Below are 121,896 nucleotides of genomic sequence, written 5' to 3' on the forward strand. Positions count from 1 at the left end.
TGTAATTACAAGAGATTTACTGACTCTGAAAGCCTTTACTTGAGTGGTAATTCCAAAAAATAAAGAATAATCATCATGAGGTCTTAGATCACACTGTATTGGCCAACTTCACATGCATGAATGCTCCAACTGGCAGTGAGAGGTGATTGGAGAACGTAGAACAAGGCAATGCCAGAAATCAGAAAACTGCAGAGAAGCGCATACGTCTTCCAGCTGAACCTTGTATCAAAAGGATGACAAAAGCCAAACATGTACTTTTGATGATTCTGGCTTTTTATGAAGTGTTTTAACTGCTGTGTGGATTTCTTTCTTGGTCATGAACTCGGTAACTGTCAAAGGACAATTTTACGTTAACAAAATCAGAAATTGTAGCCGTCACAATAGCTGGACTGAATAGCTGAGTATGACTCTGGCTAAGTATGATTTTCATTCACTTCAGGAATATGAGTTTCCCCTTCTTTTTGGATTAGCTCTGGACTCTCACATTAAATGAACAACAACAATGCTATACTTTCAGTGTAACGTAAAAGACACCTGACATATCTAATTATCAATAATCATTTTAAAAACTGTGTTAAACTATGTGTTGTTATTCTTTTGTCTGTACCCTTAGTGTTGTTTTGAAGATAACACTGTGTATATATAGGTTTTTACACCTTTACTCTCTGTATAAACAACTACAGTATTGCTTATGAAATGTATGAATTGCTACAGAGAAAATTACATTTTATTTATGTAATGAACTTTAATGTAATGAACTACTAACAGTCCCAATCGCTGTGATTTGATTTCTATTCTTCAGCTTCATTTCTAACACCAATGTTTTCATCCTGACAAACAGTCGCCCTTGTTTAAAATGTGACATTTATCATGATGTTGATAACTGTTCATATTACTGTACTGCTCCCAGTTCAACAGCTCCCAGTTTTTAGCGATTAAAGAAACAAAATACCACTGAGGTTTAATCGAGTATGTTTCATCAAAACTACCGAAAAGAAAGTTATCATGCGTTTTAACTCTCTGATGTTAAAAATGTTTCCTTACAGGGTTTTGTTGACTGAACTCTGTGCAGCAGTTTGCAAACCAAAGTCTTACTTTAGATTGATTGTCCACAGTGAACACATCAACCTGAAGCCACAGAGCTGGAAGAAGACAGAGAAAAGGAAGAACTGAAGAAATTCAACAATAGAACCCAGATCCTCTGAAGATGCCTACAGGCAGAAAGGTAAATGGACTTTACAGTGAGTAAAAAAAAAAAAAAAAAACACACAAAGGGGAAAGTTCAGTCAGTTTCTTCAGGGTGAACAGGTTGGTTAGCAGCATTTGCTCATCTGTCCTGATTTACACGGACAACATTTTAATGTGCTCATTCAAAAACATGCTCATTTCTGTGTGCGTGCCAACGTTTGACTTCATGTTTTCCAGTTCTCTACATGAAGATCAAACCCAGCAGGAACAGTTAGATGTTCTACATCAGGAGTTCAGCTTCAGTAAAACTTGGAATTAAATGTGACTTCATGTTGTACTGTATCTTTTTGTCCCACTATTTTAATTTTAAAACTCTACGTTTTACTTAACATTGTTTAATTTAAATTGTTGAAAAGGATCAGAAAGACCAGGGAGAGGCTTCAGCTGAGAACCAACAACCTGCTGAGTCTCGTCAAATCAAACCTTCAGAAGATGAAGACCACATCAGGGAAATATATGAACCTTCAGGACCTGCAGAAGAAGAGAAACTTCTTCTGCAGGTCTGCATTAATGGATGGTGCATCAATGCACATCCTGCAAGTTGACCTGACATCTTCTGAACAGAAAACACCAACAAGAAGAAGGAAAACTAACAAGAAACCGTCTCTGTGGATAAGGTGCTTCAGCAGACGGAGAAGAACAATGATCCATCCTGTTCCACTGGAAGATTCAGTGGTGACACCGATCTGTGTTCAGCAAGAGCTTCAGTCTCAGTTAAGGAGACCATCAGTTCTTCATCTCAGCCCAAACACACAGACAACAGAGAAACAATCAAGGAGGCTGAGATTAAAAAGAAAAGCGGCTTCAGCACGATCTTTAAAAACGTGAGGATGTGTTTATAAAGAAATCACATCATCAGTTTTACAGTTGAACGTGGCAGATGTGCAGTAACATGGAACAGACCTGTGTTAATAACGTGAAGGTTTTAGGATGTAGGAAGTTTTATGTTGGAGTCCTGATGACCTGCAGTTTGTTATTGTTACTTTTGTGCTGCTCACTTTGACAAAAGGACAAAAAGGAGAAAACAGAGGAGGAGAAGACAAAGACTCACAGCAGACGGCCTCATCTGTGGAGGAGCCTGTGTTTCTGTGGCCCATAAGCTGACATGGACCTGCTCCACTCCTCCTTCCTCCTCCTCAGCTCACTATTTTAGATTAGATGTTATCTGATGTTGTTTCAATAACAAATGACCACACAGTAGTTGTCAGAGGCTCTGCTGCGCTCTTGAACATGTTGGTAATACAGCATCGCCTGGATCAGCACAGTGGTATCAATGAGAGGGGGGAGATTCTTCATTTAATACTACTGTGTGTCTGAACGTGGCCGTAGGTGAATCTGTGTCAGGTTTCCCGCAGTAGTTCTTCACGTCCTGCGACTCACTGTGATTTGATTGGTGGAGCAGACAAACGGAGAGAAACAACAAAAGATAAGAACGAATAAAGTGAAGAACAAATGTCAGGGTTAGTGAATAAGCATGCTCTCATGTCTAACACAGATAGTAAGGTTATTTTAAAGTTGCAAACTGCTTTTTTTTTGCATTTTATTCATTTGCTTTCAATAAAAACATTTGAGTTTGACTTTGAAAAGAAAATAAAGCATCACTCGTCATCGTGGTTTAGGATTACAGTACCAAAATCAAAACATAGGCAAAATCAGTGAAAATGCAGTGGATGATTGAACTATCTTCTAACGCAGAATAAATAACTGACATCACGCCTCAGCAGCCCACAATCACACACAAAAATAAAAGCAGTTATCTCATTATTGGCACTGTTTGTAGCTGTAATTACTGCTTTTTTCTGTTACGGGTTGCCATGCTGCATGTAAATACTGAGCTTACCTGTAGTTTGACACATGTTTTCAAGCAACATGCAACAAAAAGACCAACGATGTCTGGTTTCCACGGCAGCACGGTGGTGGGGTCACTCTTACAGTCGTGTCAGAGGTCTGCTCAAGTTGTCCAAAGATGTCTCTACATTTAGACACCAGTCCTCTACATCCAGTGTGCCCTCCCGTTTTCTTATGCATCTGCAGCCCCACATTACATTGCACCATCTGGCTTCTCTGTCACGTGCTCTCTGACTCTGATACTCTGTCTTTAAGGTTCTCTCGCCCTGCAGTACCATTTTGATCTCTCTCCTGTGCTCTCTCTCTCTCTCCCTCTCGCTCAGTGTCTGGCCCCCATATGCAGCGTTTATATGCCTTCAGCTGTTTGCCATCAGGTTCAGAGACCAGGACTCATTCTTACATCAGTCTTCTGTTGTCAGCTTTTACTAGCTTTATTCTAATGACACTGTTCGAATTGTTATTGAGCAAATATCTTCACTATCTTCATATAAATACTTAATAATGTAACTTGTATTTGTTTACTCCTGCAATTTATCCATGATGCCAACATGTGAGCACAGCACCCAGTTATATTTTGTAGATTATTTTGATACATTGAGCCCTCAATAATGGCTGCATTGTTTTTATAGCAGTCAGAATGAAAGCGATGTGGCAATCCGGCTGTTGCAGAGGAATGCTCACAGGCTGTGCCGAAGCTGGCAAGAAAACCGCGGCCTCTGCAAAACCTCCAAGAAATACAGCTCAAGATGTTGAACAAACATATTATCCTTTCAATGGGAAAATAAAACGAAAATGTTGTTCTAGGCTTTACCCCAAATAATTTCCTTTCTTAAATTGGTGAACTTTTTGAGTGGCTCAGAGATTAATAGAGCTCCATGTTAGGGTTGGGTTTATTTTTCTAAGTAAGATGGATAATGGATGATCACCTCATCAGTCATGCTTGGTCAGAATTCACAAACACTGAGGCTTGACATGAATGATGAAAATTCATATTTGAAAATGGTGTCCAACTATCCATGTCTAGTGTGTCTACCATACATTACTGAGGAAAGCGAGACAGCTGTTCCATTTTCAAATCCATGTTAAAACATGTCCGTGTTGTTCCTGAGTTAAATATTATTTTAGCCCAGACCACAGTCTTTCTCTAAACCTAACCAAGTTTTTTTTTGTACCTGTAAAATAAATTTAGAAAAACAAACGAACAAACAAAAATAAAATGCGCATCTCTAAAACGTATTAATTAGATAGATGATTAAAAGATTTCTTAAAACATGTATAATCTAATGGGACACAATAAAAACAAGAACAAAATGTAGAGAAAATATAGAAAATGAAGTTCAGCATCTGAAAGTAGCTGGACAGCGTCGTCTGTGGCAGCAGAACAAAGCGATTATGTGGAGTTTACAAGATTTATGCAGGGAGGGCTGCTTAAAATCATATCCAACAGAATAAACAAATTTCAATGCAGAGCCTAAAATCTGAAAGGTTTGTAACAATTGTAATAACTGTACTTTTACACTAGATGGCAGTTTTCACCTATTTTAATTTTAAACTACTGTGAACAGCCTCAAATTGATGGTCAACTCATATAAAATGTAACTAAGTATCTTATACTGTCTTATTCTTAATAATAATAACAAGGAGAACCTGGGGATATCAACAATCATGACTATTTATCATGTACTGTAAATCATTTGCCATCTGATGTAGACCCTTAAAAAATTCAGCTGAATCCAGGAAAACAATGAAGAGTTTTGTCAAACTATTGTGTAAATTACAAATTCACATGTGACTTTTTCTCTGCATACAAACAGTCTGAACAGTTGGCACTTGGTACAGTCTGGTACTGCAGACATCCCAGCTACAACACACACCATCTGTCGTGCAGTTGTATTGTGTGCTGCAGTCTTCAGGCCAAACCCAGTTTATGATCTGTTCAGCCACCCTCCTGTTTTTAAAGTAATACTCACTTCTTATCGTTTCGGAGTACTGAGAGCCACTCTGGGACAGCGTAGCCGACTGCCGCAGCAAGACGTCACCGAGTCAGTCTGTCTATTCAATTGTACATCTGTTCCTCATACACACAGAGCACAAGAGCATGACCATGACTGTAATTAGGTGCTTGGAGAAGTTTGAAGTCCTCACAGTCTGCAGTCGAAATGAAGAAAAATTATAAAACAAAGTGTAAGTTGATGGTACAATATAAATAAAAAGAAAAAAATGTCAATAAACTATAAATTGTAAATGGTGGAAACACGTATTACTGTATCTCCCATGTGTTCCCTTGTGATTTGAAATGTAATTTACTGTGTGAGTGTAATATACAAAGTAAATCAAATAATAATAATAAAAAATAGTAGATAAATTATCAATGTCAAAATTAAAATTTAATTAAAAACCTAAATGAAACAAAGTGGATGTTTGTATTTTCATGTTGATATTAACAAACAATATAGTGTTTGTGAAGAAGTAAACAGAAAATTGACCTGTGAATGTGAATTTAAATATAATTATTAAATAACTACAGACAGGATTTTATTTATTCAAGTAAAGGTGATGCTTAAAAATGTTTGCTTTTGGCAACCCCCAGCATTTAAAGTAACAAATATATGTACTCACTCATTTGAATTTGAGTTTTCTAATTGTGTATGAAGCACATACATTACAAAAACCAATATTTTAACTGGATGATTTGAAGTTAGAGCTTTTCATTGTATTCATTTTAGTATTCAGTCTTGAATGCCTGCAGACAGAGCCACAGTTTGCTTCACATTCTGGACCCATCCCGCCCAAATCCTCGTCTTATCTCTAAGGAACGGCCGATGAGCTCTCTGCAGCGGCGTTAAACGTACCCCTTATCACTCACAGTTACTTCTCTGAATCTTATTTAAGTGTGTGTGCCATTGAAAGTATGTGTGAATTGCATTATAATACACCACTATACTGTATGTGTGTCTGCAAATCCTCAGCCACGTCCACAATAGTTACTTATGCAAATCCAATCCAATCCTTTCTTCACGTCGTGCTCTTCCTTCCTCTTTAGCCTTTTGTGCTCAGCTGTCTGCTCTCATTTACCTTGACATTGACATTGACCATCTCCAGTCATACTTCTTACTTATAAATAGAGAAAATGTGGTGACGCAGAGCACTGACAGTTACACACACACATATACAAATATTTTCAGTACTACCCTACTTCAGTTTACAACTGTCTCACTTTCATCCTTTTTATCCGCTCATCCGCTTCCTCTGCTAGTTAAACTGTAGTAACGGCTCAATAGTCTGTGCAAGCAAGGCTCTGTATCAGGCTGCTAAGTCTCTTGCAGTTCAAGGCCATTACCGCAGTTTTAACTGTGGGTCCTGCTGGGAGCTGGGAAGTAGGTCTACATGTCATCCTACCAAAAAGGAAACCACTATTTTAATCATTCTTTTTAATACTTTGATGCCTGTAAAACTAAATATTACCGAGAAGAAGAGGGGAAAATACAGTAATGAGCTACAGTCAGGCTGGTGAGTAAACACTAAAATAGTTTTATATATGCTGTATCATCGTTCACACAGTTGTGTCCTTATAGCCCTTATAGTTGTCAGGACACTCACAGACCTGTACCCTAAACATAATTATCACTAGCATCAGAACCCTTGCCTAAACCTAAATAATATACCAGTAATATTAAACCTCAGACAACACTTGCAGGGGACTTGGGAAGGGCTGATGTGTTTGTTGCCTCAGTTTATTTGACACTGAAGTCAATTTCCTAATGGGCCCAGATTCCACTGGATTTACCACTGGTGACTTTCTATACGAGCTTGTTCACAGGCTGATGAAGGTTATATGAGCCCTTCAGCTTTTATTGTATTCTTCACTCTGGCTGCTCCATCTAATCCACTTGACCTGAGTTATCCTTTCATTTCCTTTTCCAGTTTCCTCCTGTGTTTTTATCATACTCACTGTGTTGCTCTATATCAGTTACTGCATGAATACCACTTATTCTGATACACACATTCATCTCTATGATGTATCATAAGGTTAAAAGTTGCCTCAGTCCTCAGTTTTCGTTCATGTTTATTGTTACTTAATAGATGTTAACATTATTAACAAGTTAATTATGACGGTGAAATAAGATCAACGTTATACCTGTCTAACACCACCATGTTGTTTTTTTTTTAGCTTGTCAGCACGCCACAGTCACATTTAGCTCAAGTACATTGGTTCTACCCTTTCCTCCACTGTGTGTGAGTCCAAACTGAACATCTGTATTTCTGTGCGACAGGTGTAGTCTGACCTTGGGCTTTCAAAAGAGAAGTCTTATCTTATCTTGTCAATCAGACCGTTTTCTTTTTCAGCCGCCCACCAGAAAGCATCTCACTCACACATTATCCTGTGCACACACAGGTACTTTAGAAGCAATAAGCCCAAACACCAAATCATTTTAAGCCAACTGAATTTGGAAATTCACTTGGCACGTATGCTTCATGCCACAGTGGGTGCTATGTACTGTTTTAGACAAGCTGAGCTCAGAACAGGAGCAGTGAACAGGACGGTGTGTACAGGGGAGAAGCAACGCAGGTTAGTTGTAGCTGATTGATGATGTTGTCTGCAGCACTGTCATTGAGAAATTGACCTGAAGTCATCTGAGTTGTTAGTATTGAATCAAGCATCTGTAATAAAATCATAGGCCCAAGCAGTGTTAAACGCAGGGATCCGGCTCTAATGCTGCATGAGTGATGATGTTGTTGCTGCACTCATATGTCATGTCCCTGTGTGTGGTTATCCCAGTTGGACTTCAGTGGGAGAGGTAGTAGTAGTAGTAGTTCTCTAATAAATCATGTTACAGTCACAGATAATGTTCTTACTTACACTCTAAATTCATTTAATTTGATATTATCTATTTTATTGAGGTCACTGAAAAATGAGAGTTTAACTCTGTGATCGTACTTACAGTAGAAGAGGCAGACAAAAACTATGTTTGCAGCTTATAGTATGTGATAACAGAGGGGTTGTAATCATCACAAAGAGTGTGAAAGTAGGCATCTTACAAGGCAGAGTGCACATACTGTGAACAATAGACCAAATCACAGCACCACCAAAGATTTTCAAGGTGCATGACTAATAATGTAAATTATGTACTTGGATGACTACACCAATCAGGATGCATTGTTTTCCTGGAAACAGATTTCTTTCTTTTTTTTGTTTTGTTTTTTTTGCAGCGTTTGGGATAATACCACCATCACATGCAACATAGTTTAAACCAAAACAACTTTTCTGTCTACAGGATTCCTGGGTGGGTGGCTCACTCCGTCTGTGGCCTGACCACTAACAGTGTCACGCACTAAAACGAGAAATTTAGCTCTTTATTGCACTTACTGAAAATTCCTGTCTTCACAAATCCATGTTGTGGGTAAATAGGTCAGAGCCGGATGGTCAACAGTGTGACTCATTTTTTCTCAGAAGCAGAAACAAGGAAATGAGCAATCCACTGATCATAATGATCAGGATCTCTGACCAGTGATCACAGCCTCTCAGCGCTGGCAGAGAACAGATCAGCGCTGACTCAACAGGAAAAACATCCACAGAAGTTTATCAGAGAAGAAAACAACATGTTCATATTTTTATGAACTTTCAAAATGAGCTTATATTAGAATATTTTAACTACAGCTCCCACGTTTTGCTCCCCTTCATTTAGCTGTGGGAGATACATCCTGCAAACAAGAGCTCTATACAGTATGTGTGTGTGTATTAATAGAGAGGAGGTTGCATAACAACTCTGCACCCTAAAATTCTTCTTATATTGCAGACAAACGGTATCACTGAAATGTCTGGTAAAAAAAAAAAAGTACAATTCAATTATTTCTCCACAGTATCTCATTAATCAGTACAACTGGAAAGGCATTTTAAGCGGGGGGGAATTTAAAGTGGGTGGAATTCTTGGGGATAATGATTTCAAAATATAATGCAATGTAAAATGAGTGTGAGATTGTCTAGGCTGTAGCAATCATGCAGATTACAGGCTATTAGAATACACCGGGTATGTGGATCTAAATTAACAGATGAAACCAATTATAACATTTTTCTGTTCCTGAACAAAACGGAAAAATTGACGACTGCTACACACAATGCAATTACTGTTATTTTTTACTTCATCTACCTTTTGTTGCATGACTTTAATTCCTTTTGGTTGGACTATCGTTAGAGGATTCCAGTTGTTGCTGTGAACGTATTTGTTTTTAGCTCAACTGACACACTGTGGCGAACTGTGACATTTCCTCCCTGACTATGTCTACATGGGTGTTAGCGGGCCCAGAGAGCTACTTTAGGTGTGGAAGTGAAAGGTGATACGTGAGCGCAGCTGTTTGGTCTCCGCAGCCTGCTGGGATCGCCTCCCAGCGACTCGTGTGTGTGTGTGTGTGTGTGTGTGTGTGTGTGTGTGTGTAGACACATGTGGATATGTGTTAGGCATTTCAGTTATCTCATAAATCACGTTGCATCACCTCGTTGTCAAACCTGAATCGCACTTTCCCATCGGACGCTTCCTATCTGGTCTCACTGAGGAAGGGTTGTGAACGAGGTTTAGGAAAACACTAAAATGAGTCACACATGTGTGTCCATCTGTCTCCTGTGAGTGTGTCTTTGCGTAAAACTCAGTAGATTTAATGACAGAGTGAATTTAATAACCATTTATGTGATTTAAGGACGGTGTCAGTGCCCAGCCTCCTGTTTGAAGTGGCAAACATCCATCACTAAATTACTGTAAAAAGGGTCTCTCAAGTGGTCGGGAGGAAGTACTTACGCAAGTTTCACTGTCTGTTTAGACACAGACTACAATAAAGTCCAAACCTCACACTGCTTACAGTAAATGCAGTTTTGCCACAACCTGACTTCCCATCGAGTGCCTGCTGGGACAGAGTCCAGACCCTTGTGACCATGAAATTAAGTAAGTGGGAAAGAATATGAATAAATACAGGAATTAAAGTTTGCCACATTTGTAATCCGACGTTGGTTTTCCTTTAGGCTGTGTGCTAAAACCTCAGCACGCTGGAGACAGTTCTGGTCCGAGGCACCTCAGAGTAAAAATAACCGAGGATGGAACTGTAGTTACTGTCAGCATCTTTGCAGCTAAACAGCAATAAATACCAACTATTTCAACTCGTGTCTGTATTTGGGATCAGATGTTTATTTATTTTGTTTTTAATTAAAATACCTCGATGCAGTGTGTGGGAACAAGGGTCTACAGCCAAGCAGCTCTGTGCGAGTACACATACAGGCAGGTTCAACAGCTTTTTCCTCAATAAACAAACTGTATTTACTCAGGCTCTCTTTGTGTAATAATAAAAATGTGACAAATATGCAATAAATAAATAAATAAAAATTCAATAAAAAAATCTGAAAGGGGATGAATACTTTTTTACAGCACTGCGCTGAGCTAAGTGTTAACATGTGCTTGCTCACACGCTCAAAATGATGCTGTTGACATGTTGATGTTTAGGAAGTATAATGATACCATGTGCATCACGTTACTTCACTGTGTTTTATTAAGTCAGACAAGTCACAAAAAGTACGACCTGAGTTTGGACCTGATAAGAAGTGACACTAGAGGTATACACACACAGAGGGCTGGAATATGGTCGGTACTTATATCACCATTACAGTTATCACATTTAAAAAAAATGCAGCCTCGCCCTTTCACCCTGAACTTTGCTAATAAGTCAGGTCAGTTTATCAGCATGTGAAGGGGACGCCACTAATTGCCCATCGCTTCCCTTCCTGCTGGACGCAGCAGAACATGATCAACGCTGCAGGGATCAAACATTTTATTACACCAGGCCATGCTTCATCCGTTGCGAAACGCTAATGCTCCCCCGCTGTGCTGAACTCTCTGTGTGAGTCCTCCCTATACGTGATGAGTTTTGGTCGACGCACATTAGTCTTAATTAAACTTAAGTGTTTTCTCTTTTCAGACGGCATCCTCCCTCCCTCATTCTCTCCTTCACTCCCCTTTCTGTCCTTTCCTCACGTTCTTCCCGTCATTCTTCTTCCCAAACGTCATCACATTTAATAACTTGGTTGTTTGGCCTCATGGCAGATGCAACCAGTTTACGTTTATTTATTTACATATGTAGGCAATAAAAAAAACAAACTCTGACTCTTCAAACTCTTTCACAAACCAGTGAGATTGTTCCAAGATGTTTGTATTGACTTTGTACTGTAAATCATCAGCTCCCACAGCCTGGTACACATCCCCACAGCACACAAGGAGACGTTATGTTGTGGATGAAAAAGACATGTTAATGATTTTTAAGCTTGTTTTTTATGTTTTGATACATTTAACTTTTATTTTATTAGACCTTTCATTTGACTGTACACCAGTGGCTCACAAACCATTTCTAGTCATGCACCCTTTTAGAAAATGAATTTAAAGGAAAAGTCCACACACATTGAAATTATTTTAACACTCAAAAAATAAAAAAAATATGATTATTAGTATTTGTGAAGCTGTTTTTCAAAGCCTGAGAAGAATGAATGGGCTCATGTCAGAAAGTATTGAGAGGAACTAACACACTGCTGGCTTTGGTCTTTTCATTTGGTGGAGTTTTTATATTTTTCTTTAGGCTGTTATGTAGGAAGGAAAACAAATAAATGTCTTATCCTAAATGTGCACTGACAGTAGATACAAAGCAGCTTCTTTATGTTTTGGATTTTACTCATGTGTTCGGATCACATTTCTTGTATTGTTTGCCTTGTTTCTCACTAATCTTTGTACTTAAGGTGTCATTTTGCCTTTAGAATAAAGTGCGCTAACCTGAATCATGTCAACATCAGAGCCCTTGTGTTTATTGTTCCCAAGTGAATGGCTCTTTGGTTCCCCACTGTAACTATGTTATGTATTTATGATTCATGTGCTTGTGTGTTCATTGATGTTTTGATGTTTTCAAGAAGCATTAAGTGACATGACGGGAGACCCAGCTGTAGAACTAAGATTTAGTAAGAGCATCAAGTTTAACACTGTGTGGTTTAACATGTATTTGCAGTATTGTACAGAAAGAAATGTTTTAATGCTGGTGTGAAACAATAAAACATATAATCTGTAGCTGGTTTAAGTACAAAAAATGCCTCAGTTCTAGTTTGGCCATGTGTCCATGTGTCCTTCCTTCCTGTCCCTGACCTCAGAGTCAAGGCAGCATAATGAGAAAACTCTCCGGTTTCCCTCACCTCTGCGCCGTCCCGTCACTGTGCCTCTTGCAAAACATCAGTGTCTCGAAGTTGAGTTGTTCCGCTTGTGCGGACGTCATGCGCTCAGGTTTTTCTGCCTGTGTATATTCAGGGACAAATTACCAGCACATGCGACAGTGACATATGGCGAAGGGGAAACACGAGTGGCTGCAGAAATATCTCTGTTTATGATCAATGTAAACACATAACTCAGCATTTAGCAGAAGCTGTGCTGGAAAACAATCATATATCAATGTCTCCCAGGTTAATGTACAGTACGCTACGTAAGAATAACGTTTGGTGTCTTGTGGCTGATGCCATCTACTCCAAACACTATTCCACTATGCATTATAATCCCCACAAGATTTTTATGATCACAAAGATTGGAGCATTACAGAGTTTCTCAGCTGTGAGGGTGACCACAATACCTTTGGGTAGTGGAGTTTGGTGAACCTCATTAATGTTGCCCAGAGAGAAAAGCCCCGTTTAAGCCACTCAGTGGACTCTTAAAGAGACTAGGTCAATAAAGTCTTTATTTGTCTATACATGAGCCTGTCAGCAGGTTCTCTGTGTTGTTTTCGTGAGAGTCACTTTTGATTTAACATATAATCCATTTTAATACAGAGCAGGGGATGCAGAGCACTGGAGCCTAAGCTCTAACTTGAAAGAAAACCATTTGCCAAGGAAATGCATGCAGTGACTCCATTTAGAAAGTCAGTGCACACAATCTGCGGCTAAAGTTACATTTGGCAGTGCTCGTTCTTGCCTGCTACTGTTACCGCATTTAATACACAGCCAAACAAGAGCCATAAAAGATGTTTAAAGATATAATCCCATAGGATCTCACGAGATAATACCCAATTTTTATAGTTATGGCTTTAAATATTGTAGGCAGTACCAGAACAAGAGGAAACGGAGGCACAGTGAGCTACGTCACAGCAACTGATACAACCGAATACTCATCAAACTGACGGATGAGTATTTGTGGAAATGTTGAGCTGTCATACATTAATCCCATCACACAGTGCTCACGTTGAGAGAGATGAAACTTGTGGGAGGAGAGATGGACGTTTCCGTGGCGATGCATGTGCACGTCTGGAATGTCTCTATGGCTGCACCAAGTGCTCTCGGTCCCACTGTGCTGTGGATCCCTGTGGCAGACAAACCACTCAGTCTCTCAGCAGCCACGTGGACTTTCTTTAGCCTACAGTATAGCACATTTTTATTTTCTTCCAAACTCTTTATTGGCAGTATATAAAAGTGCTGGCCGTGGCTGCATAACTCATCACAGCCTGCCAACAGAGGCTGTGGCCTGGTGGAGTCGGGCAGTGGCCTGCTGCTGGATGTATAGTTGCAGTTTGCAATGTAACTTAGACATCAGATAAACCTCTATCTCCATTCAAGGCTGTGGGAGACGTGTGGGAGTGGAGCTGCAGAGGCCTTTGTGGGTCTCTGTGAATAGTGAGGCAGCTGAAGTCAATGAAGTGCAACTCACGCTGAGATGTGAAGAGGAATACTCTGCTGATGAAGAGCTAGGTATTATTCTAGCAGAGGTTTAGAACAATGGGGGCAGTGCTGATGAATAATTAACTTGTTTGTATTTTCTAATTCAGGGGGCGTGTTTCCTTTCTTTAGCTCCTCCTGATGGTAGAAGCGTTTAATCAAAAGCAGACCTCCAAACAGGAGCGGGCATTTTCCCCCTCATCTTAAAATGATCAAGTGCCACTTTCATTTTTTTGTCTGCACTTTGTATCTCATCTCTCACCTCAGCTGGATCAAACTGGGGGTCTGGCACCAGACATCCTGATAATAAGGAGAAAATGAGAAGAGCGGAAACAGTGAAAGGAAATATCCCTTCAAATGTGCCCCCTTCTTCTTTCCTTGGCCCCCGCTCCCTCCGCTCTGTCCCACTCCAACCTCTCAACCTCTATTCCCAGGCTGCACACCAAGCTGGGCCCTCCATGGAGAGCAGGAAGCTGGATTGGAAACCAGGAGCCTGCTGTCTCCAAGCCAAGGCAAGCGGGTATGAGATGTCTGCATAGGAGAAGGTGGCCACTTTCCCAACTATGAGCCTGAGTCAAACTGACAGCCATGTTCAAGAGACTCGGAGGAAATTACAGAGCCTGAAAGACCTGAGTGCACGGGGGCACAATGTGAAAACCAGCACCCAGTGGATGAGCATAATAACACACATTGTACTCGCAGGTCTCTTCATATGGGAAATAATTAAGTAAATCTCTATCTGGCACACAGGGAGCCTGGGAAAGATTTGTGGGGCTTATGTGTCTTTTGGGAGGTATGGTAAACCACAATCCAAGAGACCTTTAATAATCCAACTTTTGTCACCAAGCAGAAATCACCAAACTTCATCCCCAGACATACATTATCTTTTTTTTTTTTTGTTTCATTGATAATGATGAAATATATTAGTGTCAGTAGTGTAAGTATCATACAAGATGTCATACACTTCTAAAACATCCCATATGCTCCGTGGAGCTGTCTCGCTGACATTATTCTGTTTCGCCACCACAGCATCCAGCAATAATGTGGTGCAGATTTCACAATTGTCATTGTGGCATTTTTCTTTGTTCCTTCCCACAAAAATGTACGGTTTGCTTGAGGAAATGTACCTATTTTTGCCCGAAAATCCAGCAAACCTCAACCATTTTAATCAGAAAACTTGAAACCTAGGACTCTGGCTATCTGATTAGCAGCGGTCGAACAAAGACATGTTTTATTTTCTAAACCGTGATTCATTGAAAGAAAAAGGGGCATTATGTAGACTTCATGGGCAGGCAAAAATGAAATGAAGCAACCTATGATTGAGCTGGCTTCATATAATTGAAAACATACTGTTCGTTTGCGTTCTTGTGGCCGGGGAAGAGGCTTGTTTTCAAGAGGTTAACCTCTCTCTTTTTGTCCTGTGTGTGTCATATGTGAATTATAGTGGAGCAATAAGACTTAGCATCTTCCACTGCGAAGATTCTTCACCCTGAGAACTCCTTTAGGATTTTTCGACCACATCGCTATTGTGGAATGTCTCAGACATTAGTTGGATGTTAAGAAATTGGTTTTTAAGTGTTGTGGAGAGATGGTTTTTGTGTTCGGTCCAATGGGTTTCCATAAAACATGTTTTGGATTTGCGTTTTAACTGTAAATGTAAGCCCTGTGGGACTTCTGGGTTGATTTAGAAATAACCATCGGTCTGTGTAGCACATAACCGAGCTGTTAGCTTGGCCGTGGAGTCTTGTTTGAATCTAATGTAATGTAATTTTGTGATCCTGTCAGCGCGACAAATGAAATCCAATTCCCTTCTACTTTAGTACACTGCACAGTGACATATCTAGAGATGGGTATCCTAAAACCATCTGCATGACCGTACAGAGCAAAAAGTAAAACAATATGCTTTCACATGTGTCCTTTGACTGTATTCAAATAGCTTCAAATTTAGATGCAACACATGTACAGCAATTTTCGCATTGACATTCAGATTGTGCTTATTTATGTTCTTCACTGCAGCGTTATCACTCTCTGACTCAGATGCTATGTTTTGCTGTTTTTATTATAGCTCCTCCATCACATCAAATCGCCGTCTACACTGCAATTCAGCTTGGCATTTTTGCTATCTTTAGAAAGCCTGGGAACTTGTCTAGAACTGTAGATAAAGTTATGCGGGTTTATACGATGCCTGTTTGCACAGCAAGCGTATCAAACCAAATCAAAAGTTGAAAAGGTATCAATGATTCATTATTTATGACTTACTGCTGTAACCTCAGTGTTTAAAACTAAAGGGCGATGTCTTGTTGCTGCTTTTTACTCTCTTCCTCTTTCTCATTACAAAGATTGATTGTCCCAGTGCCCTGTGAGCTCTGTCAGCTGGTCCCTCATCACCTCTGTCGTCCTGCTAACCAATGAACCATAATCATTTTCGACTGGACAGTATCTATTGGTGTCCTGGTCATGTTATGACAAAGATATGAAAGGAATCTGTCTTCATAGTTTGCTTTTCAATCTAATTAAGGAAAATGGGCGCCCGCCGTTATTCTCCTCTTACGGGATATTGACAGATGAGAGCCTCGGCACACGCTCATAAAGCAGAGAGAGGAGAAAAAGTGGTTATTTGGCTGCTGTTTCCAGAACACATTTTAAGGCTCATATGTGCTGATTTAGACTTCGTATTCCTCTTCAATCTTTGCTGTTTCCTATTATCTAAATACTTAAAGTTACTGTAGGGTTGGGATTAAAAAAATGCACTCCATGCACCAGAAAGTAGTAAATTAACAAATATGTTCACTGTGTTCAATGCAAAAACTTCAGGACTTTTATAATTCATGAAAGGATGACTAAATCCATAACTTAGAGTGCTCCACACACAGCACAGCAGCACCGCAACACATCTACTTCTGTTGTACAGTATGTGCAGTAATTCATAATTCAGACTGCACTCATGACTCGAGTGTCTTTAAAAGACCAAGGTAGGAGTGTTATCCAATCTTAAGTAGTAAGTAGTAAAGAAATCTTCTTGTGAGTTTGTGAGGAACACAGGAAAAAGCGAAGAGAACTAGATTAGACCATTATGTATCATTACAGACTGATGGATTGGTGCAAGTGGAAACTAGGGTTTCGCCTTTCCACGTGGCCTGTCATCCTGGAGCCATCAGCTGCTGCGACTGTGGGACTATCTGACTGTTGCTAATATTTCAAAGCCTATTACTCAATGAGCAGGCCGTCCAGGGACGAGCAAAGCCATCATGGAGACTTCAGATGAGCTTACCACATTAAACATCCATTACCAGGGATTTTGCTTAATGTGAAGTGGGACTAAAACCTTAAAGTCAGATCGCTATTCCAGCACAAGCAAGGCTCAGTTTGATTATAAAACCTCAACATTAGCCAGTACTTTTAATCATTAAGAGCAAGAAGAGCTGAGGTCTGGAAAAGCAGCAGGATCCACGTCATTGCCTTGAATATTATCGCTGTCCTTTCACTTTACTGCCAAGCAGATGGTTTGTTTGCTTTGTTTCACGGTGCTTTACGGTCATATAACCTCCATGTGTATGTAAATATACGCTGACCTTACTCCTTGAGCTCAGACACAGAGCACTGTTTCAGCGGGAGGCAATAAAGTTTTGTCTGTGTTGCCGTTAATCACAGAGGGGAGGCCCCAAATGAACGCTCGGGATAAAACAAGGTGTTTCTTGCATTTATTTGACTTTTACAGGGTTGTGAAAGTAGGACAGAATATACAGTTTGTATGTACAGTATGTAATGTGGGACAAGAAAACCAATTTAAAAGAAAAAGAAAATCTGTACTGCATCATTACCTCTTCCCGGGGAATTCTCTCCGGTCATTTAATCACTGCTTTCCTATTTTCAACCTTGTACCTGTCATTGTGTCATCGCCTGTACTGTAAGGTTGGTTTGATAATTTAGCACTAACTAAAATGTGAATTGATGCGTGCACAAAAAGGTCAGTTTTGATGTTCATTTAATGCATTTTACTGTATTTTGAATTTAGTTTTACTGCATTGATTTTATCATGACACAGCAGTAAAAGGATTTTTGCAGTTGTTAAATTATTATCATATTGGTAAACTACTTGACATTCAGCCCTTTGAAAACTTCACTATATGAAGCACCCTCCTACTGCAACCTCTCTCAGAAATCACTATATCTGAGGGAATATATATATATGGGAAAACTGAAGGTGGAGCTGAAAGGTGCAGTTCAGTACAGACAGGACAGGCAGCTTGAACCATTTTGCAAAAGTGGAACACTGAGAAGAAGGAGAGAAAATGAGGACATGATTAAGGACATAAAAATCCAATAATACTCACGTCCAAAGAACATGACTGGTAACAACAGGTATTTAATTAGTTGAATAGTTCTGGTGACCTATATACTACTAGCTCTCTATTTTGGTTTAATAATAACATTCATGTCATCAGGATGTGTCCGTGCTACAAATCCTACTCTATATACAACACACACATACGCTACATACAAATCTCTCATTCTGCACAGTAATGGTAGCTAATGTATATTGGCCAGAATAATTGATGCATTTGTCCTTTAAGCCAGCAGAGGGACACATGTTGCCTGTTAACTTAAGCAAAACAAATGTAACTCAGAATTCTGTCTAAAATGTTCATTATAGTGTGGAGAAAGAGGGTTTTATGTTTGGTTTTTGCTTTGAATGTTCAAGATCAGTAGGAAATGACTTAATAGAGCCTGGAAGGTTGATTCTATGAGCGCTTTATGATCGGTGCAGCCAGATGAGATGAAGGTTGTGGTGGTGGCTGCAGTGCCTGGATTTCCCAGGGGCAATAAATGTAAAGAAAGACCTTCCCTGGAGCGGTTCCTTTCTTTTCCAGGTTCACGTGGTTTAAATAATTTATCATAAAGCAGGGATCTACTGTGCTCAAAAAACTGTTACTCACCAGAAAATCTTTTCTTTCAAACAAACATTCTCAATTTAGACTCAATAAAGGTAATTCAAAATTATAGAGAAGAAGAAGAAGTGCAGGTTGGTTAAACACGCAGACCAAACCATGGTCAGTACTTTAATAACTTTACCTCTCACTAGCATAAATATTATGATGATCCTGCCCCTCAATTCCTGGCCCATGCTCTTATTTTGACTTTTCTTTCCTCTCCTAGCCCTGTCCTCACTTCTCCTTTTTTATCCTTCATGGATTGCACCTGTTCTCTCCTGCCACCTATCACCTGACATCACCTCTCCTTTGCCCCTTGTGAATTACTGCCTTTTTCCTGTTTTGAGCTGTTACTTTGAGCTGAGCCACGTCTCCTGTGTTCTTTTGTTACTTTGGATTTTTGTGCCCAATCATCTGTTTTGCAGGGTTTCGTTGCTACTTTGTTTACTCTATTGTTTCTCCCGTTTTTCCATTGAACCTAGTTAAATTTTTTAATTGTGTCTGGCATTATAATCGGGTCGTTTAAAACCATAACCCTGACAAATGTGTCATTCTTAAAGAGATAGTATAACTCAATACTTGTGGTGCAGTACGTTAAGACACAAAGGCTATGTAAAGATAATGCAAGCTATGCTGACTAGCTGCAATAACATGCTTCAGAAATTCCAACAAATCCCCCCGGGGTGCCTTTCCTTCCCAGTCTCCTCAGTTTAGCCTTCTGTGGTTCTTTTTATGTAAATGTGGCAATAACAGGACCAAATACATGTGAACTTGCAGAGTGGGAGCTTCCAGCTGCAGGAAAGAGCTACCACTGAGGTGCAATTACTTTGCTGGAGCTCTTCAGAGTCCTGACTTGAGACAGCCTAGAGATGTTTGATGATGCATCAAACACGTTCCAGTAAAAACTTGTGTGTGTGTGAAGATGTGAAAATTCAGAGGCATAAAGTCTTTTCTTTTGTCATGCAACAGAAGACTATTATCAAAGGGGGGACATAACTACACGGGCGGTTTGCTTCATTAGTTTCTATGAAGTCATCCTGTTCTGCAATCATTACACTCGTCTTCTCTGAAATAATCTAACTTTCAACTTAACAATACTATGCTTCTAGTGCCACTCATCCAAGACTAGTGCCCTGTTCTTTGCTCAATGCCACAGCTGTTGCTGATTTCCTCAGTTTTCAGGACTCTGACAGCTTCACCACCACAGATCCTTGCTGCATCCTGGGTCCTTGATCCTGTTGGCACTGAATCACTGCGGACAAGCTGCCTGAATTTACTTTGAAAATATTTTTTGTGCACATTGGAGAAACTTTTGAGGATGTGAGGACACTCCATATTCTCGTGTATAAAGCTTCCCTGGCTAGACCCAGATGTCTTGAAGTTGGAATAATGGGAGTAATAAATGAATTTAAGGCAAATTCACAGATATTGAAAGAAGCCCACACAGCCAGCCTGGGGCTTGTATAAAAATACTCCGGCATTACACTCACGGCAGCCTCTCTGCTGTATTTGAGCATCTAATATTACACCGGCACGCTTTCTGTGATAGCACCTGGAGGCTCAGACATGTTGAGAAGCTCATTAATCACCGACCTGCAGTCACCGAGTTTCGTGTGATGGATTGCAGCACAAAGACCAGCGTACCAACGACAAGGAGGAGCCTCAGTCTCTGTGTCTGTGGGTTTGCGTGTCTGTGCGTGACGACACAACTGTCCAGCTGCATGTGCGTGTCTGTGTTGAAATTTAACCCTTTCCTTCATCATGAGTTATATGACAGCTGCCGATGGCACAGTGTGACTGTGCACCAACATGGCAGGACTCAGCAGCAGGGGCACGCGGCGGTGGCCACCTCAAGGCAGATGGCTGTGATTCTCTTAACATCTGCGTCAGGCTGCCCCTGCTGTAAAATAAATTTCCCCTCTAGGCCTGAGACACGACTTTGTCTTCAGAAGCGTTAACATGGCATGTAATCACACTGTGCCTGTGAATGTCATTAGCCTCCCTTTGAATTATGTAAGGGAATGGGAGGAAGGAGGCTTTTTAAAAACAGGTGTGTGCATGTTTGCTTTCTCCATATGGCTTTCAAACTACAGACCGCAGTATGCCACTCCACATTCACAATCCAAATGAAATCAATCACAAGAATAAGACCGAATGCAGAAACGGAGCACATTTTTCTCATCTGTGAATGCTGTGCTGTGCTTAGTCAAACAACATATTTACAGTAGCCACTCCGGCAGCCTTATACCTTACAGTATATGAAACAAATTGTGATTGTACATTAATGAGCCCTGAAATAGACTGTATTCCACAAAGGTTTGGCTTTAATTTGTCAAGTTAATGCTGCATTCAGCAGAAAAGGCCCCACAAGGACTGACCTGGCAACCTACAACACTTTCCTTTCTCTTCTTTTCCTTTTCCATCATTTTCTTTTCCTTTCCTTTCCTTCCCTGTTCCTTTCCTTTCCTCCTCGCACTGGCGTGAGATGCTCTGTCTGCTTGAAATTTACAATGCGAAGGTGCAGCAGGGGTGTTTACTCTGAGTACTAAAGAGAGAACTTTGGAAAGGGCATTTTTTGCGAGCTGTCCTCTGACACACCACCCACACAGTCCTAAGCGAGGTGTTATCCTGTGTCATAAATCACTTGGGTCATTAAATCACACCCCAGACACTCTCCTGGCCTTTCTCATCACAGTAGTTGCTCTTCATCTTATTCAATTAAGGAGATTAATGACCCAGGATACAGCGCCCAGGATGACATTCTCTTATGGAGGACATGACTAAAATGTCACACTGTGAGGGGGGACAGGAAGTGAACACATGGGCAGGGGCGCTCATTTACTCTGGACACATGGTGATAAGCCCCACCGAGGGAGCTCTTTATCCCTGTTTATGAAGCCACCTGTTACTGCTGGCTAGCTGTGGCTTCAGGATCACAATTTACAGGAAGAACCAAAAGAAAACTTTATGTGCATGTTAGCACTGCTTGGACTATCAGAACCCTGTTTCATGGTTAGGAATAGTTTTTTATTCTGTTAGATTAGAAGCAGGTAAAAAATGTGTCCCCATTGGTAACATGGATAATAAGCAACCCTCCTTTCACAGTGACTTACTCTGAATATGACTCTTGCACTGTGATGCTAGAACAGACCTGGAGACATGGAGCTCTCTCAGCTGCAGCTGCCAGAACCCGCAGTATTTCCCTACAATAGAAAAGGGAAATGAGCTGGGGTTTGACCGGTGTTTCATCTGTCAAACAGTGGACCACATCTGAAAAGAAGCTCCGGGCAAAGGCTTTGAAGGCTCCTTGTTAGTGTTTCCACTAGAACTGCCACTGAAATGTAGATTAGGTGGTCAAATAAAAGCCTGCTAGGATAGAAATATGAAAATGGGAGAAGGAAAAACACAAAGTGAAAAGGGCATTTTTCTAATGTATTGTTCTGTTGCTAAAGAGACCAGAGATTTCACCATTTTAAACATTGGTGGATCCTGATGTGATGGTGGGTTGTGAATGACAAGTTACTGGGTTTAAGGACTGCAGTGGCAAGATGAAGTCTTTTATCTCCTGTCAAGTGCAATTTTTATCCAGCCATGTTGTTGTGCGGTGTCCTGCATGTACATAAAACAACAAAGGGCACATTAAGAATGAGAAAATGGGATTGTTGTGGATGAATAAATAAGCGTTCTGCTGCTACTGTTTACTGTGTTTTTTTTGTGGTAATAGCTCAAGTGATGGTAATGTCTGCCAGTTAGTTGATCCACTTATTTTTTTATTTTGATATGTCAACATGTGATCAAATATGCACAATTCACATCATATTGTATAATAAAATATTAAAACCAAATGCATCAGCGTTATGGGAACTATGGAATTTGTAATGTTTTGGTTTTATTACTATCTTATGAACTTTTATTGCCCCAAGCAGCTAAGTTACATGTTTACCTGCTTTCCTTGTCTGAAAAGTATTTAGGATATATACTGTCCTGTTTAGCAGCATCCTGTATGTTTCTTATTTTATCATTGATCATTACAGTCACGAATAATCACTAACAGAAGCTTTAACATAAATTTAAACTATAACATTAATTGTCTGCACAAATATTTTGTGGGCGTGCTCTTTTGCCGTAGACCATATCACACATGAAATGTCAAATGGTGAACTCTGAATGTCAAGAACACCTTCTGAAATGTGCTCCATGCTGTTGTGGTCCACTTATCAAAACATCGTGGCTGTTATGATTTCAGCAAAGTTGTTTTTATTTCATTAAATACATGTTCACATGGAAAAAAACAGTGTAACGTGATAAATTGTAGAAACTAGAACACGCGCTCATTCGAAATACTTTCAAATATGCATCTAATGACTATCAAATGGTGAAAAGTGTTAAAGTTGGAACTCCCCTGCATCTGTGTGGTAATGCAAAAACATCTCATCCACAAAAAAACAACACGAATGTTAAAGTGTTCCCGCTTTTGTCTCGCTTTCACATAACCCACTTTATCTTCACACGGAGTTTGGAGGCAGCTCAGTTGCCATGATACTGGTCTCAAATCACAGTTTGGAGTTGATTCAAGCTGCTGTTGGCTGCTTTGTCTCTGGCAGGTGACTGACAAGAGCAAATACTCAGGCAGCCATGGTATTGTTCATGGGAGGGAAATCTCCTGGGAACCCATCAACAGACACACACACTTAGAAGCCCTCGCAAACACAGACAGGATTGTCCACCATTTGTTAGTATTCATTTCTTTCTGAATGATTGTCAGGCTCTGGGAAGTCATTGTTCAGAGTGTGTAGTGTGGTTTTAGTTGTTGTATAATGTGACAGTTATTGTTAGTGAGGCTGACTGGAGTCTGGCAATAAGCTTGTTAAAGGCAGTAGAAGAAATTAAATAACATTTTGTATCAATCTGTAATAAAATTATAAACTGCCACGAGAGTTTTAGTGCAAAATGCAAATGCTACAAGGTGTTATACAGTTGAAAAGCGAAACCTTTTAATTCAACACTTTATCTGCAGCTGACACACAGGACTCCTTTGTGCATCACTTTCGTAATTAACCTTTACTCATCCGTGCGAGCTGCAGCACAGAGGAGCAAAACAATCACACAAATGCCTTTCGTACCCACAAATCCAGTTTGTCTCTGATGAAATAAGAAGGAGGAGAAAGATCTTGGCATATGAAGTAATATAATTACGCAGGGACTTGCAGGTGTAGCTTTTCCAATTACCACTGTACTGCAGTTGAATCAAAACACAGGCTCCCCAGAGCATCACCATTTACATGTTTATAGGCTACGAGAGCTGGCTGAAGCGAGTGTTGTTACTCTGGGTGGTGCACTGTCAATAATTATTTCCTCTTGTCTTCAGTATTAAGCACACATATGTTTTACAGAGTCAGAAAATACAAACAAAGCATTGATTTTAAATGCCTTATGAATTTGTTGAATTCATTTGCCTGTTTGGAAGGTGCGAATAGCATTTCGGGACTGGTTGCATGCATCAAAGCTGTGAGTGTTGTGGCAATCAAACAGCTGACATGACACGGCACGCCTTACGGTAATGAGCTGAACGCTGTCAAAGAAAAGCAGAGAAGACAAATGTTCACATACACACATACTCAGCACATAGTAATGCAAAACAGTGGATTTTTAAAAATTCCTCTATGCTTTCCAATGCAGTTTAACCTAACACAGGTCAGCAGGTACAGCACGACATGCTAAAGTGAAATAACCTGCTGTTGCTGCTGGCAACAGTAGATTTGGTGCTATTTTGAAAGTTAATGAAACACTGAATGAAATTAAGCAATGGTTTTAAATGGAAACATAAATACACCAAACACACCAATCTTCGTGACATGACAGAAGAAGTGCCAGTGAAAATACGGGTTACTCCCTAGGGTTTTCCGACGTGACCACTGCTATGGCAACTTCCAGCACAATTACATCTCTCTTCTCATTAAATGGCCATTTGTCACTCTGAAGAAAAAAAAAGAAAAAGAAAATCCTTCATACCGGCATGCGGTATGTCTTTTCAGGACCTTTCTCCACTGTCTGAATGACCAGACAACATCCAAGTACATCCATATGGTCTGCTGAGAATCACATAGACCCTGTGAATGAGTGTCCATGAATGACGAGCAAATGGTCTCAGTCAGACCTTTCAGACTAGACAAACGCTTTTTTAAAGCTGAAGGACAGAAGGAAAATGCACCTTCATGCCAGACAAGCTCCTACTGCTGTTGGTGTTGGGTGCAGCGACATAAATGATGTCATACTGTCATAATTAGATTAATCCCTTTGTTGCCAAAAACTTGATTGGATCTTAGGAAAATTCTCTGAACCCGTCTGCCAGTCGTACATGTGAAAGGCTGCTCGTCCATTAACAAAGGTTCTGTTTTGCACTTTGCACTTCCTGTCGTTTCTCAGAAGACCCCGGAGCCGTGGGCAAATATGTGCTCAGAATCGGAGCAGTGATGCTTTCACTTTGCCATTTTTCAAGGATTGATACTTGGTAGGAGGGGAGGCAAACAAGCAGCCTGGCAACTCCATTAGCATAATTGCATCATTAATTGTGAATCCCTTTCACTCAGAGAAATAGTTGCTGGTACTGGATGCAGCTTCTAGTCAAGAGAAAGGCTCCACACACAGCAGTTTGTAACGACCCAGAGAATTGCCTGCTGCCTCATTAGTGCTAGATCCCTGCAGGCCTCCTTCTCTGAATACAGGGGGGTCTGACGCCTGTGAATGACAAACCCATGGTGTTTGGTAGAGTGGAGGCATTCAGGTGAAAGTTATTACACTTTTCTTCCCACACTCAGCTGCATAACTCAGCTTTAGTGTTTCCCCCAAGGGGACACTCCAAGGTCGATTGTATCTCTCCAAGTAAAGCAGCTACCAAACTTGTGTTTGAAGAACCATTCCTAAACTGTTGTCTCTCTTCTCTAACGAGGATTCTCTCCCAGCATCCCTGGCCGCCGGTGCCATGAAACAGTATTGAAGAAAGACTGTGTGGAGAGGATGAATGAGTGAGTAATTAGGAGTGTTGGGCTGATCTTGAATTAGCAAAGGAATGACAAGTGTGAAAGCCGGCTCTTTCTTTGAACACAGGGAGAAACCTAGTGAGTGGGCCGGACATGATTCAAAACAGGCAGTGTCAAATGCATTCGAGAGACAAAGAGCGATGCGTAAAATGCACGCTGTTGAAGCAATTTCACTTTAGTGTGATGCCTGTAAGTTTTCATGGTTGACAGCCAGTGAAAAAAGAATTTAAAATAAACCACCAATGATTATCTTTGCCCTAAACAGTCAACAGCACGGGACAACAATTGTGCAAATGTACAACTCACAGTAGACCCAGAAACCTGTACTTCAAGAATTTTGTCTGATGGCTTTATAGTACACTGAATTAAATCCTAACAGCACCTCTACAGTTAATTAATTACCATGTCTGATCTCTTTTATTAAATGTATACATAAACTGAAGTGTAAAAATGAACTGTTATGTGTGTGACTGAGCTAAAAGGCTGCTGGGGGTTAGATTTGATGTACCAACAATGGAGTGGTATCAATCTTCTCATCCGTTTGTAAAAAAGCCAGAAATTTCTTTAAGAAGATAGTTAGTTTTTAGTGAAAATGGTAAAACAATATTTCCAAAAGCCTGATTTGATATTTTTTGGGCTGTTCTGTCTCATTTCTTTCTCTTGGCTAAATGAACACAGCAGTGAAATGAAGAAGATGTAGCAGCTAATTACAGCAAAGCTACTTAACAATCCACAGCCTAAAATGTCTGGAGACTCCCAGATGAAAACAAGCCAACAGTATTAATGTAACTTGGTTGAAAACTGGCCTTTCATGGGGGCCGTAAATGTTCTCCCTCAAATGCAATTACTGGCTATATTTCCTGAGCCTGCATAGGAGAAAAACGACTCAGTTGCTGTGACGGGTTTTGTTAGAGAAATTAGTTATTCTCCTGTTACCCTAAAATAAACAGCAGGCTACACGTTTTTGTTTGTCTCACAGGGATGTTCAGGATTGTTGTGATGTTGAGTTCATTATTCATAAATGATAAATAATGCAACAAGTATCACACTGGGTCAGCTGCACCACATCTTCTAGTTTTAGAAGGACATGGGGGGATTTCTGTATTGGGCTTACTGTACAGTGTGCATTTTAATATGCTGTAGCTTCTATTCTTAGTCTGCAGTGGAAATCATCATTTGCTATGATGTGGAAGTTAAATTGCTGCAATATTCTGGAAAGAATCAAACACATGACAGATGGCAGACTTCTGGTTTCATTTCAAATGCACAAATGTACTGAACAATGCCCACATGGAAATGTGGCCTCAAATAAAAAAAAACAGCAAACACACTAAAAGGTTTGGCTGTGCTTGTGTTGGATGGTAAGTGCAGTGATGAATGACAAGAGAATTATGATTATTGCCATGTGACCACCTAACTGTGGGCAAGAAGAAAGATCCCTGGACATGTAACTTATTTTCGAACTTGCATTTGACCTATTTTCATAATTCTTTAATTAATTAATGTTTTCATAATGTTCGTCTATTGCTAAAACATTTTAAATGCCGACAACAGAAGACAGTACAAAAGAGAAATTACAAGACAGAAAGAGAGGACCTATGTGTATGTGTTACATCTGGAAAAGAAAACATTAAAAATTAAATAAATAAACACAATAATAATAAAAGTAATGATAACGGGGTGGAAAGAAAAGAAAAGGGGAGATTATAACAATAATAATGATAGTGATGGCAGATAATGAAGAAAGAAAATAGGGTCAGAAGAAAAGAATGTATAACAAAACAAAGGTGAAAATAACATTTGTATTAACAACAATAGTAATAGCAATAACAATAACAGTAATAATGGTGTTGGCTGGATGGTTGATGATACCAGGTGAAAAAAAAAGATTGGGAACAAAAATAATAAAACTTTTCGGGATTTTGTGGGAAAGTATGTGAAGTGCATGACTTCAGCCTCAGACGTCCCATTCAAACAACAGTAATTTAAGAAGGGGCTCCGTGTTGTATCAAAAGCAGATATATTGTTTTTACATGTAGCTGTTATTTTCTCTATGTTTATGTGTTCTATAAGAAGATTCGTCCAGTGGCTGATATGTAAAACGTTTTCGGATTTCCAATTCAAAAGAACTATTTTTTTGGTGATGGTTGAATAAATTAATAGTGACTTTCTATGTTTAACTAGGAGATGATCAGATTTGGTGACGTTTCCAAGCAAACACAAAGATGGGGATGTATGGATTCTGCAGCTTAGGATGGTGGATAGTTTCTCTGTCATAGCTGCCCAGAGGGAGTAAACTGGTAAACTGCAGGCCCGGGTGGCGTGGACAGAATCGTCAGTGCAAGTTTGAGCAGATATGCAACCTTTAGGAGGCCAAGCAGTTAGGATAATGGATGCATGGATTTACCAGCAAATTCATGCCAACCATTGTTGGAAGGCCAGTGGCCAGATTCAAGTTAAACATACCAGAAATGTTCAAAAATGCATTGTTCTTCTCAACCAGAGCTGCAGATTTTAGCATAAAGTAGACTGTCCTATCCCTGAAATACTCACCATCCAAAAGCTAAACCTTAGCAAATATCAGAGATGAAAAACAAATATAACCTCAACATATACTGTGCGTCTAGTATGGCCACTGGCTATGTTGTCATACCATGACATGATGGATGCGTGTTTCTCAGCAATAAAAATTGGTTCTACTTTTCAAGTTCATAACAAATGGTGCATCCTGCCCACTGGGATCCTTTTACGTGATAAGCTACATTTATTTCCCAAATGCAATTCTTCGTTGGTAAAAAGCCGTGGACATCTGTTAAGGCTGATTACCAAACCAGACCTGTTTCAAGCATGCCGTTTTTTTTTCTCCTCTCTTTGTCGACCTCTGGGATTGTTTATCGAAAAATTATGAGCAGTGAAAGGAGCTATCCAGGGAGAGGATGCTTACGATAAAACACAGATGGTGCCGTGTCAAATTCTTGACGATGTCAGTTAGCGTAGTGCAGACAAGTGTGTTTGGTAAGAGAGGAGTACACTGACGGAGAACTCATATATTTGATTAATGTAAATGGTCAATCTAGAATCATACTGGATGAGGTCTGCACACCAGCAACGAGTCACTGTTCAAGGTTAAAACAAATTCATGCCTCTTTATACAACCTAAACAAAACTCTTGTCTTTAAGTATTTCCAATACCTCGGTGCTCACCTGTTTGATAATCATGCAGTGGCCGGTCAATCTGTCCAATGATATCAGGACCATGTAAAGACTCAAAAGGTTAATAAACGATCCACCTTCCTTCTACTTCTCCTCTGCTACAGGACGTATTCCTCCTGAAAAAGCCATGTGACCACATGTGCCAAACATAGAGGACGCAGGCTCTGCTGAATGTTTGTGTTTACTTTACAGATTTACACTATAATCTTTTCAACAAAATTTGAACCATTTGAGTTGGCTTGCGAGCAGAAGATGGTTTGGATCTTGTTTTACTGATTGCAAATGTTTTGTTTCCATAAAAGCAAACAGTATGGACACATACCACTCACATGCACTGTTGGTGTTCATGAAATGAATCCTGCAAGCTGGCATACGTTCACTGTGGGTTTTTTGCTTTTATAACTCTTCCATCCTTGCCAAGCATGAACATCAGATTTCTGCCCAGAATACATCTACTGGCAATATGTTTTTAATTTTGACAACTGCCGTTGTGGTTAAGGTTAGGGAAAGATTGTGGTCATGGCTAAAATTATGATTAATTTCCAGGGGCTTTTTCTTGTTTGTTGATGATTTAGCAATACAAAATCGTTATAAAATATCAAATCAATGTATTGATTATACTTTTGGCCAGGTAATATCATCACATGAACTATTTTTCTAACGTGGCTGCTGCCCTGTGTGCTGTGAACTGCTGGTGGTGTTCATGAAGCAAGATGTGCCTCCACCTCAACATCCACCCGTGTGGTTATTTCTATGATTCATTCATGTCCCTCCTGTGTAGAACTTGGTGTATTCTTGTGGGGTGTGACAAAGTCACACCCTGGTTTTCAAATGTCACCTATGCACATATTGTGCATTCATAATAAATCTTTCCAGGTGAATTGGCTGGCTGTACTGTCATAGTGGCTGCAGCTGTGAGGTTACACAAGCTGTGGTGCGAACAAAAGGTCGTCGTGTTAACACCGTCAACCAACAAGGGAAAGGCCAGAGGAAATGCAGGCTTCTTTCAGCAACTATTAAAAGCACACACTGAATAAATCAGGGTGGCCTGCTCTCACTGTGACATAACATCAAATCTCCTGTATGTTTCTTTCATCTCACCTTTACCTCTACTTTTAATCAGTTGTGGATCACATGCGCTTTTCCCATGTGGTCTCCTGCACTTAGAGCTAATTGGGAAGTCTATCCAATATGGCCCACAGATGTTCATTTGAAGGGTCATTTGCTGTAAATGTTGTATTAACACAAGCGTTTTAGTTGACTGACCTAACTTTGATTTACGATCTCCTGGGAATTCCAGGAAATTGCGGTGAACATGTTATTGCTCCTTGCAGTTCACTGGACACCATTGTCCGGTCAGAGGTCTGGCAAAGTGAGTGGCATTAAGATCAAAAAGGACTGCTGGACGCCAAAACTTTGGTTTCTTACTGATACAGTCTTAATTAATATTGGTGAGCAATGTGGCTTTAAATAATTATATGTTTACATACTATCCGGTAACGTCCAGTCTAAGCAGGGCCATGAATCACACAGAAGCTCAAGCAGAAAAGGAGAAACTGTCTTTGAACCACAGACCAGTCCTGCTTCTGCAGCACCTCCATTCTGTTTCAGTATTTCCTCCAGGTGTCCGTCGCACAAAGAGGTGCTCTGTGAGCCGAACCATACCCAGGGTCATTACAAAGCAGTATACACAATGAAAGTTTTTGTCGAGGTACTGGATGTTTTAATGCATTGAAAACGTTTAAATAAATTACAGAAGGACCACTCTATAGTCCACTACCTTTAAATTCAGTGGGCAGTCACATGTTCCTGAGGGGAAAAAAAAGCACCATTAAAAATACATCGACAATGAATCACAGCAGTGGTTTTCTTGCTTTTCTAATTAAGCCATTAACCTGATTTTGTTGTTAGTACCATTGAGGCTACAAATACTTCCACCCTCTGACCCACTAACAACTTAATACTGTATACTGTTTCAAAGTACTGTGGTAAGTACATGCAGCAGTGCATGAAGGACAAATGCACTACATTCTGATGTCAAATATATTGTGGTGTGGTGGCACTGTAAGATGACAGAGTGCCTAAAAAGAGCCATATTTGCTGTTATCAAAACATTGTGCTTCTCCTCTAAGCCTGGTCAGTGGATAAGTTGAACCGATCCTGCTGAGATTCTAACACACAATTATAGAGTGGGTGGAAGAAATGTGTGCTGAATAAAATGCCAACATACAGGCACCGTATCTGAGCTTTAAAATGAAGTCATATGAAGCTGTTAAGAAATAAACACGTGTTTTATTTCCATAACTTGACTTTTTCATCATTATTTAAACATTTCTATTGCAGTTTTATTGCTGTTCCCAAAGAAAACAAACGAAAAAACATTTATAACACAAATTAAAGAAGTTTAGCACTTGACATCCTGTGTGACCTGCTAACAAACAGCCGATTTCTCAGTTTTAGAGGAAATCAACTTCCATGTCTTTGATATGGTATGTTATAGTGTATGTAATAGTTTGGGTTTACGTGACCCTGGGAAGGTTCAATAAATGCATTCAAATCTGTATTCAGCACAATACTTAATATTGAGTTTATTGGGTGATCAGTGATAATATGATGTTGTTTGTTTCCTTTACTTCACTTCTTCATTTTCAATTGAGCTGTGTTGATCCTGCTTCTCAAAGGCTTTCTTGTGTTGCACTGAAACTATATAAATAAACTAAATAAATACTTCCAATTGTCAGAACTTGCATTATTTTTGACAGGATGAATCTCATCAGCTGTGACTAAAACACCCCCCCCCCCCCCAAATAAAAGCTCTGTGGATTATGTTATTTGAGTTGCTATAGAAAACAGACATATATGGCTTGCATACAGAATATTATCATATTGTCTGTGGCTGCTTCCAGGGAAGGATAGCAAAGTTTCACAATAGACACATGGAAAAATTCTGTTTGCATGTTCAATGACCATGTGCAGTACTTGTACAAATGTACATGATCAAAAATGTAGCCAGCATAATCCACTGTATTTATTTTTAGTGCAGTGAACTATATCTATTTATGTGGAAAAAGCTGGAAAAAAGAACATAAGTACAACATATCTTCTTTAAGCTATTATTTTAGCTTATTTATAGCTAATTACTGTGCAGCACTAAGACTCAGCACTTACATTAGGCACAAAACATCAGTCCAAATAATTAAAATCAAGATTAAAAACTCTTCATATTGAAAAAGATTTAAATCTGCACAAAGGATTTACAATAATAAAAAAAATAAAAATAAAAGAAGCATTGGTGTTTCAAATTGACACAGCAATAGATGCGTACACAGTATGCACGACAACAGTTAAATTAGAGAGTGCGAGGAGCTTGTCATGACACTTCTGTCATTCACCAAAACTTTGACTCTCATCATCAAAAGCCCCTCAAAGCTCAGCAAAGCTCTTTGGTATAAGCTAATGAAGAAATATGACTGGTTCAGAAGTGACAGCCTAATGGCTGTGATAGTAAGCCGTCAACCACCACTTGCCTCAGATCCACTTTATGCTCAATACTGTTTTGCCAAATACATAAACATCTTATGATGGCTTCCAGATTCCTTTTCTGCTTTTCCCACCAGAATGGAATAACACACTAAATCCACTCATTTGATTACCAGTATGATAAATGATAAACAGTCACTGTGTAGTAACTCTGGGCCAGTGACGCAAAAATAGGAAGTCATTCCAAAGAAAACAAAAAGGTTTACCTGGTGTCCAACGACAGCCAAGACAATGCAGACTGTAATCCCACAAAACAGTTAAACCTAATTTGGGGTTGACAATCTGTCAAGACTCAAATTCATTAGTGCTTCTGCATCAAGATGGCGTTTATTTATGGAGAATCTAATCTAATTCGGTCCATCTACTTTAGTCCATGCATTGAAAGCAACAATGAGAGGATGTTTACAAGGCTTTTCCTCATCAGTCTCACACTCGTGTTGTGAACCAACAGCATCAGCATTTTTTGGTATCAATGGAGACTTTGTTCATTTTCTGCTCTGTCTGGTTTGATACACAACAGAAGAAGTAATTTATGCGTTTTTGGGGATCTGTCCTGTCATGACGAAGTCCTGCAGCCTCTAGCAACATGCACGGCTGTGGATGGCAAAGCTTGACACGATCAAAGGCATCAATTACAATCAGGCATGTAATAGGGCTATCAGCGTTGTTTGAAAAAGAGCCAATTGGAAAATGGGCTTTTAGTTTAAGAGATAAAAAGGTTTTTTTGAAAGAAAACACATTTTGCGTGTGAGTAGATAGACTCCATACATGTGAGCGAGGCTGTGTTTAGCTTGCTTAAACAGACGAAAAACACAGACGCAGCTTGGCAAACAACAAATTGCGATGTGGTCGTGGCGGTTAATTGTTTTAACAGCAGTGACTATATTTCAGCCAAATAAACACTTCATTACTGCAACAAACTAAAACACAGGCAGCTATTTTACTTCCTCAGCTAAATTTCATGTTAAATTGTTTGTACATGCTTATACTGCTGAGGGTCTTATCACAAGCCTGTCATTGGTGGTGATTGCAAGACAAAAAAAAAAAAATGCTGATGGTAAAAGTGAGTGTGCAAAATATGTCTGTGGTAAGAATAGACATATTTATTTGCACAAATGAAAATTTGAAAAGGTGTCAAAAAGGGGAAAATACTGTTGGTTTAAGAATAAACAGGCCACAGGATACTTCTGGAGCTTACTTTGGTCTACTGGTAGATGTCCAAACCACAGCTTTGAGAGACTTTCCATTGGAATTCATATCAAACCTGTCAGGGGGCCTCCAGGCTGGAACCTTGGTGCTTAGCGTCCTGAAGCCTATTTGCAAATTACCCCTTTCACCAGAGTGGAGAGTAGAATAACACAGGGCAGCTCGCCGTCTGTCCAAGATCCAGCTACCTGGGTCAGCTACCACAGGTAGAAGAGATATGGGACAGAACCAAGGGGGGTGTCAAATCTGGCTATGCAAACCCTACTGATATGAGACCCGTTGCTCGTTCCAAGCTCGCTCACTGGTGTCCTATTTCTGTTATTATGGGAGTTTTTTAAAGGAAGTGTCCAGAGTTGTTAGCAGCAGACTTTCTACTGGTTTTTGACATGACGGTATAATAAGGCAGACTTGAGCGTGGTATCCGTGTTCTAGATTTGTATGATGGATGGTGGCAGTGGCTGGGCAGGACAGGTTGCCTGCTCTAATGGGTCTCTGAGGAACTTAATCAGCCATTCCCACTGCGCTAAGGATAAATAACAATCTAGACAACTCTAGGGGGGTCCGGCCAGGAAAAAGCTGAGTGATGGTACTCTTGAAAAAAATATAGCAACAACTCCCTTTAGCAAGATAATGAGCTAAATCAAGAGTGAAGGCTAAGAAACAGAGACAAACCCTTAAAATGCATCTTTATTTCCATCGGTGGTGAAGGGTAGCAAATAGTGCCTGTTCAGGTCATACCACATATTTACACACAGCAACATATTACAGTATGTGAGCAGCTCCACAGCCCCAGTGTATTTGTCTTCAGTGGAAACTGGCCTGGGTGTGAAGAATTAGACTGGCAAGAGCTTTCACTATAAATATCTACTTAACACACTGAAATGTTGCATTTTAAACAGCTGGACGTGTCATTACACAGGTCTCAGTTTCTTATATACATGCTCTTATGGTGTGAGAAAAGTACATTAAGATGATTAAGAACAAGGGTATAGCTGATGCTACTTAAAATAAATGGATGCAGCTGTCAGGAATGTATGAATGGAGAGCTTAGACATTATTCTGTAGCAGATGGTTTGAAACAGCAAAAGAATAAAACAGAGTAGCCAGGCTTCACCAGCCTGTGTGGATATGAGCTACATTAATGAGTCAGGCAGTCAGTGATATTAGGAACATGTTATATGCCACATTAAAACTGCAATGCAAAGCTAAAAATCTTTAAATAAGAAGTACTATATTGTTGAAACTAGTGAACACATTAAAAATGCAATAGGGTCAAAACTGCATCATATAGCCTCATTTATTTTTTATTATTTTTACTATAATAAAAGGTTGTTAAAATCAATAAAATAAACAAATAAAATAAACTGCAATCACATTGAAAACCCAAATTATTGTAAATAGAAGCACTCTATGGGATGGCCTTTCCAATATTATCAGTCTCAACACAGAACTGCTTAATTTGCAGTTCTGTGTTGAGGCTGAGATTGTCTTCCTCCTCTAAGAATAAGATTATAGACTCTAGGAACGAGGACTTAATTCAAGACAAATCATCTGTGTATGAGGCATGACTTGGGACAAGGACACTGACATGTGGTAGGACCAGGGATTCAACTACAGACCCTCTGATTGGTGAACTCCACGTAAGACTCTCTCGATTAAAACTAATGTTCTAGCATTCAGGAGGGTTACAAAAAAACGATCAAACTAATCGTAAATACCCATACCATTATTTTCACTTACTTTATTTTAATGTCAAATTTTGTATTTTGTATATTGCATCTGCTATTGTACTGTATGTATATGTATGTATATACCACTGAGAGTCGTCAGCATAGCAGTGGAAAATAATTCCATGACTCAGTTTAATTTGGGCATGAGGTGAAAAATATAGATGGAAAAGTAGAGGACTAAGAACATGGCCTTAGGGTACGCCATATTTCATGTCATAATATACTGATCCACTGTTTTCTATGAAACACTGGGGTCTTTCAGATAACTAAGACTTTAACCATTTAACCACAAGTGCCAGGCCAGAAACAACAAATTTCTTTCCAATTTGGCTGAGCATAAAATAATGTATTATCCATTCATGTGAAAACTGCAATTATTGAACAAGAGATGAGGGATTTTAACTGAAACTGAACCCCCAGTAAGTATAAGATAATTTACAACTTCAGCATGCATTTAGGTAAACTCGAAATGATCAAAAAGATTTCTGTTAGATGTGTGAGCTGAAAGCTTTTGAGATACAACTCTTTCCAGGTCTTAAGAAAATAATGGAAGGTTAGAAACTTATTAATAATTACTAAGACACTCTTGATCTATGTGTGGTTTCTTTAACATTGGTTGATGCTGGTGGAGACAGAGCCAGTTGTAAGTGATAAATTAACAGTGTTCAATGTTGTTTGTTTTCAAGCCTGATTAGAGAACTTTGAAATGTTTAGCAGGAGCAGCATCTTCCTCCTGAACAGACTCATCCACGTGGTCTACTAACAAAGGGCATCTAGGGGTCCCCACAACACAAGATCCAAAGTTTAGTGGTCCCAGTAACAAAGCTGTGTGATTAGTTCACTGCTGTTCACTTTGATGACTCATGACTGTGTAGCAACCACATCATTAAGTTTGCTGATGATACGACCGTGGTGGGCCTGATTAGCAAGAACGACAAGTCAGCTTAGAGAGACGAAGTGGTTTGGGAACTGCACCCTTTCGGATCTTAAGACCCTACAGCGAATAGTGAGAACGGGTGAGAAGATCAACGGAGGCTTTGTTTTGTGTCACTCTCTACACAACAGTATACTGACTGAAATAACAGTAAAGAACCTTGAACACTTGAAACTACCTATCTGCACACTTAGCCTTGTCACTAGCAGTATTCAGAAAACTGTTGAGACCTTTTGACCTCCAGTAACAAAAGAAAAAACAAAAGAAAAAACATGTCATTCGTATTTTTATAGGTTTTATTGCAAAAAACGTCTAAAATACTATGAGCTGTAAGTTCAACCAAAGATCTGACATGAGATGTGATTAAGGATCAGAAGCTATCCAGATGGATAGAATCACATTAAGTTAACAAGAAATATCTTGATAAAGCCACATAATACGTTTATTATCTGTTCATCCACATTGTTGTGCAAAAAGCTCATGATTTCTCTCTGAGGACTCTCTCTCTCTCTCTCTGCAGGTCACATGAGCGATTTCTCTCTAGCATTCTATAACTCTGATGTTCTGGCGGCAGCAAGTACTTTCTAAAGAAGTTCTGAGGCCACATTGGATCCCACACAACTTACCAATAAATATTGTCTCATAGAGTTCACTCACCCTAAGCATGCATGTGGCCTGTGTGATGCTCTGAATAGAAATCCATCTGTCTGGAGAAGAGCCTGTTTTTTTTTTTTTTTTTACAGTATGCTGCTGGATCTTCACATCTTGTCTCTTGCCTCTGGAACGAATCAATCCCGATGTTGTTATATGCGCAGGCCGCACCTGCTTCCTCTCTGACTACCACATACACATAAGGCAAATGCACACCTATGAATACACAGAGTTCTACCCACACGTCGCACCGTTCCAGCTCAGAGGACGCCGTAGTTCTTCCTCCCCACAACAGTGAGTGCAGAAGGAAGACAAAGTACATTCTGTCAGTGTGGACATAAAAAAATGGATCATTTCCTGAGATGTGAAGGCAGGTCCACTTGCCAAAAAACACACACAATGGTGTGTTCAGAAGACCTCTAGGGTTTGCCTGTTAGTAGTGCTCTGTGAATCCTCAGGGGTGGCCATTTTGGGGAGGTGGGGATCTGGGTTGTGTCTCTGACTCCTTTTTAATGCTAACACTGTACACCTGCACAAGCACACATGACCGCCCATGCAAGATCTCACACACACAAGCATGAGTGTGTGTTGCCCGTGGTAGCTGGTATTTGTGGGCCCAAAGTCCAAACAGGGGAAAGAGAATAGAGTGTGCTTTGCCAACAATTAGTCAGACCCCTTAATGATGTTGGAGGATTCCTACATGTGCTGTACAGTGTGTACTGACGTTTGGGCAAGCTTTGGCACTGAAATCCAAAATATGAGTTCTAAAAATCACATGCATCAGCAAGTTCGGCTTAAAACTTTTTTTTAGACTATGCACACTTGTCAGTAGGCTGGTGTGAAGGCTGAAAACCAAATATAGAGTGCTGTAGTGTTGAAGAGAAGATTTATGGCATGGACGACTGAGAACAACCCAATGTATTCATGTGCTGAGATGTGCCAGAATTCCCTCTAAATACACACGCATGCATACGTTCATACACCGATTTTAATGACAGTATTGACAGCATTTTAGTCCAGGTGAACATATCTAGATTACATCTATATAGTCCGGAAGGCAAATTCTATAGCAATGCCATTTTGATGTGTTGTCATTTTATACTTAAAATGGTAAGAATACATTCAGAGGAGATGGTTTGCAATGCATTAAGCATCTGTTCTGAAAGCTGTGCTTCTGCCACAGGTAGCCAACCCTGGTCCTTGAAGGCCACAGTCCTGCTTGTTTTCCAGGTATGCCTGCCCCAGAGACGCATGTTGCACATTTACCTGTAGCATACTTAAAAATTTGAACTTAAAACTTAATTTCAAATTAGCCTGCCTGGTGAACTTTGCAGTCTTTTAATGAGCACTTTGTTTTCAGAAGGAGCTTCTGTTACCGTAAGCTTTGCTGTAGCAGCCCCCTTATTGCATAGTGTAGTAACATAACACCAAAGAAAGACAATTTCCTTTCAGGACATCAAAACACTTTAATAATATGAAGCAGAGTTTACATCTCATGCAGGAGCTTCACCTTAATGCTTCTTCTATCAAGTAATAACAAAGGCTATTGGGTCCAGAGGGAAGGGCTTCTCGGCATCACGCACAGCCATCCCCTCTACAGAATCTGGCTGGCTGCTCTGAGCGCCTGGCTCAGGCACATCAGATCAAAGTGGTGATAGTTCATCAGCACATACCACGAAATATTTGCTTGATAACAGTGGGCAGATTTGCCAGATCACTGTGTAATATGAAAAAATCCTTTCTCCCAACTTGAACTCTTCATATAAAGCAGTGAAATACAGTGGGTCATAAGATTGGGAGACAGACGTTCCTGATTTCCTTGGGTTCTGAACACAGGTTTTTCTAACTAGTGAGAACTATAATAACAGGACTGAGAACTGATTTTGTTATTTGTATATGCGTCTCATGTTCCAATACCAAATTTTTTTTACGTTGGGCAATTAAATGTTAACTATTAAGTTAATAGAAATCAGTACTATATAACTTAAGGTATGATGATGTCACTTCACATCAATCTGTAATTGTTCAAATTTAAAAACTTTCTACAGCAAAAATGTCGATGGTGTCAGTAGGAAAGGAATCCTTTACTTGATTTATTGTTGCCACTCTAATTGAAGCCATGCAACTCTAATAACAACAAACAAAATCATATGTTTGCATAAACACTCAAAGCGTATAGTGGTTTAAAAGGCAACTGAGGATACAAGAAAGCCCGGATACATTGCTGTTTGTTTAAAGGCCACAGACAGTGAGATCCAAATAAACTAATATGCTCAACATGTGTCTGTGTAGTCAACGTTAGCGTGACTGTTTGGGCAGCAGTTGTATATTATCATTAGACTTGTGCAGAGAGAACTTGATCAGCAACTTGATCTTAAAGTTATCATTAAGAAATTAGAAATGATCCGGGGGAAGGCAGTGATGTCTGCACCAGATTTCATGGCGATCTGGCACAAATGTGAGCCTTCTGGTGACTGATAAAGTCAGGGGATCACTCAATCAGGAGAGGCACAACAAGAGAGAAGCACTGGAAGGAGTTCAGGACGACAAGCGGTTGAAGTTGGATGGAGTAGATGTGGATAGGGCAGGAGTCTGATGGGCACTGTAAAGGACCGGCAATCTGATGAAACCTGGCAGCGAAAGGACTGCTGCACTGATCTAACACAAATGACAGTTGGCAGTGGCAGAGAGGAACAGATTGAAAATTTGACAGCTGTGTGCACAAAGGTTAGTGCCAATCCATCCTGCAGAGATGAGATATTTCACAGGTGGTTAAAGCAACAACATTTAACGTATGCTCGTGCTAACATTAGACTTGAAATCAATGCACCCTGCTCTGTTTAGCCTCAGCTATGCTCTCCGACCGTCTGCTACTCTCCGCCACGCTCTCTAGAGCCCTTCAGGGTTTAGTCGCCATCAAGTTAGAATAACACAAAAAAGCTTCCAAATGTAATAATCTAGCAGAAATTGTTGAAATGTTGTGACTGAAAGTAAAAAGCAATAAGTTGGAATCATTTTGTACTAAAAAAAATAATAAAAAAAGGTACGTACTGTAGCTTTAGGTACAGTAGCTTCTGTTAATGCTGCTACTACTGTGCACACCGCCATAAATTTTCAAAGTCAGAAGAATATTTAACATCATATGACAAAACTAAATGCCTACTGAGATGCCTACTGCCTGCTGTCAACAGCATGGAATGCCTTTCATGTGTATCATTTGTCTAGATAGATGAAGTAAACCTGTGTTGTGAGAAGAAGATCGACGGTGCAAGCAGTGTGTGTGCATTCCAGTCCAATAAGAAAAGCTGGGTGACATATCGAGCAGACTTCCCATGCAGACATGTGAAAAACATCACAAGACTAGACTGTGTCGTTTTCAGGGAAGGGCTTTTTTGCTTGTCAGCAGGGTCTGAATTGTGGGGGTGGCTGAAAAAAACACACCAGCCATATGTACACACTGTGTTACCCCGCCATATGGGACTATTTACACATCTTCTTTGTTGTTCCAAGATCAAAGTGCAGGAGATCCATTTGAGTAGAGTTTATGACACGTTTTATCAAATTTGTAGGGGGGGGGGTGGACTTTAAATGCCCAGTAAAACCTGTTCCACAGCATGCAAGACCACCCCATTAAGCCTGTTGTCCCACATGAATGTAAAGGAAACTTAACTTTGCACTGTAGCTGTTGCTACAGAGTGGGAAGGGAATGTGTTTCTGGACGGTGGCGAGTGTTAAAAATCCACGTGACAACAATTAATTGATCTTAAAGCGGAGTCAAAAATTGCTGCACAGAAAGCCAAAGGAAAGCAGAACACCTTAAGTTTATTGTGGAAAAAAATGCAACATTTGGGGGAAAAAAAGAAGATCTATTCTGGCACATTGTTCATCTTTATATTACAAAAAGGAGAAAAAGGCTACAAATCTCGATAATTTATACAAATACAACAGCTTTCAAAAATAAACCTTTAATTTAGTAAACACTCTGTGAACACGTTTCTGCAATAACACACTGCTTGAGATCCCTGAGGACAGACACAGAGTGAAATACCTGTTTGTTTGTTTTTTTTTTTTTTTTCTTTTCTATTTCGTTTGTTTTACATCTTCACTCAAGCAATGACGATTAGCAGTGTTTGTCCACTTTATATACACCGGAGAAATTAGCGCATGGTGTTTGTGAGATGTGGGGCAGGAATAAATGTGAACTGTGATTATTTGACACAACACTATACTTGTGACCCTAACAGTGAAAAACAGAATAGTATTAACTCCAATAAACGTTTGATGTTTTGTCCTCCATTATAGGTCTTATCCTGTATTTACCTATAATGCACCACTCAACTGAATTTGCAGATTTTTCTCAGTAATGACTACAAACCTCTAATTCGACAACTTCTTCCATTTTACATATAAAAACACAGTGCCAGCTGGTTCTTTTGCTACGGAAACACAAATCAATAACTTACGATGTGATAAACTAAGGACACTGAGATAGTTTGGGAGGTTTGTGGCTGTGACAAACAATTACAAACACTGTACATATTCTTACTTCTGGGAAGGTGCCAGTTTGACTTACTGTATGCTGACAACAACAAACAAACAAATAGGTGTTAACAACACAGAATATATACACAATGAGACCTTAAGACTGTTGACAATATGGGAAATACTTCATATAATAAACCAAACTTGCCCAGGATCTGAGCTTCCACTTTAAGTCTGGCTATTTTTTGCTGCATCATTTTCTGTAGCTATATTATAAACAATGTCGGTATATATTAGGATTCGTTTGTACAAAGGTAATGACATTTGCTTTATCTCAACACAATTATAGGCATTGAAACATTTCCCTCAGACGCGCTATCACAGAGCGATGTTCTGCAATGAAAAGGTGTGCACCGGCGTAGCTTTTCGTATTTGGTTAGAAGAACTCCTTCGGCTGTTTCAGCTTCACACACGCTGCTTTGTTAAAGTTTCAGGTGTGTGGAGTGAACGCGTACCCAAAACTACTGTACCAGCCTCTTTGTAGCCTGTGACTTCCATAGGAAGATTGCTTTCCATTTATAGCTTTTCTTTTTACTGTCGTCAACACGTTACCATGGTGACTTTGCTTCTTCACCAGTCAAAATCAAAAAAAAAAAAAAAAGCAGAAGTGGTAAAAATGCCACCTGCATGCTACTGTACACTGCTAAAGAGGAGTCACACCTTTTATTATAAGGCCTTAAAACGAGAAAGGAGCCGCACTCCCTTTGCTTTTGGGATTTCTTGACGTGTTCACCCTTTTCAAGCCGTTGTTGTGCTGTGATGGCTGTAATGGTAATTTAATTCCCTTTTTTCAAGTTTTCACCAAATGTCAGGACATCTGCTACAAAGGGTTCACAGTAATGGCATTCATTCTCATATCGTCATTATGAAGTGCGTGTAATCGCATGAGTGAAACAAAATAACCAATTTAAAATGTAAAAACAAAATAAAACAAAACAAAAAAAGAAATACGCAGGCTAGAGATTCTAGTGATATGAACCTGATTGACTTGAACATTTTGGAGCTATTGAAGGTAACTTATTTTTGTCATTATTTCTCATCTGATTAAACCATAAACTTTATTAAAGTAGGGACAGAAAATACCCTCACTGCACTGCTCTGAAAGTCATTTCTCTGTTATATTTGATCTCAGGCTGCTTGGGGACATTCACCCTTTTGATCTAGAGTTACTTATTAAAAGTAGAGAAAAGAAAAAACTAACTCATCACAAATGTTGAAGGGTGTACCTATGGTCTAACATCAAGTTCAAGTATTCTACATAAAAAAAAGAAAAAGAAAGCACAGGTCCTGTGAGAGCACTAATATTGACAGAAGGTTCTAGAGAGTCCAAATACCATTTACTGTAGCACCGGCCAAACTTTGAGCAATACTTCTGAGGAAAAGCTGCTGGCCTGAGTTGTACGCAAAGCCCAGGAGTCATTAGGAGGACTGTGTGGCACAGTAATGGCCTCTCTGACCAAACATCCTCCCTGTGTCTCTTCCACCCCTCCCGTATGAGTGAATGAGGAGCGTGTGGGCAGTCCTTCACCCAGGTCTGGCCTTCATATGGCAGGTAGGCGGGCAGGGTGAGCTCAGGGGCTTGTGGTCCTCAGTCCCTGTTTTTCCATGATGTTCCACAGCTTGCGCAAGTTGGACTGGGTGATGGTGTCATCCGGTTTCAGCTGAAGTGCTCGAAGGTAATTGGCTTCAGCTTCTTGCAGTTTCCCGTTGAGGTGGAGGATCGCCCCCAGGTTCATCAAAGCTGCAGGATACTGAAACCAAAAAAACAAAAAACCCAAACAAAAACAGAGCTTAGTGTTTAGCACAAGATTAGTTTAATAATAAAACACTTAAGGCTAACTTACTTTAAAGATACCTGTTCATTAACAGTGTCACAGTAGTCAAACCTTTTACACAGACGTACAGAGCAACAGGTGTAAACATGGTGATTCAGGTTCCAGAGAGAGTGAGCTGACAAACACAGTAACAGCTAATGGCCGGTTCATATTAAAAAGAAACTTTAATGAAGAATTTAAAAGAGATGCAATGAATAGAGCAAATGCAATATATTTAGTCACACTTTCTATACATAATTATATCTTATTATAACTCCCTGCTTCTTATACAGTCTCATCATTTGAGGAACTACAGAAGACCCTAACACACTACTGGTTCCTGTTTGTCAGATCACCAAGACTGTAGTGTAGTGCCGGAGCTTGGCAACCAGGCTTGTTTTGCGTGTCCTTGTCTCTTGTATGTGGCCAAACATGTCCGAGGGTGTAACCACCACTTTGAAGTGGGCTTAGAGGGATATACTGTATATTTCTGCTGGTGCCAAGGGGCAAAATCATCATCAATGCGACGGGAGGGTGAGTCATGAGAACATAAGTATAGGAAAAGTGTCCGGGATGCAATCATGGTAAGACCATGAAGAATCCAGACTGAGGGAGGGGCCGCATCTGATCCCCATTTTAGTTTGAAGTGTGGAAAAGATGTTTAATTCTGTCTAGAAGCTACTACTTCTAACAGAAACAAGGAATCACAATTACAAATAAAAGTCTTAGAAAAAGTTAAAATGGCCTCTCATGTCATTTTACTGCCGTGTTTGTGACTTTTTCCTATAATTATCACCCCAAACAGTTTATCAGTGTCACACACAATAGAACATACTTCTGACATCTTGACATCTACTGATGTGCTGGACCACAAACTTTAATTTGTTTCTCATGGCCTATTAACTAATCCTCAAAGCAGCACTCCTCACATGAGACAAAGTGTTTTTTTCCCCCCATAAATGTCATGTGAGAACGTGAACCATTCAAAAAAATAGCAGTGATACAGAAAAACAGCAAGGTCTTTATGGTAATGTATGAGCATATATAAAGCTTATAAAAGCAACATGTAACTTAAAAATATAAAAGGATTTGATTTACATTACTTAATGGACTAGACTATACAAAAATAAAATAAATAATCACGACTGACTCTATCATTGAAAGCAACTGCACACGACTGAACCTGAACACTTGCCATTCATGTCTAACAACAGCTCTCAAGTTCACTGAACATAACACCTCCGAGACATCACCGAACAGAAGCACTTTCAGGCTGCGTGGCCATTTATCATGCTTTATCCACACTGCAGGTTGCATGAGCTGTCCTCTTTCACTACACTGTCCCACCCTCATCTCAGCCCCTCAGAACATTTCTGTGTTTTCCTAACGTCAAGGTTAGATGAGTGATTCGCAGCAGATGACAACTTCAATGGGAACAGCATGGCTAATAGTACTGCTTTTCTCATAGGGAGAAATAAATTCACAAATAAATCAAAGAGAATCTGCTAATCCTATTGTCCCTTAGAGAGGAACCACTTCTTCTTTCAAAGCATTTCAAACAAGAAACCTTGGCCAAAGTAAAGGTTGGAATGATCAACACTTCTACCGTTGCGCCATGATTTCCAAATGTGCTGCGTTAAATTAGTAGATACTCACTGGAAACTGTGCAATTACATTAATCCCCTAGAAAAAAACATCCCTCAGTCTTTCAATTATTATCCACAGGAGCAGCCAAAGTTCTTGACTTTAATGGTCAGGGTAATTTCGAAGCTGGTTGTGCTATAAATTGCCTTCTGTTTGACCCCACCATTTGGGGGTCAAACCACAAAATAACAGAGAAGGATCAATTTGCAACTTAGGAATCTCTACTAGTCAGAGAAATGCTAGACAAAAAAAAAAAAAAAAGTTAAACATATGGACATAATTGGAAGTGACAGTAAAAGGGGGCCACACTTTAACATTATATCTGCAATGTGGAAGTGACAAGTGTGCGTAGGTGTACTGTATATTGAAAAATTGGACTTAACGCCATTTTGTAGAGTTGCTGAGGAATCGATGTTAAGTGTTGTGGAATTATCCCTTAGCCTTAGTGTGTTTCTATGAGGTCAGCAGGGTTATGATGTAAGTTGGCTCAGACTAACTGGAGTCCTGGGAGTCAAAGTGAGAGAATGATAATGGTCAAATAATACCCCGCTTTGGCTCCTCGAGGCTCGATGTTCTTGCATCTGTTGATTTCGTTTCTGGTGAATGTTTTGGTGGCATTTAAAGCATGCTGCTCGTATCATTCTTATCAGGTTGCTTAAAAAAATGGAAACAGGGAATTCAGCCTTTCATAGGTTATTAGCCAAAGTCAAAATGAAGTCTGATCAGAGTAGAAAGTAAGTTTTAGATATTTGACAGCTGTGTGAAGACATTTCTTATACAGGTTTTGAAGAGTGTGCCCAATTGTTTGCAAATCAAGGTGTAAAGTGCATGCAAGGCTGACCTAAACAGATAAAACTGACTTTTAATGTGTACTGCTCCAAAATAGATAGTGATGTGTGATTTAAGAGGCAAAGGATCCTGGGTAGAAAATCAACTGACTCCTGGCTTTCCTCTAAATGCAGCTGCAACAGAGGTTCAAAAGATCGTTCTCTTCGCCCATGCAGAACTTATCAATTCCAGAGTTTCCTACCTTGAGTCTCCCCCGTAGGCTCCCACCTTTCCTCACCCAAGCTTTCGGCCCATGCTTCATATTGTTAAGACTTTGGTGATTTATACCTTTACCCCTGCATTCTTCCTTTCCCTTGCAACACTTGCAACACTCTGCAAAATGTTCCCTTGTCAAAAGCTTTCATTTTTTCCTCATTTCCTGCTGCTCTGTAACCTCTCTGCCTCCTTACCCTTCCCAAAACTGGCATGTAGCAGCAGAGGCACGGCCAGATGTGGAGCATATTAGCGTGGACCATAAAGCAACATATGCTATAACGAATGGGAGAGCAGACTGTGGAGCTAGGCTGGAGAGTGACCTGACCATAATGACTTCAGTAAGAAGAGGTGCTACATGTACGTAGAATAGAGTGTAGAGAGGAACCAAAGCAAAACAAGTATCCAACAGGATTTAGTTAGTCTAGATAGAGAGTTATATTGCTAAAGGACTAAATCCCTCAAGTTTTCAAATGTCCTCTCTCGCCCAGAGCAACCAGATATTTGCACTTAATATAAAACACCAGTGTCTTTGGAGAGTGAAGAGTTAAGCTGCAGTAAAGCAAGGCATAAAATGACAAATGAAGATAGACAGGGTACATGGCTTAAGTCAAATCACATTGCAAGGAACAAAGGATAAAGGGTAAAGAAGATGGATGAAGATGCTAAATTATAATTTTGCCTCAGCTGCAAGTAATAGAAATGGCAAAAGGAATTCAAGCAAAGCTGACCGAGGGGAGGCAAAAGAGTGTCTCTGTGTTTACACGAGGACATCAAATGCGTGTTTGTACAATTACAGATGCCAAGAAGCAGTCATGTGAAAATTACACTGATCTGGCCCTGAAATTGAGCTGTAGGGAAAACAAACATCCTCAGCATGTGTTTTGTAGACGCACACATAGCCTTCACAGGATGGCATGGCAGTGGTCTTCTCTGTGGTGGAAACTGTCTTTTCACAGTGGCTTTTTAACTTTGAATCGTCTGCATATTGGATGTAATGGGGTGCAGGATGGTGTACTAATTGCACTGACATTTGGTAATGTCACATCCACTCAAAATGTTGCAAACAATTAAATCCTAATGGATATGATATTTTGTCATGAATCGGAAAAACATGTTTTTGCCTTCATGGATTTTTTTTTCTTTTATGCATTACTGTAATGGGCCACTGGGTAAATAAGAAGCACCATATTCACCTCTTCTATTCAAGAGATTATAGAGACCTTCATGGTCATTTATGCATAAACAGACAGTCCAGGGATGTATGAGTTATAAGTTAGAAAAAAAACAACAAGAAAGTATTTAGACATATAAAGAATATTAGGGTAAATTTAAACATATAAATAAAATAATAAAAACACACTACACAGTCAGCATATAACATTTTAAGGCGCAGCATTTAGATCAATTTAATGCACTTAGCTTTTTGTTATTTCCTTCTGAAAACTGAAGTTTATTTTGAAAATATCCGCAACAAAGGGAAAAACTGACGTTAGTAAAACACTAACTGGAGAAATAAGCTCACAGAGGAAAAGGAGGGAAAGTTTTTGTTTGTGCTATGACCTGTCTAGAATGTATAGTACAGTACCTCTTGCTTTTAATTAGAAAACCATCTAATACCTTTTGTGGCTAGAGACAACATACAGACATCTATCATTTCTGATGCAAATGAGCTATGATCACATATAAGAATGCCAGAGAAACATTCCCACACTTGACTTAAAGTCAGTGAAATTTAAAAAAGCAGATTTTTATCCCTGTCATCTGGGTTTCATTAAATGCATGGGCAACATGCTACATTTGATACTGCGAACAACAAAAGGGACAGGAGCTCAATTTCATGGTTTCTGTGGAAATTTAAAATGTTATCCTTCGGTTTACTTTGTCTTCTTGTTTGTCATTGTTTGTATATATTATACCAGGGTTTGTGTGCTTGCAAAACCAAATTGTATTGTCTGTATAACATTGTGCAGACATATTTTGATGATTAATCCTGGTGTGTTTTCTTCTAGTCAAGACACAGGAACAAACACGCTAACGGGGGTGACATCATGCCAAACATATTTCACTCCCTCTGCGGCCGTCACTTAAACAACACGACCCCTTCTCTCAGAGCTCTCAAAGACTGGACCCCATTCATTTTCAAGATGTCAAAGTCCCCGGATTGAGTGTGATTATCATTATTCTTTTCAATGCACTCACCCGGGCTTCTCCTTTAAAGTTGCTGATGGATGGCACACAAACAAACCTAAGCCTAGTCTAAACCTAGACCTCATTTTCCAAAACCCACTCACAATGGAGGTTGTTGTCAGAAGGCAGATAGGGCAGTAATAATACCACCACCCAGACTGTGATTGCAGTGTCCATCAGGGTTAATAGTAGGAGAGATGATTAGCTTGTCATGGTTGTACTCACATTGGGTCTGAGGGTCGCTGCTTGTCCATAATACTTCTCGGCTGCCTCATTTAGGCTGGCTTGTCTGCAAAGAGAAGACAGAGAAAGAGGCAGTCATTATTCATCTTTGTTGCTCCTAGCTCCAGACGAGGCCTTGAACCCTGTGTGTATACTGGCGTTCAGGGGTCACTGAGAAAATAACAGGAGGGAACAACGTGAGGGATAAGAAAAGCCAATGCAATCTTTCACTCGATTACACTGATCTGAGCAGTGCACAGCAAGAGCTTTCTTTTCTAATTGAACCTTGAGGTTTATTAGCAGAAGAAAACAAAATAACAAACAAGTCTGACAAGAAATGCTCATTGTACAAATCTGCATAACCGGTGGAAAAAACTGTGGTTTGACATATTGGAGGAATACTGTGACACTGAAGATGTGAACACAGTAGGGAGGCTCAAAACACTCATTAGTACTATTATAACAAAGAGGACAGCAGAGTGGATGGCACAGAGGCAGCACTGCAACAAAAAAGGAGTTTTGGGCAGATGGCTTGTCGGCATGAGTCCCTGGAACCAGAAACACGTCGTTCCTGAGGACTTGAGGGTTTGCAATCAGGACTGGAATGTCCTACATTATACTTCATACCTAATTCACTACTGTTACACAAAATGCTGCGACTCCTCGGTCACATGACACTTCTGTTATTAACGCTCTCAAAATCCACCTTTCCATTCCACATGCGTTCATGCTTCTCGCTAATGGTAACAATTGCCTTATTGGAAACAATTTAGCTCTGATAAAGTCAAGGACAGAGTCAAAGACAGCTGGCCGTGGAGCCCCTTAAGTCGTAATGATCAAAGGAAGTGAGGCCGTTCAAACCACAGTTTCAGTTTGGCTGTTGCAGTCCATTAAGGGGCCATCATCCATATGGTTCCAGATAAAAGGCAACTTTATTTAAAGATTACCAGTACACATGTAGTATTCATGTTTCCATTGAAAGACATTATTCTTATGTGGTCTAAACGTTTGATCCCTCACTGATCAGTGAGCAGAAAATCAATGGTTCTCAAGTGGTGACCTTTCAAAGGTGATCCAGTCAGCGGTGCAAGTTGCTGTATTTGTCCTGGGATAATAAATGTGGGTTTCACCCCCAACCACAACCATATGTTTGTTTGCCAGCATAATATTTAGAAAGCTCAAACTTCTGAGGAAATAAAAATGCATACATCTAATTCCATAATATAATTATCACATTTATAAAGACATTATCAGAGAGGGAGGACTGGATAGTTGCCACGCCATGACCGAGGGAGAAGAAGGACCTCCTCAAGCTGCCTGACTGTGGGTTGTGCCAGCGTAAAAGACATTGGAGGACAAATATGTAAACCACTGCCTGGGTTTTAAAACCATAGGAAGAGTCCATGTGAGAGCCCGGGAGAAAGAAAGAGAGTTATGGGAAAATGGCGTTGGAATGAATGGGTAATGCGATCTCTGGGGGGAGAAGAGATATATTTCAAATCAGCAACTCAACCACTGATCTTCTTACCCGGAAATCTTGTTGTCTAAAGATGCTTTATTAGCCCGAGACGTGAACAAATCACAGCGCTGACAGTAATTTGCAGAGCCTACATGTGACATTGCTGAATAATAATGACTGAATGAACAAATGGCCCTTTCAACAGCAGTCAGATATTTGTGCTTAAACAGCAGTGTCTTAATCTGTCTTAAGGACAGAACTGCATTTTTTTCTGGACTACGATCCTTTCTGCAAGAAAGACACACTGAACACAGAAATATGCCCTGAACATAGTACAGTGCAGTGCACCTTATGTAACTTGCTACCAGTTTTTCTGTTTGTTACCACTGTACGGTTATCAATCCAAGCCAATTTATACACTTCTTAGAAACCAAATATGCACAAATTGGCATACCTAACAAGATGACATGCTTGTAATATACAAAATAATCATTCAGATATGGTGTGTTATATTATTATGTAAGACATGTGGTTTGGATGGGAACTGATGGGGTAGACTTTGACTCCGTATCCAGCTCGTGTGTGTGTTTTTAGTATTTTGATTTCTCTTGGTCTGCCTGTTCTTGTCTGTGACCATCTACAGATTTCATGTTACTATGTGATGTGACAGTGTAATTTTTCACCATGACTGAGATCTAACATGTTGAATGGGAAGTACAGTATCAGCAAATCCCCACTGGCCCAACATTCACATTATAAACTAGGGTTAGCTTGACAAAAAACATAAAACATGTTCAAAGGAGACAGTGGGAAATTATTAGTTGGGAAGCTAAATGTTCAGAAACCAAAGACCCAAGAGAGCAGTAAAATACATTTGCATGTCTTAGAGCCTCTGTCCCTCCTTTTAATCTCCTTCCTTCCCCTGTGTAGATTAACTTATGTCCCCACCAACCGAGGGTCTTTCCATATGTATGTCCAACACAAACACATAAAGAACATGAGCTGTGGAGGAGTGGGACCCCATGCCAAGCATGTGGGGAAAAGTTCAGCCCCAGCTCTGTTTAGCTGCCAGGGGTCTGGACCCTGGAAGAGATTCTCAGTGGTGAAAGCTGTTGTTGGTGAAGGCCCTGCGTCATTGGTGGTGGAGGTTGAGCTGTGCATGAACCAGCTGTGGTAAAAGTCGTAATGTATAGAGCAGTGCGGCACCTTGCATTAATATTCTTCACAAGATCAATTTTAATGAAGCAGGTTGCACGAAAGGAATGAACTGAATTTTATTGATTATTTATCCAATATTAAGATTGTAGGATCCACATATGCCAAAGTAATACACAGTAATAATCTTAATACTACTTTAAAATAAATAAATACAATACTATATTGCAAAAGTGTTATGAAAAGCATTTGAATGAATGTGAATGAATGTATTTAAAAAGACACGATTAATGAATCTAGGCATTTCAGCTGTATCAAAGATGGAACTGGCTGTCGCAACTCATGCAGTCGGTCACGCAGTGAGCTGTAATTATAATGCACCGACCCTGAACTTCCCATTATGAGTTTAAAATAGTAAATCTCTACACTTGGTAGGTTTATACAGTCAGTGAAGCAGCATACTGTAAGTTGGCACATGGCTGTATTTGCACATTTCCACTCATGGCTTGTGTTCAGAAACACAACAGATTGTGGGATGCTGAAGCTTTGCCGCTCAAGCTCATCAGCTGAACCTTGCGCTGGTTTGGAAGCACACTTTCAAGTTGGAGCCAGTGATAGAGGAGGAAGAGTGACACGGAGCGGGAGAGAGAAATAGAGATGGATAGAGAGAGAGAGAGAGAGAGAGAGCATATGAAGATATATAGCTGCACAGCACGCTAGGACAAACCAGCAGCTCTTGGGCTGGCACTGCAGCGAGAGAAGAGGATTACAAAGTACAGCCAAGTAAATCACACTAGCTGAGGAGAAGTGTAAGCCCCTGGATAAACCGTGCAGACAGTAGACCTCTCTCTTATATACGACCTCCTTTCTATTCAGCCTTGGAGAACTGTGGCCCACCCTTCTCTTCTACACAGAATAAAATACATGCAGTATCTCTTTGCATGTGTTTGGGTTATGGAAAGCAACAGATATTAAAGGATCACTCCAATCACCCACCTGAGCATATGGGCTGCACTGAAGACCACATCAAACTCCCTGCTGTCGAGACCTGCAGCTTTCTCCGCCATCTCTGCTGCTTCCAGCGGTCGCGACTCTTCCAACAAAAACTGACCTGGCAGGGTAGGAGAGAACAGCACTACTGTTAAAACACTGACGGATCCCCACAGAGGCACTGAGGGATGCACGGTCTAGAAGTGTTGCCTTTGGCTCAGGTGGAGGGACAGCTTGGTCTAGCCCTGAAATAATCCGTTGAAATTCTAGATATGAGTGCAACATACCATCACTGTTTGGCCATCTCTCAGACTCATTTGTTCACATTAGCCAACCTTGATAGATTTATTTTTTTAAGATGAAAATGTTTTTCGCAGGAGGTTTGTGTCTTACTATGGGGTACGGCCGAGTTTGCCATGAACCTCTGTGGACATGCCTAATGAGATGTGATTATGGAAGCCTCCCAAGGCCATGAACCAAGGGTGGACCCTTGGTAAGGGCGAGATTTAGAGAGGAATTAATACCATGTTGACTTTGGTTAGACCTACTACTGTACCAGAATGCTAAACCACCAAGAGAACCTAAGCATATTTTCCTTAATAACTGTGGATGAAACTGAAGCTTTAGTGCAGACCTCAGGTGAGAGGCAGACTAAAAGACTTCAGACCGTGACTGAGTGTAAAATAGCACCTCTGCAGTTAGGGAGAGTTTATGCTATCAAAGCAAATCTTTGAGCAATAAAGGAAAGACAGGACCTGCATCAATAAATGTCAAAGCCCCGGTGTGCCCTGATATATTAAAAAAATATATTTCACAATGGTGGTCTGTGTATAGGGAATGTGAAACTGTAAGTACTGTTCACCATGTGACAGAGTGACTTTTCAATTGGAAGGTCTGGCTTTGAAAACAGAACTTACCCCAGGGTTTCTGCAGGATCCACCAAATTAAATTTACGAAATTGGATTGAAACTATTTAATACCACGTAGAATGAAATGCAATACCTGCCTCGCAATCATATTGGCTAGAGTACAAAAGCACGCTGGAAAATCACTAGACACAAATAGAGATGGTATCTTAACGTTAATATTATATTTTAACTTATCGCAGTACTTTCCAGCCACCCCTAATTATATCAATGATATATATGATGAATGACACACTACCTCACTACTGTAGCTAGCTGTCGTGATACTTTTAGTAACTCGTGAAAGTGCATTACTTCACATTTCAAATAATAAATATCCAGCATCACACCAGTTTTGTTGTTGCGGAATCTGCTATTTCAAATGATCTATATTCTGTAAGATTAATGGCACTGGGCCCTTGTGTGGATCAATACCATTCATCTTATCATTAACTGATTTCTCAACCTTTAAAACATGACATCCTAGAGATACAGTACAGAAAATCCATGATTGACCTGGTGAATTGATCACTTGATAGGTGGTGAATGACTGTGAGCAGACACATCAGTTCATATTAAATTGCTATTTCACAAATGGTTTTAAAAGCTTTTAAAGCACCGAGGTAATTAACTTGTCAGATTATTTAAACTCAAGCTTGTTATGACAGTAATTAAATCGAAGAATGTTCTGTGAATCACTTAGACGAGAGGGAGAGAGACACCGAAATTATCACGTTCCACATTTTCATCAAATCAAAAGGTAACAATCTGAGGAAATCATTTCGTCTTTTAGCGAGTCCCCGCTGATCACGTACAGCTTGAAAATATGACTGATTAAAGGAAGAGGTGCCGCAGAGGTCGGCCAGCCCCGCTGTCTCAACCGCCGGTCAACATGTGGGAGAGTTCCTGCCTTTGTACACACAATGTGCAGCCTGTACGTGTGTGTTAAACTGCCAAATGAAATATCTGCAGGGACACGCCAAACTGAAAGACGAAAAAGAGAAGATAAACAAATGGATGCTCACCGTAATGCATGTAACAGTTGCCTTTTGTGGGATCCAGTTGGATGGCCTTGAGGAAGTACCTCTCTGCTTCTGTTTTCTGCCCCTGGGAGCAACAATTGAACACAGTGTCATTATTGTTTCAATAAAAAAAAACAAAACAAATTTAACAGAAAAAACTAAAACCTGCGAATACCTCTGGTTCCCTCTCCAAACCTCACATCCGCTTTAACAATAAATCTTAATACACCGACATGAAACAGACAAACCACTACACTGTTATCCTTTCAGGCTCATGTGTCGTCCTGTCGAAGTACGCGTTGTCATACTTGGCGCAGTGCACCACACAGGGCAAAGGCTCATTTATTATACACTTTTATCTGTTGCTAATAACACTTCCAGAGCATAACCACAGATCGCCGGTGTGTGTGGGCCGACCACTATGAAACAAGACGCAGAGAGGTGGATGGAAATGAGGCGGGAAGGTGGAAAAGAGTGGAGAGGAAAGAGAAACAAATGCTCATGTGCCTAAAAGGGGTCTTTAAGTTTGCACGAGCACATACAGGTGCATAGTGTACACCCCCACATAGCATTTAGACAGATGAAGAATCCATACTGGGAGGATGAGCATAGCCTGATGAGGAAAACCACTAAAGCAACACTGCAGCCTTGTGGAGCTCAAGAGGTCCCTCAGTTCCTTGTGACTGTGACATGTAACCAATCAGAGCTTAAACAGAACAAAGCAGCTGGACAAAAGAAGTACCAGCTGGGACTTTGACACCGCCCTCCTCTCAGTTAAGCACCAGATGCCATCTGAGCAACAATTAACAATGTGCACTCATCTATACAAGTTAATTTTTTAGTATTAACAATGCAACTATTAGTGTGCGTAGCGTGTTTCACTCTATTCATGCCTTTGCATGAATAATGCATAACTGAAGGTTATATTAAGTCTATAAATGGTGGAGATGAAATGTTAAACAGTGGTGTAGTTGTTAGCGCTGTCGCCTCACAACAAGAAGCACGGGGGTTTGAATCCATGGGTTGGTGGGCGTGTGGTGTTTGCATGTTCTCCGTGTGTCTGTGTGGGTTCTGTCAGGGTACTCCGACTTCCTCCCACTGTCCAAACACACATATGTTGGGTTAATTGGGTTAACTGGTGCCTTTAAATTGCCCATAGGTGTGAATGGTTGTATTTCTTTTATTTGGTGCACTCTGCTTCGCGCCCAGTAACAGCTGGGATAGGCTCCAGCGGGGTTAGGATAATGGATGGATGAATGGATGACAGAGGAACAACTAAAGACTGTCTATGTCTGTGAAAATAATATATCTGAGCTCAGTGTGAAATACAGCAAATTACTTTGGCTAAGTCAATCTAAAGAATGGGCACAAAGCCAATCAGTACAGTGCAGCATTGATGAGTGTATACTTAGCCAAGCATATACATTATCAGCGAGCTTTAGACCTAATAAATATATAATTTTCTAATGTAAACGTTAGAGTGTGGTTTTCATTGATGCTGCGGAAAATCAAGCTTGTGTGTAAGTATATGTTTAATAGAGCCGAGGGCCTCCAAGTAGCGATCACAACACGAGTTTGAAAAGCATCATCTTTGTGTATTTATATACTGTTATTCACAGATGGAGGAGTGTATACGTCTGAGGGCCAGCTGGTTTTATACTAACAGAGGCCCACGTCTGTTTGTTAAACATGAGAATTAGGCTTTCACACATTGACATGTGTTGCATTTGTGAACGGACAGATTTGGATTATGACACATATACAATAAGTATATAAATTGAAATCATGTCAAGCGTTATGGGCAGAAGTTAGAACCTCAAAAGAGCAGTAGTTCATTTCTCATTACTTGTCTTAAAAGCAATGTTTTTATAGTTCTCATTAGTCCCAAGTGAGGCAATTTGTTACACTACTTCTTATATTACTTCACTGTTGAACACACTTTAACTGGCAACTGCACTCTCTTTCATCTTCACAACTTTGGATTAAAACTCATTTGGCTCACCTGTATGAATACCCAAGGACCCGGACAAGCACTAAGGTTGAATCTTGTTATTGGAACGATTATGTTTTTACTTCACTTAACTTTTTGTTCAGGGAAAGCTTTAGCCAAAGTTGTGCTATCCAAATTTTGCTGTGCATTTGAACTTTTCTAGGGAGGAAGTAATTTATTGCAAAGAAGATGCATTGCCCAGAAGGAAGACTGGAAAAAAAAAAAAAAAACTAAAGCCAATGTGTTGCAGATGCCTAGCAAGCAAAACAAAGACAGTAATGAAAAGATGAAATGATGCATAACTCTAAATTCATGACACGGGTTGGTCTTATGCTAACAGGTATAATATTTCACTACAACACCCCCTCTTTGTGGAGCCTAAAATACCATTAGGCCACAAACTTATGGAGAAACTGTAAAGCACAAAATGATATAGGAAGTCAAGAACCAATGCCGACACCTCCCTCTATTCTAGTCAGCACATTGTGCAGAAAAAATATCATCCCCTTGGTCACACACATGCTGAGCTTATTGGTGCGTGCCTCGCGCCTCGAATCTCCTGACATCAGATGAACTGCAGATGTAGCTCTGGCGTTGTGGGTGCCGAGGTGATTATGAATGAAGCCTGCATCCTATTAGCGGAGGAAATGACAAGTGAATGACTGAATACAACGTTGCGGGCGCTGCATCGGCTGTGTCCATCTCTGACCTGTAGTGTGTGCACAGAGCCTGAAATGCATCTTGCTCCCCTGTCAAGGGAGGTGTGAAGAGGTCAGCTCCACTAGGAGGGTGGGGGAGGCTGACCTGTGTGATTATCTCTCTGTTCCTATCATATGCTGTCGTCCCCCCCTTATCCACAAATCAGACTGTTTCCTCTGTGTGCCTCAGCTACCAGCTCATCATCACTGCTCTCCTCTCAGCCGTCCTTTCTGATACCGCGACCTCGCCACCCGTCCCTCGAGAATCAGAACCTTGGAAATCCCTCACGGCGTCTAAAGAGTCCTCATCACTCACAGCTGAGCCAGAGGGAATGTGGGGGCTGGTCAACTCCCTGCACTGGTTTTGATCACATTTAAATGCTGTTGTCATCAGGCAAAGGCAGTAGGCACAGCAAAAAAGAGCAAACCCGTGCTGGAGCTGTGCAAACTTTCCAACACATACCAATTAAAAAATCATACCAATTTTCCCTTATGGATAAAGATGTTCTAGACTTGTCCAAACAACTCAGCGCTCTTTCTCTGACAGCATTATTTGCACTCTCTGAGGATCACAGGGCCTTGAAATCTGTCTACCATTCATCATGCTCTGAGATCCACTGTACAGAAATTCATCCCTGCAGTTTTGAACTCCACTTTCCTCCAAGATCAATAACACTTTCTTAAATAAAATGAATTTTTCTTCACGGCTGACTGAATCATTCCCCGAGTCAGCTTCGCCAAGTCTTAACACTCTCCTCTAAGGAGTTGTGCTTCTCTCCTAGACTGTCCTCGCTGAAAGTGTCCAGTGGCTTTTGTGTAAAGAGGAATTTATTAGTCAGCGTAACAAGCGACTTTTATCTAGCGTGTCAGTGGAACTTTTCTTAAGGCTGACCATCAGTCTGACCACAGACAGGAAAATCAATCTGCTATGGTGCTCGAACTCAATCTAATTTAGACACACAATGATCCAGTCCGCTGAGGATTCACTAAGTAATGGCATTACTGAGCCACAATATATGACATGAATTAGAGAGAAACACGAGTAGTGTATTTTGGGAAAAGATTAAGGATTACCCTGATGAGTTGTAACAATACTTAGATTTTTGTATGGACAGAACCAAACCATTTCCAGTCCCTGTGCTAAGCTAACTTACGCAAAAAGTCAAACTAATCTGTACAGGCTAATTCACATGCATAAAAACTGACTAAAATTGCTTCGAAACAAGACAAAAATGTACTTAAGTGCAGTACTTAAGAAAATGTACTTAGTTACTTTCACCCACTGCAAGTAAAATAGTTGTGATGCTCATGAATGCATTTTTTTCAACCACTACATATGAAAAGAACTTCACATAATCTGTTTCCATAAAGGGAAATGAAAGGGGATAGAGCCAGGAAGAGTCTAGTCTGCCTGCGGAAATCTAGATAGCACTGCTCCAGGCTTTTGAACACATTTACATCCTTTCATTAGGGCTCAGACTGTGTGAAAGAGAGGGGAGTCAGCTGCAGAGAAGCCCTCCACCCTTCTTTTGACCTTCTGTGCAACTCTTCCTCTAATTTGTTTATTTCTGTTCTGACAGCTCTAACTACTCCTCTCGGTCAGCCTATCTGTTCCAAACAAGCCTATCTGTGTGTGATCTGTAAAGAATGACTGGATGACCCGGCCACATGACCACCTCCTTGTAAACTTGGGGACTGTGGAAACTGCTTCTGCTCTGAGACCCTTTCCACGTAAATGGGCTTTTCTCTGGTTATTGAAACACAGGTCAGCTGCGCGACCCTGAAAGAATATTATCTGTGCAGAGCCAGGAGACTCAGGGCAGATGTTGATTTGTTTCTTTGCAGTGTTTAGAAATTCCTTTTCTCGATTTTGAGGGTAACACTGCAAACATACCAATTTTGAGTGCAGCTCTTGAAGCTTTATTTTTCCTCTGGTATTAAATGCTTTTTTGAATTTTTCAGTCTTGGAATATTAGGACCTGGTAAAATGTAGGCATTACAAGGTTTTTAATCTGTAAATTCTATTTTCATGACAGGCAGGAGCATCTTGAGGACGGCAACGTGACCACCTCTTCTTGCTTATTCTCTTTTTCACTTGCCTACTTTCTCTTTCACCCAAACACTGATGAACTGTAAAGACCTTGGGAGAACATTATGACTATCAGTAAAGAGCTGGAGAGAGCTGATGAAAAGCCTGGGGAGATGAATAAGAGGCTACAAGTAATAAAAGGAAAGTGAAAAGAGTGGATAATAGACAGCTGCAGAATGAGAAGAGGATGAGGAGAGCAAAAAGTTAGATAATGTAAGGTCCGACTGTAAAAGTCATTAAAGCAGGCTTCAGAGCAGCTCGATACGATAGGCCAGCAGACACAGCTCTCAATAGCTGTCATTGATTAACATTCAGCCTACCTAACACACTCAGCCCTGAGCTTCAGATGTGAAGCTACTGCTTAATGATTAGCATAAAACCTTAGTTAGAAATATTTAATTTAGGTTAATTAGTAATGAATCTCTTTTTTTTTTGCATGTGTTAGCCTTTATTTGAAAATAGAGGCCGACAGGAATCAATGGGAGAGAAAGAGAGATAACAGGCAGAGGCCCAAGTTTTACCGTCATAGCCAGGAGTTTGCCATAGGTGAGGTGTGCAGGAATGTGGTCCGGTTTGGCTCGCAGGGACTCTCTGTACCAGTGTTCCGCTTCGCTCAGCTTGTTCAGTCTCATGTAGGCCTCTCCTGCGAGACAAAAGTGAGGGTCGAGTGAGGGGTCACGCTGTCAGAGGTTAAGACGTCACACATCTTCCCATTGTTCTGCTGAGAGTTTGCATGACAGAGTAGTGAGGACAGACACTCCACTGTTTCATGAAGCTAAGCACAAGTCCCACGTTTTTTATTTTATTAGTCATATTTGAACAGAGAGAGTCGAACAGTACAAGGCCCTAAACTCAGAGGATTCAGATGTTCAGCTTTACGGCTTCTAAACGTGCCACATTCATACAGCTGATGAGTGATTGACTGTTTTTGTTGAGTTGTTCACAGAACTAAACCTTTGAAGACCGTTCAGTAATGAACATGTTTGATTTCTTGAATATCTAAATAATTGAGTTCCTAAAATATAAATGAGCTGAGTTGGTATTTGAAAATATTTGGAAGGACAATAGACATGAGCCCATAACACACACACACCCTTATGCTGCCTGGTCTGTCAGACATCATCTGATACCTCCCCCACTAACACATCTGACCCTCCAACTGCTAACACCTGAAATAACAATGACCTCTCTTTCATAGCCATCCAATAACACGTGTATTATTGCAAGAATTTGACAACATCAATGGGAAACTGAACAAAAGACAGTTAAAATCAACACTGAAACATATTTAGGGGAAGATACTGAATATATGACAGGTGTTAAAGTTTTACTAGAGTGTCGTAATGGGGTTTACATTTCAATTCATACCAAGGTGTATGAACTGCGACATAACTGGACAAGTTGTTTAGACTAGAGTGGACTCAAAATCTAATTCAGTGGGGATTAGGGCTAATCACTTCCCTGATTGGAAACAGCGATAAGCACCAGGTGACCTAATTACAAATGGCGGTCTTTGAATGATCTGAAAACTCCAATGAACAATAATACTGTGTACTGTCATGATACTTCTAGTACTGTTGACATCAATTACTAATATTCAGTTTATGTCTTAATGTGGATTTTTTTAATTCTCTATTTGAATTATAGGCTATAATATATTATTATTAATAAATCATCCATGTGGTAGCTAGGTAGCATTATATGGATTGTAAAGATTTGCACTGAAGCCAGTGAATTTAAAATGTTTGTTTTAAAGCAGCCAAAATACTTGTCACGCCTTCCGGGCAGGGTGCAGACTGGCTCTGATAAAAACATCTGGACACTGGCATCTCACAAACAGCATAAGAGCAGCACTGGGTGTGAAATTGGAGGGAATATGAGGATATGCGCAGGTCTGCCAAATGTGCAAATCATTTTAGCAAGGAAACAACTCTGGCTCAGTGCCCTGACTTGAGGCGCAGTGACTGGAGCTTTCATCAGTATTTTGACATAACTCTACCTCTGTCAAGTTGCATTTTGCCACCTTATAAGCAACCTGCAGCAGGCTTCTCTACCAAGCTGGGATTACAGAAATCCCACGTTTTAATGTATGTGTTTGAAATGGGGAGAGAGAGAGAGAAAAAATAAAGAGAGCAGCTATAATGAGCCTGCAGCAGCTGTTCTACAGCTGTAATCCAACGAGCAGGTCTGTTCATGTAGTGAAAAGCAAATTAACATTGTTCAACACGATGTTGTAAATCTTTTGCTTGGTCAAAACACTGTTTAACATCATAAACACAAGTGAGTTTCCTCTAACGTGAATTTCACTGCTGGATTGTGATATTAATGGTTTTTGGCTTGATGTATATCTGACACTGATTTATTTCACCTTTAACAGCGTTATGCACGGATGGATTCTCATGTGCAACAGGCCTAGATTCATCTTTAAGACTGCTCTTATTCATCTAACCCATCAACATGTCTCTTAAACTCATCCCAACTAGCCTGCTCCAAGATGTTTTACCATTAATTAGCCTTAAACCAATTAATTAGACCAATATCCAATCTGCCCTTTTTCTCTAAAATCCTTGAAAAATGTGTTTTAAAGCAATTGAAACAATGTGACCAGCTGCACAAGAAAAACCTGTATGAAGATGGAGTTTCACATGGACCTGAGCCATACAGTACTTCTCACTTCATACATGTGTCCCTTAGGCAATATTATTATGAAACACATACATTTACCTTGCTATACAGATGACACTCAGCTATATTTATCTATAAAATCACATGTAAATCAATTAAAAACCAAACATTAACATTTACTTTGTGTTCTGCTGCCTTATTTCACTTCCTCAACAAGAAAAACAACAGCTCTTATGCTAGTGGTCTTGAAACAAAAGCAGCCCTTACCCATCATGTTGTACAGGCTCTGTGGTGCAAATTGTCTTGGCATTTTCTGTATTGCTTCTTTAAACACAGAGAGGGCCTCCTGTGAAAGAAACAAATAAAAAAAAAAAGAGAATGTGGGGGATGTTTGCATTACAGAGCGGAGAGACCCCGCCAGAGAAACTGGTGCTGGGGTAACTAGTCATTCCTCCCCTGCAGCCGGGGCCCTGACACAGTGAATACACAGCGTGGAATTGGGGGTCGCTGGGAGGCTGGTTCGTACAGAGCCAAGCAGAAAGGGTCTATCCTTAGTGTCATGGCTATTAGGATGACTAGTGTTGTGGCACATATTGATTCTAGTATGTATAGAGTGTAGGTTCACGATTCATCCCCGAGTCTCTGTAGAGTTTAAATGGTAGAAGGAGCTGGAACAACTTTATTGCTGAAGCAAATGTTGCGGTTAGAGGTTGGAGGAAGTGGGGCTGCTCTCTCTCTATAGCATGCCAACTATTCATAAATGCCTTTACAGAATTTACAGTTGTACTGTTTCTCTCCTGATTGAATCAGCAGCATCAGTGATTGTGTACAATATAAATGTACTGTAGGTCAGTTGGGGCATGAAAGAGAGTGAATTTGTTAGAAACAGCCTGAGGATTATCTGTACAAAACACTGCATCTCCGACGACAGAGGCAATTTAGGAACATGTACCGGAACATTTTCTCAGTGTCTCCCCAAAGGGTCTTTGGGCAAGTGTCTGTATTTTATCTCAATTCACTACGGTGTTATATTTTCCAGCATATATTATATGTAAATCAGCATTCTAACAACTCCTATGGTAGCAATAAGTGTTTCCTAGGCAAAATATATTTGCATAAATGAGTAAATAAATAACTAAATAAGTAGAATGAGCAAAAAGGTTGATGCACATAAAGGAGGATATATAGTGTTTTGTCTTTGTTGCATCAACCTATGGGAATATAACTGTAAAATAACATAGCGTCTCTTTCATGACAGTTATTTCTAACTTGTATAACTATTCAACCATGGGAAAAGAACAATTATTCACATGAATGGTGGTGAATTTGTGTGGGTCCTATTTCAAAGATGTTTTTTTGTGTAAGTTGTTACCTCCTGGTGTCCCTGCTCGTGAAGCAGCTTTCCCAGGTTGTATAAGCAACTGGTCACTGAGCTCTTGTGAGCATGGGGGTCCTTTAGGTTTTCATCTGGGATGTCCGCACAGGTCAGGAATGTGCGCTTTGCTTCATCCAGGCGACCCTGATTCATCAGGATGATGCCTGTGTTCAAGTAAGCCGCTGTTGGGAAAACAAAACATGGACACCGGCGTAAATACAGGCACGGAATCAGCTACACTAACTGATCAGCAAGCATCAAATAGCAACTTAATGGTGAAAAGCCCGACAAAAATAGCTCTCACTGACTGGACACAGCAGAGATAAATGCTGCTGAGTAACAACCATCTATAGATGAAATAAACCTTTTGCTGCAGAACAATGAACCACTGTTAATTTTCTTTCAGTCTTTACTGCGTTCTGTATTTGCAGACATCCTGCAGGATACTTCGGATGCTCATTAAACCTTTTCTTGTGTGGTAAAACACAACATCTAGTGATCAATATGCAGCTGCCGTGTAATTAGTCTCTGTGTATCTGCCTCTCTAAACAGCTCCCTATCTGGACTTGCGGCTCCAGCAGATGAGTCTTGAAGCTCTTCAATAGGGCGTTGACATATAATCAAGTTCAACTCGGGCGGCTGAAAATCAGGCTGCCCTTTCTTCCTAACAAAGGAGTTATCTTCTCACTTTCCTAGCAATTGGCTATCTCAAAAGCTTACAATTTTTTATGCCTTATTTATTTATTCCAGCGTTACACCTCACAATCTTATCTACCCTACATTTGTATTGGTTGCACTTATCAATATCTGGACTGTTTCCATTTCATGGATCTGCACTGAAAGGAGCTGCTTTTCAAAATTGGAAAAAATGTGAAATAAGCATAAAAAACGATTTCTCTACATTTGAAATAATACTAAATCTGCACTAGTTGTCTGCTAATTGGGCAGTGAGTAATGGTAACCTTGAAAAAGACTCATTCTCGTTCTGCTTTCAACATGTCCGCTGCTTAGGGTAATTAATTTACCTTGTTATCGGCTAGAACGGATTGGATAATTGTACGTTGAATGGAAATTTTCTAGTCTAACCAGGATCTTGATTAGGTCTATAATTAATCTGAAGAAAAAAGGAAGAGACGTTTAAGATTCTCTGTTTATCTGTCATTGACTGATGCCTGGAACAATGGGGAGCTAATTTATTGCATGATTGGACAAGATCGTGGGCAATTTGTACTAATCATGAAGTGAACCTGCAGAAGATGGCACCGCATGGAAGATTTAATTCCAGGGAAAGCAGAAAAAATCGCCCAAATTCTCATGGGAAGGAGAGGAAGCAAAGAAAAGGGAGGACGTGCCAAGAAATGAGAAAAAAAAAAAAAAAAAGACAGGGAACAAACGCAGGAAGGATAAAAAGAAATGAGACTATCATGGGCTGAATTCATAATAAATGACATCATGCAGTTGCTTGATCTGTTGACATCTCTTGGCTTTGCAAGTCAGTCACACAGCTGTGTTGAATGTTTAATTCAGCCGTATACCCGCTGCCCTTTGCCACCTATTCCTCTCCCTTCACATAACCACAGCCTGTGTTCCCTGTTGCCTGGACACAGCACAGCCACAACCACAAGAGCTGGAGATTGTCAATAAAAAAGAAGAGCTGTACTTACAAGCCAGAGTTGGCCGGCTCCCAATGGCCAGCTTATAGTACTGGAGTGCCTCTGAGAACTTGTTGCTCTCCTGAAGCAGCAAACCGCTGGAACAGACAAAAGAAATGACAGTGTGTGCAGTTCAGCGCTTGGAAAACTCAAACGAGGAGATGTTTAAAGTTTAGAGCCTCTGTTAGGATTAGACAAGAACACGAGCAGCTGATAAAACTGATGGGGGAGATTTAGATCTTAGCAAACCGCAGACATTATTGGCTGTGGATGTTTTGTGTTTTCCCCTCAGGCTAAAACAGCACCATTAATAACCCAGTCAGAAAGAACAGCGCTCCGGGGAGTACAAGACAAGGCGGCAGTTTCTCTGAGAGAACAGCTCTGATCAATGGATGCACGAATGTAAAAAAAAAAAAAAAATACCTGTCCATACACATACTTTTAAGCCATTGAAACAATTATGAATGGATACACACATACAAGCACAACATATATTTAGAAGCCTTGCAGCAGCTCTTTGACACAAATACATACCAATACCAATGAAAGGTAAATGATAAGAAGACGTAAATACATAAAATACAAACTCACAGGTTATACAGCATGTCAGCCATGTTGCTGCGGTAATACAGGGCGTTTCTGTACGCCTGCTCGGCCTCCTCCATCTTTCCTTGGCTCTTCAGGACATTTCCGAGGTTGCCCCATGCTGACGGGTTACAAAGCAAAAGGTTAATCAAACAGAACAAAAAGGGAAATCTGTGGCATCCATCTTGAATAGCAACTTTTTCTTAAAAAGCTCTTCAATTAAAGCAGCGGGAGAGGATATTTGTGTGGCAAGTAATAATTTTCTTTTGTTATCCGCAGCCTCACGCTGACATGGGATCAGTGTTCTTTAACCCCTGAAGAGGATGTTCTGTTCTGTTCTGAGGCAGCTGGTATACCAAGACATTAGAGGAAAGAGGGACGACACACCGGGGGAGCTTTGTTCCTATGAGAGTGTGCATGAATAGAGGACCACCACAGTGCTATTGCGTGGCGAATAGTGTTGGTGTTGAATGGCATAATGCAGTAACTGACAGGTGAAATAAGACTGCTAAGAGCTTTTATACATTCCGTGCAGACACTGTGGAGTGTGACAACAAATGCAAAGGAGCGACAGAACAAAAGGAATTCGCTGGATGTAAGATAATAACGGAAAAAAGCCTAAAAAAGAACTTGAATGTCAAATTTGCTGCTTTAGCAGCTACTGAACACTAAAAAAATCCTGTGATTATTTTTTTCTACAATTACCAAAATTGCCCCAAAAATTTTATTCTAGCTTTTCAATTTTAAGCATGTGTTGCTTTTTTTTTATTGTTTTCCATCACTATGTACTAGACTAAAAATGATTCAACTCACCTTGGGCATTAAAAATTGTGTGTTTTAAAAAGCACATGATCTGAGAAAGTGAAAATGATTGTAAATTACAGCCATGGTGCTATTATTGACCTATTTTAAGGTTATATAGTGTAAACAAAAACATGATAGTAACACCAGAAGAATATTTCCATAGTTAGTTGGTAACCCTACCCCTCCATTTAGTTCTGCATGCTGTTATGCAGAGATGAAGTTTTACTGTGTATCCCAAAATTTCCCAGTTCAAACGATTCACTGAGTGTGTCTTGTGTCTGAGGTTGGGTTAGCTATATCGAATGTGAGTTGGGGACATTGCTGTTGCTCCATTCGGCTGATGTCCTGCCAAAACAAACAGCTGTCATGCCTCAGCTCCGCTGCAGAATCTGAAAAGGAAATTAGCTAACACAACGTGTCCTGCTGTTGCCCTGCGAGTCCCTGCTCTGCTTCCCTTCTCGGCAGCTCTGAGGCTTCACTTTGGATACTAAATCTGTGTGTGATGACCTTGAATTTTTATTTTTACTATTTATATTTTCTCTCTTGTTGAAGACGACAGTCAGAGACGGGTGATGGGTGCCCTTCCAAGTAAGACAGGGCGTGTGGTGTCATTAAACAGATCGCATGCTGGGTCTAAGAAGATGTGTGATAAAGACACAACTGTGTTGTTTTCTTTGTAACAACAGTACGACCAAGTGAATTTAAGAATAAATTTAACATTGAGTAAAACTCACAACTGTCTCATTTTGTTTCTAGGGCACAGAGAGTGAGAACTTGTATACTGTGGTAAGACTGAGTGATGAAGTGGAGACATTTTGATGTAGATTTGCTTTGAAATATTCAAGGTAGACATAGACGGAGAAAGACATTACACATGATCAAGTTCAAAACCCAAAAGTTTGCTCATGGTATTCAGAGAGTGGAAGCGCTTTGGATGTGGGGATGTGTGTAGAAGTACATATATAACAGTTTGTGCTCATGTTGGAGCGGTTACACCAAGGTGGCTGCTAATGTGAATAACAGCATGCATCCGTGTTGGGGCTTACCTTTAGCAGGGTTGACATAAATCCCTGATTTGTAGAGCATCTCCTCATTCTGCCAGTCCTGGTTCCTCAAGACAGTTTTGACACCAAAAAGAACAACCAGGGCTGCACTGCAGTACACCAACGTCTTCCTGAAAGACCTGCGTCGCAGTCGGATGTACAGAGACCTCATCCCCACAGCTACCAGCAGGCAAAAGCCCATGCTGGGGATGTACAGGACTCTCTCTGCTATCACAAACCCCACATAGAAAAACACATTTGTAGCAGGGAGGAAAGGGATAACCAGCAGGCCTAGAGAAAAAACTACAACATTTTCAGTGGTGGGCAGTGCAGTCCTGCTCTCGTAGTGGTTTTTGGTACCGTTTTGTGCGCTATTAATATAAGTGTCTGTGTGGGAATTGTTTGTATGTTCATGGCCATTATACTGGTAACTGTGTCCGTTACCATTTCCATTCCTGCCATTGACATAATGATAAGTTTTTCCATTGGTGTCCTTGCTCTTAGCTGACTGGTGATGTGTCCACAAGCTGAACCAAGCCAGCAACAACAATCCAAGGTAGAAGGCTACTGTGTAAAAGTTTCTCCAATCAACCAGGCTCCTGATCAAGGGCAGGGCGTCCATTGACCAATCAAAGCTGAGCGTGTCTGGGCAGAGGAGGAGCCAAAAGTTAATGGCAGGCAGGTAGAAGAAAGTTAACGCCCTGGTGAGGTGTGAGGGAGCGTCGGCTGCTGGGTTGTCAGAGTTGGAGAAGTTGGGGGGTTTGTTGCCCATCCAGTAGAAGCGGCACGCTAACAGGATGGCTCCCCAGGCTGCTAGGAAAAACACATTCAGCAGCAGGTGGACATTCTTTCTCTGAAAGACAAAGAAAACAGAAACATGAAACAACCCCTTAATCTATTGGGAAGGAAAGGAATGTCTTTTGGAGAAAATACACCTATACTCTGATTTTCTCACTTTATAAGAATGAAATTGCTAAAACATTATGGTATATAGTACATTATAGTGATCCATTTACTAATATCATGTAGAACCATGCTAGAAAGTACTAAGTAGAGTCAGTTTGATGATTGTCAATGAAAGGTTTTGGCTGCTCTGATCTGTTGTCAGCTGTGGCACATAAAGCCAAGAAACAAGAAAAAAGAAAAGCGTAAAATGGCGCACTAGCATTTTTTATTAAAGCCAGAACGTTCACACACTGACTCAGTTCACTGATTGTTTATAAATGAATGTGACCTTACATCACAACTTTCGATTCATACACATTTCTTTTCGTCACGGCCTCCGTAGACATATCAAAACAAACTTAACTATATGAACACCATTCATCATATTACAGACTCGATATTAAACACTTTCCCAAATGCTGTGTGGAAACGCCCGTGATATATTTATAGTGTGTTTGGTTGTTTAATACTTTGTTGGCAGCACTCTAAAAAATGACTGGATATATTTTTCTGCAATCAGATCCCATTGTTGGGACCAAACTGACTGTTGTTCATGTTTCAAAACCAACTCAGATAAATGTATCTCTTTCCTAAGATCTGCAATGTAGCACACAGCAATATCCACTTCTGTCACATCTTGTGCGACAAAAATATATTAAAAATGGGAAACAAATCAGCACCACAGAACCCAGAAATATATGGATTCAAAACCTGAACTATGCAATTGTTTGTTTCATTAGTCTGCAGTCTGCATCTAAATCTCCAGGGCACAGTAGCTCTATATGTTTTCTCAGATTATATTCGTTTCATTATTTAAACTTAAACCTCAGGCAACACAGAGCCTAACCTCACATTACCTTTATTCCAGTGGATGTGATCTTTCTCCATCTCCACATTCCAAAGGGCACAAACATGTCTCATCTATGATCATAAACATCATACCGCTGCTTTCGGGGTGTACTATTGATTTCCTCGCCTGTCCATTGCCATTTACAAATTGTATCAGTGGAGCGAAACTTCAGAAGGCCTCGGGGACGTCTGACTGCAGGGGAAAAGCTTTGTTGTCTTCTAATGATCATTGATAGTGCTCATTAGCAGCAAAGAGCTGCAGGCCAACACTCCGACACCAAGGCAACGCCATGAAAATGATCCACAAACAACTAATTAGGATACATGCAATGTATAAACTATTATGTTAGATAATAACCGAACACTATATTTTCCAGAAATATATAATATAATATAACTCAGGAAAAGAATAACATTATTTGTAGAAATAACTAAAATGAGACAATGCTTATGCAGAATACATTGTGTGGGTTAAGTACACTGTGGAGCTAAATACTGGTATATCCTACAATGTTCATGATGAGTTTATGGAAATATCACAAGTCTGAGAAAACAAATCAGCTTGCATAAGGTCAGCGCTGTCAAAACCTTCAGAGGAAACCTGACAACAGCCTACAGTACTTCAGTATTTTGTGAGGATATACCACAGCTGAAGAAGTCCTTCAGTTGCTTGGCAACAAAAGGTCATCATTTCAATTCACATCGCAAGTTCTCATTAATTTGAGTAACTGCCAAAAGTCCCCATCAGCTCCCCATGGAGATCCTGGAGAAAAGGTGGGCTGAAGACTGGACAGAGTAAAACAAATAGACAGTCCATAAATGTAGAATACACTATGAGAATAAATAATATTTAAGAACTCTTAATTAATGATATATACTGTAGTTGAGGAGGTGAATAGTGATATAATGGATGAATCACTTCACCATCAGACATAATAGATGTATTTAAGCTGAAAACACACTGTGAGTCCACATAAAAACACAGACCACAGCTAGACAACTAAATACAAAACTAAGGAATCTATGCCAAACTATCCTAATTACAGTGTTACGATAAGTAAAAAACAATAAGTATTAACATCTGCAACACATACAAGTGACATTATAGCACAAACATGGTTGTGCAGGTTCCAAAAATGAGACCAAACTCACTTTTCTTCATGCGGAAATGCAATTTGAGTGACTGAAATTGTGCTAGTTCAAGTGAAAGGCCAAAGCAGAAACACATGGGTCATGAAGCAAAAACTGATGTTTTAGTGGTCTAGTAAAAAGGGGAATAAACAAGCCCTACTTCCTGTTGAACAGAGGTTAATACCATGTCTATGTATCATTTTAATTGGCTCTCAGTGACACACAGGAATGCAGCATCTACACTGCTGCTGATGGTGAGATAACCAGTATTCACTGAGGCGTGCTTCAAACCTAAAATCCTGCATGAGATAAATAGGAAGTAGGGGTTTGATATTTGGTGAGTGAGCTTGAGAAGTAAAGCCACGTCTACTGGTAGATTGCAGATTTTATTACCTTTTATTACCTGTATTTAAATCACTACTCCTTATAAACCCACATTTAAAATCAGTTATCTGGACTTCTTGCTTGTCAGATCTCACACACCGGGCTTCAATGTCCACTTTTCAATCTGCAGTACAGTAAGCAGGTGAGCAGAAACTCTACAAAGAGATGAAGTGGACTGAAGTGGCCTGTGAGGCCTAGGGGCTGTACTTTCTACAGACTTTGCCAGAGAGGCTTGAGCAGTGTTAATACATCTCAATCACTGCTTCAGGGAGACCCGGCTTGGATTTATGAGGCTCTTGTACTTCGCTCTCAAGATGACTTTCTGGCCCAAACACGGGGCTTACATGACACGGCCTCGGTGCTAACTCAGACCACTCTGCAGGAGAGGCTGGAAGAAAAGCCGTCTCAGTTTTTCGAGAGCAGGCCATCTAATGATTGTGTGTTATATGGACAAGGCACAAAGCCAGGTTCCCAACCAGACAACACCCTCATCTCTTCTGAAGCAATCTCTCTGTGCTGTTTATGGGTGATTACAGCAGCGTCTTTCAGGCTGCGAAGCACCGTTGTTCATGTGATGAGACCACCGTCCACAGGGCAAAGAGTTGGCATGAGGGTTTAGTGTGTGTGTGTGTGTGTGTTTTGTGTGTACTGTACACTTCTGAAGGCCTTGAAGTGCTCCTCCTGCTGACGACAACCTGGCACCGACCCCACACATACTCATTCATACCTGGCACAGTGACAAACAGACATGTCATCCTGACTCTTCCCAGACACTGTGAACACTCACACACCAACACCTTAACCACATCCATATGTCAATGCTGACGACCAGGGCGGTGTTTCATTTACATTCTTGTGCTGCACTTGCACATTGAGAATTCCCCTTTTCCATGCAGCATAAAGTCTTTGGGCATTTAAAAAAAAATAAAACAACAATCCTTTGATTGCACCCTTCCCTTGTCCCACTTTACCAACAGCTTAATGTTTCTGTAGAAAATAACTGTAAAGACAAAAACTATAAATCATATAAGTACTGTGGAGATGTTCTGGAGGACCTATTGTTGTGGGAAATTAATCTTACATCTATTACAGTATCTCTTGAATAAACACATCATTTGTAATATGGCTTAAAATATCTACTATTCAAAGCGTTAAGTTCAGTTTCCATCCAGGCAACAGCTCCCCGGGTGCTATACATCTATTATGCAGAAAAAACCAAGGCATTCTAAGCTTTGTACCTTTTGTCTATAATCCAGTTTAGTTTGAAATAAATGGTTTAGCACAACCCTGTAGGAGGCATGAGGGCAGTGTTTTTTTTTTTTTTTTTTAATTCTCTTTTGAGTTTCAGGCGCTATCAGTTGAGAATTGAAACAATTTAGCCTTTATAAAAGAGGCATGTGAATAAAATATCCTTTGAGATGATATGCAAAACAGGCCAATTTGTGCCTATGCCTGCCTTTTTTCTTCTACACTTTGATTAGGTTGAATTGACTGAGAGAAAAAAAAAAAAAACTCAATCTACCTAGTTTTTTCTTCCTGCATGGACTGCTGTGAAAGAAGTCTTGTGGCAAAATAAAATAGAAAGAGCTAAGAGAGAAATTGAATTAATTAGTTTGGTGAAAGTACTCTATTCTCTAGGTACACACAGGCTTTTTTGCATAATTGGCTGATGCACACCACACCATTTTTCCACACCACACACTTTAAGAACGACCCATCCTATGACACATTTAACTAGCTCATCAAATTGCAACGCTGGGACTGGCTCACACTCCGGCATGCAACTCCAAGAAAATCCCCGTGAAAGAAGAAGTGGCATGTCTGACCGATGGCCTCCTCTTCATTATTACTGAGATCAATTGTCTGCAGAGAGCCTTTCATCAAGATCCTGCCTCACAATGACAGACTTGTAATGGAAGTGAAAATGAGCTCGGGATACCAATCAAGAGAGTGTAACCACCTTCAAGGCCTTCAGACGCAGACACTCGCACAAAGCTCAAATTTGGGAAGAACACCAGCTCCCAGATCCTTTCTGAAGGCTTGAAGGATGGATATTCTTGGCTTGTGCCCTTGACTGCTGGATCAACTAATCATGCTTGAGGTTGACGAACCACAAATTCACCATCTATCTTGTCTCATTATTATCAGCAGCAGCTGTTGTGATCACCTCCTCTGAGACAGTAAAGAACCTTTGGGTGTAAAATCTGATTGTTAACAGACAGGACAAGATAAGGGCCCCCACTATTGACTTCCTAACAACATGTTATGTGTTACCAACAGCTGGCTCAGGTCCTCAAAATGCGATTAAGCTGATGCCTGACAATTAGACATATAATGCGTAAGGTGTTTCGTTTTTTCCATTTTCTCAGTCATTTACTGCAACAGCATGGTTTGTTTTTTGCTGCACTAGCCTGGCTCCGCACTGACTGCAACTAACATAATTTGCTTTTTTGCCCCTATAAAGCTCGCAAAATGTGTTATGTTGTGTTTGTTTAGTCTTAAAATTGAAGTGTGAAAAGGACGTGCTGTGATGGTATAGGAGGTAATTACAGCAAGTTAGTCAGTCTAAAAACAGACTTAATCTGGCACTAAACCACGTCTTTTTTGCACAAACAATAAAGCGCTTAAGACGTGCTGGAAGCCTTATTTTGTCCCCGGTGGACAGAGCCATGCTATCTTGGCTAGCAATGGCTTCACATGTACTGTTACATGCATGAGACTGTTATCAATCTTGTCATCTGAAGCTTAGCAAATAAGCATCATTCTCAAAATGATTTTAGATGATGGAAAGCTGTGACATCTCAATCAATAATATTGTATGTATTTAAAGTGCACTATATGTAAAGATGTACGGTCAAATGTAATAAATTCACAATTAAAAAACATGTTTTCAATCAGAAGCTGTGCGGATGCTGCAATCACTTTACAACAGACAGTGTGTAGCCTCAGTGCATAGTTTACCTAAAGTCAAGTGGACCACTGCTGGGCTGTGGGTCACATGGTTCGAGAGGTCATGAAGTCAAACCCCACAGTGGACGTGCCTCGCCCTGTTCATGATCAAAGCTTTTAACCTACATGAACCCATCAGAAAAACCCACACAGTCAGCTGGCCTGGCTGGCGGACAGATAGAGCTGCAAAGACCGAGAGGGAAAAAGATCTGGCCCAGGAAATGCATAGGGCTGGAAAAAGGCCAGTGATGAGCAGGAATTTGTTGGCGATTAAAAAAACAGACTTTTATTAAGTGGAAGAAATTAAAACATGTAGTTTCCAGATTAAGAAAACATAGAGGAGGTGGGAGAAAGTGGGAAAAAGTCCAAGAAAGGCAATATATCAAGCAATATATGGTGCCTATGTGAATGAAAGGCAATTTTAATTTTATTTCTGCATTGGATGCAGATGTACTTTAAGTACTACTGTCTATCTCTAAAGGTAGAAAAAAAAAAAAGAGCTGGAGTCTAAACGTATGTGGTGTAAGAAAATAAATCTAAGCGAGAAAATTTCCGACCAAGACATCGTAAAGCTCGTGTCCTCTTGGTCAGTCTTTATTAACCATAATTATTGAACCAACACGGGATCCATTTCTCTCGAAACCATACCTCAACATTCCAGCTCGTCTCAACTTTATACAGCCTCTTTAAAAACGCTTATTTCAGCTGTCCTATATAGACGTGCTACAAAATGTCTTCTTCTCATGCTGAAGCCAGATTGCCCTGATTTAGGGGTCATGAAGGATGTCCCTCTCCCAGTACCAAAATCATTGTGGATTTATTTTTCATCAGTGGCAATCAGACATCTATAGATGTCTAATAGTATAGGAAAGACACATCATATTCTGTCCAACCACAGGAAGCCTCTGGAGGGGATGAAATCTGAACATATGGAGAAGTGTGTCGCACAGTGAGTAGGAAGAAAAATAATAGAGAATGACCTGAGCAAAGGGATACAAACAGCTAATTAATGGGAAATCGTCCACCTTCCCACATTGTCAGTGTTTATTCAAATCTGAGTACATCATGTACGGAAAAAGGCAACAAAACTTCTCACACTTTCATTAAAGTAACGGCCATTTGTCAACTCCATCCACCCCAACCTCAAAGCAGCAAGAAAAATGTGTCCAGCGCGCTTTGCTTGTTTTTATAATAGTCTCGCCAGGTCACACAGCAACATCTAGGTGGTGCATCACAGTTTGTTATATGGAAAGTCCCGAAAATTAATTAGTACTCAATAAGAAATCAAGACGCATTAAGAGAAGGCAGAAAAAGGGTCAGGCTGACCAAACATTCAGAACACACTAACAATGGAAAACCAAAGTTGACGCAAACACAGAGGAGATATTTGTTGGCTGAAACCACAGTAACGTTTTGAAAAATAAAGTGACTGTTCCTAATTTCTGCTCTTTGTACTTTCTTTCTTATATTTATTTGTGCTGTAAGGGCTTACTAGACTGTGTGACCGCTGCAGCAAATCTACTGTGACATAATGCTGATTCAAACCCTTCAGTGTGGGATGAAATTTGGGTTTGAGGTTAAGTTATGCTCCATGTCAACCCATGGTCTCTCAAGGACTTTATAGATAACTATATATATATATATATGATAACAATATAGAGAAGAAGGAAAGAAACAGAAATGTACTGATTCGGAGGCTTTCTCTGAGTCCCATTCAAACTGGATTAACCGTGTCGCGAACAGATTCACAGTCATTACTATGTACTGGATTTGGTAGATCAGAGACATCGCATTGCAGGTTTTTCAAAGCTGCAAGCCCCTACAAAATATGCACAGACGAGACACACAAATCCAGAGCTGAGGTCCAAAGCTAAGCAGATCTACTGTCAGACGGATGTCGGATGCCGCATGTAGAAAATTGCTCTGATTGCTTTTTGAAAACAGCTCACTGGTGTGTCGTGTTATGGTGGAAGACTAAATCTCAGTGAGCAGCATACCATTTGTTGCTGTTTATACTGGCTAGTAACAGGCAAGAGGGAAGATCAGCGGAGCACAAAAAAAGACGACTAGTGGTGTGGGATGACAATGAACAGGAAAAGCGAGCATCAACCACAAAAGAGTCAAGGTTTGTACTAGATTTTTCAGCGCCAACTGTCGCCACGTTCATCATCTGTGGTGATTGCTAAAGTCATGTTGAGGGGAACATAAATGTCTGCACAAAATTTTAAAGGTCATTCATCCCACAGTTTTTGAGAACACTATCCCCCCCGAAATGCTTGGGTAGGGTAAAAATGAACAGCACTACAAATCGTACTAGTAAAAGACCCAGCTTAATTTTTAAAGGAATAGAGCCACAGATCAGAGTCATAAAATCATCATAAAATCTTAAAAAAAAAAAAAAATCATAAAAGTCACTGAAGCACGGTATAATTCCTTTAATTTGTAGCTTTCAGCAAAGATGGAAAATCAGATAAGGCCTCACAGAGGGAACTATAATGAGCACTAGAGAGAGAAAATGCAAAAAGAGAGAGAGAGAGAGAGAGAGAAACAACCTGAGAGATCAAACACAACATTGAGAAACCTTTAACGCTGTGGGAGTATGCTGGCCATGCCAAGCATCTTTCTGTCGGTATGAACATCCGTGTCTCTGTGCAGGCTCGAACTCATGCCGGCACATGATAAGTCAATGCCATAGCAGCATGCCCCCAGATTACCAATGAATCTGGGAATTGAGAGAAGAATTCCCAGATGTGCTGGCGCAGAAACCGGGCACCTGTATAACTCCTTTTGCTCTAACACTCAATCCTTCTGTGGAAAGATGGTGAGATGCAACATATGGACATTTTTTTTAATCTAATCAATTAGATTCACTGCAGAGTTTCATTTGTATTATTAATACACTAACAGCCTACAACGATATCCATATAGATGATGTTTCGGAGCAGGGGTTTACATGCTGGTGCTGACAAACCAGGCTTTTAGCAATTTAGCGATTTAATCAGCATGACTCTCAATAACGCTAAACTTTCCTTTTTACAAATCCTATTGTGGAGAAGGATTCTTTCCACAATTTGCATGTTTACAACCGGTGGACTAAATCCCGTGTGGCTTCACTTTACAGCTGTGATAATCATTCCAATGTGTCACAGAAGAGAAATTAGAACTGGGCGGGGGCCAGAGTCCATTTAGTCCACACGGCTGACTGAATGTTTAAGGACAGAAACTGCAAATCAAATGCTAAACACGAGAAAATGGATAACAAGTAGAGAGTAGTGTGAGAGGATGTACAAGAGGAAAACAGCTGAAGAAGAACTCCGTCACAATTAGCACTCCCAACAATCTGAAGATGCCTGATAACACAAACATACTGAAACTGAGCAGAGTACATTGCAAAAGAGATCTTTGTTTAAATGTTAGCTATGACAGATTTGATATGGAACACAGTCTGGAAAGGACAACAGCAGACGTACAGGGACACACAGAAATTCTGATGAATAAAAAAAAATAAGATGATGAGTACAAAGCTCCAGGGTGCCATGAGGGGAAAACAAACAAAGTTGTGCATACAGATTACTAAATTCAGAGCGCAGATGACTAAATTTGTGCTTTCGATTTTTTTGCCTTTTGTTTCTGGCGTCAGACAGCCGTTGTCAAGCTCCGTGAGTCCCTCTGTTGCAGTATTCAGTTCAACATCCTGAGACACAGAAAAAGAGCAAGTCCTCGCAGGAGACTAGACTGAGCCAGGGAGCACCTGGCACCTCTGCTAGAAAAAACAAAGGAAACGATCAATCTAGTCTAAAAATAGTTGCTGACTTTTACAAATTACAACACACTGTCCCGAAAACGTTGGGGGGTGTTTTTCAGAACCACATCTGTGTTACTTCTTAACACAACAAAACAGCAAATCACACGCTTTATTAACAACATATTGACCAACGTGTGCCACGGTAGGTTTTGCACGTGTTCGCAGAGACTCCACTGTGAAGCATGACCAGCATCCATTGAAGAAAAAAGGAAAAAGGCTGTAACACCGGCTTGCTAGAGATGTGGCCCTTGTCTTTGTGTCCTAAAATAGGGCAACCAGTGGCTGATGGTTCATGGTAGTGACAGGCCATCTGACAGAAGCACTTCACACAGACAGAGCCTCCTGAAAATGCCTACAACAGGCTCTCTATCTCCCTCTCTCTCTGCGCGTCTCTGTCCCTTGGCTGGCCCATCCATTACTGTCTCTCCCCTCCTCGTCAACACAGTCTTGCTCCATCTCCTTCTCACATGCCCTGTTTCCCTTCAGTTCTCTTCCCTCTGTGCTGGGAGTGCCCATGGTGATGATAGGACCTCTGCTGGGAAATGCAGCAGTCCTTTATAGCAGCATGCATAAGGGGAATTGCTTCTGGGACTCAGAGCTCTAACACCAACCCATCCAGGTAACAGATTGGACCACACTGCCTCCAGCAACATTAGGATTTGTTGCAGGACATGCTCACTTTCAGATAGCCCTCAATTTGTTTCCCTTTCCTTTGTTTGTGTAAATTGGAATTTCGCCCACTTTACATCGGAATTAATTAATTTCTGTCAGCAGCTGTTTATAGTTTATTGAATATCAGGTTGTGCTTGTTTTAAATAGGATTCCTAAACGCCATGTTTACTGCACTGAGTATACAAACAATGGACTTGAGAAATTTCCTATGAGTACTCTAAACCCTCTATAAGCTTTTGAGCCATTCCAGTTATCACGTACTAATTTTGTTGAGCTTTACCCAACAAGCCCTCAGAAAACTTCTACCAACAAATGACTCTGAAGAACCCTGTACTTGGACTATGTGTGAAAGTATCAAGCGGCATTGTTTCAGAAGAACGCCTTTTAATTTCATACTGTAATTAAACGAAAGAAAGATTATACTTGGGCCTTGCTGGGGCTCACACTAGTCTGTTTTTACTGGTATAGCAGCTGGAAGTCTCGAGTAATGCAGTTCTGGCTGACTGACTTAACATGCCAGTTTATTTGCTGAAACCATAAAAAGGAACCCTAAATAGGAGCTATGGTCAGCAAGTGAAACAAAGGCCCAAACTATATTTCACTCGTGTTGAAGTTCTAAACTATAGTTTGCAAACTTTTCAACCTAAAATATAAATTGACCTTAGAATGTGCTGGAAGAAAGGGGGCATATTTGGTTTCAGACTGTCCAAAGAGAGGCTGTGAGAAAATACAATGAAAGCGCATCTCTGGTAATTACTAGGAGTGGATTTCACTACTGTGAGTCTGTCCTTATTCAAAGCCTGTGAAAACGTAATGATATTGTGAAAAACAGATAAGCCAGCGAATGTACACACATTTCCCTTAAGACAACCCCGTGCATGCGCCAGAATGATTCTGCAGAACACTGGTCTTACATAACATGCCACAACTGATTATCAGACACGCTGGCTATAAAAGGAGTGAGGTGCTCTATTGTTTTAAACAAGAAGTGACGCAAGGGACAATAAGAAATATTTCACCCTTCATGCGTCATCTGTATTTTTTTTAACAATATAAGGCTTTGATTTACTGTGCAGATTTTTAGTTCTTCTCCAATTGCACAAAGTCCAAGTCACAGTGTTACTGGCACTGTCAGATTTTCTCATGGCTGAGGAACAGCAGGCTGAAGCAACACAGTGGCTGCACTGGTTTTATTTTAATTATTTTTTTTTTTACCCGAAAGAGTTTTGACATTCAGGGGCCAAAAGATGTGTGCTTATCTTCTGTACAGTATTACCATCCTCACTTCCTCTGCTAATTCTTGAAAGAGATGAAGAACCAGCACTATTCATACACAGTTTCAAGCCACATTTCAAAGACACACTTCTAGTTAAGGACATTAACACAATGTTTAATATGGAGTTGAGGAGCCAGGAGTTTGTTAGCTTAGGAAAGCATGAAGTCTGGAACAAGGGGCAAGCCTGACTGCATCCAAATGTATAAACATCTGCCTACTAGCAAGTCTAAAACAAACCAAAAGTGCACTTTCCTGGTTTTCTGAATAAATCGGTCATGAAATTTGATTTTAAAAATTCACAACTATAAACAAACAATATTTCTAAGCTGATTAAACATAAAGTCACAATCTCTCATGTCTTTTTTGAACACACCTACTAAACATACACAGTGATGTAGAAAAAAGTAAGTGAAACATGTTTTAATAACTGGTTGAACTACATTTGGCAGCAATAACCACAAGCAAGTGCTTCCTTTAGCTGTGGAATAGTTTTGCTGATTTTTTTCATGGCAAACCAACCAAAGTAGCTACCTCTATTACTGATTTGTATTTCCGTAGATGGTTTTCCATCATGCACACCTCCAGCCACCCATCTCCCTATACAAACTAGAAGCACTGGTGTGTATCCCCATGTGAGAAGCAGGTGGGTGAGGGCAGGGGGCACTAGCTGAGCCTACCAGGCCCAATCCATCACACAGTGACAGGAGCCATTAGACCATGGAGGAGCATCTGTGGAGCCTCAGGTAAGGAGGAATGGGCTGGGCTGTGTTTTCTTGTTTCTACCTAATGCACAGCAAGGGGATGTATGGATGGTCATATTTTGCATGCAGGGTCTATAACTCACACAAACACACACACACACGCCTTGGCATCAGAGGGACTCCCGTCTCGCCTATGCTCTTCCCACTCTGCTCCATCTCTGACATCCCCGAGGTCAAGCCTTTGCCGGCCTCACCAGCTCCCAGACACCTGAGTTCCCAGCCCAGGTGAACTCTGTCACCTTCTAGACACGTAACCCACATGGGGGCTGAAGCAGTGACCTTGCGCTAATAGCAAGAAATGTGAGCAGAAAACAGGAGGTGTGAAAAGATAAAGTGAGTAAGCTTGACATTTGCTGGGGGCCAGCTGGGCCTTGTCCCAAATTTAGAAGCATTTTCCAGTGGCTACTTTGTCAGATGTTGGACATGAGCAAATGCGATTGTAGCTCAGTGTCTCAAGTTTCTGTAAAGATCCATTTGAGCTCTTGTGTGCTCAGGAGACACCGCTGGACGTACACTGCTGAAATGACATCACCATGACCATTCCTCTTCATCCAGTTTACACTTTCAGAGCATCAGATTTCTCTATTGTACTTTCAAAGGGATTTTCTCGCCATGGACATGGTCGCGTCATCGCAGCCCTTCAGCAACTTTGGCTCATTTTGTACCTGTATGTTAACAACAGTGTTTGCCTCCACGGTGTGAAGAGATCACTTTCTCTCACTGGTTAAAAAAAAATGTGGAGAACCAATATGCCATTACGTGGACTGCTGAAAAAGAACAATGGGCCTTCACGTTAAAATAGATGTGTAAGCCACACGTCTAAAGAAAGGGAATAAAGTTGTTTACATAGAATTACACGACCAAACAGATCTTGTTTCCCATAGCTACACCTTGCATTTAAACCAATATAACTGTCTACAACTTACCAAACATTTATTTTATTAACCAACTAACAAGGAAAGAGCACCATAGGACAGAGTATATATCGCATTATGTGATGGGATACACACCGTGAGCTCTCTTTAAAAGGCATTCGTTCCTCAGCTTAATTAAAGCTTTAATTGTGTTTTAGTATCTCTTATTGAAAATGAGCCTATTAACTAACGCTGTGCAGGAACAATCGTAAAAACCATGTTTTTCCACATAAACTGTGGTCGCACCCCCCCCTACACACACTAATGCCAACTATGTTACATTTAAATGCTATAAACTCATTGCCTGGGAGTAGCTGAATACATACGAACACATGGCTGTAAATGCTTTAATCAGGCACAAAAGGCAACTGGAGAGTATCACCACTGTAAAGGTCAGCTTGAGTAAACAGTTTAATGACAGGTTTTTTTCCACTTTTGAAGACTGCACATGTCTAATTAGAAAACACTGTTAGCTGCAGACTTACGTTGGCACAACTTATTCAACACTGAATGTGCTGCGGAGATCATAGGCCACAAAAAGTTAAACTGCAACTTGCTGAAAACAGATTCTATAAGAAAGAAATGATTTTTATGTATTCATGTTTTATAAAACTGTCCCATTAACACATTAACACACCAAAGAACATTAAGTTTCATATGAAAAAGGTCACTCGAGCATCCAAAGGTTGCACCAGGTCTATCTGGGCACTACATATTGTTTTTCCTACTTTCCATTTCGGTTTCTCCGTTCTCATACACACAGAAGTTCCTGCACTACTAACATGAACATAGAACAAAAGAGTCCAATGCTTGCTTGCAAAGCTTTTATGCGAAATTCATTGTATAATGTAGCAAGTGATTAATATTCACACAATCTATTCGAGAATATAAAGTTACAGCGTGCTTGTTTAATCCCTTTAACAATTTTCTGTTGCCAAGGGAGAATTAAATGTGATAAATGGAAGAACTGGATCTATGTAAGCTCTGAAGCCGACACCATACAGACAAAAAACCCATGAGAAGAGACACATGTACAGTACACAAAGGAATTATAATCTATTCAGTTTGACAATATGTTCTGGCCTAGTTTACGATGCGTCTTTTTCTAAAATGATTTATTGGATTTTACCCCTTTAAAAAAAACTTTGTATTTCCCTATGTTTACTTTCACACATGGCTAATTGCAGTGAATCAAGCTCAAGATCAGTTATGCCCATTTAAGATTGTGCAACTGTAACTTATAATTAAAAGATAATATCCTCTTATTTGTACTTAGAGACAGGGCAGTTGAAGACTTGATAAAACGATTTACACAGCAAAGCTCCCAGTGCAACCTTCAAACTGTCCACAGAAGCCGTAATGACAAAATGGGAGATTTGCAGCAGATATAAAACTCTAATGTAATTGACTGTGCGCCACAATCAGATAAGAAAGCCCGTTTCACCATTTCAACATTAAATGTCAAATGACTTCAGCTGAGTGGAAAGTTCGGAGATAAAACATAGCACCAGCCCATTGTGGTCTGTCAGTCACGCAACACGCGGGCCCTTTTTACTCCGACTGAAGAATGGATTTTATGTACTCGGATGAGAAAAGGGCTGAGACAGTTACTTTTTCATGCTTTTATTTCCAGTTTCCTTCTTATCACACATTAAAGCTGCTTTCCCTGTTCACACACTTTTCTTTGAGACGTCAGCGGCCAAGTTTTCAGCACGTGATTCATCTCAAGCCTGAAATTTAGGGAGGGAACTGTACTTACTTTCACTGTGATCATTTTTAACTCTGTACAAAATGTCATGGCGGCTAAAGGCTCAGCTCACCCTGAGGAATAACTCCCTTTGCTTGTGATCTTTTAAAGTGACTGCCTCCCTCCACAGACACAGAGACAGATCAACATTAGTGGACTGTCCTGAGAATAACAGCATCACATTATAGACAGACAAGTCTGATAAGACAGAAACCTCCCAAGTCAACATGACTGAAGCGTTGATGACACCTTTCTGTCTGTGCTTCCTTTCATGTTGTCTGTGGCTTGACTTAATGGCATGCTAGGATAATGACGATTGTCAGCTCAGAGCTGCACGTTTGGAAAATCAAGCCATGTATAGAAGCTCCGCTTCCAGAAAAAATATGCAGTTTTACAGTCGTCTCCCAACAGAATGAAGAAAAAAAAAAAGTTGTTTTCCAAATGTATCTGACAGCCCACACGGTTCCTTATTTGTCTCTTCGATGGAAAGTCACCCACTGTGAGTGATCTGTAGCATGTTAGTTTGTGAAATGCATCATATACAAATATCTGTGGCAGAGCCAGTAAAAAGCTTAAACAGAGCTGATTATATTTATCTTTATGGTTAAGGCCTCTGTGTTACGATGAAATGTAACTTTATAATTTAATACTACACAAGTACGACATTTAAGAAGAATAAAGAACATTATGACATATTTCTGCTGTAGCGCAAAGGTTACTTCAGGTTACTCAAAAAAGAAATCACTGACTCTGTCTCTCCTCTGAAATTGATTTTAGCATTTCATCACTAGTTTATGAGGTTCTGAAAGGTTGAATTATTTATTATTAATAACCCAAGAAACATCAATACTTATCTTGAGTCTTGCTTTTATGTAGTCTCCCGTTGCCTCGCTTATTTTACTGAAACATTTCACTGTCTACTCCGTTTCATTGTATTTTAAATAGTTTAACTATAAATGTATGTGAACATATATAAATATTTTAAACATTTCGATGCAATTTTGTGCAAGGTTTTCAATTTTTTTTTTTTGTTTTTTTTGCTTAATCATTTTTAACATCAGGCAGCGATCACGGTGCAGATTTCAGAAGTTGCACTGGATGTACTGTGAATACATCTGCCTCTGGTGACGCTTGCCAAGTTAGTTAACCACGATGGCACACCATGAAAGAAATCTATAGGCCCTGCCCCCTGCCAGACTTGTAACGATCTGCCAGCCCATGTTTTTATTTATTAATTTTTTTATTTTTCTAGAGACAATTGGATCAGCAGGGTTTGTGAATTTTCAATCAAAAAGCTGAAAATCTGTCAGCTATGAAGCATCATCTCCTTCGGCCCTTATGGCCCTGTTTCCTCTGTAGTCTAGCCATGCCTGACAAGCTATTAGAAGTCCTGTCTCCGTTTGCCAATGGATGGGCCATACTCCAGAGGACACAGAGCCAGATAAGGCTTAAATCATGAGAGGACAGCGTGGAGAAGATGACAGCGGAGGCCCTCACTCTTCATTTTTACACTATGCTGAGCACTAAAAGATAGGAGCTAGATGTACTCTTGAATTAAATCACTTTCTCTCCTTGTTTCTATCTTTGAACTGTTGGCCTCCAGCCCTCACTGCATACCATGCTTTTTCTTAAAGTGTTGTTCCTGCTGTGCCAGATAACCTCCCTTTTAGTCACAGTCGTGAACATGTATTTTGGAATTTGTTATGAAGGCTAGAAAGTCACGCATGTCACACTGACGATACAGCAAACAGTAAATGCATGTGACGGGAGCTGCTGGAGAAAAAGGTTTCTTACTGGCTAAATGCTTCAAGATCAACAAGAAAATGTGAAATGGCCATCGCTTTCTGTTATGTCAGTGATTCATATTGAAATATGTTTTTTGTTTTTCTTTCCCTGTGTACAATGTGAATATACTGTACAAGCAAACACACACACACACAAAACACATATACAGTACGCACAAGGAGTAAAACTCCTTAGACATGTGCACAAAGCGAGTTGTACTAATGCTAATGCCTAACATGTGGCAAACAACCCACTTTTCATCATTATGTTTTATGAGGACATTACTGATCACAAAATAATGGGTTGATGAGTAATTAGGCCCATTCTCACACTAAGTGTTGTTTAATTGACTTCTTACTGACTAAACAGGTTCGTAATTTGAATGTCTGAGAGGGAGAAGAAAATAATCTAATTGTTGAAGGTGCAGCCACATGAAACAGACAGAGTTCTAGTGTAAGACCCAAAACGTGCAACAGACTAATTTCCTTCTGAGACAAACGCTGTTACAAATTAAATCAGTTTTGTCCTGAAGCTAAAAGTGTTAATAATAATATACAGCGCCCTGGTCAGAAGTATTAATTTTAGTTTAGCCATAAATAGCTAATGAGTAAACGTAGTTATAGCCATAAAACATCATTTCTGAATGTTTATTGTGCACAGACTCTCCAGGAAAAAGTTTGCATTCCTGTCCAATATGTGTTTCCTTGCATTTAATGGGAAACACAACAATCTCACCAGAATGACACAGCTGTGCACACACTGGCAAATGTTTTTCAAATTACATCGGGATGAAAAGCAAACAATATGTACACAGACAATATATATCAGCTTATCATGAAATCTGCCAGAAAAAAAGCAGCATCACAGCCCAAACAAAGTGTTTACCTTGTAGAGGAGCATGATGACTTGTCGCAGTTTGAGCTTGTGGAAAACACAGATGTCATACAGCGCAGACACAGCCAGGACCGTCACTCCCAGCTCCTTCCACAACATGCTGCAAGCAGCGCAGCCCAGGCTGCCCAGGAACCACACCACGAGTCGCCAGGGTCCAGCACGGCCCCGCAGCTTACAGTGGCGTACGTAGCACAGTAGGGACAGCAAGAAGAACATGGCGGCACCTTCGTCCGCCCGCCCCACGACGCCCGCTACCGCCTCAGTGTGAATGGGGTGAGAGGCGAAAAGCAGGCCGGCTATCAAGCTCCACAGGCCTCCTCCAAGCAGCAGGCGAGCCAGAGAGGTAAACAGACCTGTCACAGCTCCGTGGAAGGCCACATTAACCAGGTGGTAACCCCAGGGCTCCAGCCCACCCACGGCATAGTTGAGGCGGAAGGAGAGGGTGCAGAGAGGTCGGTAAGACTTATGGCTGCCACTGTGCGTGAGTAAAGTGCCCCAGAAGTCATCATAGAAGATGTTTGTCCAGGGGGTCTCTGGAAGCAGGTCCTGATTAGTCTTGATTGCACGGCTGTAAAGAGAACAAGAAATGTTAGAAAAGGACTTCTGGGTAAAAAAAAAAAAAACATTAACTACACAGTGTGGATGGACAGATCCTGTTAATATTTGATGCAGTACTGAACACTGACATTTTTATCCATTCACTTAATGTCACACAGCTTCGCTGCCTGACCACTTACTCTCCCTGCCACACGCGCTGCAGATTCTCCGAGGAGGATGTACAGCTATTTTTTCCCCAGTGCAATCTAAGCAGAAAAAGCTTCATAACAGGCTGCCGCGAACTGAAACTTCGCATTTCCTTGCAGCTTTACCCCAAGAGTGTGGCATTCACAAACATACAATCAAAAGGGTGAGCATGAAGCTCTGGGCAGCTTTGCCACCACAGCTCCAGCTCTTACAGCTGTGGACTTGGGGATTAAGAAAGAGCACCACACCCTTAACCACAAACAAATACAAGCACGCAGAAGGGGAACGCCATGTTGGCAAAATGCGGCTCAGAGAGACGACGACCAGTGGTGACAATCAACATGGCGGCTCTGATGAAATTCAGAGGACAAAGTAACTGTGGTGCAAAAACAGATAAGGAGGTAGCTCCATGTTTAAGGACATTTCTAAACTCTAAGTGTGTGCTTTCTGCAGCTTCTCCTGACAAGCACCGCTTCTAAGTAAGAGGCTTCCCCTCTGTCAGGGATGAACCTGCATGACCTAACCTAATGCTGCTACATCAGCTCCAAGCTGTGTGTGTCAGAGGCTGTAGTGGGGGGCAAACAGCAGGGGGGAAAGAAAGCCACGTTTCTGCCTCCATAATGTTTAATGTCCTTCCTGCCTTTTCTGCTGCTTCACAAAGTGTCTGACAAGGTGATGGGCCTCTGCTGGTTTTCACCGGGAAGCAAGAGTGGCGACAGGACGACACACGCCGCCGAGAGAATGCGCTTGGCAAAAGCGAAACAGAGGTGCGGTAATTAAAAGCGTGATAGATGGGACACGACGCGTGCTAACGAGCCAAGTGCACCAGGTTGCAGCGTGTCCTCGCAGCAGTCACAACTAACACGCTCAATTAGCGCAAGGAGAGATGAGTGGAGAAGTGATGGCATCTAAAACAGCACAATTAAAAGAGAAAAGTGTTTACAAAAACATAAATGTGAGAAATATAAAGGTACCAAAAAGGATTAAAAAAACAAAACAAAACGCTTGACTCAAGAGTAATGAAGTGCTTCCTCAGCTGTTTCGAGGTTCTTAAGCATAACACTTTACCTTGGCAAGAGTCTGCTGAACAAGTGCCACCTCTCAATAGCAGAAATCTCATGGGGAGTTTGGTGCAGTAGGGATTGTGGCATTCATTAAAATCACAAAATGTGGTTTCTAAGGGAAATAAATAGCACCTGGCCTCAGGATGTTGGAAGGGGCACAGGAATAATCAGCTGGGATATCGAAATAGAAACAGAAATACCTCAGCGCTCGACTGATTGTGTTTCTCTACCTTCTTGAGTCAGACTGACGAAGGCTCCAGCTCTCAACCAGCAGGCTTTAGATTCAGTAGCCCAACTGTCTACTTCATGACTCAGATATGCCAGTTTATTTTCTCTGGCCCATTTGTCAAGTGAGATCTTCATCCCACCACAACACTCTCACATAAGAAGCATTATGGTTCAATTACATCTCAAAGCCTTTTTGTAGACAAGTGCACTCTTTTTCCATTGAACAGTGCAATGGAGCCAGCAAGGCCCAATACGCTCCATATTGCCTCAAAACCACACCAGACTTTTCTGGCAGCAAAGCGCAGACAAAACCCACTGCAAGTCAGTCAAAAGCCCACTGCGTTTATGGCCTTGGGTTCCTGAGTTGCTGTGCATGAGGTTCACCTCTTCTTAAATGTCACACAGGCACAGAAAGAGCCGCGTGTGACCTCTTAACCCGCTGTGCGAGGACTCATTCGAGCACATATAGTGCAACAAGGCACTGCGAGTCTTCCCAGTCTACAGTGAGACATCATTCCACTGCAGGTCTTCATCACCATCATCACCATCATCATCACCCGACCCTACAATTTATCATCTAAAAGGTCAGCTCAAGAGGAGGATTATGTCTTTGCAAAGAGGAACCTCTCTGTGCACTGAAACCCTTTTTTAGCCGGGAGCACATTCCTCCCTCCCCGACTGCCAGCCTGAGCACGGACTCCCAAACAAACGAGGGGATCGTGTGGCGATGACAAAAGAAGGCTCTGAAAAACATATCTACCTCCTATCATTCTCTTGGTCATCTGCTCTTTAATCATGTGCTTCAATCTGTCACAAGTCAGAAATATTGAATATTTAAGTAAGAGCTAGTTGCCTTATATAGATGAAGTATGTATTTAGCAAGAAGGATAAGGCTATTATGAAAAGCTTGCATGTATACTGTACTCATTATGCGGTACACAATAGCATTCATTGGAACAACTGTGGTGAAATGTTCCTGTGCTGACTGTTTTTCACCAAGGCGAAAGTGTGATTTTGAGGAGAAGAGAGACAGAAAACAAAGACTTCTCACAGCGTCTCGTGTTCATAGCAAAGGCCTGACTAACTCTTCTCACAGCTTCACAAAAAAGATCACTTTCACTTGAACACCGCTTCAGTAAGCACAGACCCTACAACAGACCCTTTCTTCTGCAACTGTTCCCGGTTTGTCAACAGGCTGTGAAATGTGTAACTTTCCCTTTGTTTGTGATCAAATTTAGTTTTTCTTTTGAGCCAAACTTTTGTAATTCTTTATTTGCTTAATTTATACTTTGCATAAATTAACATCTGATGCAAAATATGTGCTTACACATAATTGTAGATGTTTAAACATGGTGTAAAATCAGTTTCCTACAATGGCATATCTGGAACGCCTTTTGCGTTTGCTGAGTTCAAAAGCATTTCACTGAAAAACGCTCCTGCTGTCACCTTCTCTCCTCAGCTGAGAAATAATCATGTGAGAGGTAACCTCTTCAGCCCTGGAACAGTTCTGCTTATAATGTGCCAAGCCCATCGACTGTAAGACTATAAGATCCAAAAGACTATCTAGACTTGAAGATTGATTGGCTTTGTGGGGAAGGGAATATAAGCAGTGGTGCACATAGGAGCTGGTTATTAGAAAAGAGATTGAAAACCATGGATATATCATCAGGATTTTCTCTTTACCGCTCAATGAATTTAAGATGAGGCTGTGAGTGAAATGCAGCCGTCTGACCAAATCCTAGTTGCTTTGCATGACTGAAAATATGTCAGCAAACTGACTCAACACCGACTTTAATTTTAGAAAATGGTTTGAGTGACGATTAAAAACAGAACGACTTTGAGTAAAATTTGAAATTTCACTAGTAAATGTTTTGCATGTATCAGCCGAATCCATTGCATCCTTGCAGTTGAACCTGTTCCCCTAAAAGTGTGTGTGCGATTCTGTCCACATGAGAATAATTAATAATATCCACATTCATTCCACAGTGAGTCACATAAGTAGGAACAAACCAGCGCACAGTTTGGATGCCGCAGCACTGAAGAGAAAGTCAGCCTTTTAAAACACGAGGCTTTAAAAGATTTCTATTTGTGACAGCATGTGAAAAGACAATCAACTCTGGTAGGAGTTTGGGGAAAGTGATCGTAGGTCTGCCAACTAGATGTCATCACCCAGCTTCAATATCTGAAAGAAACGCAGTGGTATTTTTAGACTGCCCACAGAGACACGGGGGTAGTCCGCTTAGTGTTTCCGGCAAGCTCTTTTGTCTAATGTTTCTTCCCATGGGCACGCTAGCAGGTCATTAAAGACAGTACCTTCACTGCTCATATGAAAAAAAAAAACTTATTTCTCTGTAACTGAGAAGAGATATTCTTTACTAAACTGTTGTATCAACTGCATATTATTAATAGAGTGTTTAAGAAAGTACTAGTCTTTCTTCTCTCAAAGCTTTCCATGAAAAGAATAATAAAAGCAATGCCTCAGTCTGGCCTCAGGGTGCTCTTGTTAATATATTTGGAGCCTCAGAAAAGCAATCTCCCAAAAAAGCTCATTTGAATATAGTAATTATTATTATAGTAATTATTAATGTAAAATGGGCTGATGGAGATAAAAAAAACACAAAGATGAGGAAGCAGAATTTCCTAAAGGAGAGAGGGGACATTTAGTTCTGTGAGACCCCTGTAATACCTGCCAAACAAGGTAAAATGTAAAACCACATTTTCTCTCCTGATCAATATTGTATGAAGAAAAAAGTCTTAAATTTAAACCTGTCCCATTTCTGTATGTTCAAGTAACAGTAAAACTCTCAGTGTCAGAATGTTTTGACATTTTATCTTTAACAAGAGGGCAGTACAGTGAATGAAAGAAGAGGCTAGAGAGAACAAACAGAGCGAGTGGTTGTGGGGTAGCTCAGTTAAACCAACACACCACCACGGAGGCTGCCGTAAAATCCCTATTATCAAGAATGAATGGCTGCTTTCTTCCATCTGACATATGCGATTAGTAAGCCTAAAAGCTCCTAATAAAGGAAAACTGCCCCTAGGACCATTGAAAACAACACTGAATGTTCTTTTTTACACAGAACCTTAGTATTTTTTTGAACAACAATATCTTCATAAACATTTTTCCATCAAATTAAGCTATTTTAAATATGTTTGAATTGCGGAGTTCTGCAATTTATTTTCGTTTTACTGGTATGGATTCATCTAGAAGCAAATTAAGAGGGTGTTAAGAAGGAGCTAGCTGTTAACTGTGATGCTTTGCTCCATTACTGTAATTGATAAAAGACAGGGGAGTTAGGATGTACGTTATACTGGCAATGGAAAATCACAATAAAGGTCAGGGACTATGGAAATTAGGCCGAATCTCCTCTTTACTCCCAACAAACAATTCTGGCCTTCAATATCTTTGCACTCTGTATCAGTTTATGTCGTTACTGCTAATATAATTATATTTGATATAATATTAGAACAAAGTGAGTCTAAACAAAGGTTTAAGCCTGTGACAACAAACCTGAGAATTATTGTAATGATGACTCTGATTGTGGAAATATCTTGACTTGACAGCACACTGTCTCACGTTGCAATTTAGTGTATGTCCATTGATCAAGAACAGCTTCCCATTTGTTAAAAATAAAATCGCTGTATAAACATAGAATCTGCTGCCTCAGTCTTTTCTGAAAATGTTGAGTCTAAAGGCTCACTAAAAGGGATCAAAGTGTTTTTCAAAGTGCAACATGCATCACTGTGTCCAGTTCACCCAGCAGCACTCCCTAGCTAAGTGGAAGAGGTTCCCCTCAGGGAGAGTATTTGCATTTCTCCACTGGCACAATCATACACACTCAGTCCATTTCATGGCACAGTAGACAAGCAAACACTGGGACACTGAGACACTGAGTCTGGAGCAGGGCAAGCTCGCCCAGAGTGTTTTAGGTCAGTGAACACCCATGCCTGCTGTCTAGCATCCCTGATCAGCTCTTTGTGCTGTAGGGATGGGCACACTAAGACCTAGGCTGAATGCTGATTACCAGAATTTAACCAGCCGGCAAACTAACCAGTGAGCCACACTTTTATCCAGTCAACTAAGCAGGTTGACTTGAACATAGCAGGAATCCTGGAAACCAGGACCATGATGTGGAGTCCAGCTCAATTCTCTGGTGTCTGCCAGTGGCAACTGTCTTAAAGCTTTCTTCAAATCTATCAATATTTTATATATATATATATATATTTTTTTCAAACAACTGTTGACCAACTAGACATGAAAATCTTTTCAACACTTACACATATGATATTGATTTAAAGAATGAACAATCCAGCTGTGCAACTACACGACTTCAGTTCATTCAATCGCTGGTCTTCAATGTTAAGAGACAACAGACTCTTTAATCTCCGTCCAAAGGCTGTCCGGACCCTTCAAACTACATTACCTAGAAAGTCACATGTTCAGTCGATTTCAGGTGTAGCAGCCAATTACAGGAGCTACCCTCGCAGAGAGCCGGGTGATATAGTACACTGATTATTGTATCCAATAAATCTGTCAGCAAGTGTGGGGCTGTGGCAAGACAGCTAAGAGCTGCTTGGTCACCCCTGTAGGCCTCTTTCTTTCTTTCTCTCTCTCTCTCACACACACACACACACATATCCTTCTCTTTCTCAAGCACTAACTCTTCTCTCTTTTCTTCTAAGCGGACTGAAACTGTTGCTTTGTATCTGGCACTACCTCTACCTTTAACAGGTCGCCCAAAGCTGCTTTCACACATGCACTGGCAGCCTGAGCCCCAGACTTTACCCCAGTGGGCTGCATGTGAGAACACAAATGTCTATTTTAGTCATCTTTGAGATTACTTAGACTTTATTCTTCAAGTCACCTAGTACAAAGTCAATGTAGCTCATATGCGAAAACAGCAGGTAATCCACACACAGCATAAGATAGGATCTTCTCTTTCAGTCTGTCCACTCAGCACAGCACCAGAAATTATCGGAAATATTTATCATTCTTTCTGGTGCATTTCTCTCCTGCAGGAAACTAGAGCTATATACATAGCACAAAATTTAGTATGTTGTTATACCTAATTAATTAAGTACGTAGTACTACTTCGATGGGCTGTAAACAAAACACTTTTTGTGTCACGTTCTTCCTCCCGCACGCTCCACAAAGTGATTACCCCCCTAACCCCGAAACCAAACGAACAGTTTCCTCGAGCACTGCTGTGTGCTTTATGTGTAAATGCACAACCCTCCACAATGTCCGGGACTGACCTTAGACATTGTTCAGAGTGCATATGTGAACAGCTTTACAAAAGCATCACCTCTTCTTTATAGGTAAAATCTTTCCACTGCTGAGGTTCAGATAGTCTTCACAAGAGTTACTTCACTCCTTGAGGGTGACATTCAAGTATGAACCTTACATTGACCTGCGAGCCCAACAACCAAACAGGCAAACCGCTGAACTTTAGACCTACAGCTTCTAATTCTTCAATTATAGCAAAAATATAGATAAATAAGGTAAAAAGATTTAAAGATGGAGAAGCCTATAATGTTTCATGGAAACACAACGAGACAAAGGTACAGTAGATCAGTGCAGGACTTAAGCGAATGATAAAAATGGGGTTTTGTTAGATTCACAAGAGAAAGTATTATATTTTACTTTACTTTACTTTACTTTACTGTAATGAACTTTATTAATATATACATGGTCACCAAATTGAGAACAAAATATTCCTCAGTTATTCCTTTTTAATGCCCTAAACTGGAACATTTAACAAACATTCAAACAAGTTTTATTAAATAAACGTCACAGCCCAACAAGAAATCAAGAACAAAGTCTTTGTTCTCAAACCCGTCCTACCTTCATGTTTCCCCCTCAGCCAGACCCATGTCTAATGCTGCAGTGGTTACCCAGACTATGTTTGGAGGGGGCCACTTCACAGCATTCCTACTCACAACAGGAGGGCTTTTGTCACACTCTGACCTTTTCAGCCATGTGGTAATAAAAGTGTTTGATTTGTTCCTCCTCTTGTGTTTGGAGTGCTTCCCTTTTAAATGGTACGAGATCATTGCAGGGACAGGCTACTCTTCTTGAGCTTGTGGCTGCGTTGCGTGCAAACCCAAGCGGCATGGCCCACCACTGGGCTGTTTAAGCATTCTGGTTTGGGGTTTGGGTTCGGAGAATGTTGACCTACGAAGGGGTTCAGCAAGACCTGCACCAGATGGATGGGACCAGCACTGTAAGATGGAAAATTCCTGTGCAAGGCAGAGTTCAGATGTATATGCAGAAAAGCAACCCGACTGAATGGATCATGGGTTCAACGTTTTCTCATCCTTCTTCCAAACCTTTTTGCATGGAGGAGCTTTACGAGGCACAGCAGCCCTGAAGGATGAGCTTGAATCATGGCACATGGCTGCATAGGTCTCTGCTCACTGATGTTTATTGCACGGGGGCTTAAGTGCAGGAAGAGACTTTGAGAATGCCAGCGGAGCAGAAAGGAGAAGACATCTTTAGTGCCCTGACCATCTTATATCTTCAGCATTTGAAACAGCTGTGTCTTGTCCCAGTTCTCCTCATGGCAATAAGCCTCTTCTGTTTAAATATGAAGATGCTGCAGGCACTGTGATTAGTGGCTATTTTCTAGAGGCCCTGTGAAATCAATCAAATACAACCACATTTGACAGAGAACCATTCTGCTAAAGCTCCCTAGCAGAATAAAACAAAGACAGACAAAATGGAAACTAGAAGAACGAGAGCTTCTAATTTCCTTGCTCTTTGCTCGGATGAAATAGGTCATTAGCTTCCTATAAGCCTCTAAAGCTGACTTTTTGCCGCTTCTCCCTGTGCACTACAACCCAGCAACCAGAAGACAGCATGAAAGCTTATTTGGTGAATTAGGACACCCACATGCTCATACACAAAGAATCATTATATTAATGAATGGCAGCATATAAGGATGATGCAGCTCTGAGTGATCTCATTAGACACTATCACAACAGGCCAGTGTTCTCACACTACTCCCAATCCAGCCTTTTTGAAGGTCTCCCATTTGTGCTCCAGTTCGAGGTCCTAATTGAAGGCACATGTAGCCAACTTGCACAAAGATAGAGAGCCCCCATCGTGTCGATGTGAAGGGAAGGCTTAAGTTTTCCTTCAGGCCTCAGCGCAAGTTTTTCTATAACAGACTGGATTAATGCAGGTCTGTATAGCTGATATTGTTGCCTCATTAACTTTTGCTTGCTCTCAGGGAGTCAGGCCCAGTATGACATGGTATACAGAGATTAAATCATGTTTAGTCACAATGGTAATCTGGTATTTATTCTAACTGAAACTGAAAATGAAAACTAGTATTAAGGGATTTGTCATATGCCACCAAAGGAGATGAAGTCTCCTTAAAAATATGAAAAAAAGAGACAACAAGGAATGAGAACTTTATATCAGGCTCATCTCAGTGACCTGAAACTTGTTAAACCAACTTAAATACATCTAGTGTCAACTGCCATTGCGTGAGACGGCACTACCTTGTAAACCAACGAGATGAACCCAAATAGCCTCTTACGTGTTTTTACATGCTTTGTCTTCCACATGGTCTCAATTTGCATTTTTGCAAAGGAGCTCATTTACGCATTTGAAACTTTATGGCCACCAAATCACACAAACCACAGCACCTCCGTAACCAGTGCCAGTGCTTTTTATGGACTTTGGATTTCCTCATTTAGTTTTCCATTTGGAGAGTGCAGAATATCTAATATATAGATACATAAATCAGATAAGTAAACACACATTAAAAAAACATATTGGTCAGCTATAAGTTGCTTTTGTATTGTCATACACAGATTATCTTGCAACAGCTTTGTCCTACATTTCAGTCACATAAAGAAGTATTCACATTATGAGTTCAATTCCCCACAACGACCTTGTACAATCTACTATATCATAGGTATATCTAATCATAAGTCTTTGTGTGGTGTAAAGGACAAAAATGGGAAACTCCTCCATTATCAGTATTGTTTCCTCTAATGCCGACATGTTTTCTCTGTACGGTATTGTCACTCCTGTCATTGCACTACCAAAGTCTTTCCCCATCTAATCGTTTTCTTCTTTTTCTGAGTCAATAACATTCAGAGGCAATTTTCTTCAGTTTCCATTGTTGGGTTGAATTGAATTCCAAACTAAGATACGACACATACAACAACAGTCAGCACTATTGGATTTTCTAAAACCATTCGTAAAACAAAGGCACTGGTTGGCTTACAAAACACAACACAACACAACACAACACAAGACAAGAGATAAAAAAAAAAAGAAAAAGAAAAAAGCACAAGTCAGATTTACTGTATGGTGTCAGTAACATAGAATTAGCTTTGAATTACTGTAGAATGAACTGAAAAGAATGAATAAGATAAAGTGAGCAGTAATCGATGTGTTTGTCTGAGTGTGAGCAGGTATCACACAACAGCAATCTTATCTCAGCCCCGAGGGAAGGCACGGCAGCGTTTGTTTTCCTGTTCCTAAGTGGCTGGTATACGTGATTAGAGTCACGTGACTCCACTGGGAGAATTACTCAATTTCAACACTGGCCTTAGAAGCTTGGGTTGAAACTGAGACACAGCCCCAGGGGCTGTTGAAACGTATATTCACTTTTTTGGTTTAGAATGTTTGATTGTTTACTAGAACAAAACATAAGTGATGAATTACAAATTATATACCTGCATTTTTCAGATTGAATGAACTCTGTAATACTGAAATATAAATCTAAGGGCAGAATATTGGCTTCAGAGGTTTTGAAGCTCATGCTATTTTAATAAGGAGTTATAAAAGTTTGGTATGACCGAGATGTGATGTTACGGGTAAAGGAGGCTGTAAATAATCCATGGATGTGGCAAATATTTAGAAATGAATCTAACTTCTTCAATCCAACAATACTTAAAAAACCTAATACTACAGCAGTATAGTGACCTGAATGAGTTAAACTTAAAAAAAAAAAAGAAGTTTTTTCAAGGCCTTTGTTAAGGCTGCCCAAGAGGTAGCCACTTCCCTTTGATGTCTTCCCATACTGCATTACTGGTTAGCGGCAAAACAGCAAAGGGCCATGTGTCCTAGAGTGGACCTTTATTAGCAACTGCATACTACACTTTATTATTGCAGGTCTGTGCAGATCAAATTAATGCCACTTATACAGTAAACCTAAGAAAATTGGTGACTAATTTCATATGGTACATAAAATGACACCTCCTTTATACTTTAAACTCATTACAAAGAAATCCTAGTCAGGAAAGGATGGGGATTTCATTAAATTGACATCATTACCATCCTATTGTATTATCCTAATGTTATTAAAGTGTCAGGGTGGTACAATTGCTACAGACCTTGACAGACGTTTTCTAAATTAGCATGGCCTCTGATATAATGAAAGAAAGACTAAAAAAAGCTCCCTGACATGTGTGTCAAACATCAAAAAGCTCCACTCCACAGATAAAAAGAAAAAAAGGACTCTTAATAAGCCCAGCATATAAAGATTTATGGATGTAAAGTCAGACATGTTAGTGGACGTGGAGACAGAGGGACGTATATTACGTTTTTAGAATAGTATCCAGACTTCTGACGCCTGTTTTGTTGGGTTCACTAATTCAGTCAAGTATGATAAATATGTCTACAGGTTTGATCATCTCTGGGATTCATGTGGCCTGTGATGGGGGGTACAGTGTAGTGTAAATCCACTGGGGACTGCCAGGACTGAGGTCTGCTCTGTATTTCTGAGTTGTTTGCAATGCTGGTGTGCATGAGGTTTTCATTCAGTCATAACTTGAATTTAATTTAGAGCAAGTTTTAGGAGCTGCGTCACATTAACAACAATTGCTCACTTGGGAAACATGTTAATTCCTATAAGCAAGAATTAATTCTCATTTACCTAATTTAATTTTCTCTAGAAGGAAGGAAATCAATGATGGAATTTCTTTTACTACATTTATCCATCCAAATCATCTGTTGAGCTCAATAAACGATCCAAATTGTCATTAAAATCTTGCAAACAACATAAAATCGAAAACCCCTTTTCCCCCTATACTCAGGCACATTCATGCTGACAGAAGAAGTACTTGCATTCATCGCATTTCTGGAATACTTGTTGGTGGCATACTGTAGGTGGAGTGAACAAAGACGAGGGAGTGGACACTGAGGCACTGGGCCCCAAGATAAGAAGACAAAGGGGCTGGTAGAGCTCAAGCTATAGCAAAAGAGCCAAGACAAAAGGCTGAGAAGAAGAGTGCTTTCTTGGAAGAAGAGGAGGCAGAACCCACCGCCGAGGCCCCAAATCTTGGCGAGCCGATGGAGCACAACCATGTGTGGTCCATTATCACACCCAGCAAGCAGCGAGCACCACGCCTCCCACAACTGGAGGACGGATGCCCCCTTGCTGATTGCCCCAAAACCTGGTAAGAAAGGCTCAAGAAACAAAGACACCCGCCCTGATGGGAGGTTGCTATTGAAAAAGGTCGCAGGAGCATGCCTACATGGGTTTACTCTTCTTCTGGGGGGGACAATGGAGCTGACAGGTGCTGGAGCAAGACAGACAAGAGGACAGAGCCAGAGAAAGGAGACGGATGGGTTTGAGCATGAAGGTGGAAGAAAGGGGAGAGATTCCTGAGAAGAACAGGGCTTCCTGGGGGGAGCACAGCAAGTATTTGTGTCCTACATTTTGAATTGGCTTGTTTATTGATGGAGCAAACAATGGAACCCCGCTAAGTACACATGGTGATGTTGAATTGGTAAACAGCTTTAGACAGAAATGTTGTCAGCATAATCGTCTAGTGTTTGGCTGTTTATAATGATGCCTGACACACAACCCCCCTCGAAGTCATTTAACAAACATGTCAATACAATACAATATTTCCAGCCTCACGCGCTCGAGCAGAAGCACTTGTCATAACATAAGAACAAAGCCATGACTCATCCCTCTGTTTCTTCATCCATTTTGACTGTCAATGCTGCAGCCCTTCAGAGCAGGAAACAGATGGAGCCATGTCCTTCATCAGATCAAAAAACCAGGGAGGCAGCTCAGGCCCTTCAGCGTCTGTGTCAGCTGCTCTCTGTGCTGTTTCCAGGGCACCGAAAGGGGGGCAGGGAGCAGGCAGTAACTCTTCTCAGGAAACCTTTCCTTAAGGAATCAGGGTCAGAGGAGGAGTGTAGCTGACCTTCTGTGTGCCTAAGACCAGAGATCAGGGGAGAATGGAAGGAAGACCGAAAGGACAGTTACGTCATCCCCTGTCCTGTTCCTGCCTTCAGTGACCTGGTCTCTTACACAAGAGGCTTTGGAGCTGCATTATCGGCCGCTAACAGCACAAGAGGAGGGTGTTCACAGCATCAGGCTCATGACGACGCACATCAGACAGTACAGTTCCTGTCCTGGATGTCCAACAGGCCATATCTCACAACTGTCACTAGGTATCCATCAGCACTGAGCATGTCTAGCACATAAACACGCACGCCTCAAACAGCACTCAGCAGCTTGTTACGGTCTGTGATTGATGCCTGGAAGCGGCCTGGATGTGAGCGAGAGGCTTAACAGGAACCCAGTTTCCATGCATCAGGCCGTGCTTGAAATGAGCTCAGATAAGGTTAAATAAACGGGAACACAGAGAATGGTTTTTGCTGTTGGACAGGTTAGTGCGTGTCCATGTTGTAATATATGATAGTTAATGTCTCCCAGCTGTGAAAACGACATGGTTTTTTTTTTATCCTTTTGGTAGCATCCAAGTGATAAAATGAACAATTCAGTGAAACCAGGCATTCACATTGTGAGTAACAAGATTAACAAGTCATCAGTGGGTCAGTCATTTCCTAGAGAGTTGGGAGAGCGGGGAAAGTCCAGCTTGTGCAAGCAGGTCATGTCTGAACCTTTGATGGACAACAGTCATTAAGAGCTAATAGACGTGATTGTCTCTATGTTTCTATGTTATTTACATAAACATTAGATTTACCAGATCAAGATTGAGAGTACAGTTTTCTATTATTTAAAAAATGGTAATGTTAACCCCCCAACTACTGGGGTAACTGGGGGGAATTCACCAACAGCAGATGTTTTCATTTGTTTGTTGCCTCACTGTTGTTAGGGTATGGAATCGCTTTAAAGCCCATTTATAGTGTATTTTCTAGACTTAAACCTAAAAGTCATTGGTTGGTCCAGTTTGATCTAAAGGACTTTCTGGTGTCTTGCACAAGGTGATAAGCTACATCGGGAAAAAAGAAATTCCTGAAGGAGAAAAATAAATAAATAAATATCCTGCAGAAAATGCTCAATACTAGAGGTTTAGTGGAGTCTTTCCCCATTTCTCCCCAGTGTGAGGGTTGAGGGCTATTTTCTCCTCTCATGGAAAATTTCCCAAGAGGACAAGTATGATAAAGTTTCTTATTGTCCTGTAGTCAGGCCAGTATGGCAGTACGCTATGACTCCTCATCCTCTGATGTTCTGTCCTCTGGGGACAAAAACCCATCAGATCCACACTTGGAACACAATGAGGAAAATGAGGTGGTGAGAAGATCACTAGAACATCTGGAGAGGAAATGTCACTATGAAAGTCCAGTGGCTTTGTGTGGTCAACCACTTAAACATCCCTGCTGTGTAGGATTGATTTTTCTAGAACCAGGCAAACATAGAAACAATATTTAGTTAACAAACAAGAGGCAGTAAACAGACATTGCTATGGGTGTGACCACCCAAGTCCAGCATCTGGGATCTGGTCTGGAGCACTATCCAGTTCTACAACACAAAGCTACCCACATGTTCTTCCTGTGGTGCAGAATCAAAGCTCTTCCCTTTAAAATAAATATCACCCAACAAGGATTTCACACAATCTTTCATCATCCAGACAAATGCAGAGGGGGGGAATTATCATTTTACAGAACAGTAAACAATATGTAGGGTAATTGCCAAATGTCTGGGGACGTCTGAGGAGGAACAATAATGTGATTACTGCCAAGAAGCTTTTACTGTATCTGTTTCCAGCCACTCCACCATGCTAACCTTTACTGGAGCAAATCCCTGGACTTATTTCTCTCTGGACTGTTTGAATTAGCCCTGGGACACACCATATCACATCATCAAGACAGGAACATTTAAACAAGGGAAGCAGAGCCAGCTATGGTGAAACACTGTATACCCAATTTGTCCGGCCAAAGCCAAGGTGATAAGTTCATCCTCACTCAGCCCCCCCTCACTCATCACCATTCCACTCCCACCCCAGCAGCAGATAAAGACACGACATCCAGATATAAACTGAAAGGAGAGATCAAAGATGTTTGAGATGTGCGAGCCAGAAATACCATTGCGAGGGGAAAGTCATGCTCTCCAAGCAGTTGTTCAAGTAACAAACTGTCACTTCTGGTATGTGCTACTGAATCTAATTGGTTTGGAAGCCATTTGCAAAAGGTGCATTTGTCATCTTTCACCAACACCTGCAGCTCTATTTCGCGCACCGTTCTCATATGCAGAATATTAATAAATCAAGACAAAAATCATCCAAAGTGCTGCTTTTAGTTTCTTCCTACACACTAGGGAGTCATTTGTTATTGCAGGTGGCCCCTCACAAGCCCAGTGTTCCCTCTCAACTATCTTAAAACTAAAAAAAAAAACACTCCGATTGGAGCTGCAGCGTGTTCTTGTCCTACAGAAAGAGCAGCTGTGGATAATGAAATATCTGAAGATCTGAAAAATCTTTTTGCTCTCTAAGATTAGGATGATGCCAGGGCTTGTGCGGCAAACACTTTGCATAAGTAAATTCACAAAAGCAGATTAGTCTGTTTCTTCCATAATCCCTTTGTTGCCTAGTGGAAAGGATTTGTGGGTCAAACCTGAAGGGGTGGGTGAGTTCACTCTGAGTCCACCTACAGCGGGACGGTGAGAGAGATGCAAACGACCAGGCGAGCAGACGACGCATCCGTGCCCTGCTCCCGCTCCCCCTCCCCCACCAGCACACACCCAGACACGCACTCGCACACATGCATACATCCTCCCTCAGACAGACCAGGAACAAACCATAATGGCACAATGACCTACAAACCACAACCCCATGGGAATTATTCACAAGCTTTCAAATCAGATTCCATTTAAAGTCAGCAGCAGCAGCAGGAGCATTGGACGACAACAAGGAGGCGGGTGGGGGCGGGGGGCGGAAGGGTTGCCCCACCCCAAGTGGGACTTGCATTCTAGCACACCATCATTTAATGAGCTCATTCCAAAACCAAACACATGCGGCGTTCATGCTAAACGTGACTGCTTTGTTTCCAACATACCGCACAGACAAACACGCAGGAGTTAAGAAAGAAAAGAGGAGACTGAGAAGTAGGAGGCAATATTAGCATGAATATAAATATTAAAAGTATGATTAAAGCAATTAACCTAACTAAACCCAATTATACCGTGCTGTAATGAAATGTAATTTGAGATAAGAACCTGCTGCCTGAAAAAGAAGCACAGCTCCACATAATGCAATAGAGTGAAACTGAGAGTTAGTCATTATGACTCAGGCATCAACCAAAGCAGCAACTACAACTGGGAAGTAAAGCAAGACCGCCTTGTGTGTTTCTTACCTGCTGTACTCAGGGTACAGTGGATTTAGCAAAAAGTCATCACGTTAAACATCATTCTGATGTACTGCCCATATCAGTACCTGTGTAAAATGACACTCAAGTGCCCTTAGGGTGGTTTTCAGTGTAAATATTCAAATGTGTCATAATGAAGGGGCCAAGTTCTCACCAAAATAGCAAGGTTTCTGGATAGAAAAGGCTTATGCTTAAGACTTTCTGTCATATCAATATAATAGACTGAAAATGGGGTACTTTCCTATTGTTTCAGACCTTATTTTCCTTTATTTACTCCCTAATTGTGCCTGCGATCTGTTTTTAGTTTGTGGAGTACAATTATGCTGACATTATGGCCTCTTGCAAAAGAGATTTGTATAAACATATCCACACATATAGTCTATTAAAAAATGAAGCCACACTGGATGGTGGCAAAAAAACATGCTTAGCTGTTATCATGCAAATAACTTTTGCTAAATATATAATCTGGGAGTGCAAATGGGAACAATTAACTATTTTACAGCTCTTGTCATCGCAGCTATGTAAATCGTGCCCCTGTTTTTTTCTTTTTATTATGTTCCTCATAGCAGAATCTGGAAACAACGCGGCCGAATCCAGACAGTGTATGTAATCTACACAGCCTCATATCACTCAATAAACTGCAACCACCTTCCAGGTTTTCTGAAAACATTCGATCATTTGCTGTAGAAACCACAGAGTCCCGTAGGCTGACAAATGCTGATCCAAAAAAGATTGTGTTTATGATTCAATTTCCTCGCTGGATGAAGAAAAGAGTAGCTATTAAAAAAAAGTATTTTCCACACTCGACAGCAAACAAGCAACTTACATACAAACACCCTAATTCCTCTTGTTCCCAGTGCTCTGATGGACCACCTGTTAGACATGATGCTCATTAGGTTGGAGCCTGTGAGGCCGCCAAGGGGCTGTTCCATCAAATAGTCAGACTCATCCTGGAGGAATCCTGTTGTAAAACATACTCTCACTGGGAAATCACTCAGATGAGCTCATAAAAAGCACAAGCGTTTACTCACACCATCTCTCTCTCTCACACACACACAAAGCTCCAATATCCCCAAACAAACACACATTTTTGATTTAGAACTGCTTTGCACTGAACGCAGTGGCAATCGCTATCACCAGTCCTCAAAAGCCCCAGCGGGTGGGGATTTGATTTTGTGTTCGGGCGACTCCAGCGTGACAAGTTGCTGGGGAGATTATCTTGGGAGTAAGGTTTAGTTTCCTTCAGCGCGCAGTGGATGGTGTCTTGTAAACATCTGCACTCCCATTCTTGTGATGGAGCTTATGTTGTCAGCATTTACCGATTTCCAGTGCTGTATAAACTGTAAGACTCCCTGAGCATCGATCAGAAAAACTTCACCTAAACCCCTCAGAAAGGGTGAGCTTTCCCACATTTACATCTGTCAGTCCTACTTTAATATCAGTAAGCCAGAGACATTACTTGTTAACAATCTCGGTTCGTACCACCATAAATCATTCCTCCCACCGCACACAATATAACACAATATACTGAAAACACAATTTTGGAAGGCTGCATAAAAATAACTCAAATTGCATCACTGTGCAAGTCCTCTTGCTCCTTTCATTACCCATAATTCTTCTTACTAGAGTGAACATATGATGTTAACCTCACCTTGGATATTTATAGATGTTAAACGAGCACATGCTGTTTCTGCACTTTGTCTGCTGGGCTATTTTCTATTTATGTGATTCTTCTTGGGGAGCAGCATCACATCCACCACATTGTAGAGGATGGTAATGCTCCTGCAAAGCATTTCAAGTCTCCGGGATAAGGTTACACCACTTTACATGAACACGGAAGTTTTTCCATGGGTAATGAGAATCTGTGCCAGCCCCGAAAAAGTGCAAAGCGCACTCAGCAGGCCCTAGGGGCAGACAAAACAGCATTAAGTATTAAGGCTGCTTAAATGGGAAGAAATTCCCTGTGTCAACCCAATTTCCATATGGAGGAGTGAGGAAGCCATAATCTCAAAAATAACGTGTTGACAGAAGGTGTATGCTCATCTTGCTACAAGTGCTGTGGTAATGACCCAAACAGCGAGGAGCAGAGAAGTGATGTTTGCTATCCTTTGACTCATGAGGGCAGATTAGTAGTGATGAAATATTCAAGACTACTGTGGGAATGAATGAAACTCTATCTCTATTTCACCTGTAGAAGCAGTAATAGTGGAAAAGTAGAAGCATAAAGTCACAGTGCGAGTCAAACACATAAGCCAACGTGCAGACTAATCTAACTAATCTGAAGGAAAATAGCACCATATCGTCTTTATATACTGACAAACCATGATATCTACATTTAAATAAATTGTCAAAGTAATTCACTTGTATGGTATTATCTAGCAATACAGCAAAATACATGTCCTGTGATAAAACACGATAATGTAGGATTACATTAACACACAATATGTGTGAACAGCAAGGAGGAAATGAAAATAAATGAAGCAGAAACCAGGAGAATTCTGAGAGAACAATGAAAGAATAAAATAACCAGAGAGAAGAAAAATCAATTTAATACTTAAAAATACACACCCACTGCTAAACATAGCAGTTTTCCCTAATGCAGTATATGTAAGATGAATTTTTCCAGAACAACACCTGCTTGAGACAGCTACGGTGTACAGTATGGACTATTTATGGCGCAGTCTCTTAACTCCACAAAGCTCAGGTGCTCTGCAAATGTGCCGTTCGCTCCCATCAGCATCGAAAAGCCGTGTGGGCGTGTGTTTGTGTTTACACATCTGTGCATGGAAAACAGACAGACAGACTGTCATCTCTACAACAAACCAAAACTAGTGAGCCTCTAATTCACCGACGCGCTCAATTATAAGCAGCACGCAAGCTGCATGCTTAATGACGAAAGGAGGGGCACAGTGGAGGGCAGAACAAGTAATAAGCGAAAGAGGTGGAGTGGGATCATGTAAAACACAGTTGCGTGCAGATGTGAACAAAGCTTTTGGGGTTTAATTATATTAACCTGCTATCATGTCAGATCCTTGATGATAGGAAAGATTTACCGGGCTGTTTGACCCGGAGTAAGTTAGTAAATTAAGACTGGGAGGAAGGATTCAATTCAGCCTCCTACCTAGTGAGTCATATACAATCCAGAATTATGGTCTAAACATTTTAGGCTACATGCTACCCTTGCTTATCTCCCTCTTAATCTTGACTTGCAGCCCAGGTGCAGAGCAACACATTTGTCTTGTCGATATTATATTTTTAACTTTTAACTCTTTAAGCCATGACAGCTGCATGGCTGAATGGATGCTAGTGTCGGCAGGTTTGTCGGCCCACTAATTTGGTCCAACCTTAACCAACCTACGTTAATGATCTCCAGCGGATGAAGCCTATTCACAGCCAGCATGCATATATCTATACAGTCTATGGGTATGACCTATTGTACAGTAGCTGTGTGTGACATGGTACTATAATGCGCTATGCAGAAAGAGGACGTCACATAGATACAAAAAAATTCAGTTGTAGCTCAATCTGCTATCTTTGCCAAAAGGCAGTGATGGGTGTTAGTGAGCACCTAGAGAATAAAGAAACCTTTAGCAGCGAATGCAATGAAAACCCTGCTCTCTGCTCATGCCTGTAATTCTTGTGTAGCAGAGTGCATTCCTGGAGCTTAGCAGATATAAAAAAAATTAAGCAAGTCATGCAAACTGGGTTAAATCACCACGCAGTCTTCAGTTTGGTAACCAATGGCCAGAATAATGCATCTGTGGCAGGGAAATACACACTTTAATACTTTAGAGTGTCGACTGGCAGCTGGGGGTTGCGGAGTAGCCAGCAGGAAAAGACTGTCACTGACAAAATGTAGGGTGAAAGGTATTCATGATGCGATGTCCTATCATTCAGGGAACAACAGGATGAGGACTAAACACACAAAGCAGGAGTGTGAAGGCACATGTCGACCTCAGTGTGGCCCTCCTCGTCACTTCTACAACTGTCAGAGAATGCTTAAAGAGCTGCAAGCGAGGGACCTTCAGTGAGAGGCCTTCAGCAGCAGCACTCGAAGTGTACTTTCAGGTTTTTACGAGGTGCAAAGTGAGCTATTATTCCCCACCAACCCTTCAGCTACCTTTCCTGAGGATGAGGAATTCGCCCTAAACCCCGAAGAAAAATACTTGTGTATGGATTTTTACGACTTGAAAAGTGTAGTTGCAATTGACCTATCCCCCTTTTTTTGGCAGGGAAAAGCTGAGTTGGGTGCTGATGTTGCCAAAATCTGTGCACTGTGTGATAGTACTGTATAGTGTACATTCAAAAGGACGAATATAAAGCCCTTCAGCTGGTTACAAAGTCGGAGCCAGAGCTCAGGACAAAAACAATAGGCCACAGTGCAACACCGCTAGTGGTGTTATATGATTCAGGTTATACCAACAAATTCTTCAGACTTTGCCCCTAGCTTTGGTGGAATTAATGGACACCATTCCAGTTTTAACAACTTCTAATGCAGGGCTTTGAACTACGCACAACACAGCTAAAGAGTGTGATGTCGCCGCGTCACGGTGTATTAAAACCGTTTGTTTGGGATTCACGTGGCATTTTATGCCCCTTGATATCGCTTACAATGATGAGCAGTTAAAAAGAGTTATTTTCTGCTTGTACTATGGAAAACCACATGGTCAAACAAACGGCCAGTAAAGACAAATCGCCTGTGTCAGTGAGATGTGTTTTTTCTAATAACACCACATCAAGTGTAGTGTGGCAATATGGTTGGTTGAAAGGAAACGGCCTGAATGAGAACAAAGAGCTGCAGAGCCGTTTTCACAGGCTCGCCGTGTAGTATTGATCTTTCTATGGGTCATGGACCCAGTTTTTCTCTCAACCCCCCCACCCCTTCCCTCCAACTGCTTCACTGCTGTACTTGTCATCTCATTTCACGAAGCCAGTGGAGGTACAGTACTTTAACAAATCAATTACCAGCCTCTGGAGAGTAATTGCTGGTTTGCTCTATTAGAGGCCACCACTTGCCCTTGATTTTAGGGTAAAAGTGTGTGTTTGAGTAAGTCGACGCTTCACTTCACAAACAACACCATCTACATCATACTACATGTGCATTTTGTGTATAGCTGGAAGTTTTTAAAAAGTTATCCTCTTGAGGGCAAAGTCTAATCCTCGCTGATCCACAGCCATATTATGTTCTCATGAATTTCTGCCTTTGCACAACATAAACACACATCACGCTGTAAGAGGTTAATGTTGAGACCACGAGAGAATAAACAACAACAACATAAATGGCATAAGCTATATGAACACATCTGACATAAAATATCACTGAACCACATCTTTGCACCACTATTAAAAATTCTTTGTTTATGATTAAAGCTGGGTAGAAATGAAACAAGCAGTTCCGAGAAAATGAATTGGTATTTATTTCTTTTGATTCAGGCGCTATCGTTCCATGGTTGTCTGGTAGACGGCATATGATTTATCTATAGCAAAACTCTCGAGGTAAATACTGCTCACCACTGCTGCTTTATCCCACTCATAAATCTCAAAATTATCTGACTGGGTCTACTGTATCCTGGAGAAGCTGGTTTCAAATAAACACAGTCCCAACAGCTATAAACACATCACCAACTGAGCTAATAACCCGCACTAAGGAATGATGTTAATAACACTGTCAAGCCTTGTAGACCTATATAAATAATAGTGTTTTGATAAACTGATACTGGTGATGCAGGATTTCAACAGATCTGTCCACAATAGCGGGCCTAGCAATTTATTATTTAGATTCAGTTCAGCCATTTTTTATGCTCAAATCTTACCTGCATTATTTTCTGTAAAGCCCATAAGGCATCAGGCGGGATTACATAATTTTCCGCTGTAAAATCATGCAACACACTGTGTGTTCTCTGCTAATGGGAACAGCATGGTTGACCTTATGGTATTTGTGCACAGGAGGGTATCAAAAAACACTCACAGCTGCATTCTATAAGAAATCAAATAAAAGTGGAAAATAAAGAAAGCAGCTCAACGTATGTGGTAAGTGTTATCAAGTCTCATCATGATAAGTGGAGGTAGGCTTTCCAGTCAAACTAATGACGGCTACTGCACAAAGGTGGCAGCGAGACAGACTCACAGATGAGCGAAGGATTGCAGTACAAAGAGCGAAACTTGCATCATAAAAGCTCTATTGGTTTGACAAGGTGAAAACTCCCCATTCACGTTTTATATCATGGTCTTGTCACGCTACACCCAGTGTTCTCATGGCTGTAGCAACTGTAGACGGATAGCATGCAGTGGCAACTCTGGATTTAAAATAGACAAATAGCGTATCATGATGTATTTACTGTAAAGAGCTACTTCTTATTTCAGTAGTTTTTAGTTGTTAGTCCTCAACAAGGCGACAACAACGCTATGTTATCTACAGACGTGAAAATGGTTTGAGGGTAAACAGCATCAGGGTTTCTGAATGTCCAAAAGACTTTCATTTGATAGTTTTAGGCGAACATTGTGCATGCACACAGAGAACAACTGCACTTTATCCCCAAATTGGGGTCGGTCCAAAATGTAGATTCTTTGATCAGTTTTCTTTAAAAAAAAAAAGATCAAGATGTTTGACCAGTTGTGATGCACTTTGATCTCAGTCACCAAATCTTTGATGAATTCTCCCGATGAAGATCAAACGCACCTTTCCTTCAGGGTTCTTTTACTTGGACAGCTTTTGGTTTAGTTACAAACTTAAAAAAAAATAAAAAATTCGAATAAATACTAAAACTACGGTGCACTCTTGCAAAAAGTAATGTATGGCCCTAAACTAAGAGAATTAATGGCCTCTCGATTGGGGACTAAAAGGTTTAAAGTCTTAATCGGGTTTAGACCGTGGGTGTCTCGTCTACTGCTGCAGCAGCTGACTCTCTGACAGTTACACAGAAAGCCTCCTAAGTCGAACAAATCTGCAAATAATTAAAGCTTGAGGGAGAATAGTCTGTTTTATTAATGAATACATCCCAAGTGTGATTTGAGAATGCAACTGTTTAGATGAGGAAAACACACAGTATCATCCATCTGCTTTATACATTTAAAAAGAAAAGTGACATTTAACAAGCTGTACCAGAGCCAATATTATTATTGATATATTATCTGTACGGTGGACAACAGTGGAACTGTGACGGACGTATGAAACCATGCAATGCCAGGTAATCAAACAACCTGTGGTTCCTCTCCACTTGTCACTGCCCTGATCATAATGATAAAACATATTTGAATGGAGGACGAGTGGTTATGTTAAACTGGAAATGTGACACTGTGAAAACAAAATGCAACACAACAAAAAATGACGACTGATGGCGAAGAATAAAAAAAACTATCCATCATTCACTGGACTGCAGATCCGGTTTCCTGAAGAAAACCACATGTCTTCTTAATAAATACCACAAGATCATTCATAATGATGATTATGTGATTATGGCACAGCTTTAGATGAGTCCTCTCCAACAGTATACTTACTGAGACGGTGTATTGTAAAACTATTAGGTCTTGGCAACGAATAGTATGACTGTCTGAATGACAAGATCTTGAGAAATGCACTGAGGAAGTGCTTTATTGCACGTTCATTTGCATTTCTACTTAAAACATTTTTTTTTTTCTTCGCAAAGCATGGGTTTTTGAATAAGTGTAACCGGAGTGAAGCAGGTTGTGGAGACCAGGAATAGCTTAATCACAGCTCTCTGATGGGAAATGTAATTGCACTGGGTGAAAGCCAAGTTTGCAATTTAGTGTAAAATACAAAGTGCTTGTGAAAACAACAGCCAATTACAGTGGGAAAAAAGCAATATTCAGCCACAGCCAAACTGAGAATTAGGGATAATTTTCTGTGTTAAATAAATACATACAATACAGGTGAAGCAACGTGCCATCGAGTCAGTCATGGGGACCACTGACACTGACCCAACAGAAAAAAAGGAAAGGTTTTCTAACTAATTCTTCTCGGCTACAGGTTTTGCAATTGTGCAGAATTAAGCCTTACTATGAAAAAACACAAATAATAGGTAGTAATAGGTAGAATAATTAAATCGCAATCCCCAGTCAATGCAATTTTTCACTATAACCGCAAAAGGCTGCAATTTAATTAAATTAATATATGCCTATTCTCCATCTGTGAAATCACTGACTCCACAGTATTCTACTTGGCAAACCATTAGCAAAGAGGGATTTCAGAAAATGATCTGCACCCTGTACAAGAGGCACCACCCGTTAGTATGTTTGAGCTGAGAAATACACACTTCACAATAATGACAATGTGACTTTTTCACCAGAATACGCAGCTCTATTGCATTTGTGTGTGTAGCTCAGAGCATCTTGAAAACAGGTAAGTTCCTCCACAGAAGTCTGGTTTCCAGGGACCCCTAATTTGCTGATGTCAAGTCGTTAGCGCAAATTAAAAGCTCGTTGAGCAGGCAAACATGCCAGCGTGCATCCTGCCAACTCATCTGTTCACTGTGACAACTGGTATCCATCATTCATCCACATGATTTACAGCCTAACGTTTCCAACAGCAGAGTGTGAGACACACCATAGTCTCCCGTATAACACGGATCGTTCTTTTTGTCGGGCACACGCAATACATCACATGCAAAAACATTTGCGTAGTTCTTCACGCCAGTTCGTCTCGATACTGAATCCAGAAAAATAAACTTTTCGGGACCATCACTACACCTACGGAGAATACTTTTTATACACAAATGTATGCTGCTATCAGACTGCTGGCAGTAGACATGTACAGTAAGTTATTCATTTTCCACTATGGATTTACACTTCATTAAAGGAACGAATGGGTTCTGAAATGGCTGCAGGAAGAAATATATGAAATCCTTGCACAGCTAATAAGGGTCAGCCATCTGCATGCTCACCGAGAAACTATGGTGGATTATTCCTCTGCTAAAAATCAATAAACTCTCAATGAGCTGCCAGTGGTAGATGCATACTGCTGAGGAGAATGAGTACAAGAGCTGCAGTTTAGGAGATGACATAATCGCAGGACAGACTGGAGGTCTGCTCTCTCCAAACAACGCTGCCGTAGCTCAAGGGAACAAACGGGCCCACACGGCAGGTACCCGAGGCCTGCCTACTAACCTTCAGCTGTCATGTGACAGACTCATCAGTCCCATCAATCAAGTGGAGTGATGGGCAGACTGCATTAGCAAATGTTTTTAGATTACTCCTAAATGAGCAGAGGAGGAAGCAAGCGAGCCGCACACGCCATTTAATCGAGTGTTTAGTGTTGATAATGTGTTTTTCTTTACATGAGTGATGGAAATGTGCCAGCAGGGAAACATAATTTCACTGCTTCGCAGTCAGAAACCGACTCCCCTCGAGAACCTGAGTGTGATACTCAGTAGTATCACAGTATAATAGTATAATTTGTCTCCTTCTAAGATAATGGGGCTTGATTCTAGAAAATAAAACTGTGTGACCATCAGGTGAAAAAAAGAAAAACAGCGGGTTTGGCGTTTCTGAGTGACAGTTTTGTTTGAACAGTCGTGAGCCTCACATGTCTGAAGGTTAAGGTCTTCATCAAGGATCCCAGCAGTCAGTCACACAAACGAAAACTAAGCTTGTAAGCCAGCAACGCCGAGGATGGATTTCTCTAAGAATGTTTCCTAATTAAAATAGCCGCTGATGTTTCTACCATGTGGTGGTGAGCAGCAGTGTCTTCTGTAAAGGCTGGACACGCTCAGAGGAACCACTTGGGGGATCCGGTGTGGTTTTTGGGCCCTTAACATCTCATCAGGTAAATGTTGTAAAGCCCTTAGCAGCTGGAGTTCACAGTCAGGACAGCATGTGCTCACCGCAGGCTGAAACAGATCTGGGCCTTTGCAGTCGCACTCAGGGATCAGGCCTTCGTCTAATGCCCTAAAGCTCTATCAGCTCTCTTCTCTCTTTTGCATATCCTCAATCTCTCTGTGATTAGAATAAGAAAATATTTTTCTTCAGTGTGTATTTAAGAAGTCTCATAATTCTGTCAGGGCCACTGATGGTGTCCTGCCCCCAGATCGTCAAACATCCGGGGCTGGTAAAGGAAAAACTGTAACGCAAACTTTCTCCCAACCAAAAACTCCTATCCTGAATCAAAAATAAACTCCAGGCAATTGTGTGTGTGTATCCATCTCCTGCTGAAGAGGAAGAGCTTACTTGGCAGAACAGTAAGAGGGGAAAGTCACACGTGCAAAAGGTCAAAGAAGAGGAGAAATGCCGTGGCCACAGATAGAGAGGGTCAGCACGCAGCCAAAATAAACCGCTGAAATCAAGCCTGCGAACCATCATGATTCCATCAATCTATCACCGGTGTGATTTTATTCACGATGACACAGAGAGAGGGCGAGCGAGCAAGTATGAAAGAGAACGAACAAGAGTTGGCTCCGCCTGTGAAATACAATATAACACAAGCTGTTCTCCATCTGGAGAGATGTCATACTCGTCTTTCTCACCAAGCCATGACAAGCTCCAATAAAAAGCAGTCAATTTACACATTTAATTGGATTTTGCAATGTCACATACATGTATCCAAACACAAGAAATGCATGACCCCAATTCCTAAATTAATTTTAAATAAAAAAAAATAAAAATCTTTTTAAACTTTTAAATTGTACATGTGTAGCTGCTAAAAAAAAATAAATAAAAATAAAATTAGCCCCAAAAGCAGAAACTTAACCTACACACATATATATAGTTTCATTCTTTCATATCCCACACAACCATTTAGTGAAAAGCCCCCCGCCAATGCCAAGATTACAGCTCTGACCCGGATTCATCTGTCACCCTCTCTCTCTCTCTGTAGCTATTTGATGAAAGGCTTGGCAAGGGTCACGTTCAAGTGTGGTGGGTAGTTTTTTTGTTTTTTTCTTTTTAAACTTACTTAAACTAAGCTATACGAGGACCTGGTCCAGACTCGTCGTCTGGTTGTAAATAACCTGTGGTGTCCCAGAGGGTGGCATATTGCGGGCTGTTGTGCTTTGCACGCATTTTGCCGAGTTCTAAAACCGCGCACTGGGTTCCCATGGCTCCACACTATCAATTAGAGGCAGCTTGTGAAAAGATGTGCTTCCTTCGTTGCTGCGGTCTGGTCGGAAGTAGGAAGTGAGGGAAGAGAGAGGGAGGTGGCTACCGTTTGGGTCCACAAGAATTCAGGCTTCGATTTGCTCTGTATGTGTATGTGACAGGTCTACAAATAGAGAAAACTGTGCTACTGCAACCGACCAGTCATCGTCCAATTTCCTCTCATTTTCCGAGATGTACAATGATGTTTGGTCTCTATCGTCCCACTCAATGACAAAATTAACAGAACAAGGGGCAAATGTTCTCTTGTGTCCCAGTGTTATGGGCCCTGCAGGTTACCCACAGCAGCTCATTTGGCCAGACCACAGGCCCTTCTGTGCTGCATCTGACTCACTTACCACACTCAGGAAACTCCAGATACTGTAATCATATCTGAAAACCACATTAACCTCAATAATAACCCAAGTCAGACAAATTCCAACACTTGCATCCTTTAAGAAATGAACATAAATCTGACAAGAGCGGAAACATATCCTCAAAAGGAATAATTTATTTTTACATTAAGTCCATGTTCCTCATTAGTTTCAAGCAACAAGAGTTTTACTAGGTTTTTCTTTGTTGAGCAGCTTCCACATACAGTAGATGAGGTGGAGAGAGCTGCCATTGCACAGATTTAATCAGTTTCCTCAAGTTAAACACTGAACTGTCAGCAGCAATTACCTGCAAGACAATGCTTTAATGAAAGAGAAACACAAACATCATCAAACTTTGAAAGGTCATGTACGACTGGTAAACACAACAGGAAGAGAAAACTATGGCAGCAAACCACCAGCAAATCAAGTTGTTCTGGAAAACTTCACAAACATTTAATCTGGTCTCAAAAGCAACAAACCTTCGAGACAAAGGACCTAGGACCAAAGACTCCATTTGGGTTATGTAAAATCTATTTGTTATCTTTGATTTCACCTTTTTCACCCCTAAAATATGGCTTACAATTAAAAAACACCATCATTTCTCTATACTAACTACAAATGACTAACATTGTGGAAACCCTTCTGTCAGCTTTGACAACTAAAAGCAGATGGCTGCTTTCCAGCCTGGGAACAAGCTCCAGAACTTGTCAGGCCACATTTCTGCATTGACTGACACATTTCCAACTATATATCCACACCACCCAAGACTAACAAGTTGAGCTGGCATATTTCATAACACAGAGAAGCTTCTGTTAGCTCACCAACTGTGAATCCTCTGCCATCCTTCTCCTGTCTCTCCACTTGAAACGGTAACCACACCACATACGACCAGAATGAGTTCGTGACAGGTTTGATCTGGATGGCTGCAGCAGATTTCTGCTCTGTTCCAGCAGTGTAAACCGAGGTCTTGCTTCTTTGTCTCTTATAAACAACAGGCCAACATAAGTAAGTCTTAATTCCCCCTCTGTTTGGCGACAAATAGCGGCCTTCATTTGGGTCCAGAAAGAACAGAGAGACCACACAACCCCTTTTTCTAACAATGAACAAAGGCATTGCCCCCACACTGGCCAACTTGTGTCATAACCTTATCGAAACAAGGCATTGCTCCTTGCCAGAGAGGGCCACTGAGATGGCGAGGCCTAGTGAAGAGGGGTAGCCTTCTCCTCTTTCTTGCTGAAAAGGCCAAACTAAAGAGTCCCTGTTGGATATGGGGGACAGGGAATTTTTTGTTTCGAATGGCTTGGGGTTCTCTGCTTACACGTCGTGCCCCCTCTCGTCCACAGTCCCGTTAATCCCATTAATATGAAGAGGGCCAAGAGCCTGAGAGTGGCTGCAGCTTAAGAGCCATCAGCCAGCATTAGCCTTCCAAATCCAAACTCTTGTCTAGACTCATTAACAACTTAACCCTGCAGAGTCAAATCATTTGCAGCCTATGCCTAATGATGGGAGAATAACCCCAGCCTATATCAATCTGTACACTTGTTTAGGATATTGTTTTTAGGAATACAACCAATTGACACGCAACATGCATCCTGTTATAAATGTGTCTAATCCTAATTTAATGTCAAACAGCCCATTTGATCCATCAGTTTTCAATGAAGTCTGCTACACAACATTGACTACGTCAAAGATCTGTTGTCAGATTATTCAATCCAGTATTAAGCATTATTCCCATTTAGGGCGTTTATTATCCTGTCTGTGTGTCTGTTGGCAGTATACAGTACTGTATGTACAGTATGCGTGTGCCGCACTAACCACATGACTTGTTAGGAGAGATAATCTGTTGGTTTTTAATTAAATAGCCAAGCACGGAGCACTAAGAATGCCTAAAGAGGATTGAGGTTAGTGTCTCGTGCAGTGCAGCAAAGACACAACAGCAGCTAACCTGACATCTACATATGGCCCATTTCTCATCCTACTGCCTACCAGTCGGGTGATTACAAAGCATCAGAGCCTGATTAATGCAGCTTTGAAGCAGCTTGCAGTGGCCTAGCTAGAGCACAGCAAGGGCTTTCAAGAAATGATGGGCATGAATGCTCATGAGCAGATTTCAGTCCCACAGTCGGACTACTGCTCTACCGCTGTAACATATCACAAATGACAATCAGCTGAAGCGGGCAATCAGTGCAGTGATTCAGCTCCCTGCAACCTGCCACACGTATTCAGTTTCACCCAATGTCAGATAGCAGTTGGCTCCAGTAATCAATGGGGGATTTGTGGGGTACACTCTCCTGTACACTGCGCAATCACGGCCGCATCAAGCCACCACAGGTATTTAAAAGTCTTGTATGTATCGTGTTTCTCAAGAGTCTAGACCCTATCTAGATGTGGAGATTATAGGTGTCTGGTGGCGTCACAGCAGCATGTTCATTGTGTAAAATGCCATTCAGGATTACTGTGACTAACTGAAAAACGACAGCAAGCACTACAACAGTTAACACACAAATAAGTTTTATGCTGAAAAATAAAATCCTCATCATCACGTTAGTTAGGATTAAAATAGTCGGGAACATAAGTCAAGCTTCCTCATAGAAAGTCATAAAGTAAGTCCACAAACAATCATGTACATTTCCAGTTTCTCAGGAATAAAAAACATAACTTCAGGACAGAAAAAAATTAAGTGCAGCGTCACACTGACTGGGATCCCTACTAGATCTTGCAGTGGAGCAGCCTTCTGATTCTGGCTAATTTCACTGTTTTGACAGTCGCAGAGAAACCTGGTGACCCAGAATGAAAAGGTGGCGAGGAGGAAGTCCACAGTTAGGTAACAGGAATGCACTGTTCTGCTTTAATGTGTGTGTTTCCACACTATTTTACATGTTTGGAAGTGCATCAATAAAACACTTTCTCAAATTTAATCCCTACTGCACATTTTTCCAAATATGCAGGTACTTCAGATTTTTCCTTTCTGCCATCGCCACAGGAATTGAAGCACAAACGCCAGCCATTTCGCAACGGACTTTAGGAGGTGAAATTCAATATCCAACATACAGTATAATGAAGTCTTACTAGTGGCTGATGACAGTGAGGGCGAATGAGGAGCATCATACATGTGTCTAGTCTATCTAGTCAGCCTGGTTTCCTTTTGACCTAAATCTGAACTTAGTCCATCCCTAATTGTGTCGGGTTTTGTGGGTAAGGAAAGCAACTCAAAAACAACTGCTCATTAATGATATTTATAGAAACAAATGCGTTCTTGCCAGGCTAGCTTATCTTGCAGTTGTGGTGAGGGTGAAAATAACTACTTTTATGCTCCATGGCTATCTGTTGGAAAATGAGAGCTTTGGAAAAATGGTGATCCCGTCTGTCTGCGCGGTTAAAATTGAGCTGATCTTTCCAGGCAGACATCGCTCAAATAAAGATGGTAACAGCACGGCAGCGTGTTCTATCAGGAGAATCATCCGTTTCTGGGAAATGACTAGATGGCAGGAGAACAGGTTGTTTCTGTGACACTTGGGCACGTTGTGGGGAAAAACGAGAAACTGTTGTCAGGAGTTCGCTGCAAACAGCTACGGTGTTCGGAATGTGAACTGTCTCGAGTTGGCGCGCAGTAATTAATCTGGAAATGTTGCTCGCAAATAACAAACAGCCTCTTTTCATCACCTGAGTAAAATTTAGCAGAGCAAACCTGCGGCCAAAAAGACTAGACAGGATACCTCCCACAAATCTCCTTCCTCTCATGCCAACAGATTCCCCAGGATCAATGCTTCCTCCACTTGACAAGAGATCTGAAAACACTATAGTGACTCCTTTTACACACACACACACACACACACACACACACACACACACACACACACACACGTGTCCAGGCTCCTGGGGAGTCCAGGGGAGGAAGAGGAAAAGCCTCCTGCCTTTATTTTGTGCTGCATGTGCTTTAGTTCTGACGGGATCTTCACTAACTCTATCAAGCACCGTCTCTGTCCTCAGAAACTTTGATGTCTCCATCCTGGCATCTATAAGCAAACACAACATCCTCCATTTGAGTCCACTTTAAACCTTCCCCTTCAAACTGCAGAAGGGAGAAAGAACCCTAAACTGCTTACCAAATGAGACCATCTGGAGGCAGTCGTGGGATGATAGGAGCTGAAGGCCTAAAAGGCTTTGGGGGTTAGTCAAAGGGAAGGTTGACAGAGAAATCGAGAGCAAAAGAGAGAGAGAGAGAGGGAGAGAGAGACAGCGGAGCAGCAACTTCTACCAAACCATGTCGTGAGTCCTCTCTCTGCAGGCAGGACGCTAATTACAGGGCACACACAGAGAAAGCCTGACTGGGGAAAAAAGCAGAGATACTCAGACTGCTGGGTTGCCGCCCTTGGGCCCTCAACATAACCACAATGCTAACCAGCCCATCTTACAGTATAGGCCATGAGAGTAGGGTTCCAGATCAGTGCACTTACACACTGTGCCAAGGTGGAGGCAGCCATGGACACAGACAGGAGCACAGGGTCGGGTCAGGTAGGCCAACACAGACTGCTCTCCGGTTTGCAGGGGACCACACAGAGATTTCTAGATTACTTTTTTTTTTCTGTTTGTCAGTGAATTAGAATGCTTATCCGCTTATCCACGCTTACGAACACGAAGTTATACAGCTAAAAAAAAAAAAGTGAACAAAAGAAGCCAAGAGTGAAGAAATCCCACAAACACTAAAAAACAGACTAAATGGTTTGATCATTAAACTACATGAGTCAGCACCCAAAGCACAGTGTGGCTTCTTTGCGTCAGCTTGAAGAGTTTCAGTTCTCCCCCCCCCCCCCACCCCTCTCGAGTCCCAACTTATTACTTCATAAAGCTTTCGGGGAACGGAGCAAAGTGGCGTCTCGCCTCTACCAACTGTCTGAGCGTTATAAATCATCGGCCATGCCCAGGGAGGATGCGTCCTTCAGCGTGACCTGCAACCTTTACACATCCTCACATAGTGAAACCTCAGGACACCGCACGAGGGCGGAGAGGCGAGGTGGGCGCAGTTCATCACATCCCTCAAGCCCATGACAGGAAACAATAATCCATAAGGCCCGCGTGTTGGGGTTAAACTAAAAAAAAATACCTTACTATAAGTAGAACCTGGAAGGAGTGTCGGCCTTTTCAGTTCACTCCTATTGTTTTTGCCTCTGCTGACCTGAGGAGCTGAAACAGTTTTTAATTCAGAAACTTTAAGTAGTGTGCCAACAATTCAAACATCTGCGATCGAGCTAAAATACATTCCTTCACCGGGGTTCGATATCGTACTGAAAGTTTTCTAGCGTGCAGGATTACAACAAGTCACCGAATATTGCACCAGTATTTCTCCTCTGACATTTATCTGGGCTCTCCCATTCCCCTCGCTCAGCCCTAAGTGCAGATTATAGCAGCATAGATATGAACTATAAGACGTACGAGTCCCATTTTCCAGTACAGGTGTCAAAGCTGTGTGTGTGCTAATGATGAGTGTTTCCAGGGGAGGGAGAGGAAAAGCTCCCCCGGGGTGATTTGGCACCGTGGATCGGGCCACTCTTCCAGTCTGTCGTTTATGATCGAGGGAGGGACGGTGACTGACTGCAGGGTCTCAAAACTGTCCTGCGTGGGATTATTATTTTTTACTGCCTGGAGAAAAAAACAATTCTTATAACACGTGTTATCTGTGACCTCCTCGTGGCCTTGGTTACTATGTGCGGTATCCATTAAATTTGCTCAAATGAATGTGTCACCGCTGTACACACCTTTGATAAGACGTATTTGACTAAGAACAAACACCCTGCCATACGCAGCCCATTGTATTTACAGAGGAAATAAAAGGCCAAAAAACATAATAGCATATATTCCACTGCTGCACAGAGAGAGACAACCGGCCAATTGATTGCAAATCCTCAGGTGTCAGCTCGGTAGCACCATGCCATTATACACACACTCACAAAAACACACACACACACACACACACACACACACACACACACATTACAATCTTGGATCCTAACTTTCAATCACCAGTGGAGCTAAGTCAACGCATTAGTTTCACAGCCAGGAGCAAAATGGAAGCACAATCTGTCTTTTCACAGGGAAATCAATGTTGCACTGTGACTAAATATCCATATTTAATTCTTCTGCCACTATTTATCATAAGCATTCGACAGCAGACAGAGTTTTTTTTCTTTGAGATCACAGAAAAAAAAAAAAGCTGTAGATTTGTATTTGTGAGCGTTAGGAGCTTATGAAAAAAACATTATGGAGATGAGCCATAAATTATTGTCAGTGCACATTTAGTATTTTCTCTGATGTCAAACGTCCAGTCAGCTTGTGTCCTGTGTCCAAACTGTATTACTGTATAGTTCTGTATCTCTGTCGCACGCACCCCTTTCTCTATTTCCCTACCCCCCTTCCTCCCCCAGTGGAGCCCGAGGGGACAGGAGATGACTGCTAATTGCAAGCCTGAACCAAACACATGGTGTTAAATAGATAACACTGGATGACAGATAGGCCGCAATGAAAGACGTGCCAGAAGCAGAACATGTCAGAGAAAACGTTTAAAAAAAAAAAAAAACCTGGCTGGGACACTGCTGTCATTCATCTGTTTTCTAAGAACCCTGCAATAATTTGGACCCAAAATACTGTGGTGATAAATAACATTATGTTAACATCTCTATACAGAATAATCAGTGTCTTTCTGCCTTACATTAAAAGTTGGAGGCTCAGGGCTCTCCAGCAGCCACACAGCAGCAGCAGCCACACAGCAGCAGCAGCAGCCCCTCACCTCTCCACAGTGCTGCCACTCCCCGACAGGTTTATGGACACAGGACATGTTGGGTCTGAGCCCAAAAGTGCAAATGCAACAGCAGCTCTACTAAAAGAAAAGCATCAGGCTTTCAGCGAAAATACCTCAGGCTGCGTGTGAAGCAGGAAGTGATCTGTACACAAAGAGGTAAGCAGAGTTGTAGAGGAAGTACTCCTCTAGTTAATGTGGACACAATGTCACTGTTTGTTCACTGAGCTGTTTCCTCTGGTTGAGCTTTAATAGTCGCACAACACCTGTGGTAAACACACACACACACACACACACACACACAGGCGACTGGAACAAAGCACACACAGAAGATCATGAACCGCACTGTGCTGTGTTCAGAAGAAGATGATATAGAGATAGGAGGGAAACAATGATGCCTCTGACCTACATGGAGCCACGGATGGTGCATAAATGAGCCTGAGGGAATGGTAACCATTCAGCCATCAACTATCAAAAGGCCAGCTATGAGTAATGCATCACCCCGCATTACAGCGTGCACCGATGGCTCCTAGTGGAGGATGGCAACTTGCTGCCTTATTTTGGAGAATATGAATAATAAAATACTTTGCTCAAAGTTGCAGCAGGCTGCACATTTGGTCGAGCTCGGCAAAGGGGGACTTGTGCTGTGAAGTGAGAAGACACGTTTCTCCTCCAGAGATCAATTATTTCCTCAGCACAAGTCAAGGCTTAGAACAAGTCCAGGCTCTGGAGACTGCAACATGCTCAACACGCTGCAGTGAGCCAGCCACACTTCTCACTGTACTCACAACTTGATTTGACTGTCCACCAACACTAATCATACCAAAACAAAAAAAAAAACAAAAAAAAAAAAGGATGCTGCAGGAGCTTCACGCTCAAACTCATCAAACCCGCACAAGCACTACTTGGAACTAGAGGTGGATCCGTGGCACACAGCTCTTCAAAGTGCGCTCCTCCATCGATAGACTGACACATGGCTGCTGGTTGTGTTTGCGTAAACGCTCAGCGCCACAAGCTGCCGCCGCCGGCTCACGCCGACCTACGGCGACGCGACGGCTCCATCTCATCACTGCCCCCTCCCTGACTTTCCTGCACGGACGCGGGGCAGCAGGTGAGAGGAGACACGCAGCAAACACGGTGACGCGTTGGGTGCCTTGGGCGTCATTCATTCAAACCAAAGTACCTGTCATCGTAGCAGAAATCGGCGCCCAGAGTGTTGACATACAGGACCAGAGCCACGGCGCCGCACAGCAATTCTGCAAACATCTCTCCAGCGAGGAAAAAAAAAAAACAAAAACCGAAATCAATAAAAACAAATAAATCAGCCCAGTAGAAGCTGAGAGAGAGAGAGAGAGAGAGAGGGAGAGGATCAGGATCTCAGTTCCCTCTCAGTCCCCCGTCTTTGTCAGGATGTCTCTGCGAAAACAAGTCCGTTTCCCCCTCCATCATCCCCGCTGAAGTGCACAAAGTGGATAATCCATGCGCCGCCTCGGCTTCTAACCCATGTTGGGTCTGAGCTGGAGGAGCTTTATATCCCGCTGAGAGCTGGAAGAGCTGCGAAGAAAGACGCGAGCGGCGTCGGCTGAACGTGTGACAGCGCAGCCAGCAGCACGCCTTCCCGACACGGAGGAGGACCAGCGCTCGGATGCTCAGCGGCCGCTGCTGGACGGACGTCGGGATTGAGGCGGAGGTCGAGCTGGAGACAAATCACACGGCTGAGGTCCGGCTAGCTTTTCAAAATAAAAGCAGCTGATTCACGCTTCGCATTGTGCGACTGAATATTCTGGTCAAAGTGGACATTAAAGCAAAGGATGTGAATGGTTTCCTCTAATTTCATCAAATAAAAAACCCAAGTGCGAATGATTAATCTGTTGTTTGGGCATGCCAACAATCATTTTCACAACTTATGACTGACTATAAATCTACTTTTCCAGCTAGATAACATTTTAAAATTGTGAATTAGAGTTATATTACTTCTATTTAACTTCTACAGTAAACGTTTATTTTCTTTT

General features: G+C 41.0%; 1 protein-coding gene across 1 annotated transcript; it reads right to left on the reverse strand.

The window, feature by feature from the left end:
- Positions 1-40,885: 40,885 nt before the first annotated feature.
- Positions 40,886-121,516, reverse strand: tmtc2b (transmembrane O-mannosyltransferase targeting cadherins 2b). Its single transcript, XM_026366564.1, has 12 exons — positions 121,068-121,516; positions 85,004-85,580; positions 66,904-67,753; positions 65,060-65,174; positions 64,481-64,566; positions 62,814-62,998; positions 61,709-61,787; positions 59,338-59,459; positions 54,043-54,124; positions 52,119-52,233; positions 48,512-48,575; positions 40,886-43,348 (listed from the first exon to the last, which is right to left on the reverse strand). Exons 1-12 carry the CDS (start codon positions 121,148-121,150, stop codon positions 43,169-43,171), a joined length of 2,538 nt encoding a protein of 845 aa, XP_026222349.1. The 5' UTR covers positions 121,151-121,516; the 3' UTR covers positions 40,886-43,168.
- Positions 121,517-121,896: the final 380 nt, after the last annotated feature.

The sequence above is a fragment of the Anabas testudineus genome, chromosome 6, assembly GCF_900324465.2.
Source record: "Anabas testudineus chromosome 6, fAnaTes1.2, whole genome shotgun sequence".
Taxonomy (NCBI): Eukaryota; Metazoa; Chordata; class Actinopteri; order Anabantiformes; family Anabantidae; genus Anabas; species Anabas testudineus.

Coding starts and splice junctions, on each gene's coding strand:
- tmtc2b (XM_026366564.1), bottom strand. CDS start 121,150: ATGTTTGCAGAATTGCTGTGCGGCGCCGTGGCTCTGGTCCTGTATGTC. Junction 67,754..85,003: donor TCATCATGCTCCTCTACAAG/GTAAACACTTTG, acceptor TTTGTCTTTCAG/AGAAAGAATGTCCACCTGCT. Junction 43,349..48,511: donor CAGCGACCCTCAGACCCAAT/GTGAGTACAACC, acceptor TTTTGGTTTCAG/TATCCTGCAGCTTTGATGAA.